Consider the following 110,830-nt stretch of genomic DNA (forward strand, 5'->3'; position numbering starts at 1 on the left):
TAAGTATCAGTGAGGGAGATAACTAAACAGAAGTATATAGAACTTCATTTTTCCAAAACTAAAGAATTGAGGAATGGTTTTATTATGACTTGTAATGGTTACCTGAAATTCTGGCATTGGTGTCTCCGTGTTGGACTCAGCATCATTCATTGCACTCTGTGGTGCCGCCTTGTAAGAACACAACAAGCAGATATGAGGTTTTACTACTTCCCAGATGTTTTCATAGTGTTGTGAATGGAACACACAGCTCTCATCACATGGCCACAGCATAAGCCAAATAGGTTAGTATTCTGTGATTTATTTTTTGAAAATTTTATAAAACGTTTTATTTAATATTTTTTAGTCTATTAGAGATTCTGAAAGCAGGGAGATCACAGTAAATAAGAGGAGCGAAATGTTGAATGACAGACTCAAAGTGGGTAGGGTCTCCACAGGGCTGTAGTCCCAATATTATTTGTTCTGCACATATCTCTTAGAATCACATAAAAAAGCCACTCATCATTTATCATGGTATTGTAGTTGTAAAAAAATCCTAAAACTATTCATTTTACTTTGTTAACTCAACTGGAGTTGTAGCTGTTGTTTTGTTTAATCAGACAATGCAGAATAAAGACACACAAAAAGTGACATGATATTTCTTACCTTGAGATGGAGGTCAGCGGCAATGACCCGCTGCTCCAGGTCCTCCACCCACTGTAGGGCGCTGATGTCAGTCTCCATTGTCTTCTCCTGCACTTGCCAGGGCTGCTGCAGAGCCTCTATTAGCACATCCTTCTCCTCTACCTTCGACTTAAATATAGGGTCTAGCCGGAAAGAACCCAAGAACAGTTGTAAGGATAGCGCAGGGCGATATGCAGAACGACTTTTAGCACAATCATGTAAGCTGTGTAACAAATTTCACAACACAACTGAGATGATCCATTTACCAACAATACTCACCGTCGATAGGTTTGGTGCACATCTCAGCCAAGCTCTCCATGTGTTTGGCCAAATGCTTATGGAGCACCCTCTCCCTGATGCCCCTTGGATGGAGGGCCTGTAAGGTGCTATACAGTTCCTCTGGATCCTTGATCCACCACCAGCCACGCACCATAGCTGGAAAAGAAACATGCATTACAACTAAGACAAATACACTAGTTGTGTTTTTCACTGAGAACAATAAATGACCATGATTTATATTTTTTGTACATTTTTGGACATATAGATCATATAGTTCAGGAATTGTTGAATGTGGTAACAGTCAAAAGAATTTGAAAGAAAAACATCTCAGAAAACAAGACTTTTTTAACCAGATACTACGTACATGCTGGTATGGGCTTGACCACCAGTTGTGTGAAGTACTGCTGCTCAAGCTCTTGGAACACAGAGTTGGGAGGGCGGCCACGACGCTTGGCTGCAGCTCCTCTCAGCCCTCTGCGTGCAGGACTGCTGCCTCTGCTACCTCTCCTCCGCCTGCGACCTGGCCTCGGGGGGGTAGTCGGAGTAGGCGTGGCAGGAGGAATGGGAGCTGGAAGAAGCTGAGGAAGAGGTGGTACTGGGGCACAAACGGGAACAGCAGAGGCAGGTAGTGTGGAGGCAATGCCCTGTGGCGTTGCTGTGGTCACAGGGTCAGCAGGAGTCAGGCCAGGCAAGAGCGGGTCCGGCTGGAGGGGTAGGGAGAGATTTATTTATTTATAAATAAAATAATAATAATCACACCGAAGTCTCAACGTGCATAGTTATAGCAAAATTAAATGTATTTATAGTCATGATTGTGGTGGCAAACCTGCACGAGTGGAGCAGTGAGTGCGGGCAGAGCACTCAGGATCTGAGGGAGGAGTTTAGGGGGTGAGCTGGGTATCTGGGGCTCGGTCAGAGAGTTATCGTCACATGGTTGTTTGGGGAGCAGGTTGAACCACTGTCCCTGTTTCTCTGCCATCTCCTTCACACTCTCCTCTGGTCGATTGCCCTCCGGAGCATCCCCTGCTGCTGAGCATGTGCCGTTGGTCACTGCTTCCTGTGATTGGCTGAGCCAGCTCTTGAAAGCAGTCTGTGTGAGGTCAAGTGTGCCACTGTTTGGTGATCCTGGCCCTTCTTCACCCCCCGACCTGGCGCTACTTCGACGCCGGCGGCGAATCTTTGCTGTGCGGAGGTGAAGCTCCACTTCTAGTTTGATTTTTCGGGGGCGTCCTCGTCCTCTTGGCCTGCTCATGAGGGATGCAGTGCCAGGGAGGGGGTCCTCCTCTGGGGACGAGGTCTGGGCCTGGGCAGGGGTAGCAGAGGAAAAAGAAGTAGGCAGAGTAGGAGGGGGAGTGGTAGGCATAGCGGTCTCCTCAACTTTGGGCTCCTTTTTGAGGAAGGTGACGGGAACCTCAGCTACAAGGACTTCTCCAGAAGCTGCATAATAGAAATATAAGTTTAGATGAAGATGGACAAGCCAAGGGGTTGTAAAGTCTAAAAATGCAAGTGATAACATTTCTTTCAGATTTATTCTCAGACTCACTCAACAGCTCCTCTGGCCCCTCGACCAGAACTCCTCCGAGGTGGGGTAGGGCCAAGTATCTGCGCTGGTAACGGTCCTGGCCCAGCAATACGGCCCGCATGGAATGAGATGACTGTAGCAGCTTTTTACGGAAAAATGCTTGCCGCTGCGGAAATCCAAAAGCAGAGGAATATTCAATATAAAGCAACATAAATGTATAAAGAACTCATTGTGTGTAGCAGCAGGCTTACCTTGGCTAGCTTATCTATCTGCCTTTCAAGCTCTGGAATGCTGGCATTGGTAGGGCTCTCGCTCTGTAACAGAACAAATTAAAAATTAAACGTAGGAAAAATCAATTTCTAATACTGAAAGAAAAAACACAACAGCAGACACGTACATCACTGAGTTTGGGCTCTTCTTTGCGTGCACGGCGGTTGCTTCTCTCCGAGACTAGGCCACTCTCCTCCATACTGAGGTTCTCTTCCTCGGCCACTCTGGCACTCCGCCTCCTCTCCTCAAAACAGAGCTCTTCCTCCGATCGTCCTGTACGACGCCCTAGTGCCGCCTTCAGTCTGCAAGGGAGAAAACAATCATGATCAACATCCTACGGCTCTGTGCTTTAATTACAAAAAATATCTGAGTAAACTAAAGTTTTCTGTATTTGAAGAGAGAAAATCATGATCTTACTTGCGCAACTTCCCCTCAATGATCCACTTGTTCTTCCTGTAAGTTGCCATGTTTTCTAATGTGTTGTCAATGTCACTGAAATAGAAATGCACACATTAATAAAGTTACAAAAATGTGGTAGTAACAAACTTTTAGGTTCAACAGTATCCTACAGGATAAATGAGATCTTATTCTGACCTCGTCACAACGTTGCTGCTGTTGAGCTCGTCCACCAGGAAACCCAGGATGGCTGCCTTGGTGTCAGGAGGCAGGGCATGAAATGTTTTGGTCCTCAGTGTGTTGCACACTTCTGTCTCATAATCATGAGATTCCAAAAAGACGCGCAGTACTTCTGAGACTGTGCTGCGGGTCAGCTCCGACTCAACCAGCTTTTCCCCAAGGATCTTTACTGACTGAAGGTTGGGATGAGGAGAAAAATATAGAGTAAAAGCTTTATCACTCAGGGATGGCATTAATGGAGAAAATGCTCAAACTGTATCACACACCTGGTAAAATGATGGCAGGCCTGGATCATGGAGTGCAGCCTCCACCAGCTTTATCAGTAGGTTCTGAACCTCTACTTGGCTGTCACCCATGCCTAAGAGGCCCTCCTGCAGGGTAGCAAGGCTGGGGACGTCCTTGGGTATATTGAGACCAATCATCCTTCCATAGCCATGTAGGAACTCAACCACAGTCAGACAGTGTGCAAAGGCTTTGCCAGAGAGAACCACACCAGGTATATGGGACAGCTCTGGCAGGGGCTGATGGAGACAAAGTTCAAAAGGCCATGCTTAATATAATCTGCAATCACAGTGCCAGTAGAGTAGACTAAAGGAATTACAAAACTCACTTTGTGGTCAGTGAGACACATGTCCTCTGTGGGCTTTTTCAGTTCTTCTGCGATCAACTGCTGTCTCCTCCGCTCCTCCAAGCGTCTCTGAGCCTGCGCTCTCCTCTCTGCTGTCCTCTTAGCTGCCAGAGCAGCCTGAGCTGCCGCCTCTGCCTCTGCCTGGGCTTTAGCCAGAGCCTTGGCTTTACTCCGAGCACCCAGCACCCTCTTACCCTGGGCTATGCGCTCCTCATCAGTCTGCTGTACTGGTGGGGGAGCCTCAACCTTGACAGACCTCCTGCGGCCAGGCTTCTTGGGCTCTGCAGCAGACCGTGATGCAGGCTTTGTGGCCTGTGGGGCTGTCGGGTCTGTTGGTAGAGCCTTCAGCTCTAGGTCCTTGGCTTGCTCAAGCTGAACCGACAAAAGGGAAAGAAAGAAGAGTTGGAGGTGAGGAAGAGAGGAAAAGGAAAAAAGCTGATTAATCATTTGGTGTTGAGTGTTTTGTCTGTACCTTGGCTTTCTTTTTTTCCGCTTTCATCTTCTTAATCTTCGTTTCCTCCCTTTTCTTCATTCTTGCCTAAATAATAAACAGCAGCAACAGAATCAGGAGGAGATGTCAAAAGCACAACCGCTCAACATTAGAAACTACATGAACTGAACTACATACCTTTTTTTTCATTTTCTTTTTGATTTTTGCAAGTTTCTCCTTTTCCTCCTCGGTGAGAGCTTCTATAAAATGGGAATACAAAAAATTAGCTCAGTACAAACTTGTTATGTGCAAGTCATCTGGTTTCAAGACTCATATTTGCCAAGTCTTAACTAATAGCTAAAACACATCCCTGTACACTCCTCCAGTCGACATCCACTCACCCTTGGCTTCAAGTTGCTTCAAAAGTTTGGCGTCAACTTTGCTAAGGAGATCAATCATCTTGGGTTTGGGAGGTCTACCAGGGCGACGGGCCTGCCCTCCCTTCAGGCCACGAACCCTGCGTGGTTTCTCTTTATCAGGGTTTGGAGGTCGACCTCGCCGGCCAGTGATGGCCATGATCATAGATGGAACCTCCTCATTAGCCAAGAGGACCCACTGCTTGCCCTGTAACACATATAGAGAATGATGAGTCCCCACATCTGGCTTCAACACATTTCTGACATGTTTGTAAAACCATGAGTTGTATCCTAATCCTTTCAATCTGTCAGTGATTTTACTTTCGTCTCACATTGAAAAAAAAAAAAAAAAAAAAAATAGAGTAGTACTCAGAAAAATATACAGACCTCAGGAGTTTCTTTTTCTTCATAAAAATCTCCAACAGGCATGCGTGGGCTGAAGCTGAAGTGTTCTCTGCTGACTACACTGTCTGTGTGTCTCTTCAAGTACTGGAAGAAGCAATAGAAAGAACATTGACATTATTGCCTTGAAAGACTATGATTTTAATAACTTAAAAAGATATTTATGGTTTAATAGCTAGGAATGTACCTTTATTATTTCAGGGAACTGCTTCATCCTTCTTCCACAAGGTGTGTAGTACCAGGTTTCGCCCTTCATGCGGTTCTCCATTTTCTTCACACGAATCTCCCTCTTCCAACTTCAGTTAAGAGAGTTCATTATTACAACAGGAGCATAGCAATCAAACTGGAGTTTGAGTTAAAATATACAAACACTGCACACATTTGAAAACACTTTTAAAACTCTTCTTCACAAATGTACTATTGTTAACATGCATGTTTTTTTCCACTAGAATCAACTGATGGATGAACATGGACAGCACATTGAAATGTATCTCGTCACAGTGAAGGATTACCAAATGATCTGTATAAACTAGGGTTTAGTCGTGACAGTTAACCAAGTCAGAAATCATGCTTGCTGGGCATGTTTTGGTTAATGGTTCTGGATTTATTTAATATTTTAAGAAAAAAAATACTCAACTGTACAGACAAAGATTTTGGGTTATGACATTCTTCTGACAACCCGGCATGCTATTAAAAAATGTTTTTACATTCGCTAACAGTAATTTTCATCTAAAGTGTAGTCTATATATAGATTTCTGAGATTGCTCCGGTGCCGCAGAAAATTCCACGATTGTATTTCCCGTTTCCTTGCGCTTTCTTTGTGTTGGAATTGTGGCTTAATGAGAACTATTTTTAACTGCTCCTCGGGTCTCTGCAGGGTAAATTGAGACAGCTAGCTAGACTATCTGTCCAATCTGAGTTCTCTCTCGCACGACTATTTTGCATCGGCTCTGTGCGGAGCTTAGCACCGCCCACGACGATTCTGATTGGTTTAAAGAAATGCCATTAAACCAGAGCACGTTTTCCTCGCATCCCCGAATGCTATGTGGAGTAGCCAGACCCTCCTTCAGAACGCTTTGGAGGAGGGTCTGACCAAGCGAGACTATCTAAAGTGTAATGGCATGGGAAGGCTTTTTTGGTAAAAAAACGATTATAATAATAATAATAATAATAACAACAACAACAACAACAACAACAACAACAACAACAACAACAACAAGACAAAGAAAACTCCACAAGGGAACATTACCCATGCCGCATTGGGACCTGAACCTGCTCCTCAGTTGCAACCCTCCTCTGTCTGTTAGATTCACCTTGTTCGAGAAAACGCACACAATTGGGATAAGCATTAGATTTAGTCGAACTGTGATATCATGTCTCAACAAAATGCCATTACATGATGTGGAACCCCCTCACAAAAAAAAAAAACAATTAACCTTCTTCATTACCTGCAGTGGAGCTATCATCATCATCATTTTCATCAACATCAGCAGCAGTTTCAGCATCTTGTTTAGATGTTTTTGCCACGTTTCCTTCTTGGTCTTGTTTCTTGACCCTTTTCGCCTTCTTGGGTTTGTCCACTGCTGCGTTATTAGCTGAAACGTTGGCCAGAACAGCTTCAATTGTGGCTGTGATGGAATCAACCTCTCCTGTGGGAAGCCCAGCCTCCCCACATTTAACCTCCACCTTGAGAGACTTCTTCCTCTTTCTGCCCTTGGCTACCTCCTCTTTATTGCCTCCCTTTTCATCAGTCTTCATCTTATCCACTTTAGGGGTTCTAACCCGAGGCTTCCGCTGGGCCTTCTCAGGAACTTAGAATAAAAAAAGGAGAAAAAAAAAATGTTTTAAATCAAATCTAATATGTTAATATTTACATTTAACATTTTGTTGAAATAAGAATGTTGAATACCTGGGGTTTTAATCCATGTTGCCTTTGGATCTCGAGGTTTGCGTGGTTTCCCTGGGGTTTTCTGCTGCCCTCCAGCAGCTGTCACAATCGGATCAGTTACTGGTTGGAGTGGGTGTACAGCAGGGCCCTCTGCTGGGGTACTGAAGGCGATGAAGTTCTCATCTCTCATCTTGAAACTCGGGGCAGTCATTGTCTCATTAACTGTGGTCTTAATGCTAATGCGTCCAGCCGAGTCTGGGGTATCATGTCCTCTGGGGCCCCACTCTGCTTCAGGTCCTGAAATGAAACAACAAGAACATTAAATTGTGTTAGCAGAATTCAGAAAAACAGGATAATTACATACAAAACAGAAAGACGAGTAATCTGTATTAGAAATACATACATTGCTATTCGGTGACAATGAAAGCAATTTCTAATGGACTAAATTACTTTTTTATGGGAGGGAATGGGCATAATAGTTTCCGTTAACTATTTAGAATGTACCTTGATGACCTGGATGAGACGACACAAATGAGTGTGAGTTGGACGAGTCACTTGAGTGGACAGAAGGCTCTTCCATCTGAGAGGTGTTGTTCAGGGAAGACTCTAGCATGGATTCTCCTGTGATTTGACAGCTGTCCTTGGTCTCTTCTGCCTCAGACGTTTCCCCTTCCCTGGAGGAGTCTAACGTGTCATCTCTGGAGTCTTCCACAAAATAGCTGCTATCTCTAGTGGTGTCAAATGCAGTAGATGGTTCGTCATCTGCATGGGAAGTGCTGTCAAACTGAGAAGTGTCCTTTCTCAGGTGAAAGCTGCTGTCAAAGTGAGTGGAGTCGTCTACGACTGAGCTATCACCGTCTAGAAGAGAGGTATTTTCAAAGACAGAGCTGACGTCAATCCTAGAGGGGCTGTTGAACATTGAATTGCCATCAAAGTGAGAAGCTACGTGTGAAGAGTTATCAAAACCTTCTTCATCAGTCAGATGTTCTATCCTTGTGCTGTGGAGATGTGAAGACTTTCTGAGTGGAGTCTGCTCCACCAAGGAGTCCTCTGCCTCACAGATACTGCTTTGCATGTGGTGCTTTTCAGAAGCCGTCTGTTTATTCTTGGGCTTTTGATCAGGGGTGACTGTGGTCTGCAAGGGCTTCCCAGGAAGATCTGTGAGGGACTTGGGTGAGCAAACTTCAGGTTTATTAGTTTCAGTAGCTCCCACCTTCTGTGATGTCCTTATCGTGCCCGTATCAAGCTGAGAGATGTGTTCCTCTGGTTTTCCATTTCTTTTGTTAGCCAACGTTTTTCTATCCTCATTATGAATATAGTGCTCTGTCCTGGGAGATGGCTGCTTCAGCGCATGAAGAGGAGTGGTGTTAGGAGGATGCTGCTCAGAGTCACAACTTTGGACCACTCCAGACTCCATTGCAGAGGGGACAGACACCAAGGCAGGAGGGGCGGACACTGGTGCAGTCCTGGAGGCTTGAGTGGTTAGAAGAGGTAGGGTAGACAGAGGTCGGACTGTAAGACTTTCATGGGCTGCTGGAGAGGGTAAGTTCACCGCTCCTGGTGGTGATGCCGCTGCAGACCCAGTGGAAAGACCAGAGTCAGCAGCTGGAGAAGTGTTTGTCTGACGCTGGGGTTTGGGCGCTGGGTCACAAGGTTTACAGCCAACTGAAGGAGTCTTTGACAGAGACATGGGAGATGCAGGAGTTGATAAACAAGAGCCAGGTGGTGTTGAGGTTGAAGATCCTGATGCTGACATTAGAGGTGGAGCCACACCAGCGGATGAGGATTTTGCACCCACTGATGAAGCAGCAGGTATTAATTTTGGGGGTCCAGACTTTCTGACAGACTCCGATGAAGAAGAAGAGACTGGAGGGGCTGAAGAAACTGCTGCACATCTAGACACACTATCAATCGAAGCAAGAGGTGTAGACAACTTTTTAGGTGATGCAGGCAGGGAGGAGGAAGAGAGCCCCACTGACAGATGCTTGGATCCAGCAGGGGATGTCTCAGTCACAGCAGAAGTGGGGGGCCTGAGGCCTTGCATCATTAGAGGAGGTGAGGAAAGTCTGGGAGGAGCAGCTGGAGATGGAGCAGAGGACACATTGGGGGGCATTGAGATTTGTGGTGGAGTAGATTCTATGCCAGGGGATGATTCTATAGGGGGCCCAGGGGCAGATGTGGGACACTCAGAGACAGCAGGACCCGTAGAGACCCGAGGAGGTGTTGAGGCCTTGGTAGATTCAGAGAGCTGAGATGACACAGACAGGGGAGGCGTATTAACAGCTGTCTCTCTGACTGAGGAAGCCATTTCTGGACGCTGAGCTGCTGGCTGTTCAGAATGCTGACGGTAATCTGGTCCCTCATGAGCCGCACTTTTGGGTAGTCTATGGGCAACAGGTGCCCTTTCCATGCCATTATAGCTTGTGTCTATCTCGACAGCTTCTCTCGTATGCCCTGAAAGAGAAAAGAATAAACAAAATAGTCAATAAAAAAAATAACGTTGGTAAGTGTTTTTCAATGATGAATTCACAGTGAGTGTATTATGTATTGAAGCATTTGATGGTCACTGTTTTACATAATAAAACAGTGGCATCTGCTGGTTGAATTTTGGCACTATCCCACCGCTGAGCCCTAGCAGTGAGACTGGCCCGATACCAGACATTCATTTGCAAAAAAAACAACTAGTAAGACTGAAACATCATTTTAATTATTGATTAATTTGCTGACTACTTTCTCAACTAATCATTTTGTCTATAAATATAGTGAAAAGTGGCCATCACAATTTCCCAGAGCAGAAAGTTATGCATTCAAGTGTCTTGTTTTCTCCAACGAAAAGTGCAAAACCCAAAGATATTCAGTTTAGTATCACGTAAGACTAAATAGATAAATAAAACAACAATAATTTCAATAATTAATGAAAAAGGAAAATCTTCACATTTAAGAAGTTGGAACCAGAAATGTTTGGCATTTCTGATTAAAACATGACTAAAATGATTAACCAATAACGAACAATACTATTCTATACAGATGCCATCGAAAACTAAAGCAACCAGTGAGTGCCATGTTTTAATATGATCAGCAGCTGGGATGGCTAAGCCAAGTATGGGCAAAGAGGAAGAATACCACATGACTATACAAGTATCACTCAACTGGTGGCTTTAAAGAAGGAAATGTATAATAGAGGCGACAGTTTAATTTATTGAAATTTGGAGAAAAAGTTTGAGCGATACCAGTAGTGTCAAAATGTAGAACTGACCAATTCCAGGCACAAATGTAATAGTAATTACTTTTAATGGAACACAAAAGGACTGATGGGATCAAATGAGTCAAAAAGTTCCACAAACACATCTATAAAGGTAAAAGTGTAAAGTGGTCACCTTGCATGACAGTAGATATTCCCACATTGCTAGCATGGGGGCTCCGTTCCCTGCTGTGGCCCTTGGGTGATCCGCTATCCTGCGCTGTTGACGGTGACATCATTGGTGTTGAGGACATCCCTACCAGAAGAGGGCTGCCAGTGCCCCCTCTGCCTAAACTGTGGGGCTGTGGGCTGCCACGTGGAGGAGTAAAATTCTGGGCAGCTGTGGGCATCATCTGAGCCTGGCCTTGCTGAGACTGCTGTGATGGCTGTTGCTGGGGAGACGGCAGGGATGGATGTTGGGGTTGATGCTGGTAGTAGGGCATTCCATTAGGCATCAGGCCATAATGCTGTGGTTGCTGGTGCTGCTGGTGGTGATGTGGGTGACGATGGGAGTGAATGTGTTGCTGCGACGGTTGATGTGGGGGCGGTTGTAGGGACTGCTGCTGGTGATGTTGTGATGGTGTAATTCCAGGATGTGCCTGACTCTGGTAGGTCCCATACATACTGGGGGAATTGTAACTTATCTGCTGTGGGCTAGGGTTACTCCTGTTCCAGTACTGACTCCCAGTAAGAGGCATGTTTGGTGGGCCTGCCACAGGGGGCTGGTGGGAGCTTTCAACACCCCCATTCAGCTGGTACTGCCCATGACCCTGGAAGTGGTGCTGTGACTGAGGCTGCACCATCCCAGGTGTAGGCTGCTTCTGGTGCATCCCGTGCCCAGGAGAATTGCCCATGGTTGGACCATACTGAGGGTGTCCTCCCCACAAGTAGTCATAGCCCATGCTGCTCTGGTGGTGGTTGCTCATGTGTGGGTAAGGAGCAGTTGGTGGGTGGGAACCAGGCACACTGGAACCGAGTACAGTAGTGACGCCATTCACATTCATTTCGCCATTCATATCTGTTAGACAAAAAAACATTAGTCAAGTTTAAAAGTGAGAGAGACGTCTGGCTCTATAAAGTACATGAAATGACACCAATTTTCACAATAAGGCTCATTTTATTTGTATTTTGATACAGGGCATAAGGCTGAAAATACTCACTTTTCCCCTGCTGAGGAAAACTCATGGAGGACCCGTTAGTGTAAAGAGAATCCCCTGAGGAGAGTTTCAGTCCTGAGTTTGGTGAGGAGTGGGTGCCATAGTTGAAATGATTATTTGACTCCATCTAGAACACAAAAATAACAGAAAAAATAAATACTCAGATTTACACTATAATATTCAAAGTCCATTCAGTAGAACATATGAAATGTAAATGTATAAAAGTGGTAGCATTTGCTTAATGGGGCTAAGATGCATGTGCCCGATATGCATCACCACATATGAATCACAAATGTATTCCTTAATTTCCATGCAGCTTTGAAGACATTACGTAATATGTACAAAATGTCAAATCATAACTGATTTTGGCAACTACAGCTTGTGACAGCACCATTTCGTACCAACAATAACAACCATCAAAATGTCGCAGCCAGCAACAGCAGATGCCAGGCCACAAACGATAGAAGCTCATCACTACCGCTGATGAGGCGCTGCTAATGTGAGCACATCCTCCTTAATGTAACGTAACCATGATAAATGTACGGCCCAGACAGGCATAGCCACACAAACAGTATCCACGACCTGGCTGGTGGCCTCGGCCAAGTAACAATGAAGGGATTAACGATAATATCTAACAGTCACTCATTTCATGTCCTCGTAATACAAAAGTAGCCCTCCTATGGATGCTTGATTTCCTAATTCAAAAAGGCCGTTGCAAAAGCAGGCACCGCGTTTGCTAAGCCGCGCTAGCTGCGTTCTCGCACGAACAATTTGCTTTAAAGCGCTGCTAGTCATCTGAGCTAACAACTGATACCGTAAACGTTAGATATGAGTTCAACTCATTAATAGGTTGGACATAACGTTACCGTTTACTTTGACGTAAAACATTGAAGAAAAAATATTCCTCGCTCCAGCTCCAAGGTTATTTAGCTAAATCATCACAATAGAACCGAGCTAACACACGCTAGCAGGATAGCTAACTGATAGCATCATCAACGTTTACCCGTACGTAAGCTGCGATGTTAGCTAATAGCCAGGTAGAAGGTACCGCAACCACGCTGGTGTGAGTCCATGATGCCCATCAGCGATAGAGAGTCCCGCGGATGAAAATAAATATCAACTGGTCTGTTGATAACGACTAACGTTAACTCACTCAGATTCGCTTGTTAACAGATGGGAGGCGTGCTCCCTTTTGTTCACGGGCTAACGTTAGCTAGCAGCCAGATAAGTTACATTGTTTACGCTGCACGCACACAGACAATTTTTGCAGAGCATCATCCTCCCACACTGCCACCATCAAAACTTTCGCTTATATTTTAGTTAAAACTATCCAACCTTTTAGTCCTTGGATTTTGAAGGCGCAGATGCCTCTAAAACCCTCGGAAAAACAGATATGCCGCTGAAGACGGCACAGCGGTAAATAATAAACAACTATTCCCTAACCTTTGGGTTTTAAATTAGCAAACATGGCTGGTGTGGTCCAATACAGCCATGATCACAGAACAGAGCAAACAGCAGCAGTGTAAACTTCCCAACAATAAGCACATACACATCCGGTAACATTTCTTAACGGAACTTCACAAGAAAGTCCCCAATAATAATCAAAATAACAATAACCAGAATCATGCACTAACGTTAATTTTATTTTATTAATAATAATAGTCCTAATAACAATAACCAGAATCATGTACTAACGTTATTATTTTAGTTTTAATAATACTAGTCCTAATAACAATAACCAGAATCATGTACAACGTTATTATTTTAGTTTAATAATACTAGTCCTAATAACAATAACCAGAATCATGTACTAACGTTAATAGTTTTAATAATAATAATAAGAAGTCTTACATTACTATTTGATATTAATAGTAAAAGTATCCTCAAAGAAAAGTTATTGAAATATCAAGTTACAAATTGCCCCAGTAATTTTATTATTATTGCATTGTTATTACTAATGCACTAATATGTCACTTTAATGTGGTACCTACCTGTTATATATAATGTTAGGTATTTACTTTATTAAAAACGTTATCATTATGCTTATTATATATTAATATACGTAAGTAACAAATGTCAAATAAAGTAGTTGAGTACAACATTATCTGAAATGTCGAGGAGTAAATTTTTAGCAGTATAGTAGCATAGTAGCATAAAATTAAAATACTCGAGTAAATTAGCCTACAATACTAATACCTTAGAACTATATTTAAAGGAATACTTCACCCTCAAAATGATCATTCATATCAATTACTCACCCTGTGAATTCTTGAATGAAAATGTTTTTTCTCACATGCCCCCACGGTTAACGAATCCAAAAACTGAAGAAAAAAAAATCTTGTCATGGCCCCCTATTGCTTCACCTACTATCACTTTTTGGATTCTTCTTTAAGAATTCAAGTTCATTAAGAATTTAAGTAACTAATATACAAAGATAATTTTGAGTGAAGTATTCCTTAAAGTACTTGAGTAGATATATTTAGTTACTTTTCACCGCTGTTAAACAGTAACAAAAATGGTTAATTGCCAATGTTAATACTGATGTGAGTTTATAGCTAGTCAACTAATTTCAAATCTGTATTTGATGTACCTTTTTTTAAATTACCGGTTAGGGATTTTTTTTCTTCTTCCAAAAAACGTATTTTATTCTTGGTTTGATTATAGTTATGGAAGCAGGTTTAAATAAAGTAGTGAAAATCCATTCCACAGTCATCCTCTTAAAGGTACAAAACGACCGTCAAATCTACGCTTTTATTTTAATGGGTACAGGCAGGAAACTAGTATTGCAAATTACAGTCACCTTCTCGGAAATGACAGTGAGGAAACCAGGCCTGAAGAGGAAGTATACTTATATTCAGGGCCGAGGAGCCTGCAGACCTGCAGGTTTCTAGGTCCTAGCACCGAAATAGGAGTGTTAAAGTTACAACACATATAGTACTCAAGCAGAAAAACTGTATTATAAGTATATTACTCTATTAAATACAAGTTTAAAAACTACTTTTGATTTTTAACATAAATAGGGGCAGTATTGTATGAAAACAATTTCATTATCAATACAGTGGTGCTTATAAGTTTATGAACCCATGCTAAAGTTGACTAAAAAGAGACATCTTTTGGAAATTGATCTTAATGCCTTTATTAAAAAAAATTGGAAAAATCCAACCTTTAAGGACACCAATTTTCTTTGTGAATGAATAATGTATCGTAAATGAATACAGGGGGGCATAAGAATACACACCCCTATGTTAAATTCCCATAGAGGCAGGCAGATTTTTATTTTTAAAGGCCAGTTATTTCATGGATCCAGGATACTATGCATCCTGATAAAGTTCCCTTGGCCTTTGGAATTAAAATAGTTCCACATCATCACATACCCTTCACCATACCTAGAGATTGGCATGGTTTTATTTCAGTTAGCGTAATAGCTGGTGGGGCTTTTAATTCCAAAGGCCAAGGGAACTTTATCAGGATGCATAGTATCCTGGATCCATGAAATAACTGGCCTTTAAAAATAAAAATCTGCCTGCCTCTATGGGAATTTAACATAGGGGTGTGTATACTTATGCCCTCTGTATTTTAAGGAAGAACATTTATGTACACTACATTATTCATTCACAAAGAAAATTGGTGTCCTTAAAGGTTGGATTTTTCCTAATTTTTTTAAATTAAGTTAAGATCAATTTCCAAAAAATGATTTTTTTTATTCCACTTTTTAGTCAACTTTAGCATGGGTTTATAAACTTATGAGCACTACTGTATGCCATACCAAACAATCTCTGTACAATTCAGTAATATTCTCTAATGGTAACCAATCTTAAAACAATTCTCAAATATTACAAGAGAACAAGGTTTAAGCTAAAGTCTCAATAAAGCATGACTGTAGGCTGCTTCAGTTGCCTTTTTAATGGTTAATATTTTATACAAAATATATTTTATTGGAAATAAATGTACTGAGGAGGGTGTTTGTGGGATATTGCCACAATAACCAGGTTAGAAGCTGAACTTGCTCCCACAACTCCCCCCAATAATGATATATTCTGTCCAAAGTTACCAATTTTTAAAACATGAGGCACACTTTGTATTAATGTAAAATTAATAAAACACAAGTCAAATGTCATCTAAGAAAAAAGGCATTTAAAATGATTCTTAAACAGTTTATTAGAAAGATGTAGACAATAAAAAAAAAAATTCAACATTGGTCTCCCCTTACATTTTATTGACAGTGCAAATGTAATTTGGTCATTACACGTCACCATATCGTTCAACAAGCCCTCAGCGAGAGGGGGATCATTCTAGAAGAACAAACGGAAATAACTTGGGGAATAGCAACAAACCACATGATGCTAAGGACCAACCAAGCTTCAAGCCACGGTATCAGTTGCAAAACATTTCACCTTACTTCTGCAGTTTAACATGAGTGTGCATGTTAGGAGGGTATGGAGAGAGGAACTGTAAAGATACTAAATATGTAGAATCCATTCAGATTAACAAAGTAGGTTATAAACTGGGAAGATGCTGCAATGATTTCAGAATATTCCAATTTTATAAACATTAAAACAAGTAAAGGGAAACATGTAGGCTGGAAGGTTAAGCCACAGAAACAAAAGACTGGCTCCCTGGATATCCAATTCACGGGACATGGAAGGCTTTAGAGGAACCCAATCAGTAAATGCATCCAATTTGTATGATGTACATAGCTAGTGTCTTTTTAAATCAAGAGAAACTACACCGGTCGACTTACTGAAAACCACAACATTGGGAATGGGTGGGCCTAATCATTTTAAACCACAATTTATTTGAAAACAAATTGTAAACCTGTTAACACGTATTGCTCAGTTTAGGACAACTAGACAGCTTTTCCAACAAATAATGTGTGCTTACTTGTAATATTTAACAGTAAAACAAGATACCCAAAAAGGTGCAGTACAGCAAATGGAAGTGGAGATAGCTGCTCTGTACAATACCATGCATATCAATCTTCAGTGTACTGATCAGTCGAGAGTTTTGAGCTGAGGCTATGGATTTAAATATGGCTACTGACTCATATGTACAGTTGTTGGTCACTGCCTTCAATTTCAAGATATACATTTGTTATGATTCCTCTTGCCCTATGTTCTTCCATTTTCTTTCCAGAGTCTTACAGTCTTCTATTCCAAATCTGGCATTTCTAAAGAGTAAAGTGGAACAGATATAACATTAAACCTTACATCACAACAAACGTATTATCAAAAATGGAAGGGCTCATTTACGTAAGTAATTGGCTCATAAATACTTACTCTCATCATCGCTATCTGCAGACTCATCCTAAAAAAAAAAGGAGATAAGGTTGAAAAATGTTACACACTACAACTGATTTAATTGTTCACAATAACATGACAGCCTTACCGACACTGATTAACATCTGATCAGTTTTTTTTTATTTATTTATTTTATTTATTGCTGAATAGAAGATTAATGCTTAGAAATAAAAAAGGATTCTTACATCATCTGCACCATCATCTGCACCGTCTAGATCAGGCAGGTCATCCTCCCCTCCCATGTTGTTCATCATCTGTAATATTTAACCAAAATTAAATATTAAGGAGTTCATTATGTATAAGAACTGGCAAACACTAGATTGTAGAGATGCATCAATCTCACTTTTTCTCTCCTATTACGGTATTTATATTATTGGTCAATAGCAAGTACCAATTACACCAAGTACACCACTGGCATTTCCCCTCTTTTTTTCCTAATAATTATTTTAGGGGTATTGTATGCCTTCAACAGAGGGTGACCAGTGAAAATAAGACAGAAAATGAGGGAGTAGAAAGGTGGGGAATGACATGCAACCATGTTTCAGGAACCAGGGACGCTGGCATTTATTTTTTTTACCCTAAAATCTGTACCTAACTTTTATACCAATGGTGAATTATTAAGTTATATTAAAAACTACAAATATCACATTGAATTGAATTAGGACTTCTGCCCACATTCTTTAAAGCATACATTTTGGGCCTTGGCGAAATGCCGTGTGTAGTTTCTTTGGGTGGGCGTGTTTGTGACTTTGACTGATGGTATTAAAAGCTGCGAAAACAATTTAGAAAACCCTTTTAATTCCTAAAATGTACCTCTCAATTATGAATTACTTCCCCCCCCATACATCAATGCATAGTGCTTACATCTGAGAATTGATCGAAGTTGCCCATCTCCTCATCCGAGTCATCCTCCCAGTCTTTCCAGTTGTTGAAGTCGACACTGAGCCAACTCAGCTGTGAACACACAAAACAGTGATTTCTCATTTATGACATTCTAAAGTTGTGCATATATTAACTGTTAACTGTTAGTATTTCAAATAAATGTATGATACAAACTGTCCTTTACATTAAATGACCACGTTTGTGTTTAACTGACCTTAGCCTTCTCTTTTGTTAGCCTCGGCCATGGCTTCCCTGGCTGTGCTTTTCGTAAATAGCACAACACTGAGCGATCTGTGCGTTTATGTTTGGATTCCTGTGTTGAGGTGGAAAGAAAATAAAGAAATATGTAAGGAGTTTTAGTCTGCATTTTGTACAATGCAATTTGCAATACGGTTCGAAAGTAATATTAATCAATGCAACGATTCAGTGTAACTTACATTTTCATCGATGGCTTCAAAAAGGTCTATTTCATTCTCATGTTTGACATTGTCTGTTCCTCCAACACAACTGTGGGGAAAAAATAAATTACACTTATGTTGGGGGAAATAAAATACAACCACGTTACTCACCAAAAATACAGAGCAGAACCAACAATAAATTTAACAAGAAATTCATGTTTAAATACAACTTGAGGGCTTTACGGACAACCAACGAGACAAAACGTACCTGAAACCACACTTTGCTTTATCAAAATTGATTTTAAGGTCTTTGCTGTCTGCTACACAGAACTCTATAAAAACGGCGTCCCTCCTATCGTACCACTTGGCAGTTGCTGGATGCCTGTAAAGAAACGGAGGTCATCAAAACATCAACATGTGTAAACAGTCTAAATAGTTCTGACAAATTGAGTAGCCAGTTGTAATTCACAAAACCCATTCAAAGTACAGCTCTTGGTACCTTCTGAGCTTTGAACAAAATGTTAGGATCCGGTTAAAAACAAAAACAATGCAAATGCCTAACCTGTCCTATTTGTATGGCAGTACAGCTTATCAGACCCACAACTTGCATAAAAAATACATAATACATGTCACCAGTGCTGGTGACAGGTGGGAGTTAGTCTTTATGTATCAGGTTGCCACACAGCATCCAGTTACTGTGTGCTCCTGTATCAAGAACCCTCAAAAGTGAAACATCTGTGCATGCTAAAACATGAAAAGCCAAATTAAGATGTTTTGGGTGGGTTCAGCTCAGGTTTCCCTTCATATGATGAATATTGTTGTATATTGTAATAGTTTTACCTTGTAGCTGCAAACGTTATAAGCATGCTCAATTAATTAATGAAGTCCTGGGTGAGACTAATATCCCAAGTTCACCATCAAATAATTATTGCTCAATTCAAGCTCAGTCTAATTTTACAGGAGTAGTTACAAGAGAATCCATTGTTTTTTACCCCATTGCACAATAAAAAAACGTATTAAATGATGTGTGGTTAACGAGAGACTTCCAGCACAGATACATGTCATTCTGTTTATTGATAAGTTAATATGTATATTCCGTGAACTACATGAGTGGTAGCAATTTCTTCTTCTGCATATTTAACGACACAGTATTTCTCCTGGCATTAAACTGAGCCAAATCCTCTTACACATTAACGTGGACCAATCAAGGCAGTGCGTTATATAGAAAATGTTGATTTAACGTTGCTCACTCCCTTCACAACTTGGCAATTCAATTGCTAACATGCAGATCAACATGCAGATCCTGCGTTCTCTTTATAATGCTGAAATCATGACTTCTAACACAGCCCTGATGCTAATCTAGTGATAGCCTTCTAGACGAAGTCGTTCAATGAACACTATTAGCTTGGCTAGCCATGCTAACAACGCTGTTAGTTAAGCCATGCGGTGCGACTGCTCCATGCTATAACGTTAAACATTAGTAGCAGTTTTTTTTCAGCTAAAGCGGGGACACCGGGTCTGCCACAATAACTGCGATGTAACATTGTGTTATTTACTAGATTCAAGCTAGGTAGCGAGTTGCCGTTAGCTTATAGTCCATTGAGGCAAGGCCAACCTCCCGCCTTTGAAAAAGCATGTTGCGATTGTAAAAAGCAAGGCTAACGTTAGCTAACTAGCAAAGCAGGTTGTGCTATCGCACTTTCCCTCCGTTGTACACTCATGCTACCTTCCACAACTTACATGTCTGGACGTGAAGTGAGCTTCTTTTTCGTAGGTAAAACAGTCTCTTGAAAAGAAAGGTGATGCCTGCAAAAATAAGGGATGCTGTCCACAAACAAGCAATGTAAACGCCTCTAGCCTGTGGACTCTACTCCGGATCTTCTTGCGGATCCCAGGATGAGAATGACAGTACTGACGCAGTTGGAGCGTACGTACCTACTAGACGTTTCTAGAGTTTTCAGCCACAGCTGCGGGTGATGTGGAGGAGGCACCGTATAATCGTGATGTGAAACACATTCATTTATTTGCTATGGTTTCCGTACCACCCAGTATGATCGCCTCAAATGACCTGAATCATGAGAACAATTTACAGATGAAACTGGTAGTATTTCAGGTTAGAAGAAATACACATATTTACGACAAAGCTGTGCACGCAATCTTTGAAAATAACAACAAAAAGGCTTTATAATTTTTTTTTTGTACAATCAATAGTGCATTTACCAGGGCGTGACAAAGAAACAACTAAACATATCTCAAATAATTACACAAAAGAATGGAAAATAGACAAGAAAAGTTCAGATACGCCTTTGTGGATCCCCTGAGGAGAAGTTCGGCACAGCAGCACAAGGACATAATAAAATTCAGAAAGTATAAAATAAATAATACGAGTTATATAAAACTAAAATAAGAATAGAAATAAAATAGAAACTATACTGGAAAACGAAGAATACAAAGGCAAGCAGGACGATGTTGGTCATATATAAGCCACAAATAACGATTATTAGGCTACTTTAATCATTCATCTCCATGTTAATCTGCCGAGTATTTTCTGGATTAATCATTTGGTTAATATAAAATGTAAGAAAAATAGTGAAAAACCAAACTGACATATTCAAATATCGTGTGTACCTATGTGAGATCTGAAATAAGCCTTTACTCAACAAAGTCTTTTAGGTATTTACTCTTTGCGCAAAGAAGGTGCAGTTCATCATGAGAGTCTGAGAGAATGAACAGAGTAGAATCACTTGCTTATTAACCCTCTAACAAGCTGACAGCAAGAGGGAGGGGGTGAATTAGCCTACTAGCCCTTCTGACTATCAGTCCATCTGACCTCCAAATCTGGGACCGAAATGGGAGGTAGAGAAAACCCAGTCTCTGCACTTTAGATAAACAGAATAACTTAAAGTTAGGCTATCAGAGTCCATAAAATCTAAAAAACAAGTCAATAGTAAGATATGTTAAAAGACAAATATGTGATTTTCCATTAGTTTTGTCCAACCAACAGTCACAAAGAGATTAGATTTACCACCAAGTGTGGATTTTGGGATTACAGATTTTAACTGATAGTCAGTGTTACACACTTGTGGGAGTGGAGGTTAAAAAAATGTAGGAGGCTCTCATAAACAGAAGGATACATTTTTTTTAGCTCAATATAGTTGGGACTAAAAGTCAGGGTATCTTTGGCCCTGCTGCATTAATGGTGGAAATTTGACTCAATCTCTCTAACAGAGTGATTTAACATCAGAGGATTGTAAAGCAAAATGGCTGTCCACACTTATCCCTTTCACAATTTGGAGTTAGTGCAGCCGCCCTCTTTCAACAGAATTAACTTTTGATGAGCTTGTTCACACAACGTAGGCTACTTAAAAACATGGGCAATTTATACCCAGTGGTGGAGGAAGTATTCTGATCCTTTACTTAAAGTGCTCATATTATGCTCATTTTCAGGTTCATTGTATTTAGAGGTTATATCAGAATAGGTTTACATGGTTTAATTTTCAAAAACACTATATTTTTGTTGTACTACACATTACTGCAGCTCCTCTTTTCACCCCATGTGTTGAGTTCTCTATTTTAGCTACCAAGTGAGGCATCTCACTTCTGTTCCATCTTTGTTAGGAGTCACACATGCGCAGTAGCTAGGTAAGGACTACTACCCAGTCAGAAGCAGAGTATGAGAGCGTGCCACGCTAGCAGCTAGGCGAGCATTATAACGTGTTACAAAGTGACGCACGTTCGTCACGGAAGTAAAGGCTGGACTACAATAGAGCTGTTTGGAGCAGTTTGTGAACAGTGTTTTCTGTTGGAGATGGTAAGTCCCTTTAGGGTGGACTTTGGGCTTTTTCACTTTGTAAACCTATAACATGCACAAACAAGATATATAACACAATAAAGGAAAGGGAAAAAGCCAAAAAAGCATAATATGAGAACTTTAAAGTGGCTATGTGTAACTTTCAGTTGTGTTGATTATAGCGGCCGCTTTGGACAAAAGTGGTAGTGTTTTTACCATATCTGCTGTCATAAAGATCTTTACGGTGCTTTATTACCCACTGTCGATTACTGAGTTAGTGTTACCAGGAGGTCATTTAGTCACAATGAATGTTTTGCGCAGACAGAAAATCATTCATTTACAATAAGAGAATATGTTACTGAGGCATTGTTGCATTTCAAGTGTTGCATACGGTAACTTAGCCTACTTTGGAAGTATCGTGAGCTAAACCGGGTATCACTGTCACTGTGTTACGAGCTAAAGCATTAAGAGATTGTTGTGGCAACCATGTAATAATAACTTAGATTTATATAGCGCATTTCATGAAACCCACAGATGTTTTACACAAGTACAGGGAGAAAAGGAAAAGAAAATAGTAGGCCAACATAAACACAGACTAAAAAATAAAACATCTGCGCTAAATGGAAGGGGGACGTAATTCAATGTTGCCTACTGACATACAACCACATCGCGCATTGTTAAGTTATTTTATGAATGAAATAGACATATTATAACAGAGGGCCAATTCAAGGACGTTTTTTGAATTATTTCTAATCCCGTAATTGTCTCTATCTGTTGAAAGCCCGACCAAGTGTGACTCGGGTTTCGTCTTTTGTCTTTCACTTTCCCTTTTAGCTTTTAGTTGTTCTTCGTTTAATTTCCTTCTTTTCTGTGATGGTCCTGCCCCAGTATCAGCCATAACTTTAGCAGATAACTTCGAAAATAAAATTAAAATACAATTAGGCCTATATAAAGAAATATGCTACCCTTCCCCTGGCTGGATACAAAAACTTTTCCTTTGTTACGCCAAAATCTGTGACCTGTCAGAATGTGTTACTGTAGCGCCGTCTACCTGCCGTAAATCATTTTGTGACTTCACAGGAAAAATCGGACCCGGGCAGAGGCATAAATAAAAACTATATATAATTAAAGCTGCAAGCAGCGATGGACGGGCCCTCGCGCCTCTGCGTGTGTCGGGGTTACTGGCGGACGCCGCTCCTTGCGACCGTGCATTCTCGCGGCACTCAGACACTGCAAATCGTCACCAATGAAAAGGGAACTCCCTGCTGAGTTCAATGATACCTCACACAAGACTGTATGTCATACAGTTCATGAGCTGTGAAAGGGGGCGTGGCCAAATCATAGGGGGCGGGGCAAACCTTTACCAATAAAAAAAGGAAGTCTCTGCTGAGTTCAATGATACCTCACACAAGAGTCTACATCAAACGGGTCATTAGTTATAAAAGGGGGCGTGGCTAAAGCATAGGGGGCGGGCCAAACCATCACCAATGAAGACGGAACTCTCTGCTGAGTTCAATGACACCTCACTCAAGACTCTACCTTAAATGGGTCACCAGTTATGAAAGGGGGCGTGGCTAAAGCTTGGGGGCGGGTCAAACCATCACCAATTAAAAAGGAACTCTGCTGAGTTCAATGACACTGTCGGTACACGATCCGTTCTGCCTGCACGATCCGTTCTGCACATGCGCAAAATGTTCGCGCATGCGCGGTTGTACGAGGATTTACGACACTGCACGATCTGTTCCACGCTTCCGGTCGACAGCCAAGCTAACGTTAGTTTAGCTAACAGCTAATTCGGCTAACTGCTAGCTGATTGTAGCGGTCTGCCGTTAGCCTCCACAGGCAAGCTAACGTTAGTTTAGCTAACAGCTAATTCGGCTAACTGCTAGCTGAGACAGCATGTAATAACTTTAAAAGACCCTCAAAATAAAACTTGAAAATAAACGTTGACATATATAATAAACACCTAACATATATAACAGCTGTTACGTCAGTTCTACTTTACTTGTGCTCATTTAAAATACAATCACTCAATACTTGTCTTTATTGTTATTACTGTGAAGTCTTAATTTAGCTGTAGCCTGCTTTTCCCATTACGTTTGAGTTAACGTTATTTTAGACTGAATCTAGCTGTCAGCTAGCGGTTAGCCGAATTAGCTGTTAGCTAAACTAACGTTAGCTTCCCGGTGGAGGCTAGCCATAGGCCATAGATCGTGCAGGTCGTATCCTCGGTAAAACAGTATTATCTTGCGCATGTGCAGAACGGATCGTGCAGGCAGAACGGATCGTGTACCGACAGACACCTCACACAAGACTCTACCTTAAACGGTTATGTTATGAAAGGGGGCGTGGCCTTAGTAAGTGGGCGTGGTTAAAGTATAGGGGGCGGCTCAGTATCACATGTAGACCACACATTCTAAGTTTCATGTAAATCAAGTTTGAAGTCCATATGAAATCTCTAGGAGGAGTTTGTTAAAGTATAGCACCTTGACTTTTAGGCCTACTTCCTATTGCCACTAGGGGGCGCTATGACTTTAAGTTAATATTGGCCTTTATTTGTCCTCAGAGTTGGACTCTTATGAATCCTGAAAAGTTTCAAGCCAACTGGACAATGTACACTCGAGTTACACCCACTTCCTGTTTTGATGGCGAAACGCACAAAATGGCTGCCCGAAAGATTTTTCTTTTAACAACTTTTCATCTTTAACGTCTTCAGAATCAGAATCAGAATCAGAAATACTTTAATAATCCCAGGGGGAAATTATTTTTGTTACCACTCCAGGTATACAAATAACATATACAAACAATATATTATCCAGACTTTTAACATATATAATAAAAACAAATATACAGTAATAATAAATAAAATATGAAATGTACAGTGTTATGTGCAAATAGTGCAATAAAAAGAGAAAATGAATGTCTATGTTGAGATGATTATAGTGCAATAAAAAAGAGAAGTGAATTGTCTATGTTTGAGATGAGATGATTACAGAGAAGGGGTGTGTGACTCTCTGAGGGAGGTGTTGTAGAGTTTAATGACCACAGGCAGGAACGACTTCCTGTGGCGCTCTGTGGTGCATCTGGGTGAGAGGAGTCTTCTGCTGAAGGTGCTCCTCTGCTGGGCCAGTGTGTCGTAGAGAGGGTGTGAGACATTATCCAAGATGGACTGAAGCCTGGACAGCATCCTCCTCTCAGCCACGGTCATCAATGTGTCCAGCTCCTCCCCCACGACATCACCAGCCCTCCTGATCAGTTTGTTCAGTCTGTTGGTGTCAGCGACCTTCATCCCACTGCCCCAGCATGTGAAGGCGAAGAAGATAGCACTGGCCACGACAGACTGATAGAACATCCTCAGCATCGTCCGGCAGATGTTAAAGGACCTCAGCCTCCTCAGGAAAAAGAGTCGACTTTGGCCCTTTTTGTAGACAGCCTCGGCGTGTCTAGTCCAGTCCAGTTTATTGTTTAAGTACACCCCCAGGTACTTGTACTCCTCAACAGTGTCCCTTTAGAGAACGTTCCCGTAACATTGCACCCTTTAGATAACGTTCCCGTAACGTTCCCCTACCGTTGAATGTTCCCGTAACGTTCCCCTACTGTTGCACCCTTTAGAGAACGTTCCAGTAACATTGCACCATTTAAAGAACATTCCCATAACATTGCATCCTTTAGATAACGCTCCCGTAACGTTGCATCCTTTAGATAACGTTCCCGTAACGTTCCCCTACGTTGAACGTTCCCCTAACGTTCCCCTACGTTGAACGTTCCCCTACTGTTGCACCCTTTAGATAACGTTCCCGTAACATTGCACCCTTTAGAGAGCGTTCCCGTAACGTTGCATCCTTTAGAGAACGTTCCTGTAATGTTCCTCTACTGTTGCACCCTTTAGATAACGTTTCCATAACGTTGCACCCTTTAGAGAACGTTCCCGTAACGTTGCACCCTTTAGATAACGTTCCTGTAACATTGCACCCTTTAGATAACGTTCCCGTAACGTTCCCCTACGTTGAACGTTCCTGTAACGTTCACCTACTGTTGCACCCTTTAGAGAACGTTCCCGTAACATTGCATCCTTTAGATAATGTTCCCGTAACGTTGCATCCTTTAGATAACGTTCCCGTAACGTTGCACCCTTTAGAGAATGTTCTCCTAACGTTCCCCTACGTTGAACGTTCCCCTACTGTTGCACCCTTTAGATAACGTTCCCGTAACGTTGCACCCTTTAGATAGAGAACGTTCCCGTAACATTCCCCTACTGTTGCACCCTTTAGATAACGTTCCCGTAACGTTGCACCCTTTAGATAATGTTCCTGCAACGTTGCACCCTTTAGAGAACGTTCTCGTAACGTAGCACCCTCTAGATAACGTTCCCGTAACGTAGCACCCTCGATAACGTTCCCCTACTGTTGCACCCTTTAGATAACGTTTCCGTAACGTTGCACCCTTTAGAGAACGTTCCCGTAACGTTCCCATACCGTTGAACGTTCCCGTAACGTTGCACCCTTTAGAGAACTGTCCCGTAATGTTCCCCCATTTGCGCAGCACTTAGACACCGCAAATCACCAATGAAAAGGGAACTCCCTGCTGAGTTCAATGATACCTCACACAAGACTCTATGTCATACAGTTCATTAGCTGTGAAAGGGGGCATGGCTAACATATAGGGGTCGGGTCAAACCTTTACCAATAAAAAAGGAAGTCTCTGCTGAGTTCATTGATACCTCACATAAGACTCTACCTTAAACGGGTCACCAGTTATGAAAGGGGGCGTGGCTAAGTACAGAGGGGCGGGCCAAACCATCACCAATGAAGAAGGAACTCTGCTGAGTTCAGTGACACCTCACACAAGACTCTACATTAAACGGTTGAAATGTAATGAAAGGGGGCGTGGCCTGAGTAAGTGGGCGTGGTTATATTATAGGGGCCGGCTCAGTATCACATGTAGACCACACATTCTAAGTTTATCAGACGATGTTTGTCATATAAGGCTTATTTCCTGTTGCCAGCGGGGGGCGCTATGACCAAAAGTCAATATTGGGCTGTATAGGTCCTCAGGCCTGGACTCTTGTTGATTCTGTGAAATTTCAAGCAGATATGACAATGTACACTATAGTTACAGCCACTTTCTCGTTCATCGCCAAACACTCAAAATGGCCGCCACGCCACGCCACGGCCACACCGTTTGACGAAAAGTTTTTCTTTTAACAACTTTTCATCTTTAATGTCTTAAGGTGGCATGGACCGAATTTGAAGTTGATCGGATGAAATCTCTAGGAGGAGTTCGTTAAAGTACGACATGTGGAAATGGCCAAAATCACACTAATTTCGAACTTTGAAATCAAAATGGTGGACTTCCTGTTGGGTTTAGGGTATGGCTCCAATGACGTTTTTTGTACGTCTTGATATGCTACATATGTGTACCAAGTTTTGTGAGTCTACGTTAAACGCACTGCAGGGGCTCAATTTTTTTTTAACTTTGTATGGGGCGCTAGCGAGCCATTTTTGTGCGCCTATTCCCAAAACCCTTAAAATACGTAAATTTTCACCAGACTTTGGTGAGTTTTTGAATATGTTAAGCCCCTCAAAAAGGCAATTAATTTGCAGAAAATAATAATTCCTTCAGTTTCAATAGGGCCTTCGCCGCTGTCGGCGCGCGGGCCCTAAATAGCATAGAGCAGTTAGTCTCATTTGCGGTTACAGGTCATTTATGATCATCAGTTGAAAATTACTCAGTTTCAGAAACATTTAAAAGTTACATATAGTAACTTTAAGTAATAGTACTAGAACCACACTGAAAATTCTCCACTACAAGTAAAAGTCCTGCATTGAAAATAAGTATAAGCAGGAAAAGAAACTTAAAAGTATGGAATTTAAAAGTACTTAATGCAGAAAAATAAATCTGTTTCAGCTGTACATGTATCAACTGTTGAGTATTTTAATCTACCTCAAAACATATTTTACAAATTCTTCATGTTTTGTGTGCAAAAAAAAAAATTTGTAAAGTAACTAAAGCTGTCAAACATAGTGGAGTTTAAAGTACAATATTTCCCTGGAGATGTAGTGGAGTCTAAGTATAAAGTGGCGTGGAAATAAAATACTTCCTCATAAAACATTTGCAAAGCCTATTTTTAAAGCAGTTTAAACCCAGCATGTTTTACATCCATGTTTATCAGCTTGCAGTCTTCTTCCCTGCGTTTACTGGCACATTGCTGCATATCTTGGGGTGTTACAGCCACCTGTTGATGAGTGGAATAGTGCAGCACCCTTGGTAGGACTATGAGTCACCCGCTTGATGGTGTTTTAAGCCCCCAACGTCGACTTCAAGGCACCTAACCCTAAAGGCCTTTTTACAGTTGCCGTTCCCGACCTGTCGCGTGCCAGTGTGACATCAAAATGACGTAGATCTCGCTGGCGCGCCAGGATTTAAAGTGCGCGACCAGCGGAAACAGGAAGCAAGATTTTTTTCAAGGTTGACGGGAAGACAACACAAGGGTTAAGATGAGTTCTTCTATGAATGAAAGGCTTGATCCGACGAAGCAGGTCATCGAATCGTTGTGCAGACATTCTTAAGTATTCAAAGTGCTTCTCTTCGCTATTGTTTACCTTTTTCATCTTCTAGTCCGTAGAAATAGCAAAGTCGGTAGCCTTTCCTCAGTTGCGCCACCTCTGTTCAGGAGAAGACTGCAACTAGTGTGGCGACCACCACGCACGAGTATAAATAGTTACGGCGCTCCCATGACGTCACACTGGCGCCCGACCTGTCGCGCTTCCTGTTTCCGCTTTGTTGTGCGTTACTGAAAAAAATAGAGTGGTGCGCGACCTCTGGTACGCACTTAAAATCCTGCCGCGCCAGTGAGATCTATGTAATTTTGACGTCACATTGGCGCGCGACAGGTCGGGAACGGCAACTGTAAAGAGGGCTTAACCATTGCCTAATCCTAGTGCCTTCCAGGCAGCGCTGCATGGCAGACGATGTTGTGGGCTTAAAACATCAAACACAGTCACCTGCGTGCATTTGTGTCCTTGTGTGCACGAAATAAACAAAACGGGAACTCACTCATAGATAGCAAATAAGTATAATTTTGAGGTATTCATACTTGAGTATTTTCATATAAAGCTACTTTATACATGACTGCACTACATTTTAGAGGCAAATGTTGTACTTGCTACTCCACTACATTTATTCAACAACTGTAGTTTCTATTACTTTTCAGATTAGGTTGAAGAAAAAATAATTTGACAAACCTTTGACTTGGGACCTCTAAAAAAAATATAGCAGCTCAAACTAAGACCTCTCCTGAAACTTTAGTTTAATATAAATACTTAGACTGAATCCAGGTCAATCTTTCCAAAATTATACACAAAAAGATCCAAAAAAAAAAAAAATTAAAAACTTGTGTAGCAGTCCTCTTTCTTCTTTCATACTCTTAACCATCTCAAGGCCTTTCAGATTTATTCATTTATTTAAAAGGGAAAATTGAGATGTGACCTGCAGTCCGTTACAGCTACACCTGTTTTTTTCCAAAAACTGATCAACTTTGGATGAAGACATGTCTATTCACTGACAAGTGTGTTCATGGTCAAGTTTAGCTCAAGGCAATGAAAATCATATCGATTAAGGTGTTAACAGGGTATCATGGTGAATCAGTGTTTAGCACCATCACAGGCTTAAATCTCAGCATTAGTTTGAATCTTGGGACTTTGTATGAGCTGGTGTTCTGTCCAACAAAAGGCTGGGATGGTGACCCCCTATAAAAAAGGAAATATGGAAGGTTCTCAATATTTCTAGTAATTTAAGGCTCCTGAAGGGACACCTGCCCTACCCCCCTGCCCCATTTCCCAATGAAGTGCAAAAACAGAATTAATTTTATCAAGCCACAACTTTATTTCCATCTTGGGTATAAATTGTATAAACGAGCTTAAATCAGCAACCTTTCTTCAACCCTTTATTGCCAGGGTCCCATTACATTGTCAACTCCTGAAAAAGGAACAAAAAAAGGTTTGTTAAGATATTTTTTAAGAGCTTTTTCCTACAATTTAAAGAATTTCTCTCTTCTCAGGACAGAAATGTTGGCTTCAGTAAATTCAGAAGAACGAAAGTCACTGTATTATTCATCACTGAAGAGTTTTACATACACATGTATCTACAGAGATCTGAGCAAACCATTTAAAATGGCCCATTGAACAGACTCCAAACCATTTTACTACCATTTATAGTTTTCAGTTTTTGAAATCTTACCATAATAGCATTGACAATGTCGTTGTTGTTGTTTTTCAGGGCGCGTACAGCCTTCGCCCGCGACACGTTGGCTTGTGACATGACGAGTTCGATGTCCTTGACCTCAACTCCGGTCTCATCCACCTATTTAAAAAAAAAAAAAGTAGTGAATTTTTATATCTCACACGTTAAAACAAACTGCATATTTGTAAGTGTCCATCTTCACTTGATTAAAACTGCATCTTACCTCTTCTTCTTCGCTCTCCTCCTGTACTGTTGGCGTCTGTGTGTTTTCCTGGATGTTTGATACAGCTTCTCCCTGTACCTTGAATTTTTCTGCGGCAGCCAGCTGGGCTTGCTGGGAAAGATCTTCGATCTAGGAAACAAGTAAAATAAGATATTAATACATTATTGGGCAGAACATTTTCAATTGAGAGTATTTTGTACCATTTTGATGATTCACATGTTATCATTACTTGGATCTTTTAATCAGTAGCCTGCTGCCTTAAGGCCCAGAAACACCGAGCCGATAATCGGCCGTCGGACAGTCTGGCGAGGTCAGTGACTCGAGTCCGTCCAAGGGGCCTTAGTCCTTCATTTTGTCCGATTTGACATGTATAATCGGCGGGGCGGGCACTGCCGGCAGTCGGACTCAAATGACCCATCTGATTGATAGAGTGCTAACCCGGAAACGGGGAGTGGAATGAGCGTGACTAGAGTCTCTCAAAATCTGACAAATCTTTTAAACTTTGTTGATCTGAAATGAAGACAGATTCAGCAACTGCATGGCCTATTTCTCGCTTAAAATGTTTTCACAAACACGTTCCGGTGACGTGACGTGTTTGTCCAATCAGCTGCCGGTTTTCATTTTTGGGCGACAATACAGATTAGCGCCGCCTGCTGTTTTGGAGACGTATTACAACTCGTCGCTTTGGTGTGTTCCAAGGCATTTTTTGACCAATTTGGGGAGACTGATCAGCCCAACTGTCTTTTCTGCCGACTTTTGGCTGTCGGCTCTGTGTGTCTGGGCCTTTATAACAAGTTAAGACTAGACAGGACAGTAAGACAAGTGTAATTACTATAGTTGATGACTAGTATAGTTGTTGGCTACATACCTTAGCTTCACCGAAGACGATGTATGTGTCTGATGCAGGGCTCTTGTAGACGTCTGGTTTGGTAATGACAAATAAGATGTTCTTTGACTTGCGAATGGTGACCCTGGTGACCCCCGTTACCTGCCTGAGACCAAGCTTCGACATCGCCTGCAACAAATACAAGTCATTTTACAAATGTGGCCAATTTTGACCTTCAAAAGGAAGCAAATTACCTCTACCATAACACTGTAAGAGCATTACCTTTCGTGCTTTTTTTTCACTGCGGCTCTGTTTGGCTTTGCTAACAGGTTCCTCGTCTATTTCGGCAGCTGCCGCAAGCTGTAAGACACCGATAATTCATCCATATGTTATATCAACAATAAATGTAGGCTGAGGAATTAGGAGACTTTTAGGTTTTCGTCATTGTGCAAACACTCTTCTCAGGACAGAAAGGCTGGCTTCAGTAGGCTCAGAAGAACGAAAGTCACTGTATAAATCATCACTGAAGAGTAAAGGACAAACCTCCCTTCAAAAGGGTTTAGGTTCAAGTGTTTGTTTCGGTTCAAGTTGACGGTATTCAAGACCAGACTGAACTCTCACCTGAGCTTGCTGTGTCTGTGTCTGTGCAGAGTCCTGTTCCTCCAGATCAGGGACTGAGTCATCACTGTCTGACTCTGTACCGGATCCTACAGAACCAGAAATCAAGTTAGTCACAACATGCAAGCTATTACATACATGTATGCTTGCTAAGTCATTATGAAAATATGCTGCATCAATCCTGGGGAATAAAAATAGGCATGTTAATAGAGATTCCAAATAGAGTAGGTTTGTTGTGACCCGAGAAGAACATACACCCACCGAACACGTCGAAAACTTGAAGTAAATGTAAAACTGCGATAACCATTAACTTGATGTTGCAAAAGGGTCAGAGCTATTGAACTTCAAATCTTAACTGATGTGTACTCTAAAGTATGTTGACAACAATACCCTCCTATCCAATGCCACACTGACCAGACCCCCACTAGACATCTTCACTGACTAAAAAAAAAAAATCCTATCATTGCACACATGAAACTGCACAACAATGCTGACCATATGCAACAAAACTGAAAGCGGTTTCCAAAATTAGGAGCATCCATGTTAAATTAATGTATATAAATTAATGTATACCTCACAACCATGGCTTTTTAAGAGAACAACATATCTAAGCCTCTGAGCAGTTCCCAGTTGCAACGCAGCGAGAGTTGAAAAAACAGACTGCACAAAAGAAAGAAAGAAAATACCCTTGTCGTTCTTGATCACAGGCTCCACCTTGACTGGGGCTTTAGCAGGTGTGGGGACAGGTTTCGGTGTTGAGACGGATTCAGAAGGGGTTTTACCGATTACCTCAACCTCAGGTTTAACAGGGGCAGGTTTTGCAACTGCCTCAGCAAATGTGAGTTTAAAGGGAGGTGGGGCTGGTGCCGCCTTAACCAATTCAGCCTCAATGGCTGGCTTAGCACCCAACACAGGGGCTGGCTTGGTAACCTCAGCGGCAGCTGGTTTAGGTTCTGCTACTGGCTTAGGAGCCTCCACAGGAGCAGGTTTTGCCACAGCAGCTGACTTAGCAGCCTCCACATGAGGTTTGGCCTCAGCAGCTGGCTTAGCAGCCTCCACATGAGCAGGTTTTGCCACAGCAGCTGGCTTAGCAGCCTCCACATGAGGTTTGGCCTCAGCAGCTGGCTTAGCAGCCTCCACATGAGGTTTGGCCACAGCAGCTGGCTTAGCAGCCTCCACATGAGCAGGTTTTGCCACAGCAGCTGTCTCAGGAGAAGGTTTGCTTTGGGGGGCCTTCTTAACAGCCTCTTTTTTGGCTGGGGCTGTTTTAGGAGCTTCAATGTGAGCTGGTTTAGCAGCCTCAAAAGCTGCAGTTGAGGCTTCAGCAACAACTTTAGCACTTTCAACAGGAGCAGATTTAACCATCGCTGCTGCGACAACCTTAACAGGCTCAATATCCATCTTGGGCTTGGATGTTACCTTCACCTCTACAGTGGGTACAGGTTCTGGCATTTTAATTGGCTTCTCAGGTGGGATAAGTGGAGGGAGATCATCATCAGCAGCTGCAATAACAGGAGCAGCTTTTGATTGAGCGGTCTTAACTTCAACTGATGCGGGAGGACTAGAGGTAAGAGCATCGGAAAATGAAACGGGAGCTGCCAAAGCAGGCATTGAGGTAACTTTAAAAGCAGCTGGGGCTGCAACAGGAGTTGAAGCAGCTGCTGGGGGTTTGTTTGGCTCAACTGGGGCAGATTTAGCTTCAACTACAGTTTGCTTAGGGCTAGCCTCTACATGGTTTTCATTTGCTGGTGTGACCTTGCACTCCAAAGGAGCAGGAGCAGTCACAAACACCTCTCCTGTCTTAGCTTTTCCTTGTTTGCCAGCCTTGACAACTTTCGGGGTGAAGCGGTTTGCCTGACTAGCAAGGCCAGGTGAGGTAGCTAAGGGAGATGGCACGGGTGAAAGGGGGGTAGTGGAAGAAGTAGATTTTGGTGAGGTGGGAGAAGAGGAAGAGGCAGACATGGAGGAACGTTTTCTTCTGCCAGGAACAGCCTTTGGGGCCGAGGAACCCTGCACATTCTTGGCATCTTTGCCTTTGGGCTTTGCAGGGCCAGAAGCTGCCTGAGGTTTCTGGGTGGAAGCTGGGGCAGGAGGTGTAGCTGAATAGAAAAATCACTTTTAAATCTTTTGACAGGAGAAAGGGGAATCTTACTCATGCGGATTAAATTATGACCAAACCAAGACTCAATCTCCTTGCTTAGGGTTAGGAAAAAGACACACCTGCCTAGCTTTAGTTTGATGCAAAACACTCAAAATGCAGACCATACTACTTACTTCCACACAGAAAACCACATTCTAAATTTAGTGAGAATGCACTTAGGACAAAAGGGAAAATCATATTTGCAATACACATCACGAAATATCGCCCTTGCACATTAGCTAGTGCATAAATGCACCAGCTATCTGGTGCTTCAAGGTAGAACTGACCTGACACCTGGCCGAGAAAAATAAACTTCCTATGCAATTAAACACAAGTACAATTAGGCATTTCCTCTGAAATATGTCTAAATCAATCATCAAACAAACATCCACTCGTTACCACCTGCGAATACATATGCCCAACCCAGTTAAAAAGGTGCATTCAAATGATCGCGACAAAGTGGGGAGAGGGGAGCGCCTGCTTTTCAGGATAAACCAACCTGACAGGTGGCGAGTTGAAAGAGGTGGGCCTCCACATTTGGAGGACTCCTTTGACTGAATGGCTTTGGAGAGAAGTCTAACAGCTTTCTTGTCAAGTTCTTCATTTTGAGTACCCACGGCGACATTATCACCAGGCAATACTTCGTCCTGAGCTGCGACCAGGCAAAGATTCTTTAAGTTTTCTACCTCAGTCTTTGGGGCATTAGCGGCCTTCACATCTTCACAGTTTGCAACGACGTCTTCGTGAGCAGATGGTTTCGGATCATCGGGAATTTCTTCTAGCACTGCACTGGGCTTGCCTCCAGAGGCCTCCGCTTCAACAGAAATCTGCTCAACCTCTTGGCTGTCTGATTCCTCAGCAGCAACAGACTCCTGACTCTGTACCTTCACAGACGAAGCGGCTTCTTCATGAGTGGGTGGTCCTTCTGAGGAAACGATGGGAGTCTCACCAGAAGGCATTGACTCTAGAGGAACTGGCGTGTCAGCTGAAGCACCGGCTGGGTCAGCAGTTGCCTCTTGCTGCGAGACAGGTGTTGCCGCCAACCCAGTCTCTTTAGTTTGCATGGTCATTTGACCAGCAGCTACACCATTTGCTTGATCACCAGCAGTCTGAATGCTAGCTTCTTCAGGGGAGACTATCTCTTGAGCCGGAACAGAGGTTTCTGGAGGATTCTCCAGTGGGATTGCCTTGCTCATAGGAATGGCCATCTCAGGAACAGCCATCTCAGTAGGAGCAGAAGAATTCAATACTCCTACAGCTGATTAAGGAAGATTAAGCAACAAGAGTAACAGGGGGAAGGGCAATCACAGTAGTTGTTTGGCGAGCAATTCTACTTCAACGCAAATTTTAAGAGCTTCATGACTACACCGTGAAGTGGAAAAGAAAACGTGCTCCACACGTGAACAGAAAATACGAGTGCGAGAAGTTTAATGTCGCTTGGCTTGCGTTTTACCAAAGTAAAAGAAGGGAAAGTGTTTGGTGCATTACGTAAAAGAAAAAATTAAACCCCATGTCCCAAACTTCATGCAGCGTCCGTATGTGAAATAAACACTAGAGGATCTATGCACAACTATGTATGAAAATATGATATAAATCTATCGACTAACTAAAACCTTGAATTAGACAGTACAGTATGTGTACATTATTGTACTGCTTTGTGGCGAAATCTATGGATTCACATTGCAATCCATTTCAAAAGACCTTTTTTTCAAAATGAGAGCATTTGTCAGCATCAATAGAGTAGTGTGAGAAAATGCCAACACAAACTCAATCCCTATGAGATAATAACCCAACACTTGCCCTTATTTTGAGTAGTGTCGGTACAGACTCATCTGCGGTTGATGCTGCATCAGTATTTGCCCCTACCTTTGTCACAAGGAAACCCATTCATTGAAATGAGACATCTTTCCTTCTCAAATGTCATCTAAACTGCTCGGTTGCCATGGATTTTTAAGGATAATATGATGTTAAGTCCAAAATAAGTGCAAACAAGTTCCACTGCTGCAACTAATCTGTTTGTATAAAAGTCCCTGCCCCAACCCTGAGCAAGCACATCACTCACATACAGACCCATTTCTGGAGAAAAACACTGGTTTACATAGACTGGTGAAAAGTGACACAAAAGTATAAAAACCTGTGTAGTACACAATTGGAGAATTATGCCGAATAATAGTTATGAGCCACTGTTTAATACAAATTAAATGTTTATGCAACACCCGCCCTGACATAAATTTTTGGTCTTCAGAGAAATCCATTTTCACTTTATTAACCAGATATTGTCTAATTTTTGGTCAAAAGAGCCCCATGTACAACATGCTAACTGATCAAAAGATGTATATTATCATTAAACTATATTTACATACCAGTATAACCAAACTTGAGAAAAGGACTTACAAGCATTATTACCCTAAAAACATAGCTTGCGTTTAAATTAAAATCGCTAAAAAGGTAATAATTATCCTACAATAAGATGTTACCGTCAGGCTAAAATAAACATGCAACACAAAATGATCTGTGCCAGACAACAAATCTACACAAAGTGGGTTTTCAAGGCATTTAGTGTGCACAGGGAAAACCACTCAACACCATGCATTGTGGGCTAAATCCAGTTGTCAGTGCAAGTCATCGCACATACCATTGTGAGTTTGTGTAAATAAAAAGAGGGGGGTCCTGGATTACTCTTTTCAAATCAAGGCACGCAACATCACCACTGCAGATCCCGCAGTGGGTAAACTATGGTTACAAATGTCCCAACACAAGGCTGGGGACAGTCAAAACAACCATCACCTGTTACAATAACTCAATGTCCAGGCAGCTGAGACAACTCCCTGAGCCAAATAATTGTCCAATCATCAATATTGTCCCTTACTTAAATTACCTTAGATAGATAGATAGATAATGTATTCATCCGAAGGAAATTTGCTTAACAATTCACCCATTCTTTGAGTTCCAGCAAGGAAAATAGGAAACTATTTCTACATTCCTTGAGTTCCAGGACCCCGTTGTTTAATATGCATTATTGCATGCACATTTATGGTAAGGTAAAATATACGAACCGGTCTCCACTTGAGGCTGCTGCATCTCCTGCTCTGTGACTGGGACAGTTTCTGTAGCTTCACCAGGCATGGTTGCTGCTGAGGAAAAGGCAGTTTATTAGCTTAAGCCAAGTCTTAAAAACTAACGTTACTAGCTAGTAGTGTAAAACAAATTTAGGCAAGACGTGTGACACTTAATGGATCACTGACGTTAGCAGGGACTAGTTAGCCGATTCAGACACTGACTTGTTATAGCTAACGTAAGTTGAACAGGTGACGGAGCCCATGCTTTAGCCCAGTCTTTGACGTTACTCTCTTGTGAAGCAACATTTAACTGCTTCTGACAGCCTCAACAGAGGAAAGCTAACGACAAGAGTCACACCATCGCTTTTTACTCAAATTTAAAGTTGTCACACAGATCAACCGAACACCACTTGTCAGCTCAGTGCGGCCCTGACAGGCTACTAGTAAACTGGAAGTCATGTTCCCCCATTTTGAGCAGGTAATCGGTGGTACAACGGCACATATATCACTGAAGAGAGGGACAAAAGAGAACCAATATCTGTACCAGCTTGATGACACTACTTTACTTTAAGGCATGAAACGTTTAATACAGACGGTAGTAAGTGAAAAACGGCTGGATGATGTTAGATTTTCAACGGAGACACTCACCGACTCAGGACGTTATATCCAAGATGGCTGTGAGAGAGAAATTCTGACCTCAGTTTCACGGTAATATCCTGTTTAGAGCGGTCTTCTACTTCCGGGTTGTTTAAAGGCACAATGAGTGATATCAGGTGATATGCTTATATATATATGTCAATGGTGATATGCATACTGTCTATGGTGATATGTTTACCATATAAATTATACCCAGATCCACATACAGTACATAATAAAGGAGTTTAACTTCTAGAAAAAAACGCATTTTACTAAACTAAAATCGCGTTACAATTTTAAATATTTGTAACGTAACTTTTGTATTTTCATTTTATGCTTGTATAACTGTTAGGTTACTAGAAAAAGCAGTATTTTACTCAAGAACAATGTTTAAGGAAAAATTGTGAGTATTTGTAATTGTATTTTTTTAATTGTATGCCACCTTATACTTCTACAAATGTCTGTTAAAATAACTGTCACCTGTCAAAAAACCTGCATTTTACTCAAGTACAATTTTGATTATTTGTACTTGGTTATTTTAATTTTATGCTACTTTATACTTCTACTTTTACAAATGTCAGTCAAAATAAATGTTACATCCAAACCAGATGAGCCAACTCAACAAATGTCTGGCCATAGATTGCTAATTGTGAATATATAAATGTTACTCTTATTATTACTCCATTACATATTAGAGGGAAATATTATTTACTCCACTACATTTATCTGACAGCTATATTTTACTGATACAGATAGACTTTACATACATATGATCAGCATATTAAATATGATAAATTGTAAAATGTTCATGTTTAAATTCAATATTAAAATCTAAAAAAGAAATGATTAAATCAAAGTTTACAAAGTAGTTAAAATTATCTCAACATAACTACCACAGTAAAATATTGCTTATACATTAATCTGTAATAATCTAATTATATATATGGTTGTTTAATTTTGATGTGTAACAACAGTTCCCTCTGGTGTGTAATAGAATAAGAGTGTTGGTATACAATTTCTCATATGTACTTAGAATAAATGTCAAATGAACTAACTTACTTAACTGTTTGCTATTCAAGATAAAAAATAAAAAAAAATCTGCAAACATTATGTTTTTATTAAAAGTAACAGGAATACAAGATTTAAAAAGAATTGAAATATCACATTTATTTTCACAAATGACTGTACAATAGAAAAATGTTGGCAGAGAGCAGACAAACAACATACGTACAAGCCTACAGTAAAGACATCATTTACTTGTGTTTTGTTTATGAATGTATTATTACAGTTTCATAAGAGTGTAATACAACGAATTTGGATGAAATTATTCAGTTTTTGATTTTGTTTAATTGTTCATCAGAAAAATGTCAATTTTTTTACCACAACATGAAGCCCTCAAAACAGGACAGTTTGCATCATCACCCACATTAAGTAACAGAGAGCTATTAACAGTTCCACTTCTGTATCACTTCCTGATTGTTGATCCAGTTCAGAAGTCTTTCTGAAGATCTAAAAGAAAGGAACAAAATATATTACATGAAAGAACCAACTTCTGTGGCGCCCTGGTAGCTCACCTGGTTGAGTGTGCACCCCATATACTAAGGCCTGGGTTTGACTCTGTCCCCCGGCCCTTTGCTGCGTGCCCCTGTCTCTCCCTCCCTTTACTGTCAAATATTTAGCTGTACTATATAAAAGGCAAAAAATCTATATAAAACCAACTTCTTAAAGGCAAACTATGCAGTTTTCTTTAGCATAATTTACTTTAACTGAACAGCTTCGGAGTCATTGGAATGGTTATATGACTTTTTTCGGGTTGAGCGCCTGTGAGCGGAAAAACCACCCGGCTAGCTATAAGAACAAGGTAACGATGGAGTTTTTCATACTATCGTCATGGCTGAGCCTCAAAGAAGCAGAAAGCTAGGAAAGCATTGTCGGAGGAGCAGAGAAAGAGGAAACGGCAGACTGACCGAGCGAGGAGTCAGACCCGAGTAAACATCGGACCTGTGTTTTCAGAATGGCGAGAACGGAGACAAACAGAAGCCTGCAAATCCGATGCTGACCTGGCGTTCTTGCTGTTGCACTTGTAAGTATCTTTGATCAGAAAATGTATCTGCCACAGAGTTTCTTGTCAGCTTGATGTTGGCAAACGCAAGTTGCTTCTGCTCCGACAGCGTTCTAAGGCCATTGTAGGAAAAAAGAATAATGTTACGGACCCGTGAGAGAAGGGTAATATTTTGAGAAAAACCTCAGTGGACATGGCTCCGTGTGTTCGCCAGCTTCTTTGAAAACAAATGCACATGACCAGAGGGAGAAGAGGGGGGGTCGCCAACGAGTTTTTACGACAGCGTTGCCAAATATATATTCTGAAGCTGTAGGTGGAGCTCTATAGAGAAACCTGCGAGCAAAAAGCGAAGAAATTGCCAAAACTGCATAGCGCCTCTTTAAAGTCGCCTTCATTTCATCTACTAAGAATAAAACTTACCACTTTTTTTGAGAAGTTCTCCTTTCCATGAGCGAGCCATCTTCTCCAGAAACTGATCAAAGTATTTCACATATTTCGCCAGGCTTGTTCTTTTGTAATCTGTCAAAAGTAATCAGTTACTCAGATTATTTAGAATAAACTAAAGCTCCATGGGTTCTCATTGATAGTTAGCGTATCTCATCATGTAAAAAATAATTATTATTAATGATCAAAATTATAATAAAACAGGGACGATAATTCAGTGATTCCTATCCTACAATAGGAGAGGCCCCACGTTTATTCAGTACCTGCTATATGGTTGAATTTATTTTGATATTGAGGAAAAATAAATTGAGGTTCAGCGTGTCAAAGGTGATATACCACATTTGCCTCATTTGAGCCAGGAAAAAAATGCCAGATTAACTTGTGGTTAACTTGGCCTGTTTATAACTTAAAAAAAAAAAAAAAAAAAAAAAGTACAGCTCATGCGTGTGATACCATAAGCTTGAAATTCGGATTTCAGAATCTCACCTCTGATCTTTCGTCTCTCTGCTGCGTCCTTCTCGTTTTCCTTCTCCTTGGTGTCCTCTGACTTTTCTTCCTCGGTCCTGGGTCGATCCAGCTCCTCACAGATCTGACTACAAAAATTTAAAGCTATGACATTAGCTCTGTTGAATATCAAACGCCGCACACAACAGAGCACGAGACATTAAATTATCGCTTACCTGATTGTGGGCACAGCAAAAGGATCAAACGTTTCTAATTCTTTGAGGTCCATGGGAACAGAAATACGCCCTGGCCAGAGTTCAAAAGAGAGAAGTCACAGTGAGACTGTTGCTCTGGTGTATTTACCACACCATCTTGATTAAACCTCCTTAGATCTATGCTCACCTGTTTTGGGATGGACGCTGAAGGGGCTTTTCAGCAAATGGTTCACCCCTTTACTGACGTTCACATCGAGCCGTGGGTAACAATACTGCAGCATGATTTCTTTCTCAAAGTATTGGCCCCTTTTGGCAGTGCCCTGGAGAAGGAAAGATTATACCATTGTGTCTGTTTATTATAAGCTCTCTTGCTGTAATATTTAAAAATCAATTCTAGGTCAAACAACCGCCATTATGTAATACAGGCAGAATTACCAACCTGTTTCCTATTGGCTTGTTCCTTTACCAGTTTCCAACGGTTCTCAGGTTTCTTCTCGTTTTGGAAGTCCTGCTGTAATTCTTTTCTTACATGTAAAAGCTGGAGTTAAGGTCAAGGCCAGTTATTTTCACAAAGGTTTTAAAGGAACACGCCGACTTATTGGGACTTTAGCTTATTCACCGTAACCACCAGAGTTAGATAAGTCCATACATACCCTTCTCATCTCCGTGCGTGTTGTAACTCTGTCCCACGGTTCCAGCGGTAGCTAAGCCTAGTACAGATCCTGGCGGTAACCGGTTCCAACTAGCCTACTGCTCCGAATAAGTGACAAAATAACGCCAACATGTTCCTATTTACATGATGTGATTTGTATAGTCACAGGGTGTACAAATAACAAGGTCATATGAGACACAGCCATCTTTTAACTGTATACAAACTGGGAACTATATTCTCAGAAAGGCGAAGCACTGCTACTCTCTGCTCGGGCTTCTCAGGTGCTGCAAAGCATATCACTCCGCCCAAGCAGCAGTGCTTCCAAACAGAAAAAGAGACCACACTCATATTTGAATCACATTTGAGAGAAAGAAAGTACAGGGTTTTTTTCTTCGCTCCACTGCATATTGTAAAAAGGATATCTTCAGGCATGAGTGCCAGCACTTTGTCTACAGATTCCTTGCGTCCCAGTATGTCCTGTTCCTGTAGTGCGTAGCGAGGGAAGTATCGCTCCACCACCGCCAAAGACTCTCTGTTGAGATCACAGGTACAGACTCTTAAACAGCTGAAGCCGCAACATCCGTCAAAGGCAAAGACCTCAATAACAGTCTGTGCAATTAGACACAAACATCATAACTGAATAAACAGCTACAGCTCCATACTGAGCTTAACTAATAAAATACTCTGATTCTTACCTGATAAAAGGATGAATTGGATCTGTGAGCACAACTTTCTTCAGCGTCTCTTCACCTCCCTATAAAACAGCAGTGAATAGAACATCAAAAAAAATTAACTAATTGGTTTTATACAGATAGGAAAAAAACAAAAACATATCTAGTTGAAGGGAAAGAAAATGTAGGAATATTCTTGTGTTCCGTGTAGGGCTGCAACTAACGATGTTTTCGTTATTGATTAATTTGACTATAATTTTAGCGTTAAATCGATCAATAGCTTTGTCTATAACATGTCACAAAATAGCAAAAAATGCCTGTTTTAATTTCTTACACCCCAAGGTGATGTATTCATATAGTTAGTTTTATGCGACCAAATGTCCAAAACCTAAAGATATTCAGTTTACTATCATAATATATTATATGACAAAAAAAGCATCAGATCCTCACAATTGAAAAGCTGGCACAAGGAAATTGGTTTTGCATTTTTGCTTACAAAATGACTACAACGATTAATTATTAAAATGGTTGCCGATTCATTTTCTGTTGATTAACTTATGAATTCATCTTTGCAAATCTGCTTCAGTGAATACTATGAAGGTAAATATGGTGCAAAAAGGGAGAGCTTGTAGAATACAATGTGAGAACTTGCAGAACAAAAAAATCTGAACTTGTATGTTAAAATTTGCACTTGTAAAAATAAAATTTGCACTTGTAAAAAATATTCACACACATGTGATCTGAATTTGAAGTCATACAAAGAAAAAAAACATGAGAGCTTGTAAAAAAAATCTGAACTTGTAAGTTGAAATTTGCACTTGTAGAAAATGTTCACACACCTGTAGTCTGAATGTGAAGTTACAGAAAAAATATTCACAAATGTGTAGATTGATATTTACATGAACACAATGACAGCTGCAAACTTATAATGCAACATTTACTCGTATACTTTTTTTTTTTTTTTTAATTCTGGTTCATTTTCCATCACAACCACAACTCAGTGATTACAACCTCTGGAATCTGTCACTGCAACTTCACATATGTGCTCTCTCGCATCACAAAGTGGCCAATCTGCGCACCTCGACTTTCACAACACTCTTGACGATACATTTGGTGCAAAACTAATTTGTACCTGTGGACTTAGGCTGTGGAGCTCTGAGCTAACAGAACGGGAAAAGCCTTCTTATATACAGTCTATGGGAAAATCAGGGTTTCTATCGCCAGATGAGGGACAACTCTGTCCGGCTTATTTATGTAGCATGGAAACTTGGTGGAATAGCATGCTAGCGTTAGCTAACTAACTAACAGCCCGCTTCTAAATAAATACCTTTTAATTATCTAAACACTTTTTAACAGTCAAACTAAAACACTGGCGGTGAGCTCCACGGCCTGCAGCCGCAGACGGACCGTCATCAGTGGGGATCGACCAGCGTAGCAACACTGCTTTTGCCAGAAAGCTTCGCTGCCGACCTCGACCTGCAGTCGGAGCTCCAGCGGGACACGGAGAGCCCCACATCCGGTAGCAGCGGCCCATCCCCCGGCCGTGACCAGAGCTTGCTTTGCTGATGTTGTGCATCCCTGCTAAGAATTGCACCCGCTTGGGCAGAAACAATAATTTCTGCAGAATTCATTGCTGCCGAAAATTGCATCTAGGTAGCAAGGAAATGCTACTACAGAGTCTGATAAAACATTGATGTCTCTAAACCTTCTAAAATCCTAATCATTATTGATGAACATGACAAAGAGATTTACTATTGCCTAGTTTTTAAACAGTACTTTGCCTTATAAAATCATTATTTTCCCTAGTGGATGCAATTCTCGGCAGGGATGCGAAACTTGGCACCTGTTACCCACTGATGACAGTCCGTCTGCGGCTGCAGGCCGTGGAGCTCACCGCCAGTGTTTTAGTTTGACTGTTAAAAAGTGTTTAGATAATTAAAAGGTATTTATTTAGAAGCGGGCTGGCTGCTAGTTAGCTAACGCTAGCATGCTATTCCACCAAGTTTCCATGCTACATAAATAAGCCAGACAGAGTTGTCCCTCATCTGGCGATAGAAACCCTGATTTTCCCATAGACTGTATATAAGAAGGCTTTTCCCGTTCTGTTAGCTCAGAGCTCCACAGTCTAAGTCCACAGGTACAAATTAGTTTTGCACCAAATGTATCGTCAAGAGTGTTGTGAAAGTCGAGGTGCGCAGATTGGCCACTTTGTGATGCGAGAGAGCACATATGTGAAGTTGCAGTGACAGATTCCAGAGGTTGTAATCACTGAGTTGTGGTTGTGATGGAAAATGAACCAGAATAAAAAAAAAAAAAGTATACGAGTAAATGTTGCATTATAAGTTTGCAGCTGTCATTGTGTTCATGTAAATATCAATCTACACATTTGTGAATATTTTTTCTGTAACTTCACATTCAGACTACAGGTGTGTGAACATTTTCTACAAGTGCAAATTTCAACTTACAAGTTCAGATTTTTTTTACAAGCTCTCATGTTTTTTTTCTTTGTATGACTTCAAATTCAGATCACATGTGTGTGAATATTTTTTACAAGTGCAAATAAAATTTTTACAAGTGCAAATAAAAGTTTTACAAGTGCAAATTTTAACATACAAGTTCAGATTTTTTGTTCTCACATTGTATTCTACAAGCTCTCCCTTTTTGCACCATATTTACCTTCATAAATACCTTCCTGCCACACTAAACACTCATGTCCAATATCTGTTAAATATAACAGACCAATAATAGTTGACTAATAAATAATCAAACTTTTTGTTACCTCATAGCTTTAAAGATTACAGCGCTTCTTACGTGTGCTAGACTAGTGCTCTATGAAACCTGCCCGGGTGTTAACTATACCAGAGATAAAATGGACTATTTATTGTTTGGGCACTATTTTACCTGAGAGAAACACACTGACATACACACACAATGCTGAACACAACACCCTGCTGCTAATAAATACACATGTTCTAATCATCTAATAAAAGCTGTTACCTTAACCAGGCTGAGGTATTCTGCAACTGCAGAGCGTGCTGCTACAGAGAGCTTCCTGGCAGCTTCATCACACACCCAGCAATGCACTCCTCTTCTGCCAGAATAAACCCACAGCAGGTGCTGGAAACCAAAGTCCTCTAGAAGATCACATACACCAAAAATAAGTGTTTGATGCTTATTCTGCCAAAAATCAAAGATAACATGACACAAAATCAATGACAAACAAACCTCGAAGAGCTCTATCCAGGATGTGAATGGCGATGGTCATCAGGGTCCAGCACTTGCAGCAAATGTCTGCAGCACTAAAATGAGAGTTTGTGTTATCTCAGTGATGTGACTGTTAAGATATTATGAATTAAACAAGATAAACACCCCATAACCAGTTCACCTGCAACAGCTTCTGACATCATCATAATCTGTCATATCAATATCAAACACCAGCTCCTTCTCCAGGGCCTGGAAGGTCCCTGACTTCACTGTGTTGTGCTGATTGGGCTGTGGGTCAGAATCAGAATCAGTTTTAATGGCCAGATAATTGTAAACACATACAGGGAATTTGACTCTGGCTGTTTGTTGCTCACACAGAAATAGACATACGGCTAAAAACAAAGACAACAAAGCTGAACAAGTTATACATAAACAATTGACAACTAAGGTTATGTACAAAGAGATTCAACTTTATCAATATAATGTCTGCAGTGACACAAAAAAGCAAGTGAAAAGCAAAAGTAGATGTATGCAGTCTCACCCTGTGACTGTATATGGCTCCAATGTCAATCTTGTAAGGGTTCATCTTCTGCATTTCCTTCTCCAGCTCGGTCTGTGTGCTGAAAGACTGGTAGCGGACATAGATGTCATCTTTGAGTGTGAAGGAGAACTCTCGGTTCTGAAAGTAGTTCTTCTGCACTGAGGTTGTAGACACAAAAATAACACATTAGTCCCCGACAGTGTTGTTGACTCTTTGACTATCAGGCATGGGAGGGAATAGAGGACACATTAACACATGCAGGCAGCTAAATAGCAAATAACATTGGTTAACATAACTTGGTAGCATTGCTTTTTGCTGGCTTTCCCGGCCTGTAACATTACTCACCTCCTCCATAATTCAGCCAGCGATAATACTGGGAGAAGGGAAACAGGCGTCGGTAATAGAGCGGTAATAAGTCCGGTAAACAGGCCGAGTCGTAATTTGAGGACGACATTAGCGACAATATAGTAACAGCTACGGTACCGTTGTAAAATGACGTTAAATTGTCAGCAAGACGCTTGCTACCTGACTGACAGTTCGGTGTGTTGTCTTACGTCGAGTGTAGCGCGGGAAAACTCTTACGCGGAGGAGAAAACCAATGAGACAAGGATGAGACAATGACGTCAAGGAAACGCGGAAATTGTTTTCCTAAGTAATCGATATTCCCCCCAATTAGCTTCTTTGTTAGATCTGAAAAAGTAAAGCCAATTAGTTACGAAAGAGTTTAACTTGATTTCGGCGCCATATAATAGGCTACGTTAGTTGATGTTCTCAAAGGTTGACCCCACCTTGTAATATTCGTCCTTCAACGGAAGTGAAGGCGGAAGTGTCGCCGGGCGAACAGAGGATCATGGGACATGTAGTAATTTGACTCTGCTGAAAAAATGAAATAAATGCAACAAATAAAAACAAATAATATGAAGAAAATAAATGAATAAATAGTTAAAGCAAAAATAGATAAAATAATGCAATGTACGAAAGAAAAGTATTCTATAATCACTCCAGCAACAAAACGATTACTGAATCCTGTTGAATGTGTTGTGATTTAATGACTTTGTTTAGATTTTAATTTCTTTCTTACACCTTTAGAGGGCAGTATAGTTTCATGAGAAACTTTTACAGGGTTGCTACCCAGAGCCCCATTTCAGGGAACGCAATAGTAATTTTCATCATGGCAGATAAATGGTAGCCTACTAAAACACTATGGACATTTATTTTCTTACAGAAAGACTATGGAAACAGTCAAAATGAAAAATTAATGAAGATACACAGATACTATCAGGAAAGAGGTGGAAAACAAAAAGGACACTTGCCTTGGTTTTAGAGATAGCCTGGGATGCAGGGTTGAGATGTGCTTGTGTTTTCACACAACTGTCCTCTTTTGTTTTGGATAGATTTCTCTAATGTCATTCTCTCTTTAGTCAGAGACACTTGTAGGTACATACTATATGTACAAGGACAACATTTGCTTTGACATTTGAAAAGGGCACTTTTGAATTCAAGACAAAAAGGGGCAAGGGTGGTGCCCCTTTTTGTCCTACCCACTAGTCACATAGTCTAACACTGATTGCTTAATATTGATTTTTTTTTTTTCCACTGTTGTATTTTTAGCCAGTCTCAAACTCATTGGACTGAAGTGGCGCTGTTCACACTGAAGGTTAAGGGCTGTGCAGCGATAAGAGCTCTCGTCATTTATTGTACTTCTGATATTAAATAACAGTCGGCGATTGTACTGTGGCTGTTATTAAATATGAGTTGCTCTACAATTTTTTTTTCATTCTGTCTCATCTCATCTCCTGACTTTTCCAATGTTGTCATTAAAACGTCTCTCTATAATTTCCTTCCATGCCTCTGTCATTTTGTCTTTAGTTCAAACAAAATGGAAATACAAACCTTTTTAAATACAGTGCAGCTGCCATCAAATGTATTAAATCCTCCTATTACATCATACGTTACTGACATCATGTGAATATGAAGCTTTTAAGAAATAAAATCAATATTTTCACATATTTTGTAGTGCACCTGCTAACCAAGAATCCTCCATTTGTATGCATTCTTATTTAATCCATTTACTTTTTTAACAGTTGTAAGACATGTAGATGCTGACAGTGAGTCTTACGTTCCACATTTGCAATTAGACAGCTGTGTTAGCATAATATGCTACAATATGTGAAATATCTGTGCACTAAATTAATGGTAATGAACTACTTTCTCCTTTGCAGCATCACTGAACTGTGCCACTTTCAAGAGCAATTAATAGACAAGCATGCCAATACATTTCCACTTGATGATTGCACTTGTTTTTATGGTAATATTCTTTAATCATATCCTGATTTACATAATGCAAAAGCTTTCAACCACATCTTACTTGAATTATGCAAATTATTTCACTGTAAACCATCGGGGATTTGGTTAGACCTTTCTTAGAAATGATTTGAAATGGATTTGGGATTAACACTGTCTGTCTCTACCGACACTACCACTATATGTATGCACATGAATGCACTTTACATACAGTAGTAGACAAAACAGATACTTAGTGCTTACGAACATTCACTGACACACACACACACACACACACACACACACACGCACACACACACACACACACACACACACACACACACACAACTAAACTAAATGTCAGTGGGTTGAGTTAGATATAAGGTGAAACAAGGGGTGAAAATGTAACTTTCAGCTGTGTCTCTGATAAATCTAGGTCAGACATACATCAGGTGGCCATGGCATGTTGGCCAGCACTGTAGGTCATTGTGTTAGCTGTAGGCCTACACAAGAAGTCATAGTTTGGGGTTGATATAAAAGTCACTGCATCCTCAGATGACCAAAGTGTGCCACAGTTTCAGAGTGTTGTCGCCTTTCATCAGGTAAACATTGGGGACACACGTTAGAAATTCTCTCGACCACAGTCTGCAGTGATCACGTTACCAAACGTTGCGTTTGATGGTACTAATGTCGAAACTCTATTTGTTCCATCATCAGGAACGTCCTTATGGTATAAGATTATCCTTAAAGGAATAGTTTGACATTTTGGAAAATATGCATATTCACTTTCATTCCAAGAGTGAGATGAAAAGCTAACATAAAGACTATAAACAGCATAACTCACTCCAACAATCTAAAACATCCCTACTAGAACTTTTATTAATTTTTTAATATTTATTAATTAATTAATTAACATGTAAATTGTTTGTTTAATCTGTACATGATGTAACAAGTCTACAGCCATGGTAGCGACACTGTGAGCATGACTCTTTGAGCTAAATGCATCAGCATGCTTACAAGTTTACAGGTTTAACATGCTGATGTTTAGCAGGTCTAATGTTTACCATGTTCACCATCTTAGTTTAGTGTGTTAGCATGCTTACATTTGCTAATTAGCCCTAAACACATACAGCTGAGGCTGATTTAAATGGTAATTAGTTTTGCAGGTATTTAATAATAAACCAAAGTGTTGAGTGTGACAAATTAACAATAAATTGATGATAGCGCTTGATTTAAAAGTTAAGGGATCACCAAAGTTATTATAATTCATCCTGATGGGGACATGAATGTTTGTACCAAATTGCATGGCAATCCATCCAACAGTTGGTGAGACATTTCACTCAAAAATACAAATGTGGTGGCGTTACATTAAAAAGTCAGGGTTTCACGAAGTCAGATACATCCACTGGGGACCTTGAATGTTTGTATAAAAGTTATTGGCCATCCATCCAACAGTTGTTGAGATGTTTTAGTGCCCTCCCAAAAAATGGCAGATAACTCTCAGCAAGAAAGTCAGTATTTCCCAAAATGTTGAACTTGAAACTCACCCCTCTCGTCTATCCAATGTTAATAAGGGACAACGTTTAAAGGTGGTTTATTCTGCAAACAATTAAATAAGTAAGTACCATATAAAGAAAATCTGATAGAGACCACTAAAAGGGATAAATGAAGCATAATGGAATGATGTATTAGGATCAAGTAGTTGTTGGCATGTTATAAGTGTATGGTACATGCGTTTGAGAGCACGAAGATAGAAATCCAATGAAGCAAAACAGAGAGGGACATCATTTACCTTGTTTCACTCCGCACCAGGTAGCAGGTGCAATTCATGTCCCCATCCAGAGTTTCACGCTGTACATTAAGGCATCAAAGAGCCCTCTGTAACAGTTGTTTCCATTTCTGTTCTGCACAACTAGCCATGCTCCACTTCCTCTCCAAATGGCTGGCACTCTTGAATTCTCTGTTATACTTCAGATTGATGAAGCCATCTGTCATCTATTCAGGGTTGGGAGGCAGTGCTACGTGTTATATAAACATATGTACACTTACAGTCACTCATATGTTTCATGTAAAAATAATTGCATGCATCCTCACATGGCTGTATCCCACAGTTGGTCTGAAGGATAAACACAACAAAAAATCACATTAAAACAGACACTGAGACAACATTTAAAGTAAATTCTGATTAGCTAAATTTCTGCGTAATATCCACCTTTGAACCTTTTCATAGCCTTTACATTTTTTACCATTTATTTGATCAAAATGATGAAGCTCCGACCTCTGAACTGAGATACTAAAAGACTTTGAGGTCATAAAACTCCAAAACATTTGTTAATCTATGACCAGCACACACTATTGACACAAGTCAGATAACAGATGAAATACTTCTGATGACTTCTTGTGACTATTATGCACACACAATACTCAAACAAAATTAGATACTAGGTACTATAACCAGGGGTTTTCCACAGAGAGGACATGAGAGGACAAAATTCCCCGTTAACTTGTGTTCACACGCCATCAGGTTCCTATAGTGTTTACTTAATAGAAAGTAAAAGAAAATATTTCCTTCTGAAATGTAGTGGAGTAAAAGTACTATAAAGTAGCATAAAATGTAAATACTTAAGTGCAAGTACCTCAAAATTGTAATTAACAACAGTGTGAGTAGATGTACTTAGTTACATTCCACTACTGCCATAATTCCCATTTTGTGGGTTTCAACTACCAGTGGTAGAGTGTAACTAAGTACATGTACTCATGTACTGTAAGTCCAATTTTGACACTTATTCATTACATTTCAGAGGTAAATATTGCACTTTTTTCTCCACTACTCCATTTCTTTGACACGCTATAGTTACTAGTTACTTTTTACATATGATATGATGCAATACTATACTAGGCTATACAACGTATCTAAAATTGGCTCCACATTAACATACTACAACATTAATTTTAATGCTCTTACATGTATTGTTAGTGATAAAAACTGAATACTGTAATATTCTATAATAACACAACACTTTGAAAGGAGCCATTCTGCATAATGAGCACTTTTACTTATGGGCTACTTTACATGTTGCTGATAATAACACTTTTGTACTTTTACTTCAGTAACATTTTTAATTCATGACTTTTACTTGTAATGTAGTAGTTTTAAACTATGGTATTTCTACTTTTATTAGCCATTAAATATCTGCGTAGTATTATATAGGCCTACAACTGAAAGGTTCAGGGTGGTTTACGTGGTGCATTGAGGGGACGTCAGTATTTCTTAAATCTCGGCTGTGGCTCTGCAGTTCACCATCCACCATTACCACCAAACAAGATGAGACCTCGTGCACTGCGCAGCACTCATTGGTTGGCGCGACAATATAAAGTTCCGCAGTGATTCTCTCATTGACTGCTGCTCTGCTTCACTCGCTCACTGCCTGGCTGACTGACTGAGGAAGAAGAGCAGAAACACAGCCGGTTACAGAGAGGATTTACAAAACTTTATCGTTATTATTCCCACTCTTATTTATTTGTAATAGTCTGCACGTTTAATTCATCTGCACCATGAAGGAAAGAAGACTCACGCAACCTTTTGTAGCGAGGTGTAAACTCGTGCTGGTCGGGGACGTCCAATGCGGTAAAACAGCGATGCTACAAGTCCTGGCCAAGGACTGCTATCCAGAGGTAACGTTACGACATATCTTTTACAATAACGTCAACAGTTCTTTTTCGGATGCTTTTCGATTGAGACTGAAAGTATACTGATGATTTTGGTATTCATTTTCTACCCCAAGGAAGAACAAATATTACCTAAATACTCCCATATAGACCAGAAGACTGGACTGGAAGAGTTTTCCTTGACTGTATTAAGCTACTTTACGTATGCCAGTAGTACTTAATTTACATTTAAATAGTTATCTTATTTATTCTTAGAGGCTTATTATTATTATTATTATTATTATTATTATTATTATTATTATTATTATGTCCTTGTACTGCTGCAACAACCAAATGTCTCCTCTCCTCTTTCCTTACCTTAGTTCTAAAACTCCCATGGTGCCATATAGTTTATGGCATTATTGGATTGGCATACATGTGTAGTAAAGGATATTTGATTATATGCTGTATTTTCATAGGTTTAGTTTAGTAATTTAGACAGGGCTACATAAAACCCTTTACATTGGGAATGTGATATACTGTATGTTTGAGCACAGCTGAACCAATGAATTGATTTAAAAGCCAAGTTAATCACTGCTAATTTTGCCAAAATGATTGTTTTAGTCATTTAAAAATCACAATGCGTCACAAATGTAAAGATGTGTTTGTCTTTTATTTTATATAATTATGTAATATGTTTTGCTGTTGCCTCATTAGCTGATTCCCTGGTAACTTAAGATTTTTTTAAGATTAAGATTCTTTTTTTTCTCTAAATGATGAATTTGTTTAAACATTTCCATGTACATTTGTGATAAATGCTCCCTAAACCTTTTTCTTTTTGTCCATTTCTAGACTTATGTCCCCACTGTGTTTGAAAACTACACCGCCTGTCTGGAGCTTGAAGACCAGCGTGTTGAACTCAGCCTTTGGGACACATCAGGTGAGGATTACGCTTGGGTTTTTTATTATTACCACAGTTTAATAAATCTGCCAAAGAACAAGGATGTGATCACCTCTCCTCTCTATCTTTGACTCACTGCCAATTTAAAATTCTCCCCAAGCTTTCATGTTTGTTGAGCAATGAGTTAAGCAGTCAGTTTCTGTATTCATGGGCTGATTTGTGGAACTTGTTTACCCTCCCAACAACAACACAGTCAGCCTGGAGTCGAGTAACGACTGTTAATGAAGCTCCATCTCATTAGTTGTTTTACAAACAGTGTTGTTGCTATTTAACCAGACATCACTATCTGCCAGTCCTGTTTTGATGCAGTTAAGCAGCTATTCACTGGTGTGAAATCCGTTAAGAGTTCTTCCTTGGTGGATTGGTGCAATTGATTCACTGGGATTCAGTGGGGCAATGAACGACACACCTGAGCGACAAGCCTGTCTAAGCAAGTTAGGACCAAAATCTACATTTTTGCATGGAAAAACATACAATGTAAAAAAAGGACCCACAATCAAAGACCAACAAAGGCCCCAGTTTGAGAAATACAACTGATCTATTACAAGGAATGCAAAATCTCTATGGCTACCAAGTTAGCTATACAGTATTTCAATCTCATCTGTAAGATTTTGAAAATGAAACTGTTAACAGCATTATTGTAGCTTTGAGCAGTTTATCTTTTTGGTGGTCAAAATAGTTACTGATTAATTTTTCTGCCAATCAATTAATCAGCTAATCATTGCAGCTGTAGTATGTATTTATGATAAAGGGGACTGGAAAAGGTTTACATCATGATTAACCTACTTTTGTTTTAACCTTTGTTAGAACATATGTTTGTAGAGCTTTAAAACCAACTTTCTTGGATATAATATACAACTCTCGATATTTGATAACGTGACTTCTTCCACTCAGAGGTCAGAGGCATTACATGAACATCGTCCATTGACAAAAACATTATACAGCAACACTCATTTAGGTAAAATTGCCAAAGGGTTCTTGATTCCACCTTCTCTAATGTAAGGATTTGCTGCTTTTTTTCTTCTGTTAAAATGACAATCTGTATTTTTTACAATTTCCGGACATTTTATAGACAAAAAGTGTTGTGAATCAAGAAAATAATCTTAGTTGCAGCCCTAATACATACAATTCAGAGAAGCATTGGTGGCCTAACTGACATCATACAGTAATTACCTTAAACATATGGGGAAATTATGTAAATAGTATCAATAACAAATCCACTCCAGTATAGATTTATTTCACAATAGCATTGGCTGAGGCATTGTGCTCAGAGGAAGTTGAGCAGTGCCAGTTGGCCTGCAGAGGGGTTGTTTCACAGGGGAGAGGGGGATGCCTCGTCCATGCAGGGGGTGGAAGCGTGTGTGTGCGTGTGTGTGTGTGTGTGTGTGTGTGTGTGTGTGTGTGTGTGTGTGTGTGTGCGTGTGTGTGCGTGTGCATGCGTGTGTCTTGTTTTACTATGTGTGCAACTGTGTGTTGCGTACAGTCACTGTGAACAGAAGGCACAAGCGAATGATACTAAGCAAAAAGATATGCATGACCTCCTCACTGCCTTATGGTGTTAGCCGCCTAAAAAAAGGTCTTATGTAACTGAAACCAGCACTGAACTAATGTAGGTTTGTGTGTTTATCTCCCACGGAGTAAAAACTTTCTGGACAGTCACCCTTTCCAGAGGAAAACATTGCATAAGACCTATTTACTTTTTCAACACACACAAACATAGTTCCTGTCACTCTTTATGTATGTTTCTTTCCATTCTCTGTCTTTATTATCTATATTTATATCAATTAATTTGGTTTTTAAGAAAATATTGAAAAGTAAAAAAAAAAATTCAAATCACATTCTTCTAAAGCCAAAGTTGACATTCTTCACACGTCTTGTTTTGTCTGCCCAACAGTCCACACTCAACTATATTCAGTTAACAATCTTCACATAGGATAAAGAAAACCTGCAAATCATGCTGAAACTAGAGAATGTTTGGCATTTCTGCTTAAAAAATGACTTACAAACAAACAATTGGTTATTAAAATAGTCAATTAATGTCCTGCCGATCGATGAATTGAATAAATCGACAAATCGTTTCAGCTCTGATAACACCACTTTAGGTGAATTACTCTGATATAATATGATCTTTTACATACAAAACAGATGTGAGAAGACACATTTCACCTAGTTCTACAGTATGTGTACCACACGCTTTAACAATAAAAAGGCTCAGAAGCATATTTCTTCAGTTCACGTTGCCTCTTTTATCAAGTCTTATCCTGTCTTTTGAGTCCAAATCCTTCCATTCGTTTTCTTTCTTTGAGAGTACAGAGTGCAATTTCATTACATGAACTAATGTTTGCTCAACTGAAAGGGTGTATGTGTTGAGTTTGTGTGTTTGTGTGTCCAGGCAGGGGGCTGCTAATATGTGGGAGTGGAAGTTGTGTCCTCTTTAGATCTCTCTGCCTCCTCTTTCTCAAGCCTTACTGTACATCACCCTGAATAGTTATGTGACGAGCGCTTTGATTCCCTCTAAAATAAAATGTTATTGATATATTGTAGTTGTATAAGTTGTTCTACTTTGCACATTTAAGTCAAACATTCTGACAGACTGAGTTAACCAGAAGGGCCTTTTGAATGGCAGCACTCTTTGTTGTTGGAATATTGTTGTAAAAACCATCCATCCATGGTGTTTTGAGTGAGATACGGTTTCTTAATGTGTCCTGTCTTCAGTCTCTGGGTGAGCTGGTCAAAATCGGCACGGCTTGTGACGTCACAAGCCGAAACGAGCAGGCTAACCGCAACCATTAGCTCGTAGCGTAATGCTAATGCTAACGCTAGCATGCTACCTCGTTCTCAATAGCAAAGCACTGCTACAACACACACAAGTTCACCATAATCTACAAAAGAACTACTTCCATGTGCGCCCTCATTTAGAAGTCTCCCAGCTAATCCTGCCTTGTAACTGACCGAAGTTGTAGAAACAGTCTTTCTTTTACTGTCTATGGAGCTAGCTAGCTGACATGATCTACATCTGAGCTACTGGGCATGTGCAGTGCAATCAAAGATAGTACAGAAGAAGAAGAAGAAAAGAGGTCTCACTCTGTAGCTAAAACAGAGACCAGCTGAAAAGAGGATCTGCAGCAGTGAGAGAGAGAGCGGTGCAGTACAACAAAAATATGGTGTTTTTTGAAAATTAAACCATGTAAACCTATTCTGGTACAACCTTAAAATACAATTATGAACCTGAAAATGGGCATAATATGGCTGCTTTAAGACAACATGATTGTTAGTTAGTTGCTTATTCGAAATGTCTATTCCTGATGTAATTATATCCTCTTTTATTTGAAAGGAAAGCTTCTGGTGCACATTTGGCCCCTGAGGACAGGAGTAGGAAATTAAATCTAAGTGTTGGTGTGGGGAGTGATTAGGTGGCAGAGGAATGACAATAGAGAGCGGACATCCTGTCAGTCTGTTTTTAGCACAGGAGCCTTCCTGAGAGTTAAAGGAAAGGTTTCTACATAGCTGTGCTGTTTATAGAAATGTGGGGAAAATGTGTTTCCTTCACACTGTAATTCACATTCTCATAACTAAGGTGTTGTATTTATGAGTCAACAATCAGAGTAGACTGTCTGAGTGAGTTGATGAATAGTGTTTGATATCATTTTGAGGATTGGTTTATTAGTGGGTCAGTAGGGATTTGTTGGGAAAGTAAAGTGGCTGCTGGTTAATAAAGCATCACTTTGACAAGATTAAATGCTCAGCAGCACCAAATCTTGCAACTATTTGCAACAGTGGATCTCAGAATACGGTGTAAAGTTTGGGAGTGATTGGCCTCTGGCCTGCGCTGCAGTTCCGATTCAAATGTTTGACTTTTGAAACAATGGAAAGTCTTGCTGCAACTCTTCCAGTAGCAGCAGCTGGCAGCAATCACACACACATTCTGAAGAAAATGCCCATTTTAGTGCTACTTTATGTTTGTTAATAACAGCATTATGTTGTTGTTTAAATAAATAGTTTGACATTTTCAGTAAAATAAGTTTTGTATTATAAATAAATAAATTTGCTTTCTTGCCGTAAAACAGCAAATTGTCATTGGGGGTTATCTAACCGTTGGACAGAGCCATGTTAGTTTCCTTTGTGCTAAAATAAGCTAACTGGTCATAGCTTCATATTTAACTCTCCACTAGAAAGCAGTGTTTCCCATAATGTTAAAACTTTTCCTTGAAGAATACTTTTAATTTTGCTCAGACATAGTGTTTGCATTTTTGACACTTTATCAGATACTGAACCTGTAAGCCAGACAGAAAACCTTGGAAAGGTTATCCTACAGTATGATGATTATTTTCTTTCTTCATTCTTTTTCTTTTTTTTTCTTCTTCACTCAAACAAAAGTTAGGTAAAAATAAAGTTTGATATTGACTAATAATGGAAAGACGTGATTGGTGCAGAGTTGCACTGACCGTAACTCAGTGAGTTAGTTTACTCACTGGAAGAATTCCTGTAAGTGTGAAGGTATCAAACTTAGTGACATTATTTGCCCTTTTATCAGTTTGGCTGGGGTGTATGTGACTGTTTGTGTTTGTACTGTGTGGAAGTGAGGAGGATGGTTGTCATAGAACATTATAATAGTGTCAGTGTCAAAAACTTTACTAAAGGTTTTCAAAGATGTTGTTTTGAGCTAAGTGCCCACCTTCCTAAATCATATCAATAAAATTGTATGTTGTTGCATAAGACCTAAGTGTGTATTCCTAAATGTGACTTTGTCTCTCCAGGTTCTCCATACTACGACAACGTCAGACCCCTCTGCTACAGCGACTCAGATGCAGTGCTCTTATGCTTTGACATCAGCCGACCAGACACAGTAGACAGTGTGCTGAAGAAGGTATTAATATTATTACCTGCTGCAGTGTGAACTAGGGGTGGGGAAAAAAATCGATACAGCATAGTATCGCAATATTTTAGGTGGCAATACTGTATTGATACACGGACGCCAAGTATCCATCCATTATTATATATGTGTTGGTCAGCTTGACAAGTGAGATGAACAAACAGAGAAATGTATCTTTTTAGATAGATACAGTAAATAGTTTCCTTTTGGGGATATGATTTAAATTGGGCAAAATTTGAAGTTGGGAAAAAAGGTAATAAATTGCAATATGTCGCAGAATATTGCAATATGTTTAAAATCGCAGTTATATTGTATCGTGACAAAAGTATCGTGATGATATCGTATCGTGAGGCCTCTGGTGATTCCCACCCCTAGTGTGAACATGACAGCCTGACCTCACCACAATCTTACATCTTAATTTTACTCGTTGTTTGCAGGTGGTAGCCCCTCCTTGATCAATAATCTGCCCTCCCCCATATTCACTCTTTACATGTTGTATTGTTTACTAATTACACTTTCAAGTGACAATCTCTTGATACCTGTTTCTCTTCTCCTTGCAGTGGAAAGCAGAGATCCAGGACTTCTGTCCCAGCACACGGATCCTACTAATAGGCTGCAAGACAGACCTGCGCACAGACGTATGCACGCGCATGGAGCTGTCCAATCAGAAACAGACTCCCATCTCCCATGAACAGGTTTGCCGTGACTACTTTTTTCTTTCTCTGTGCATCTATTTAGGTTTCTGTCTCCCGTCCACACTGGGTAGTCGTAGAAATCCCCCTTTGTTTTAATCTCCCCGAGCTCAACATATATTTTTCCTTCACATTGTAGGGTTCATCCCTGGCCAAGCAGCTTGGAGCAGAGGCTTACCTGGAGTGCTCAGCCTTCACATCCGAGAAGAGCATCCACAGTGTTTTCCGTACTGCGGCTCTGGCCTGCATGAACAAACCCCAGCCTGCCAATAAACCCAGTCCTGTCCGCCGCCTCTCCAAGAGACTCCTCCATCTGCCCAGCAAGACAGAGCTGCTCTCCTCCACCTTCAGCAAGGACAAGTCCAAGAGTTGCTCCATCATGTGAATACTGTGGGAGCATGCTGGGGGGAAAAGAAAGCAAGGACAAGTAGGTGATTCAGCAGGGGGCCCAAGGGTGTGCAAGGGAAAGAAAGGAATGATTTCTACAATGCATTTCTCTCCTTTGCAGCATCCTCCTCGTCAGCCACTGAAAAAAATTACACTTGCTACACTCTCTATATTCAACTCTGACATTGGACTTTTGATCACCAGCACACCAGTGCAGAGACAGAGTAAAAAAAGTGCTTGATGTTGAAAATATTACAACATGTACAAATAGAGCATAACAGCCATTTTAAGACCTGTTTGATTCCTTACATAAAGGTTGCTGTGAGAGCTTAAATAAGGTCAGTGACTCCTCTTTCCCAAGTGGTTGTAAACACTGCATTTGACTGCATTACCCTGATGAAACTTATTTGAAATGTTGATAGCGCTGCTCTTTCCCATCCATCTCTTTATCCGAATGTCTCTTTAAGGTCACGATATGGGCTGAGGTGACGAGATGAAATGTAAAATCTGACAGTGACAGGAAGTGGTACCTACAGAAATGCAGCTCGGGGGAATTTCAAACAAGCAGTTCCTTGTATAAATTATTCCCCCAATGACCCCTCACAGTATTTTGTTTGGAAATAAAAGCTGACAGTGGGGGAAAAGGGGAGAGAAGAGAGCGATTTGGCAAAGCACAGTGTTCATTTGCAAAGGCAGTTGGAGGATGAACTGAGCGCACGTCTGAAGGAGCCAGTGTGACTCAGCACTCACATGAGCTATAAAACAGTCTAGAGGTGGACTTGCTGTGACATAACAAACAAAATCCTAGGCCATGTAAAGACCGTCGGAGCATGTTTTTGTCAGATCCCCTTTTATTACCCATCACCACAGCAGTATTAATTGTTCAGTTATTTATCACAAGGCTTGATTTTAGAGATGTTACATTAATAATGCATCTTCTCATGATGCATCTTCTCACTGTCCCCTGATACTTTAAGAGCTGCTTAATGGATATCAGCTTTTGTTCCAACAAAAACAATTTTTTTTATTCTTTTAAAGAAAAAACATAAAAGATTTCTTTTTTTTTCTTTTTTTTTAAGATGCACCTGTTGCCATTTCCAACCTGGAAAGTTCACATTAACACTAAATGTCCCTGAGATGATAGGTGGGAAGGTTGATTTGAATCACAAATAAAAACAGGCTGGTCCTGTCTGAAGAAAGAATTTTCTTTTGTTTTTATGCTTAAAAAATATTTTCATTTTATTTTTCAACTTCCCAGAAAAGTATTCTTGACCTTTTCCATTTATTAAATAGGTTTTTTTTGTCTGGATGTTTCTACTTGCTTGTGACTGTCTTTGTTTTGTGGCTGTTGATGTTGTTCTTGTATTTACTTGAGTCTTCTAGCATTAGCTGCTGTTGACAGCTCAGCTAATGGAGGACTTGATGATTTGTAGGTCTGCACCGAGAAGCCCAGAGTTCTCTGGATGTACGGAACACTGGAATTTTACGTGTTGCCTAGCAACAGTGTGAGCAGGGGCAGGCGTGAGCGGGGTTCCTGCCTCACAGAGAGAGAGAGGGAGGGATGGCTCTCCAAGCGGGCGCCTCACCTTTTATTTGTAGCATTAGACAGAAGCCACTGCGAAGGGGGCGGCTGGACATTTCAGGGAGCGACGGACTGCTCATAATCTCCACATGGCGTCTAAAACATGTCTCTGTAGCTCTGCTTTAGTCGTTATTTCAAACAAGCTCCATTTAGTTCAATATACAGCTGTCGTTTAACTATTTCTCTTTTGCTCGTTTTTTGACGGACAGACTTTCATTTGTTGTACATATCCTTTCTAATAAAACTGTTTATTAGAAATCCCTAAAAAGAATGTTACTGAAGCAAAACAAAATGTTTGTGTCAAGTTGCCTATTATTATGGCTTTAAATTATTGACTGAATTCTGTATTTGTTATTGTCATGCTCCTTTCTTTAAATCTTTATTCAAATAAATATGTCTGATGTTCATTTACAAGTCAGTGTTTATTTCTGCATTAAATCCATTATAAATAGACCTTTGAACATTTGGTGGATGTAGGCCTACTGATCCCTGATTATATAGAAATACACATTATTGGGGAAATACCACAAGAACTGGAGAAGAGAAACGGTATAAAAATGTATATCAGCACTATATATTGCACACTTTCAAACAAGATAAACATTCGGGAGGACAGTTTTGTGTGTACCCTTTAAGTCCATTTAAGTGATTTCTTTATTGCTCTATTCATGTTTAACAAACAGCACTTTTCATGTACAGTAGATGAGTTCAAGGAGCTGTATCAAATTAGAACAAGACATTATTTGAGTAATTTAATCAAATTCAAGGTTCCACTAGAGAAAGAAAGACGGATAGCTTGGCAGCACATTGTCTATTTTGTCTTGTGATTGATATTGATAAGGGCATAGTAGTTCACTTCACACTAATAAATCCATGATAAAGATAACACATTATTCTACTGTATGTGTTAATGAAAGGCCAACTGATACTGACTACATTTCCAGTGTATATTACATGTAGCTCTACAAAATTACACAAATGACTCTAGTTTTAGCTTAGTTTTAAAAAATTAAGTGCAGTTAGGTTTGTATTCATTTATAATTCTGGACATCAAACCAACTTTTTTGTTCAGTCCCTAAGGACTGTGTGGCCTACAATTAGATGATGACGGCAGCTACACAGTATGGTGTCAACACAAGCCTGCGGATGTTATACCACTGAAGCATGAACACAACCTTAAGCGATCAACCCTTCCCCCCAACACACATATACACACCCACATGTCCAATGCTACATGCATACATCATGTTACATACATGATTAGTTTTGAAAACTTGCCACTTTGTATTGTTTTGTTTGGAAAAAAGGGGACTTCTTGTTGGATTACCACGTTGTCCTACTTGAGCAGCCCAGGATTGGCTTGCACCAAATATTCATAAATCCTTCACAAAGTTTGTTTAAGGTCCTTCCTAAGGTCTTATTATAACTAACCTATTTAGGAAATTGTGTTGCACCAAGAAGTGTCTTAGCTAAAGACTTAAATAATGCATAGTATTCTTTAGTATACAGTGAGAGGGAAATCCGATTAAGCTAACGTTATTTGGGCATAAGGTTAGTCGTTTGAAATATTGTGTTTTTTTCTTAAATGTCATTTAAAGTCTTCCCAGTTTATATCATTATTAAACAGCATCTTGATCAAGTGTCAGGTATGTGTTGACCATATTCTACCTTTTATTCGTCAATCTAAACTGGTTAATGTAACGTTAGCCTAACAGCAAGCTAACGTTAGTTCTGTTGGTATCTCACCCTAAGTAACAGTGTGATATACTATATTGTGTTGCACCCTTAGAACTTTAGACTAGAAATACCTTAGTTAAAGACGTAATGTGTAGTAAATAGCATCGCGAGATATACCTCTAAAAAGTATAATTTTTAGGACAAAATATAAAACTATATCAAAATAAACTGCCAAGTTGTGTGTTTGACTTTGCTTTATTCTTCAGTGTACAATGAGAAGGAAATCCTGCAACATTATTTGGGCATATTGTTTAGTCGTTTGAAGTATATTGTGTTTTTTGGGAAATGTAATTTAAGTCTTCCGAGTTTATATAATTATTAAACAGTATTTTGATCAAGTGTCAGGAAGTGTCGATACCTACCGCTAGTATTCGTCAATCTAAACTGGTTAATGTAACATTAGTTTTATCAGTTAGCAAGAAATAAGAAACAGTTGTTACTTGATAACAATTGTGTTACACCTTTAGAACTTGAGAAATGCCTTAGCTAAAGATGTAATGTGTATTACCTAGAATCACAAGTTATACCTCCAAAAAATATTTTTAGGAGGGCAAATTATATATAAAACTACATTTTATATCTAACTTATATTAACTGCCAATCTGTGTGTATGACTTTATTCGTTAAAGACATGGAGAATTGGTGATTTAGAGTGAAAAAATGTATGGTTTATAGTGAGAGGGAAATCTGATGCTTACGTTATTTGTTATAGTCATTTAGGATAGTTTGTGTGTTGCAACCCATAATTTAGTAATGTTACACTCCACATATTAAATACTTGAGTGAAGACAAGGCTAATTTGAACCATAGACTTTAAAAAATATGATTTGATCAAAGACTACCAACAAAGATATCAAAACTTTCCTTTTATCTCCACTGCTATTGCTGTTTTTCCTTTTCTCTTGCTTTTTCTTGTAACCAGCCATCCTTCCTGACCTCCATTACTGTATTTGTTTAGTCTTTCCCTTGACTGATATTGGCTATTATCAGGATCTCAGTGGCTGTGTCCTGCCGTCACTCTGCCCACTAATGATACAACATGGATGAAGTAGCTGAATGTTTGCCATTCCTGAACTATCACACACAGGATATGGCAGGGACTCATGACCTCCTTATCCATTACTGTTGTACAATAGAAGACAAGGAAATTGTGAGAATATACTCTGCATCACTAGTCTCAGATAAATTCCGTCTCTTGTCTGCTACAACATTGATTTTCTGCAGCTGGAAATGGACTAGTGGTTTGATCGTCTTTTGGATAAACACGACTGCCAGCCTGTCTGTAAGGAATCTTTTTCTACAGTTTCTGCCTTTTCTCTCTCACACAGATACATATGCTCATTTATCAAAAATGGGCCTATGTACATTAATTGTAAAAATCAGTTTAATCTTTGACAAAGGTGTATTAAAGTGCTCATATTATGCTTTTTGGCTTTTCCCCTTTCCTTTATTGTGTTATATATCTTGTTTGTGCATGTTATAGGTTTACAAAGTGACTTACCATCTCCAACAGAAAACACTGTTCACAAACTGCTCCAAACAGCTCTATTGTAGTCCAGCCTTTACTTCCGTGACGAATGTGCGTCACTTTGTAACACACGTTATAATGCTCGCCTAGCTGCTTGCGTGGCACGCCCTCATACTCTGCTTCTGACTGGCTGGTAGTCCTCACCTAGGTACTGCGCATGTGCGACTCCCAACAAAGATGGAACAGAAATTAAATTCTGGTACAACCTCTTAATACAATTATGAACTTGAAAATGAGCATAATATGAGCACTTTAAGCCTGTCATCCATGGCATGTTTCTCCAAGGCATGATTATACTGTACGACCATAGTGTGCACTGCCTTTGACAAAGACTGCACCTTTTTGGATTATGCTTTTCAGCTTTTTGTGCTGGTTCTGCTGCAGACTGTGTTTAAAGGGATAGTTCAACTTTTTTTTTTTTTTAAATATACAACTCCCATTGCTGTATTGTTATTATACAGCTACAGCCAACAACCATTTAGCTTAGCTTAGCTAAGCTCTCCCTGTTTCCAGTCTTTATGCTAAGCTAGGCTAAATGGCTGCTGGCTGTAGCTTTACTTACCGTTACATTTGTATTGATCTTCTTATCCAACTCTTGGTAACAAACCGATTAGGTGTAGTTCCCAAAATGTTAAACTATTCCCTTAAAGTTGTTCTTTGGCATATTACATACAATACCATGGCTATCCAGTTATAGGAATAGCTTAACAATTTGGGAAATACACTTATTTGCTTTCTTGTTAAGAGTGAGATTGGAAGATTGATACCGATTTTGCTATGATTTTGTAATTAGATGTTATATGATTGTGTTGTTGTTTGTATATACTTTATAAAAAAAAAATATTTTAACTTGAGTGTGTATATAAAAAAAATTTATTACAGAAAAACAATAGGAGGCTGCACTGCTGATTTTGTTGATAAAATTACCTCCATGTCCAGGAGAATTTCTAAAAATCTGTCGATGCTTGAAAATAGATTTGTACAGGCCAACAAAGACACATGTATGACACTGACACATTTGATGTAAACTAATGAACAGGTCAGCAGCAAGTGATCTATGCAGTCTTGACATTTGTCCCTTCCTTCCTAGATAGATATGTGCCTGCAGCCGAGACAGTGAGACCGTTCAGGATCAGGATCAGGAACCAGAGGGAGGATGATTTAGGGAAGAGTGCTGCCATCTATAACCCTCTCAGGGAGTCAGAGAAAATGGTTGCAGTGTAGCGTGGCTCATTACCACATAAGCACATCATCTATCAGACATGGCAGCTCAGGCACATAAAAAAACACACATGATGCAAGCTCATACACATTCGCACAATCAACCTATCAGACATCTCCAGCACCACAGCGGCAGAAAAGAAAGCAAAGATATGCTGCTTGGTTACTGATGAGCTATCTGCAGACTGACATATAGGTTACATTCCCTTATATGCCCGAGCACACCGAACACCCCCCCCCTCCCCCACACCCAAGGCACTATAACAGTGAGCTTTGCCTCAGCTGCTCTGACAGTGTCATAACTCCTGTCTCTGGATGGAAAATGGGGTTGTATGTCAAAGGCTCAGCTGGGTGAGGAGTGACATTTTCCAGTGTCCCATTAGGGCATTGGCCTCTCTGTGGTTCTGTCCAGCAGACGTGGCCACTATGATGTCTTCCCACATATTGTTTTTGTAAAAATGTTCCCGCTGTGTGCATAATCAATGTACTGTAAAGCAATTGTTTGACATTTTGGGAAATACTGTACATGTTTTTGCTTTCTTGCAGAGAGTAAGATGAGAAGATTAATACCACTCTCTCGTTTACGGTTTATATAAGGCTACGGCCAGCAGCTGGTTAGCTTAGCAAAAGATTGTAAACGAGTGGCACAGCTAGCATGGCTCTGTCGGAAGGTAAACTACCAGCACCTCTAAAGCTCACAAACAAACACATTATGGGGCGGTTTCCCAGACAGAGTTTAAAATAAATGAGGACTAGGCTAATTCTACTTAAATTAATACGGACTTAAAAAATGGCTTTCCGAGACATTGCTTTATTTGAGATTAAGTAGTACCCGACTAGGGAGTTGCAGACTAAGGTTAATAAAGACTAACTAGCTACACTCTGTGAAGCCCGATTAGAGTAATGTTGTGCACTTGGTGCAGACCTGAGGCTGCTTCAAAAACCAGGGCTGGACCCTTAAGAAACATTAACATTGTGTGGAACTGGAGTAAATCACCCAACCAAACAATGGACAAAGGTAAAAGACAACATTCAAAGAATTTCAGTGACTTTGAAAGGACCCTTGTGTCAAACCACCCAAAGGAGCAAATTTTGTCAAACCACCCAATTATTGAGAACAAACAGCATGATTCAGCAACAGAAAACAAGAAAAAGAATGCTTGGACTTCAATTTGCAATGAATTTAACTTGAATGAAAAAGTAAGCAACAGGACACTTCAACAACTTCAGGTAAGCTACTGTATTATTGTTGGTCTACTTTTACATGTCAGTCACTTTGAAATGTTGCTTCATTTTGATCCAAGTATATTACAAACAGCATCATACAGAATTTTAATTTTTTATATTGTCTCATCTTTCTAAGATCCTGTGGAAAAACATAAAAATAAACTTAAAGAAGACAAATGCTGTTGCACGTAGGGAGCGTTTCAAGACTGGTGATGGACCCCCAGAAAGACCGGAGACCGATGACCTAGGAGACTTGTTGACTTCGATCATTGATAGCCAGCAGCCCCTGGAAGGTATCCCTGATGATGATCATTTGGACAGTTCAGATGGGGCCCCGTTCCAATCCTCATTTGGTAGGCCACATTAATTCAATATGTGCCATCCATAAACTGCAGGGAATATGTATTGTTGTCAGTCATTTCTTGCAGTCCTTTAACCAGAAATATTTCATGAACTGAACTTTTGAATACATATTGTTCACTAATGCTGTAATATAATACTTTTCAGATGATCACCAGAGCTTGGAGGTCCTGAGACAGGATGAAAGTCAGCCCACTACAGCTGCAGCAGCCTGGAGGGAAGATGGTGTCACTAATTCTGGCCAAATGAGAAGGACCAAGAGGCTGACCATGCACGAGAAACTGGCCATGGAATTCCATGAGCACAAATTAAAATATTTAAAGTGCCCATATTATGAAAAAATCACTTTTTCTGGGATTTGGGGTGTTATGTTGTGTCTCTGGTGCTTCCACACACATACAAACTCTGAAAAAAATCCATCCATGCTGTTTAGAGTGAGATACAGTTTCTGAATGTGTCCTGTCTTCAGTCTCTGGGTGAGCTGTTCAAAATCGGCACGGCTTGTGACGTCACAAGCCGAAACAAGCAGGCTAACCGCAACCATTAGCTCGTAGCTTTAGCGTTAACGCTAATGCTAACGCTAGCATGCTACCTCATCCTCAATAGCAAAGCACTGCTACAACACACACAAGTTCACCATAATCTACGAAAGAACTACTTACATGTGCGCCCTCATTTAGAAGTCTCCCAGCTAATCCTGCCTTGTAACTGACCAAAGTTGTAGAAACAGCCTTTCTTTTACTGTCTATGGAGCTAGCTAGCTGACATGATCTACATCTGAGCTACTGCGCATGTGCAGTGCAATCAAAGATAGTACAGAAGAAGAAGAAAAGAGGTCTCACTCTGTAGCTAAAACAGAGACCAGCTGAAAAGAGGATCTGCAGCAGTGAGAGAGAGCAGTGCAGTACAACAAAAATATGGTGTTTTTTGAAAATTAAACCATGTAAACCTATTCTGGTACAACCTTAAAATACAATTATGAACCTGAAAATGAGCATAATATGGTTGCTTTAAAAGATGAACATGAAATGAAGATGAAAATACTTCATGTTGAGTTAGCCATGAAGGCGGAAGAGAGAAACATGAAGCAGCAGCAGTACCAATGTTCTACTGAAACCAGCACCAGTTCAGGGTCCCAATATCTCAATTTGTGAAATAAAACTTTTGTTCATCATCAATCTGTGGCAATTGTTGTCTTCAATCATCTGAGGTAACTTCATTGTGAGAAGTGCCGCAAAGCAAAAGCATCTCTGCACGCCAGTCCATACCTGTCATTGTCTGGCTCAACCATGGGAAGATCTGGTTCATCCCTATGTTCCATTTGAGGATCTGGGCAGCCATGCTGTTAGAGGTAATTGTGAAACACTGCTGTTGCAATTATGACAATACAGCATCTTCTTGGTTCAAAGCGCAATGTGTTTCTGAGACACTGGAAACGACTCTTCCATACACCAAACATGCGCTCCACTGTACCTCTGGTACAGATATGAGCTTGGTTGTACCGCTGCTGCTTAGGTGTGACTGCATGAAGGTAAGGGGTGAACAAGAAGTTGGTCTGTGCATACCCACTGTCACCAAGTATGATTCCACTATGTTGACCACCTTCAAACTGAGCGTACAGACAGGAGTTCTGGAAAATTCTTGAGTCATGAGTTGCACCTTTCCAACGTGCAGCAATGTTGGAGAACTGCATAGTGGGAGTGCACACACTTTGTACATTTATTGAAAACCAGTTTTTACGATGTCTGTACTCCTCAGAATCTGCAGTAGAGGGACACTTTATTGGAATATGACATCCATCAATACAGCCAATGACTCCAGGGAAGTTTCCATATTCAAAGAACTCTACCTTGTAGTTGGCTTGGCCAGCAGCATCAGGAAACTTGATGTAGTCGTCCTTCAGTTCACATATAGCTTTGCACACTTTGTGAACTATTTTGCACACAGTTGGTTTACTTACGCCACACAAATCGCCTGTTTCACGATGGAAGGTTCCACGTGCCAAAAACCTTAAGGTGATCAGTACTTGTAGCGAAGGAGGGATAGGCATTCCCCTAAAAGAATCAGATGAAAGCCTTGTCTCAAGCAGACTAATTATGTCTGCTGCAGTTGCTTTGTACATGCGAAAACGGTCACGAAAGTTGATTTCATCAAAATCATTCAGTGGGTTGCTCCTGTCCATAACCACCATTCTGTCTAGTCTAAATGGAGCTCTTTCATCATCATTAAAATAGTCCAGGTAATCCATTTTCCTCTATTGCTAAGGTCAATCTGGAGGCCAACATCAATTAATCTGAAGTTAAACCTGCCTCTGGCCAGGTTTAGTTTAAGCCTTTACTTAAATCTAGACTAGTTCTAATCAGACTTCTGGAAATCAGACTTTGTAATTCAGGACTAGGGAAAGTCTGAGACTATTTTAAACCATGTCTGAGAAATTCAATTTCAGTTAGTCCAGCTTAAATCTCCAATTTAGTCTATGATTAGTCTTAATCAGTGTCTGGGAAACCGCCCCCAAGTCTTGTATTTTAATCCCATTCGAAAAGCAAAGTGTAAAAGACAAGTTGTGGTACAGGGGATTATGTGCCTGACTATTTCTTCGGTCATGAGCTAGTGTGTTGATTAGTGAGCTTACAGATAGGATTTTTTTTCCTTTGGACAGAGCAGGCTAGCTGCTTTATTCTTAGCCAAGTTAACTAGCTGCTGACAGATATAAGATTGAGCTGCTCATCTAACTCTAAGTAAGAAAATAAATAAGCATATTTCCAAAAAATGTAGAACTATTCCTTTAAACATCCTATTTAGCTTTTCAAATTGCAAGTGTCTGAATTGCTCTGTCATATCTCTCAAGGCCAGACTATAGCAGCCAGAACGGGCACCAAAATAACAAAAGTCAAAGCTGAATTTCTCTGATCGTACCAGATTTATTGAAGTAAAGTTTCTTTCAATCAATCTGTCCCTCTCTGTCTGATTGCTCAGTCCAAAGCTGTTGTAATATGACAGGTTCAGGCAGCAGGGCAGCTCTCAGCCTGTGTATGTCTGTGCTTTGGGCGACTCAATGAGGCACACAGACATCACCAGACAGCAGACACCACAGCCTTTCTATAGCCCTGAACCCTGAGGACTGACTCATTAATATTAACCATGTTAAGCTGTATTAACATTTGCATACAGTGCATAATGCCATGAAAACCAAATCAAATATTCAATAGATATGATGCTTCATCTGTGATTAAAAAATAAATGCTGTAATGCTGTAAACGCTGTAAATACATTCAACCAAGTTCCTTTGTCTTGTTTGTGTGTTAGTACTACAATTGTGCCTGTTCGTGTGTTTTTCTCTGGGTACTGTATTTGAGGCTAAGGGCATCCATGCGTGACGATGTACGTGTGAATTGGTGTATGAATGTGTGTCAGTGTGTGCTGTGTATACTAAGCAGTTTATCTCATCCGCTCTGCATATTTTCTCGTTCCCCAAGTGCAGCGAGGTGAGCCAGGTTCAACACACACACCGGCGCTCAGCTCAGGTCTGCTGGAATGATAAGACCCCTTGTTTCCCTGCTAGAGGTAAATGGGCTCCCCTGGTATAACTATCTTACCCCCCTCCCCTCATCTGGCATATTATGACACCCCCAGAAACCCCTATTTACCCATACTGCTCACCTTCACCAGATCTAACCCCCCTCTTTGTGCCCACGTGCCCCGTGTGGCACACCCTGCGGGCATGTCAAGAGTCAGTGCTCTTCCAGCGGTTTAATTAGACAATCACGTCTGGCATCGGGGAATATGGGGGGAAGGGAGCAAAGGCTGGGGCACATGAGGTGCTTGGGATGGGGGTTGACTGTAGTTAGGAGTTGGAGGGAGAGATTTACAGTCAGACATGCGATGTGCACATCTGGATAACAGCTATTCACGCTCATATCTTTGCCATCCAATCATGAGACCCCAGCAAGTCTGTCTGGCTTAAAAACTACAAATATCCACGTTATAAACCCAACGCAGTCCAGCTTCCTGACCTGAAGAATCATTAACTGGCCGTGAAACAAACAAAACATGTAGAGCCATGGTAAAGAAATGCATTCAAAAAGGGGGTAAAATTTGATTATTTTTGCCTGTTTACAGAAATTATCTGTTATTTCTCCCCTTATAAGACATTTTCCTTTGCTTTTAATCCTAAATGTTCTCCACACGCACATTAATGACACATCCATTTGAAGATAAATAACAAAGTGGTCATAAATCTTCAATTAATTGTGCCTGCATGGGTTTATCTCATGTCCTGTCTCTCCTCATCTTCCTGCTTTTTGTCACTGTACCTCTGCTTAAATTAGAAACAGCAAAAATAAAGCAAAAGGAAAATGAGTAGTAAATAACACCAAGAAGACCAAAGAGCTTATTGTGGACTTCAGGAAGTCTAAAGCTGGCACACACACCCCCATCCTCATCAATGGGACTGAGGTGGAGCGTGTCACCAGCTTCAAGTTTCTGCCAACTTCTGAAAACTGCCCAACGCATCACTGGTTCGAGGATCAAGACCATCCAGGGAAAGCGATGCTTGCGTAAGGCGTGCAGCATCATCAAAGACTGTTCTCACCCCAACCACAGACTATTCACCCCACTCCCGTCCAGGAGGCGTCTCAGGTCTTCTCAGCTTCTTTCCTGCAGCTGTCACCCTACTGAACTCTTGCTCTGCATCCCGGTGACAATTTAACCTACTTAGCCCCCCCTCCCCCCACCGGACAATTTGCATTACCCTACCCCACCCATACTGTTCTCTTTATTTCTATTTATTTATTTACAGATGTACATACTGTAATTACACCTATACATAGCCATATTCTACTGCTCTTCATACTATTCATCCTGCACATACACTTATTCTTACTACTCTTATAATGTTACCACACTGCACATAGCTGTACATACTGTACATATCTGCCTATATGGTTCATTCGGTATATCCATATTTATTCTGTTTTTCTTATTATATATTTTGTTAATACACTGCATATATCTATATATTATTCTTACTACTAGTGTAATGTCACTGCTACTACATTGCACATATCTGTACATGTTGTTCATACATTGTTCATATTACATAACCATATTTATTCTGCTCTTGTAACACTGCAATATATTTCTTGTCCTGCCTATGCACCACCTGTCTATACTTGCATATTGCATTGCACTTTTATGCTTTTTTTTGCACTTCTGGTTGGACGCAAACTGCATTTCGCTGTCTTTGTACTTGTACACTGCACAATGACAATAAAGTTGAATCTAATCTAAAAAAATAAGAGTAATGCTAATAAGCATATTTTTGAGATTCAACTGGTGTACTAAATCTTCAGTCTATGCATAACTAGCTAGGGGTAAGTGTTGTTGATGTATAACACAACCTCCTAATGGCAAACATATAGTCATGGCAACAGTGAAGCACAAAATGTTTGTGTGTGAGTGACTTATGTCAGCACTTGGCAGAGACACAAAATGTCATGGGCACTGAGTAGAAATAACACCATCTTGATATTTCCGGTGCATTTACCTAAAACTGCTGGCAAAATTATATAAATCAACACTTTCATGATTCATTCTTTAGTTGTGATGAAGGAATAATAATAAATCTATAAGAATATGGTAATTAATTCACTTTTTATGCTATATTAATGAACAATGTGTCTGTATTTTGTTTACATGATAACTGTTACCTCTGTACAAATGTTATACATTACTTGTTCTGTATGAGAGAGTTAGCACCATATATGACATTCATGCACACAGTACAGCACCTAAGTGAAGAGTCAAAGAGCAAAGAGCATTATCAGCACAATGTAATTGCACTCACTTAACATCTGTTCAAGATGAGGCTTTCAATTCCAATATAATGCTGGATATAATATTAATGCATCATATTTTAATTGTGATATTTTGTCAGTAAAATCTGAATCTGCAATGTAACAGTAACAATTTTTGTCAGGTAAATGTAGTAGTACAATGTTTTCCTCAGAAGTAGAAGTAAGAAAGTATTTGTATACAGTTGGGTTGGTGCTTTGGGGGCCTTCTGTAAGTTATTTCGGGGTACAATGGTTTTGGAGAAAGCTGCAAGCAATATCAGAGGCCAAGCAATCAGCCCGTTCTAACATTTTGAACGAGCACTGTACTGATGATACATTATGAAAACATAAAAAACATGACTAATCATCAACAAAGAGTCATGATGGCTCCTTTCATCTACATCTGATTCTGCTTCTCGTTACAATGTTTAACCCACCAGTTATCTGCACTGAGTTCTCCCATCTACTCATCTATTGACTAATTACCTGCCTGCACACCTGCTCCTTGTTACCAAATTAATGCGAGTATATATTGAGCCCCTAATCCTTGCAGTTTGCCTACAGTTCTGTTCTGCCTGCCTTTGCTTATAGGATGTTTTCCCAGAAGACATTTTCACAGTGTCACAGTAGGAAAAGCAGCAGATGTAAATAATAAAAAGAGATAATGGCTGAATTCCATTTAGCAACTTCTGTTTCAGGGTCCTGGGATTATGCATGCTGGCTCACTGTCACACTGTCAGGGCTTACTGGGACACTTGAATAGAGCGAAGGCATTGTTAATGTTATTAGTAACACCTGTGCTTTATCTACAATGACAGTTTATCAGTTTACAGTTTATCCAGTGAAATGAAGAAAAATATTAAGGATTCACAGAATTAACCCTTCATGGCTGAGATTTTGGCATGCAATATTAATAAAAGCACAGGTATAATAAATAACATTAATCATGGCTGCATGACATTTAGGTGTTCAAGTTTCAGGACCATGGTATTATGCATGCTGGTTCACTGACATGGCTTACTTGGACACCTAAATGGAACAGAGCCATTGTTAATGTCATTAGTTACAACAGTGCTGAGAGTAACCCTGAAACCTTAAAGAAGAGAATAGCCCTTTGCATAGTATGCATAGTAGTTACTGTATGAGGCATAGGGGATTCATATTCATTATCGCTTTGTGTGGTGTCTGTGAAGCACTTTGTGTTACATTTTATATAAGTGCTATACAAATAAAGTCTGATTGATTTAATGATTTATTGATTGATTGATATTCATTTCTTGTGCAGCTTTCATCCTCAGACTTTTAACCAAAAATGTTATAAGGGAAAACAAAGAAATGCTAATGGACACAGTGCACTATAAAAAAATACAAATCTGACTTTTACTGTCTTACCAGTCTATTGTTTTCTTCCCCTCTATCTTTCTACTTTGTGTTTTTCTTCTTCTTTTTTTTATACCATCAACTTTGATCTGTTTTTACTGAAACAGTTTCACCTTCAGAAGGGCTCCATGAATCTCTCTTGATCTCCCCATGGATGAAAAGGCCAGTCCTGAATATGAATCAGCATTGGGCCAATCCAGACTATAGTCAGGCATCTTTTATTATATATATCTTTTATCTGTCTTCAGGAACATGTTCACACCTACACACCAAAGGACGGTTTAGATTAGAGAAAAAAACGGTCTGGTCTCTGCAATAAGATCTGCTGCAGAGGATAGTGATTTTAAATCATACTGAATAGACAGAGCTATTTCATCATGGCTGCACTATAGTCAATGGTCAACAATGGACTGATGGGCCTTTTAATCCTTTTCTTATGATGCTGATATTATGCATTTCACAATTTTCATTTTTTAAAAGTTTCAGTCTATGTAGAGCTTCAACATAAGTGCTATTAATTCTTCTCTTCTTATTGTTGTTATATGACAGATAGATAGATAGATAGATAGATAGATAGTTGGGTAGATAGATACGCTACTACAGGAGAAAGGGGAGTGGGGATTTTAATTGACTAAGCTTGAGCAATGCAGTTACTTCAGACGGAAACAGTCAAAGGTAAAGAAAAAATCATCCTTTAACGTAAAGCACAACGTTAAGTTCTCCATACTTTAAACTGTAAATCCTAACAAGCAGTGTAAAAAAAGTTATAAATTAAAAATTAAAAAAAGTGTAAATTGACGGTTATTCTGTTTCATTTGTAAAAATCTAGACCTATCATGTACTATCAAATTCTTCTAGATTTAATGTAACAAAAATCAGCGTTGTGCTAACTTGTAACACGGTTGCCACCTTGTGCCTAAAATGGCATACGGTTTTTTTTCTTTTTCTTTCTGGTCAGGCGCTTAGGTGTTCATGTGCCAAACAATCGGGGCCCTGACAACATCAACTTTGCTGGGAAATGTCAGCCATGGAAAATGTAGTATAAACAGTCGTTTGCTGCACTCTGTACGGAACTTTCAGTACTACGACTCCCACAAACCCTTGCTGGCGTTCGCTCGTGTCGAGCGATATGGCGTCTTCTTGAAGCGTAGCTAGCTTCATAAATCGCAACTAAGTGTTTTGTGGACAAATTGTTAAGGTAAGTTTTAAATGTCGTGCACTTCACATTTCCCCTGTTGTGTTTATAAAGTGTAAACGTTTGACTTGAGTTAGGTTTCAGTGTTGCATGTTTGGGCAGTTTATTGAAGATAGTTTGCCTTTTTTCTAACGTTAAGTTGTTAGCTAACGTCAGAAGCTAACTAGCTTGTTCGCACTATCTGCATTCATTTTGCAGAGTAAACGTAACGTCAACGTTACTTAATTTTATCTCATTGTTAGCGGAGGACTTATATTTACCGTCAGATACTCGCAGGATAATTACATTATCAGTAATGCAAAATAAAAGCGGACAAGCCAACAACCTTATGGATAAGAGCTGAAATGAATGTGTCTTAAACCGTGGATTCATTCAATATTTCTCATTTATTTTGTATTTGAAAAACTGTGTTGTTTATTGTCTGCAAACAGCACTAGACTAAATTCAACTTCAAATTGGAACTTTAATTTCAGTTTTATTGTCCCCAAGGTGAACTTTGTTTTGCAGTGAAGTAACAGAAAAACTAAATGCATATTTTGTATTATAAAATTATGTAAAACATGCTAAAACTCATTCAGCAATTCATGTCAAAGAATGATGTAGTTGGCACGTGGTTAGTGACCATGCCTGTAACGTTTTGTGTTGCATATTTAGATTTTTATGATTGGCTCTCAATTATCCACCTGGTTACTTTGAGGTGTTTACTTCGTAGTGTCTTATCTGTAAAAGGTTTACTCAAAGATGCTGTATTACCTTGTGAGGAAAAACTGTTAAAGCAAATTTAAATGCAATGTCTACCTTACAATGTAATACCAGTGTAACTGTAGGCTGTTCATTAATTCATGTCCTTTCAAAAGTAGTAGTAGTACATTTCCTTATCAAAAACCTACCCAAGTGAATATCCAATAACTGATTTTAACAGTAACAACATGCTATTTCTGTTTACAGATGGCAGCCGACTCCACAGACAAGAAGGATGCTGAATCCTCAGGGACTAAAGACAGAGAGAGGAAACGCAGCCGTTCACGAGAACGTAAACTCTCGCCTACACGCAAGCGCAATCGTTCTCGTGAACGAAATCGCTCTAAGTCTGCAGAAAGGTAACTAAAATGCAAGAGCACAGCCCTGTCTTTAACAATATATTAGAGTTCTAATTGTTATCATTTCTGCATAATTACACACATAGCATTTGTCTTATTTTTGTTGTTTTGTTGTTGCATAAATAAGCTTCAGTTTGTCTGTTGTTGAAATTAAAAAGAAATTAAACATTGTATATGATTTGTATTATAATGACAGAGACCGACGCATGAAAGACAAGGATAGAGACAAGGAGCGTGACAGAGATAAGGACAGAGAGAGGGGCCGTAAGGACAGAGAAGGCCATCGACGTGATAAAGATCGCAGTAAGAGATCCAGGTATGTGAATGCTAAAATACACAGCTTTGTGAGATGGAGAAAGATCACATGTGAACGTTGATTCACATTCTTCCGGCAAAAGCAAAAAGATGTTTTGCCTACAACTCTAAAGATTCTCAAACAACTGTATGATCATTCACATTTATGCTGCGTTCATGTTATATCAGAGTTATTGTAATTACCAGTTTCCAACTTGTAAACAACATTCATGCCAATGATCAAGTTGTAATTAGAACTGGTAAACTGACAGTTCTCGTATATTCGACTTGGCACTTGGTAATGCAGAAGTGCCAAACATACTACGTGGATGCCTTACGTCATTCAAATGGCAAACCTTTTGTATTTATGTTATTTATTTGTATTTAGGTGAGTGTCAGTTAATATAAGATGTTTCTTTTTGCGACTCCTTTTGGGTCATTGGATGTGTATGAGTAGGCTAGGTTACAATGAACATTTTGTTTGTTGAAGTTAGTAAAATAAGCAATAAAAGTGATTGTTATTTTGAAAGAGGTTGATTACATCTGTTAAAAATTAACTTTCCATTGTAGAAGTCTCTCACCCAAGTCGAAGGATGCCAAATCAAAGAGAGAGAGGGATATAAAAACAGAAGAGGAAGAAGATGAAAAAAAGAAAAAAGAAAAGGTACAAATCTGGTTTGGCTGAATCTTTCATAGCGTTACATCGTTTCTTAGGTTGTTATTTTGCGTGTTTGACCTGTGTTGCTTCTGTCCAGGTCCAACCTTTATCTTTGGAAGAGCTTCTCGCCAAGAAGAAGGCAGAAGAGGAAGCGGAGGCAAAGGTGAGAAGTTTCCTGAGGTTCACATTTGTCCTTTTCTTTTTAAACCCAAGAGGATTTTTTTCCTTACTTCTTTTTTTCTTCTTTTTAGCCCAAGTTCCTCTCTAAGGCAGAGCGAGAAGCAGAGGCTCTAAAACGGAGGGAGCAACAGACGGAGGAAAGGAGGAGATTATTGGAAGATGAGAGGAAGAAGAGAAGGATGTTCCAGGACATGGGGAGAAAAATGATGGGTGTGTATCAGCCTCTGGTTCATTCAGTACTGCATGCTGTTTATAAAAGCATAATGATTGTAACTGAGACTGTGTGTCTACAGAGGACCCCCAGGAAAGAGAGAGACGAGAGCGAAGAGAGCGAATGGAGAGAGAAAACAACGGGAATGAAGACGATGATGGAAGACAAAAGCTCAGAGAGGAGAAAGATAAAAGCAAAGAACTCCACGCCATCAAGGTTAGTCTCATGAGAAATTGTGTAGAGCACATGAAATGATGGCTGTGACCGGCAATGTTAAATGTTGCATAAAGTCTGAAGCCCCATTTTGACCGCCAAATCACTTAAATCCTGTCCGGAGCAATGTCCTTGCAAAATACACATCAAGTCACTGCTGTTCTCGGTAGCAGCAGGAACCAAATATCAAATTAGTGTTGTGGCTCTTTTCATCCTTGAATAGAACCGTAACAAAGATTTATGTTAACGGACACCTCTGCCTGAAAAGCCATCACTTATACAGATGAAGCCAACAATGTAACGTATTCTCTGTCCTAACTGACTTAACTGAATTAAGGGTCTAAGGACAGAGGGTGTCATGCTGTACAGATTGTAAAGCCCCATGAGGCAGATTTTTGATTAATGATGTTGGGCCATATAAAAAATGTGACTTGACTGTTATTTGTTGTTAACCTGTTAACTTTTGGTATTCAAGCATCGCAAACTCAAAAATGTTGACCTTCTAAAACATGATCAAACTGCATTAAAATTCAACCTTTGAATGACGTAATGAACTAAATTAAATATCTGATCTTGACAGGAGCGTTACCTGGGTGGGCTCAAGAAACGCCGGAGAACTCGTCACCTGAACGACAGGAAATTTGTGTTTGAGTGGGACGCTTCTGAAGACACCTCAGTTGATTACAACCCAATGTGAGTAAACATGAACACCTTGTATCACTCTTGAATTGAAGCAGGTCTTTTGTTTTGCCAGGATGTGTACCAGTCTGAACAACATGTTCCCAATCTGTCTCCCAGTTACAAAGAAAAGCACCACGTGCAGCTGTACGGACGAGGCTTCATCGCTGGCATCGACTTGAAGCAGCAGAAAAGAGACCAGTCACATTTCTATGGTGACCTAATGGAGAGAAGGCGCACGCTGGAAGAGAAGGAGCAGGAAGAGTGAGTAAAATAGAGATGATCAAGTCTGTTTGTGGTTTAAAAGAGGATACTGGTGGTTTTTAAAAAAACAACTAAATAACCTAATAAAAAAAACTGACTAGAAAATCAGTCTAATAGCAACTAGTATACACAATTTGTACTGACTCAACAACTTAATGGCAGTATCTTTCTTCTCTCCTCCTCTCAGGACAAGACTGAAGAAGATGCGTAAGAAGGAAGCGAAGCAGCGCTGGGACGACAGACATTGGTCTCAGAAGAAGCTGGACGAGATGACGGACAGAGACTGGCGAATCTTTAGAGAGGACTACAGCATCACCACCAAGGGAGGAAAGATCCCGAACCCCATCAGGAACTGGAAGGAGTATTCGATGCCCGATCACATCCTGGAGGTCATCGAAAAGTGTGGTTACAAGGTCGGTGCACTGCGACTCCACGTTGAAGTTTTCATAAGAGGAATATGTGTTTTTGTAACTTTCACAAGCCAATAACGCTATTATTTTAGTTTCAGTTGTGCACAGAGTTAGGTAAAAAGCTCATGATTGTAATAGTTACAGTTCATTTGATTTATTTTACCTTTTCTGTTTTCTTCTAATTGATCTACAAACTGATATATCCTCACTTGTTTTCACTGATTCATTTCATTTGTATCACTGATAATGACTTTTCCTTTTTAAATTCCAGGATCCGACACCTATTCAGAGGCAAGCCATTCCTATTGGTTTACAGAACCGTGACATCATTGGTGTGGCCGAAACAGGTAGCGGTAAAACAGCTGCTTTCCTGATTCCACTGCTTGTCTGGATCACCACCCTGCCAAAGATTGACAGGTAACAGCCCATGCTCCAATAATCTCAAGTAAACCAACTAACAATGTCCCGCTGCATTTTTCCGTTGGCATTTTTTTACTGACGTAACTGTCTATGACGTTGCTCTGCTCTCTTGGCTGTACATGCAGGATTGAAGACTCAGACCAGGGTCCTTATGCTGTGATCCTGGCTCCGACTCGTGAGTTGGCGCAGCAGATTGAAGAGGAGACCATAAAGTTTGGTAAACCGCTTGGCATCCGCACAGTGGCTGTGATTGGAGGAATCTCCAGAGAGGACCAGGGCTTCCGTCTCAGAATGGGCTGTGAGGTGAAACATTTAGCATTTACACCTGTGTGGAAAAGCCACTGAAACAGTAACTAGATAATCTAAGCGTCTAAAGTTAATACCCAACAAGCACAAAAGTCTGTTCTGTAGCACTGTGTATAATCAGTCTTAAAAATTTTTTTAACAAAATGTTGAATAAATAAGTAATTCTTCATTGTATTTTCTAACACAAAGCCTTTAAATATCAGTTCAATCAATCAATCAATCAATCAATCAATCCAGCGCAACATTTACTCTTTGAGGATTTAAAAATGTCTCCGTTGTCTGTCACAGATAAACGTCCATAAATCTGCCTAGAAATCATAGAAAAAAGACGTTCAGATCTTGCCTGATAATCATCACGTTTTGGAAGTTATCCAGTGATACAAGAACTGCTAATTGATAATTCCATATACCTTTTTAATGGTACACATTTGCCAAAATGTACACAAATAAAGGCCTAAAAATGGAGGCGAAAATGTGGTGGAATGAATTTTGGTTGGTGTGATTCTTAGCAGCTTTTTATTTGGCTTACCAGACCTTTTAACAAAAACAATTTCAGACAATGTAAACAGACTGTTTTCTAATATCTAAGAATGTCTAATGTCATAAGGTAACAATGCTACATATATTCACCAACTGTGTTTCCCTTCTCTAACAGATTGTGATCGCCACCCCCGGCCGTCTGATCGATGTGCTGGAGAACCGGTACCTGGTTCTGGGCCGCTGCACCTACGTGGTCCTCGATGAGGCCGATCGTATGATTGACATGGGCTTCGAGCCCGACGTCCAGAAGATTCTGGAGTACATCCCAGTGACCAATCAGAAACCAGACACTGACGAAGCAGAGGACCCTGAGAAAATGATGCTGAACTTTGAATCTGGAAAACATAAATACAGACAAGTATGTTTATCGCTCAAACATGAATTATAAACAAGACTGTTGTGTAGGTGCCAGCTGCTCTCACTGTTATTTGTGTTTTCAAGCTCTATTTTGTAATTTTTTTTGCACCTTTCAGACGGTCATGTTCACAGCCACTATGCCTGCAGCTGTAGAGAGACTGGCCAGGAGCTACTTGAGACGTCCTGCTGTGGTGTACATTGGCTCTGCTGGCAAACCTCACGAGAGAGTCGAACAGAAGGTGTTGCTAATGTCAGAGGGAGAGAAGAGGTGAGACGGACACAAACATATAAATGCAACTGTAAAAATCAAATGTCTCGTTTATTTATGTCAGGGTGTCTTACTGAGTGGTTTTGGATTGTGTGTGGTGCAGGAAGAAGCTGCTGGAGGTGTTGTCGCGTGGCTTCGAGCCTCCCATCATCATCTTCGTCAACCAGAAGAAGGGTTGTGACGTGCTGGCGAAGTCTCTGGAGAAGATGGGGGTAGGTCACTGGACTGGACCAGTGGGTCCAAAATGTCTTTTTATCACCTGAAAACGTTAGGTTACGTTTTTCTTCGTAACATTTAATGTTCGTGTCCACTAAATAAGCAACAATCAAATCAGTTTGATGGTGACGATTGGTACAAACATGGTCACATTTTCTAATGTTGTTATATTGTCTGATACTTGGGTTTATAACTAAATACCTGCAAAACTAGTGACATTCCCATGAGCCTCAGCTGTGCTTTTGTGTTTAGTGCTAATTCATGTTGCTAAACCTGCTAAACAACATCGTGTTAGCATTCAAAATATAACCTCAGTTGTCTTTTCTTCACTCAGTACAATGCTTGCACGCTGCACGGTGGCAAAGGCCAGGAGCAGAGAGAGTTTGCGCTCTCCAACCTCAAGGCAGGAGCCAAAGATATCCTGGTGGCCACCGACGTTGCTGGTCGAGGTATCGATATCCACGACGTCTCCATGGTCCTTAACTATGACATGGCTAAGAACATTGAAGGTAAGAAGCCTCATTCTCACTATTTGTCTTTTCCTTCTTGTCTGTATTTTTGTTGTTCCTTCAACATCGTAATTTGATATTTATTTGGTGAAACGTAAGAATTCGTAAAACATAAAATCCATATAAATACATAAATAAAAAAGCATTTACTAAGCCATGTTGGTGTCTTCCTCCTCCTGCAGATTACATCCATCGTATAGGTCGTACGGGTCGTGCCGGTAAGAGTGGTATGGCCTTGACTTTCCTTACCAAAGAGGACTCTGCAGTTTTCTACGACCTGAAGCAGGCCATCCTGGAAAGCCCGGTCTCCACCTGCCCTCCAGAGCTGACCAACCACCCGGAAGCTCAGCACAAACCTGGAACCATCCTGACCAAGAAGAGACGCGAGGAGACCATCTTTGCCTGATTTATCCCGGATGTTTCCGTACGAACTGGACTTTATACGCCGAACACACACTCATCAGTGTCTCGTGTTTCATCATGTTGTATCTGCACAGAATGTCTCTGTTTTACCTTCAGGATTTGGTCTCAAGGTATTTTTTATGCCCGTTTCTTTTGGTTCTTTTTCTCTTTTGCTGTTGGTCTGTTTTTGTCTTTTTCAGCCAGGCAGTTGTCTTTCACTGGTGCAAAAATCATCACCACACCACACACACACACCACATCGATGTGCATGAATTTGAATATTTCTACTCATTCAAAGATGTGTAAATGTAAAGTCAGCGTTCGTTGTTTTGTTTTTCTTCTGTAACCAAGATGTGATAATGTAACTGATCTTGCTATTCAGTTATCAAATGTAAGAAACGCCAACCAGGATGTGAGTGTAGATGAGTAGTAAGTGCTATCCTTGATTACTTCTCTGTTAACCATAATTTGAGTTTCCTGACTGTTTAAGAGACCAATGCCAGAAGTCCCAGCCATTTTCTTCTAATGCATTCTGCATTTCATCGTTTTAAATAGAAACATTTGTACGTAGTGAATACAGCAAATTTGAGTGACGTCTGGCTCATAACTGTCTAAAAACGTGTGAGAAAGACTTCTATCTTTGGCAAGAAGTAGTTTCGATAGTTTGATAGTGCTCAGTGGGTGGATCTTGGGATGCAGAATAAAGGGTTGAAATGTTCAAACATGTACAAAAGAGCAAACTTAAAGCACTCAAACAAAGAGGTGCAGGAGTCATGTTGAGTTTTGATTAAAAACAACTTTGTTTACATGACTTGTTCATTAAACAATTTTTGAGAATGGTTTTGTTATTGTCTATTAAATGTGTGTGTGTGTGTGTGTGTGTGTGTGTGTATATACTCATTCAGAAATATGAACCCAAATTAACAAACCAAAAGAAACGATGTCAGAAACCCTCTAAAAGGCAATAATTCAGAAAAAAGGGTAACATGGTATTCATGTACAATTCGAATTAATTACAAACAAGCCATGTAACCAATAAAGACTTTTAATCAAAACGCCACGTTACTCCTGCTCCTCTACATGAGTGCCTGAAGTTTGCTCTTATGTTTAAAAGTGTTTACCTCTGTGGTATCTGTGAATAACAGTCAGATTATCTCTGAATTTCATAGACAAAAGCTGCCAACCAACATCTTTGTTTAAAGGCCCTGAAAACAGAACACTATATGTTCGGCCAAAATGTTTCTCACTAAATTTGACAACCTCATTTGGAAAATTGTGATGTCAAGTATTACTGTGCAGCAGTCGAGAGTTTAGCAGCAGTTTGAATCCAGCTGTGATGACAGTGTGTGGCCAGTTTTATACAGTCTATGGTACTTACACATAAGAAGTCAGAGGATCATCAAACGTATTCTGATTAATCTTAAAAAGGAACATTGTACACTACCGGTCAAAAGTTTGGGGTAAATTTCCATTCCACTCCATTACAGACAGAATACCAGCTGAGATCAGTTGCATTGTTTTTTTAACCAGGGCAGCAGTTTTCAGATTACATTATGTGCTTACATAATTGCAAAAGGGTTCTCGACTGTTGTAGAAAGAAGTGGCTGATCTTTAATGCAATATCTACATTGCCCTTTATCAGCAACCATTCATCCAATGTTCCAAAGGCACATTCTGTTTACTAATCTGATATCATTTTAAAAGGCTAACTGAGAAAACATTGGAGAACCCTTTTGCAATTATGTAAGCACATAACGTAATCTGAAAACTGCTGCCCTGGTTAAAAAAACATCTCAGCTGATATTCTGTCTGTAATGGAGTGGAATGGAAATTTCTAAGTGACCCCAAACTTTTGACCGGTAGTGTATATCTGCACCAAATTTTGTGGCAATCCATCCAATAGTTGTTCACATAAAAGCCACAAGTATCAACCGCTAGAGGAAAAGTCAAACTCTGGGGACGATCAATATCTGTACAAAAGTCCATGGCTCTAATAAAGAGTAATTGAGTGCATTATAGTGAAACAAAAAAAAAGGACCCACACAATTAAAAGTACATAAAATGTCATGTTTATTTTAAGTCATATTTTACTTAGCATTGTGAATCTATTTTCAAATAGAAAGCATTCTATACAGCATCAGGCAGGAAATGTCTCACTTTTTACACATCTGTTGTCTCTTTTGATAAATAGAGGGAAGAGGCGTGTTGGATCACGCTAGCACGCTGTGGTAGTCTGGTGGATACACGGTTATATTTAGTGCAGTTATTGCATTACAAAGCAACCATCCCAAAGAAAAGTAGTGCAATTTTTTTTTCTACTCACACAAAAAGAGGAAGTCCAGATGGTCTAAGGCGTTTAAAGTTTTTCAATGTTTAGGCTTAGTATTGCATACAGAATAAGACAGAGGAAACTAAATTGTAAAAATTGTGCTTCATAAATTGAAAAACTTCAACTGCTTCATCAGTTGCTAAATTGGTCCGCTTTGAAAAACATACTCTGCCAAAACATAATGAAAATAGCTAATTGGTGAACTAAAACATGCAGGGCTTTAATAATTCACTCATTCATTTTTATCACAAATTAAAAAATTGTAGGCCTGATCTTGGACCGGGACAATTTTTAAGCGAGTGACTTTTAAAAGTGCGTCAACCAGTGTCCACCCAATATTGTGGATAGAAAAAAAAAATTCCCCAATATTAATGTTTGTGGATAAATAAAGTGATGCATTTCTTTTTTTCTTTTTTTTTTTAGTAATAGTGTTGTTAGTGTGTGAGGAGTGAGTAGCCCCAAAGACAAGACTATCACTACAAGACAATGAGGAGAATCAGAATCAATGCATTACTGAAATACTTAATTGTAAAAAGAAACAATCAGATTTCATGCAACACTTGCATAGATTTTTTTTCTTTTCTTTTTTCAATCATGCTGATTTTTTTTTTGTCTTCAAAATATACAGAACACTAGATAGAGATACCTGTGAGACATGGAAGCAGTAAACCAGTAATTCCGAGAGCCGGCTGTTAACAGTATCGACCCCATTTCATGAAGCGGGTCGCTGCTCGTCTGCATCACGTCCAACTCCTCATCGGCTCACAGACTAATGATGGTGCAGAAACAGAATGACATCGTGTCACGGGTGCTACGAGTCCTTCAGGAGCACGACACATTCGTTACGTGGAGTTGAGCGCGATGAGTGTGTAGGACTTACACCTGAGGATCTGCTTTGATAAAAATCTAATCAAAACTGCAGTACGTGACGCAATGTTTGGCAAAGACATACAAGGGGAGTGAGATTAAGTGTAGAAACTGGATGCTACAATCAATAACGTGCTACAATCGAATTACAGGGCGATCGGTTGGGTTTGGAGACACCGGGTGGTGTTGGAGGTGCAAAAAGGCATGCAAGCTTACATTCTCTGAAGATTTGAAGATGAGCTGCAGCATGTGCAGCATGTGCTTAATAATATGTGAAGGATTCAATGTAAACAAGCAAAGTTTGGCAAATAATTCACCCTTTAAAAGATAACATTCCCCTTTCTAAGTTGCATTTACATTCTCTGTGCCCATTTTGAGATTGTTTTTTTCTTCGAGGTGTTTAGAGTGATTGTGCAACAGCAAAGGCGAGTGATGCCCAGAACACACTGTACTGTAGGGGACACTGACGCTGTACTGCAGCTTCATACCACTGTGATTGTTACCGTTCAGAGACTCGGTCTGATGTGTGTGTGTGTGTGTGTCTCCATTCACCGTCTTCAGAGTATAATGAGTGAACACATGGGTGGCAACGTTTTTCTGAAACAACAAACAAGTCCATATTAACAAAATCAAACAAATATAGTAGCAATGAAACAAAACCAGGTGCCCATTCAGTATATACATTGTGATCAAATGCATTACTATTTCCCATAAATGGATTCAACAGTAGACATTCCTACATTAGTTTATCCGTAAAGATCATTCTGTTCCTGTTCTGACGTTAATGTGCAAATAGTTTTAAAATAATTATACTCATACATGCAATAGTAAAGATAGTTAAAAGTCTTAGGAATTTTAAGGCCAGTATATGAGACATCCTACAATAGAGAAACCTTAGGCAAAGCAGCTAAAGTTTGAGTTTGCCTACAGCTGGTAGCCTGAAACATTTCCATTGCAGAGGTGAGTAGCCCTGTTGACTTTAATCTGAATTACATGACCCTGGAGAAGTCAGTGCATCCCCTAAAGATAAATTCTAACTTGTAGTCTGGAAGAGAGTGACTCTAAATTCTTAAAAAATAGACCTAAAGTTGTCTACTTAATAACGGGGCATCTGTTTCTGATTTGGAGCTGATTTTGGTGCAAGTTTTTTCATCTCTAAATTGTTTGTTTGGGAACATACGACAGTCGGAGGGCTTGGGGGGGGGATGGGAAGAGATGAGGTTGGAGGTGGGGGGCTTTGTTCTTCAGTAGGTGTCTCGGGGCCAGGGGCGGCTGCGCTGGCGGTTGTTCCTCTGGTTGTGACCTTGCTGAGCTTCACGTTGGAGCAGCCTGTCCTGTGACTCGTGCCCATTGGCACTGTGGGCACTGCCAGTGTGCCCACGGTGAGGGGGGTACATGTCCCTGTATGTGCGAGCATGGCAGGGGGAGGCAAACTCATCCTCCTCCTCTTCCTCCTCCTCTTCTTCTTCTTCCTCCTCCTCTTCATCCTCCGCACCCCCCCTGTGGCACGGGCTCCCCCTCCGGCCACGAGACAGGGAGTCGCTGGCCTCGTCAGACGGCATAAGACTGTCCTGCTCCAAGGGGGAGTGGGCCTCCTCACCCGCCTCCTCCTCCTCACCCTCCAAGCCCACGGCTTCACAAGGCTGCGGCTGGTTCTTGTTCTGGAGGATTTGAGTCACCATGGGGGGGAAGAAAGAGAGTCAAAAGAAAGACAACATCTCAAAGCAGCTTCAGACTTTCTGTTAACTGAACATCATAGACAGTTTTCATAGACGGCAAACACACAGAGGGTAGACAAAATAATGCAAACACTACATCAAGGACTTTGAACTTTGAAGGAAATCTTAATCTTAAAACAACATTCACATGCCCATATGTACATTAAAAAAGTTATCGGTTGCTGCAATTGTTCCTCTTGTCCACACTGGCTGCAAACACATCAACTTCCTAAAGGTTTTTTTTTATTTGCAATGTAGGAGAAGTTCAAAATTCAGCTGAAACTAAAATGAGGCTTCAGCTAAAGTTAATTGGTAAAATCAATAATCTGTTGTTGTGTTTTCACAGACCTTGTTTAAGTTAATGTGGGGGGAACTGAAGCTGTCCTATACTCTCGCCAAAGCCACCAGACTCCATTGACAAAAAACTGTTTTTTTCCCATTGCAGAACACGGGAGTTGATGGTCTACCGCTGCCTCTATCATTTGTTAGGTTTGTTAGATCCTAACCCTTTAAAACACCAAAGCCACACAATAACACAACAAACTGACTGACTGAGACAGGTGTAGACCAGCAACTCTCGTGTTCTGCGAGGTAAATTTACGTTTTTTTATGAATGTTTTTGTCAATGGATTCTGGTGGCTTTGACCAGAGCATAGAACGGCTTCAGTTCCCTCCCACGTCACCTTAACCAGGGCTGTCTGACAGCAAGGTAAAATGGTGAAAATATTCTAAATATAGTGTACACTTAAAGTGGTCCCCCTACAGGTTGTCTCATTGGAACTACAGCTTGCATGGCTGTAGTTCCAATGAGACAAACTGTAGGGGGACCGAAGAGAGAAAAGTTACATAGTGTTGCTTTAAACTGATATTATTTTTTAAGATGGGCCTTTTTTTTTTAAGATTATTTTTTGGGGCTTTTCCGCCTTTAATTTTTGACAGGACAGCTAGGTGAGAAAGGGAAGACATGCATTCGAACCCTGGACCTCTGCGTCGAGGCATAAACCTCTCAGTACTGTACATGTGCATCTGTACATGTACATGTTTTTTAGGTGGTTAAAATACATTTAGCTGCTGCCCCCATCCACAGCAGTACATTGTTTAACTTTCATGCTGGGACTCCTGCCTGCTTCTACAAACTGGCCGTGTGCCGACTGTACGTAATAAAATGACTATGGATAAGTAGCTCATACAACCCCACTTCAAAAAATCCAAACTATCCCTTTGAATAATTGGCATGCAGCAGTGCAAAGTCTCTTCAAAGTCCTTTTTAGTTTACAGTGTTTTATCTGCATGTACACAGATTAATACTACAGACACCGAACAAAAGAAATGCCAGTGAAACAGCTGAATGAATGGTTAGGAAGTTATTACAGAACATAAAATGTTTCTGTGCTGATGTTATGGTCTCAGTTTATTGTTGTGTAAATTGCATTTAGTTCCAGTGAATACATCATCATCATCATATGCTTTTAATTAGCATTGTCATTCAAGATAGGGTTATGCGCCACTGTGAGCGGGGGCATTATTCACAAAGCATGCTTGGAAAAGGATCAACCCGATTGAAAATAGAGAATAATGGTCCGATTTTCGACAATTCATACAAACGTTTTATAATTTTCAGACATGACGTTCTCAGTTATGGTATTAAATTGGAGCTGCTTTGTGAATTTCCTCCCAGAAAGCTTGTGGAGCAGTGATTCACCTGAGACCATCAACGAAAGGAAAGGAGGCAGGATGCATGAAGAAAAAACATCTTTTCTGTGGTGAGATCTGAATGAATAAAATGCTGTTCATTCACTGTCTCAGCCGCTGTGTTGTGTACAGGTGCGTAAGAGGGGATTGTTGGGTTTTAGAGTGCAAATATAAATATATATATACATATATATATACATATATAAACCCTACTACTCACCCCATTTTGTAAGCGATCACTCAATTAATTCCTGTGTTTCAGAAAACTGCAAAGATGTTAAGCATGGATGAGTGACAGGACAGACAAGACAACCGGAGACAATCAAATCAAAACAAAGGAGTGAGAATCTGAGATGGGAAGAGCTGGTAAAGACAGTGACAACGTTCAACATGTTCAAAACAGGATTTCTACTTAAAGAGTCTTAAAACAGTATTTAAACAGTGCTTTTTAAACAGATTTAGACAAACTCACCTGTAGACTCGAGATGGCAGAAGGCGGGGTCATTAGACTCTGCTCCAATAAGGGGTTAAGAGGGGTGTTGCCTGGGAGGTGAGTGGCACGCCAGTAGATCTCCAGGTATTCAGCCAAATGCTCACATGCATCTTCCAGCTGGTTTTCATCCAAAATGACATCAAACATATCCTGCAAATAAACAAAAAGAAAATGAGAAATGGAATAATTTCACCTCAAGCAGCTGTCAACATTGTGTGGTACAAAAGTTCACTGTAAAGGTGTACAGCTTGGCAAACAGCGTATTATGTAATGGCAAATAGATCCATGGAAGTAGTTTTTTTTTATCATGTTTGTAAAGATCATATCATTGTTACACTATCTGACCAGCTAGGTCATATCGGTCAGAAAAAAAAAGATAGAAAGCTGGATAAAAAGGTCAGCGGATCAAAATTATTATAATTCATTCTCTGGGGGAAATGAATGTGTGTCACATTCTGCCTCAATCCCTCCAGCCACATTCCCACTACCCTAACCTGTTAATTGTCATTTTTTACCTGTCCACCAGATGCCCTCAGACTTTTCTACCTTCCCTCATCAGCTCTGCAGTAGTGATCCTGCCCATTTCCACTCATTCCCTGTCAGATCATCCGTAGGTGCATCTCACTTCCCTTATGTGATAGCTCCTCGTCGAACCGGACGTGGCTCTGTCCCTCCTTCGTGGAGGCCTTCTTAAAGCCCTTATTTCTACCCCGAGGAGCGATGGTACACGAGAGCAGCCTTCCCGGAATCCGTGCAGCTGGACGTTGCTAACTCTGTCCATACAGCTGACAAATTGACGTGACGCTCCAGATGAAAGGACGTCTCATCCCCCTAAAAACACATTTCCTCGTTTCCTATCTCCTCCCGTGATTTCCTCCGTCTCTCCCATTCGTCCTTGTTGGGATGGACTAAGATGCGAGGAAGGGAAGCAAGTGGAGGAACCGGGGATGCAATTTAAGGGAAGTGACATGCACTTAATGTGGTTTTATGGCTTAGGTACATTGCTTTCAAGCCTCTGTTACCTAGATCTTGGTCTATATCCTTTGCATTAAAACTTCCAGGATTGCTCCGGTGCTGTAGGAAATTCCGCCGGATGTATGTATTTTCCGTTTCCTTTCGCTTTCTTTGTGTTGGAATTTTAAATTGGGTGGATTTATGAGGACTATTGTTAACTGCTCCACAGATCTCTGCAGGGTAAACTGAGATAGCTAGCTAGACGATCTGTCCAATCTGATTAAACCAGAGCACGTTTTCCTCCCATCCCTGAATGCTATGTGGAGTAACCAGACCCTCCTTCAGCGCGCTTTGGAGGAGGGTCTGGCAAAGCGAGACTACCTAGACGTGTACCTGCATCCGATACCCGGTTACCTGGACCTGTATCTGAACCCTGTCTGTACCTGCCTGCCTGCGCTTTTCCTTGCACCATTCCTGCTGTCCCATGGACTCAATACAACTTCTGTTTGTACTTTTCTACCCATGCCAGTGAACTCATGTACTTTTATTTTTTGCAATAAAGCCCTGAACTCTTACTGTTGCTGTTGGTCTGCATTGTCTGCATTTAGGTCATTCCATTGCTGCCTCACACTCACCCCTTTGACAATGCATATACCACATTTTATGGCAATCCATCCAATAGTTGTTGAGGTATTTTAATAAAGACCAAAAATGTCAACTGTATGGTGGTGCTGGAGAAAAAGTCAGGGGATCACCGAAGTCAGTAGGCTTAATCCTATGGGCTCCCTTAATGGCTACATACAATTTAATGGCATCTAATGGTTTTCTGGACTATTCACTATTCATTCTTCAATCTGGACCTTCCTTCTTCCTATTCATCAACTAACTAAGTATGTTCATAAAAGATATTCATATTGCACAGGTTGATTAGGAACAACCAAACAGTACAGCACTAGAAAGACACCCCGGACTCACCGGGGGGCACTGAGAGAGTTTGTCTGCAGCCATCATCTGCACATTCAGGTGCTTGCTCTGAGACTTTCCCCTGGATTTGACCAGCCTCTGGAGCACCTGAGAGAAAAGAGGTAAAGATAACGTTAAAGGTTGAGGAAGATGAGGCAGCTAAAATTCATAAGTGAAGTAACCTACTGTACCTTTGGTGAGGAAACTTTCACATAGACTATGATGGGTGCGAGGGAGGTTTTGGCTAGCTGTGCGGGATGGTTGATGGTGTCCGCGTCCAGAATCACCAACTGCAGGGTTTTGGCGAGTTCAAATATCCTCTCGATCTCACTCTGAACCTCCGCTGCACAGACAAGACACGTTAGATTTTTAGTTTAAACTCATTGCTTCTTTCTTCCCAAAGATTTCAGGAGTTTTCATGCTGACGTTAGTCACCTAGGCTGGAGCGAGTGTTGGATCTCTCCATTATGGGTCTTTTGTTGAGGACAGATCTCTTGGCTAAAGACAGGTCAGCAGTTACACGTGTGATTGAGATTCTGCCGCAAATATAGAGAGGAAAAATATGCTGTGATCAGATTTATTGAAGGCCCAACATTCCACATCTACGGAGATTATTCTCTAATCGCTCCATTTTACACTGACCTTCCCTCAAATCTGTGTTTCAGGAAGTCAAAAAGAGCTTTCTGCATCATATCCGTCACCTAGGTGGGAAGATGAGAGGTAAGAGACAGACTTTTTAAACAGAACTCCAAAATAAATTATGGTTTGCTTTGATTTAACATCAGGATACCAAAACAACCAGATAAAAGACATTCTTCTTTCAATGAATGACAGTACATTGGTAGAATACTCAAAAGGTGTACTCAAGTAAAAGTATTGTTACTTTATAAAAACAAGAACTTGAGAAGAGGTACAAGTAGGCATGAAAAGAATTACTTGAGTAAGAGTACTAGTAAGTAAGTATCCACTGAAAACACAATGCATGTTTTGTATGTATGTATGCTGTATTTGTAATCAATCTCTGATCAAATAAATTCATATCCTAATTTTCTGATTGGATAATAAGTTAAGCATTTTCCAGGACATCATTTCTAGTCTTAATCTTTATATCTAAAATCTATCATAAATTATCTGTATGATAACAAATTAATTAATAAATGTAGTGGGACAATTGCAAATTGTATGCAAATGTAAAGTTGTAGAAGTATTCATTTTTCTCTCAAAATATACCCGAGAAAGAGTATGCTGTATTAAAACTTTCCTCTTTGAGGGCTCGGCCCTTTACAGAGATAAGACAATAAGTTAAATAATAGGTACAATTTAAAGATTAATAAATAATGTAATGAACAGGTTCCAGAAGTAAAATATCTCTACCTGAGTGCCTGGCTAGCTCACCTGGTAGAGCAGGCGCCCATATATAGAGGTTTACTCCTAGACGCAGCGGCTGCAGGTTTAACTCCAACCTGCGGCACTTTGCTGCATGTCATTCCCCCCCCAAACCCCTCTCTCTCTCTCTCTCTCTCCCCTTTCATCTTCAGCTGTCCTATATAAATAAAGGCCTAAAATGCCCAAAAAATAATCTTTAAAAATATATATATATATATATATATATATATATATATCTCTGCCTTAATATCTTTGACAACAAATTGCAGCAGTGCAGGAACAGTTTTATCAGCAAAAAGAGTGAGAGTCATTCTCTGCTGGAGGTGAAATGGGAGGAGGCTGACCTCATAGCCCTTCAGCGATGGTCCCACGAGGACCACCGGCCTCATAGAGGGCACCACGTCGTAGGGAGGAACATGTTCCTGCCAGAAATAGGGGACCACGAGGGGAGGGGGATGAAGAACAGAGAGCACGGGTGTTAGAAATGATGGGGGTTGGGTTTGTTTGTTGTGAAAGGCTAAAAAAGAATTTATCAGGGTTTCGGCAGAGTTCATCAAATTAGATTGAGGACTTTTAAATACCACTTAGAATTAAATATAATACCCTTTTCACGGTCGTAACAGTCAACAAATGATGCAAAACCAGTAGGGGCAATAAGGCCTATACTTATTTATTAAGTACATGAATTGATCAACATTTATATCACATGTATGTCAGTACATTCCAGCCGTATATGATTCTTAGTAATATTATTAATCCACTAACTTGACCTGGACCCAGATAAGTGGCAGAAAAACTAATCGACTGATTCACAGTATGCCATTTATTTGCTAAATGGACATTTGCCTATTATGAGACGATGAGCTTCCTAGCTACTGTGACTAGCAGTAATAACAAAATAATAATACATAATAACGCCACACAAAACGGTTAAACAGCCTTGCACATGCACAATCCACCGTCACACTTGTAGTTTATAGATATACTGTATAAGAAGTAACATATAGATATAACGTCTCCCAACAGCTTGTTCATGAAATATATAACTAATGTTACTGTCTATAGCAGGCAAGACAAATATTCAAGACCTTTTTAAGACTTTTCAAGACCTGCAGATACCCTGAAACGCCCCTCAAAGTAAAAAAAGGCAAAAACTGTGTATTATGAGCAGATGCTGTCATCATAAAGTATCAAAACCTACCTGTTTTTGCTTCTGTTTGGCTTGTGAAAACAAGGAAATAACAATCAATAAAAGAAATACGACAGAAGAAGACAGCAGAGGAAAAAGTCTGTCTTTTGTTCCAGCATAAATAAGAGAAATATTTGTAATACTTACATTCACCTGCAGATGGCGGTGTGGTCCTCCAACTCCCAGTCACCATGTCCCCTAAACTCGAGGAGTTACCCCCTGTTTTCCTGCAACAACACACTAAATGATCAAACTTATATTGTGGAAATGAGTCCTCTGAGACGTTTGATATTATTAACTGACCTTTGTTTCTGCTCCTGTTTAAGTCTCATCGCCTCCAGTCGTAGAGGGCTGGGGATGAAGGTGATGTCTGCTCCCTCTTTTACTAGCCGGCCGATCCACCAGTCATTATTATACTTCTGTTAAGTTCAATACGACAAAACAGAACCATGTCACATATATCTTGTTTTAATGTAATGAAGGTGTGCATCACCATTAACAACAGATAATCACTCACTTCTTTGATGTGCAGGAAGTCTTTGGCATCAAAATTGACTGCAGCTCCTTGGACAGGACAGTCCTCATCCAGAGCTCCGCAGTAACTCACATTCGTCTTTACTGCAAACGCTACAGGTTTGGACTGTACAAACAATACGAAAAACACTTGTCAGTGTTGGAAACTGCAGTACAAACATGCGGTTTGGACTTCAGTCATGAATCTGCTAACTTTAGACTTCTGATTTGACTTGATATCTGCCCTAAGCCCAAAGATGAAAAATTACACTAACTAAAAAGAGTGCAGCTAATCAACTCCTTATTTTTCTGACAACACATATACTTTGATCCACTCTGACTTGGACTTGACATGGGACCTGTTGATCTGCACTTGGACTTTGTAGCCAAGATCTGAGATTTACTTGAGACTTGCAAAACAATTTGTTTCCCACCTCTGGTTTGCACTAAAAACAGCATTTTGGCTGTTGATGTACTGTAGATTTAAACTCTTTTATTTGACTAAATTATGTCTTTGGTTCATAATTCTTTACAGATAGTAAGTTTAGAGTAGAGGTCATGTCACAGCAACTCTACTGGTCTTTGTGACTGAGACTGGATCATCCTGTAGTGTGTTACACTGACAAACACTCAACTGGATGTAACTGTAACTGTAACGGCAGTAACTGTTTTATATTTATCTTGTATAAAAAAATGTTTTTTCAGCTTTTGGGGGATCTGATGACATATCTGGCAACAAATATTTTGGGAGACAATTTTCCATATTTCATACGTTTGGGAGGTATGAGACATGTATGAAAGTTCTTCTGGAGCAGTAGAGGCCTATATGTGACTCCAGTCTTCACCTCTACATATTTTGACTTATAAAACAGTTAAAACACTACAGTTTGTAGTAGTGTAAATCCCTGTATGACGTACCTTAGCTCTGTCGAGCTGCAGTTGTGCCTGGCGCTCGGCTTCACGCCGATACGCCTCGCGGTCCTCCTCTGCTGACAGGTCTGAATCCGACGGTCTACTGGTGTACGAATCAGCCGACCCCTGTCAGGAGAGAGTCGGAGGTGGAAATATTATTTGTACCGTAATTAATCATTTCTTACATTAGGACCATCTAGTCATGTGAAGATGACTGAGGCATACAACTATGAGGTTACATAGGTAGATCTACTGTCGCTGTTCATGATTTCATCTGTCCTTCTGTTCTGTAGTCTTTGTGTGCAGGTGTGCATGCAAATACGTGTCTGTATTCATGAACACATTCATGTATCTACAACACAATGCGTTGCTCTCCCACACCAGCCATCCTCTGGTAGACCAAATATAGCACAAAGGAGGCAACTGCTTCCTCTTCTCTCCTTCTTGGCCCCAATCCATTCCATCATCCCCCACAGTGCAGCACATATACATCCTCTGTTCCCCATGTTTATTCTCCAAGGACAGTTCCTCATTAGCAAAATATTTGCTGCTTATCATTTTTCATTGTAAGAGGTTTAAGGATACATCCCAGGGATGGCTAGCACATTATGCTTAAAAGCGACAGATAAAAGCACACAAAGAGACATTTTACACAGAGTAAAATGGTGAAGATCACTTTGTAGGTGTTGCTGCTGCCTTTATTTAAGACCTGTAAGGTGGTTTCCTATGGTTATTTACTTAAATGTCTGTGTCATAAGCTGTAGAGCTGAATCGATTAGTTATTTAATTGACTCTCATAATTATTCAAATCTTTTTTGAAGCAAAAATGGCAGAATTTCGCTGGTTCCAGCATTTCAAATGTGAAGTCATTTCGCCTTTATTTGTCTTAAATAAAGGTAACCTAAATGTCTTTAGGTTTTTGACGGTTAACAAGAAAAAAACAAGATATTTGAAAATAACACCATGGACTTTGGTAAATTATTATGGGCATTTTGTAGCCAAAACAAATACTCAATCAATAGTGAGAATAAGACAGTAACCATGATGCTGATTTCTAAAGAGAAGAACATGAAAAGGAGAAGAATATGAAGTGGTGTTCTAGTTTGGTTACTGTGTGTGATCTCTCCTATATTTGGTATCTATTTGGCTTCTCTGAAGCAATTCAGTCCTGAATCTGTCAGTAAAGAGTACTGCTGCAGCAAAAACAAACCCAAGTCAGGCAACAGAGAGAGAGAGAGAGAGATGAGACAGGAGACAAACAATAAAGATAAAGAATAAAAGTGATGAATGAGACAGACTAGAAAACACTCAGATAAAGGTAACTAACATATTCTTGCAAATAAAGCAAGGTGTAACGAAACTAAAAAACAGCACATAATACAGTTTTCACTTTGGTTGTCCTCTCCTCCAGAGTGCAGAGATTTAGTCCTGGTCATCCATCTTGCCAACATATACAAACGAATCCTCTGGAGGACCAATTAGCAAACGGCACAACAAAAGGAAATTCAGGCTCAAAATACGGAAAAAAAGAAGTGCCCAGACATGAAAAACAACCACCACCATTAGCTTTCTCTGCACTTCAGAATGCATACATATAATCCAAAATAATTTTGACCACTTCAAGCCACAGATAAATGGCAAGCGAACACCTCTCCTCCTTTATTTATTTCCTGTGTGTGTGTGTGTGTGTGTGTCTATGTTAGATAACTAGATCTGATTTCTAGCACTCACAAGCTCTGCAAGGCAACACTGCACCAGTGCCAGAGCAGCACAGAGAGAGAAAAGGAGGGTGAGGAAGAACGGGAAAGATAGAAAGAGAGACAGAGAAGAAGAGGTGGTGGTGTGTGTGTGTGTGTGTGTGTGTGTGTGTGTGTGTTTGTGTGTGTGTGTGTGTGTGTGTGTGTGGTGTGGGGTTGTTGAATATCGTTGATAAGATATACTGAAAAGAGAGGGATGTTTACGAGGACGGAGAGTGACTGAGTGATGGAGAGACGAGAGAGTGTATAAACGATTTATATGACAAGATAAAGCGAGGCTATCTCGAGGGGAAGATGAGATTAGAACATAATAAAATGCTATGAAGGAGTGGAGTGAGACCTAGATATCTATCCTCATCGCAGATAGAAGAAAAGAGGGAAAACACAGCGGGAGGGAGGCGGGGAGGGGGGCACGAGAAGACAGAGACACACAGATAGAGGCGGTCAGAGAGTTGCATACCTGGCTGATAAAGAGGACGGCGCTAGAGCCTGATAAAGACATGAATCAGAATCTTTCTCACTGTGACGGTTTCCCTGTCTTCACTGGGAACGCGCTCAAACACACACAGACATAAAAGTGGAATAAATATGGTGGTGGGTGCAAGTGAAAGGCGTTATGTCAGAGAGCTGTTTCATGATGTTAGAACACAGAGAGCTGCCTGGGCTGTGATTGCTGTTCATTATTAATGTTTGGACATGAGGCTGTGGACCTTTGCTGCACACTGGCTACTTGTCAAATACTAAAACAAAACAGTGTCACCACAAATGTAACTGAACAGAAAACAGTGTATTTTGCAGGTGAAGCTGAGCTGCAATGCAGAGTGTAATGATTTGAGTACATCTTTATTGTCTGGTCTGAGGATGTCTTGTTTTTTAGTTTTCTTTTAGTGTTTTTTTTTTTACAGCTAATGTCCCCGCCTGGGGGCTAAATTTAACTCTGTTCCTTCCTATTCTGTGATTATTCTTTACACACTGCAACACTGATGGCCTCAACTCCACAGGGAGGGGGCAACAAGGAAGTGTGTCATCCAGCTAGTCGAGTCCTCGAGAGGGCCAAGTCATCCTAATCTTGGGACAGAACAGCAGGGGATTTCTATGATCTTACTGATACATTGTTCACTGGTTTAACAGTTTGTACAGATCCAGCAGACACAGAGCAACATTAGCATTCATTTGGAGTGGTGTTTGTGTCCACCTGATGAATCCAAGTCAAGAAGTTCAATATTCTTTCTCCTTTTAGCTCTGGTTTGCTCTCCACCAACTCCTGAGGGAAATATCTGGCTCTTTAGCTGCTAAATGCTCCACTATGTTCACCAGCTAGCCACTAACTGTGTCTGTCTGCTGTTTGGTGCTGAGCGGGTAGTGTACAATCGGTTTATCAGGGCTTTTTTTAGCTGGAAACAACTGCCTGTTGTGTCCAAAATCCAAATTTCATCCATTCTTAATATAAATATATTGATTATCACCACTTTAAGTTACATTAGTTTATATCAATAATGTTTTTGAACCCTTTTATTTATACCTTTAACTACTCAGTTATATATGTAAGTACCTCCAGTTGTTATAGTCCAAAAATGACTTATTGGATATTTAAGGAAAGCTCTACTGGAGCAAAGGGAGCTGATGTTGACAGGGTTGGGTTGACTTGTTGTCATTCACTTGCTTTAAGCTCACTAAAGTTAGGTCTGACAGTCATGCAGCATTACATGGAGATTACTGTGTTTAAGTCCTCTACTTTGTAGTGCCAGCAGCATGTCTTTCTAGACAACTTTTAGATAATTTAAAAGAAGGAAAAAACTGGAGTGTGTCTGCTTTATAAACACAAAGTTTAAATAAAAGCACAGCTCAGCTTACAAAGTGCTTGTTGGTCAAGGGCCACACCAGTTCTAGGTAATGTCAAACTATGGAAGACTCCAGATACTTATTGCCATTTCAGTCATTGTCATATATACGCAATTAACTAGAGCCTTATCAGCTAAAAGTTTGTCCATATGATACATCTGTTTTTTTAAGTATCAGCTGATAATACTGGTGAACCAATAACCAGTCTACCCTCCTAACAGTACAGAGTAGACATTATACAAACCCTAGTCTGGATCAACAACAAAACTGTCAAACATCAAACTCCGTTCCCTTCGGGAAAAAACAAACTTCGAGCTAGCCAGTTACACGCTGAAAATGGCAAGTTTTGAAGAAAATTTGGATCATGCAACAAAGCAGGCCTGCTTGATTCTCTCAGGGCATGATTGTAAAGATTTACAAAGAATATATTTACGGCATTTACTATCTAACTGGGACATTTAGGGACAGATTGGTGGGGATTTGCTATGGACAAAATACACACAGTGATACACTGGTAAGAGCAAATTACGTTTAACCATGTATCCGGCTAATTTAAATAGCTCACGTTACTGTATTGTGTGAATAGTTAACTACAGTATGTTCACTATATGTGAACATTTAATATTGTCTACGGCATTTTCTTTTGCGGGGTGCAAATGTTCCACCAAAACAAGTTCCTTCCCAAGACCATTTTGCAGAGCCACCGTTGCTGCGTGGAGCTTAGCGCCGCCCAAGACCATTGTAATTGGTTTAAAGAAATGCAAACAGAGTGTTTTTTCTCCTATCACGGAATGTATATGTTGTGTAGCCAGACCTTACTCCACAGCGCTGTAGAGATAGGGCTGGCAATGCGAGACTATACGAACAGACTAACTGGTTGAAGATGTTCAACGGTCCGACAAGCAGTTCTGTTGAAGCATGCTGGCCACTTTAGGCACACTGGTGCTTTCAGCTAAATGAATGCATGCTATGGATGCTAATTTGCTCACAATGACAATACTAACATGCTGATGTTTAGCAGGTATAATGTTTACCATGTTCATTGTACTAGCTTAGCATTGTTTATCATTGCTCATAAACCAAAGTATTGGAGAAATTGAACGTTTGACCTGATGATGGCGCTGAATGAACAATTACAGGATCACCAAAATTATTACAATTCATCGTCTGGGGTTCATGAATGTCTGTACAGAACATCATATAGTTGAGATATTTCAGTCTGGACCAAAGTGGTAAACTGACTGCCAGATCAATGTTGCCATGCCTAGAGCTACAACGCTAGCATGGCCAACAACAATGGGTCCCTAAATAGCAGGAAAAACACAACTCAAAAATCTACCGCACGCCTTAAAAATTCTTGTTAGTAATGTTGAATATATATTATTCGCAATAAATGGATTTAAAATGCACAAAACAGTATGTACCAAAGTCCTCTGGCTTTATTTGCAGGAAGGAGATTCTGCACAACAGCAGAATACATTATTCAGGAAGCTGAAACACAAAAAAAACCCTGCAAGCTCCAGTGATTTGGAAATCCAGTAGCCAAATATCCCATTTCAAAAGGTGTTCGATTAACTGTGCGGTCATAATTCAATGTCAGCAAGTTACACATGCACAGAGCTCTCTGATACACAATGCAATGAATCACTCTGTGGTTACATCAATATCAAAGTCAAGATCAGGCATACTGTGTGTCAAATAGATCAATCACGAGAGTCAGCGAGGAACTGTGAAGAGCGCACACACAGGATCATGGCGATCAAAAAGTAAAGCAGGTAAAGAAATGAAAGAAACAAAAGCTTTTTTGAAAAGGGGGAGGCGAGGAAGACAAAGAAAAAACACAGAGAGGAGCGGCGACAATACGATGGAAATGCTACAAAGAGATGAAGGAGGGAGACAGGAAGAGAAGGGGTTTCAGACGGGGCGAAGAAGGCGCTGACTGTGTCGAGAGTCATTTGTACTTACTCAGTTAATGTGGTGATGCTGCTGTCCGTCCCTCCCTCTCTCTATACACTACATGCTGTAAAATGCAGACAGACTGTCCTGTGTCCCATCCTCTAACCAGGGACGACCTGCACTGGAGCTGGGCAACACCTCTTTTCTATTCTTACCCCACCTCATCCCATCCTCACACACACACACACACACACACACACACACACACACACACACACACACACACACACACACACACACACACACACACAACCAACGCAGCTTTTTGCGTCACTTGATCAAACCCCCTCTCTAAATTTACATCCCATTCTTGGTTATTAAGTCCAATTTAACATGCACAGGTGGAAAAGAAAACAAAAGCTAACATAATCACAACACACTGCTCAAGATTTGTCCTCCTGTTTCAACCCCTCATGTCCTACATATAGTACATATATCCACACTTATGGCAGCATACTGCTTATTGTATCCTGCTGCAGAAATGAGTCATACTCCACTGCACCTCCATAGACACCCCACCCCTATCACAAATCTACTCCTTCTGCATGAAACACTTTATCATATCACCTTTGGGGTGCAGGGTGCCTGTTGTGCGTGCAGAGAGAGAAGGTATAATGATTGAAAAGAAACTAAAAGGTGCTTGTGTGAACAATGAACCCACACATCACATTGCCTGAGGCCCTCAAAATGAGCTTCATGAATATTTTAAGCCGTGCAATATTCTCAGGAAATCTGGAGATTGTCATTAAGCCCCCCGATCAGGATAACTAATGTCCCCGCCTGAAGAAGATGTCTGCTCAGCCCTTTTTTTCCCTCCTCCTTCTCACTAACATCTCTCAGTTAGACTGCTCCACATTCCATCACACTAATGGTGCTACAGTAAGCATGAAACTGAGGTATTTTTCATAATGCTTGCAAGGACTCGTTCTGATAAGAAAAGAAATATCATGCCTCTAGTCCTTAAAACCTGATGAGTGAATTTTAATGTGGAACTTTATTTTGATTATAAAGTGTTTCAACTACATTTTGATTTGAGCTGCAAAAACAAGACAATTGATCATTTTTAGTCATTTTTTTAAGCAAAATTGCCAAATATTTGCTGGTTCTAGCTTCTCAAATATGAGGATTTGTATCATATAATAGTAAATTCATTATTTTATGGTTTTTGACAGTTGGCCACAAAAAACAAACAATTCAAGGACGTCACTTTGGGTTTTGGGAAGTTGTGATGGCCATTTTCCACACAACATTTTTATACTAAACAATTAATCAAGGGGATGAAAATAATAACGATTAAAATAATCATTGGTTTCAGTGGACAAAACATTAAACAAACTGTTTAAATGTTATTTCACTAAGATTATTTATTTAATATACATCCGTTTTGAATGTTGAACAGCAGGCTTGCTAAGCTTTTTTCTTATTTCGAATATAAATTGACATATTGAATATAACTGCAACAGTTGATATTAGGGTGCATCTAACAATTATTTTCATTATCAATTAATTGGCCGATATCTGCTTGGTCTACAATATGTAAGTGAAAAAACAAGCAATACAAAGATATCACATTGGGAACCTTGTGAACATCTGAGTGTGCGGAATAGAGCTTATGAGTTTACCTTTTTATTTGTAAAAGGAGGATTGAATTATTTCTTTTTTCAAAAGTTACACATTCTCACTTTTTCTCTTTAATCGATAATAAAAATTAATTTATCGACAAATCGTTTCAGCATGACTTTATTTAATGAAGAGACATTTCAACTCCTTTACTAACAACATTGTTTTACAATCTTTATTCTAGGGTTTGGTTGATTAAGTCTAGACAAAAGCTGGTTTAAACTAGGGATGCACCGATCCGACTTTTTCTGTCCTGGTACTGATACCTGGACTTTGAGTATTGGTCGATACCGAGTACCGGTCCGATACCAGTGTTTCCCACAGATCAGAAAGCAATTTTTGGAACGCAGGGGGAATACTTAATTGTTTCGTAACAATCAAGTATCAAAAACTGAGGAGGACACGCTGTTGGATGCCGTCCTCCTCTCCTACTCTTTCTTCAATGCCTAACGAATCTATCTCTTTCTCTCCCTGACCCTGTCTTTCTGCTTGAGCAGCACTGGTTGAAGCCTGAAAATATTGTAAACAAATTAATAACGTAACTAATTACACTAGTCGGTCTGTTCAGCTCTGTTTCAGACTGATACCTCTGGTTCAGGCTGGTCCTCATCCTCAACACGTGCCTTTTTCAGTCGCGGGAAATACTTTTCAATACTCATCTGGATTGAAGCAGCAAACATTCTTTTTTTTACTCTTACATGTAAGAGTAAAAAAATGACATTACATTATTTATAATAAGTTTATTTGATTCACAGCTGCTACATATAGTGTTTTGACCTCGACAACCCAACTGCATTTTACCGCAAACTTGCGACTAGTTAACTTTCTAAAGCAGGCGCAATCGCTTGTTTGCTAAGAGTCGGGTCGGGACTCCAACATTAACACACTGACAACATTGTATTTAGAATATAAAATATTTTTATAGCACTTTTTAATGTGTGATTGTGTAAAGGTGTTCACAAGATACCAACCTTTCGTGAACTTGCGAATTTCGCCAGCCGTTTTCTCTCGTTTTCATGGAGACAGACGCTGTGTGCACGGAGGGGAGGGGCTGTGTGTGTGTGTGTGTGTGTGTGTGTGTGTGTGTGTGTGTGTGTGTGTGTGTGTGTAGCCTATGTGAGAGAGACGCGAGTGACAGAGAGACGGAGGAGAGCAGTGAAAGGACATGCAGCTGAACGAATATGCTGCGTGTTTTAAATAGCGTTAAAAAAAAAAGAATAACGAAACGCAATATTTGGCGGCTGGTGTTGATTGTGTGTGGCCACAAATTAGTCTATGTGTGGGAAACACTGGTTTAATTAATAAGCTTTATGCCTCACTGTGTGGAAGTGACTGTGATCATTCTGTGTGTAAGCAAACATCAGGCTTGACTTAAACATTGCTTTTTTCTAACTTTGTAAAACAAAATGTAGTAAATTATTGCATAGATATAAATGTATTATTAATAAAATAATAATAAAGAATTGAATGGAATAGGTTGGCCCCATTGTCACGATAGTCGATCCAGCTACTTGAGTCAGTATCGGCCTGATATCCGATATCGGTGTTGGTGCATCCCTAGTTTAAACACTGCAACTAACAACTATTTTTATTATTGATTAATCTGATAATTACTTTCTTAAAAAATCGATGAAATGTTTGGTTTACAAAAATGGACTCTTTCCATGAGTCCAGGTTGACGTTAAATCACTTGTTTTGTAAAACAAAAGTCTGCAAATCCTCATATTTGAGAAGCGTTTTCATATTTTTACTTGAAAAATGACCTAAAATTATCAATTAATTATCAAAATAGTTGCAGATTAATTTTCTGTCTATCAATAAATTGATGAACCATCTTCATCATACTGTCAATCTTGTTATGTGACGTGTGTGTGTGAGTGTGTGTGTGTGTGTGTGTGTGTGTGTGTGCTTTAATGTTTTAATGAACTGCCAGACAGGCCAAAGACAATATTCCACAGTGGTGAACAATAACGTTTTATTCTATTCTAATCTATTCTATCCTATTCTGCTCTAATCGTTTCAGCTCTAGATGAATTGATCCAGACTCAGTGGATACTTGAGACATATTCTACAGACGTAAAAGCCTGCAGGAATGGTTTCTGTCATAAGTACATCAGGCTCCTTTTGAGGAAGGATATTTGATTCCTTCCAAACTCCTGACTTTCCCTCTTTGATGTGTCAAGGCTCGTGAACCTCGGGATCTAGCAGCAGTTTGGGATGAGCTCTGCATGCACAGTCCTTCTGTGGCCCGGTGAAATCTCTTGATTTCTCACAAACTAATTTGTACAGGGATCAAGTTCTCCCCTCTGCTAGACTCTCTGTGACACTAAAACCCTGACACCCAAATCAAATCAAATACATCTTCAGAAACAAACACATAGAGGTAAATTTAAACTGTCTTGTCCTGCAGTTACATCATGAGGCTTAGAAATCTGTTAGAGTTTTGTCTCAGATACCATCAAATCTCTATCTGAGTCTTCCATGTGTGTTGGGATTTTGATGTAACTCACTGCCATTTTTCAAGTATTTTGCTGCTCTCTACTGGGCAAAAAAAACAACTGAAACTAAGGAGGCAGCTCTTTGGATAAAACTGCAGAGCAGAAAAATTCATGTATTGTATAACATGATAATAAATACCGACCTACACATGTCTTTTTGTAACTATTGTGAGTCCAAAAGAGGATCCTTGATTCCCCAGCAATAGTTTAAACCTGACAAAAATACACAGGCGCTGCACCAATGCCAACAAAACAATGCAAAGACACCTGTTCCGTTGAAAAAGCATCTTCAACTCTTACAGGTTTATTCAGACTTTAGAGTACAACATGGCCTACATTTTCCATAGAAGCTACAGCTCTTCCCTCCCACTGACAAATCAGTGTGGTAATCAGCCTGTGACTGTGATGTACCACTGCATGATGAAGCCTACAATGCATGCATAAATAAGGAAAAAGAAAGCCAACAAATGGCTCCGGGAGCTTTTGTTTTACCTGCCGTTTGACGAAGCTGGATGTTGTGTCAGAAGACGTGCTGCCATCTGAGCGTTTGAAGCGGCTCTTGCGTTTAGGCAACTTCCTGGGCAGCTGTGATGAAAGAGCCACACAAGGGGGAAAGAATAAGGAAAGATACATAGAAAGATAGCATGATAACAGCTTGCACTATGCTGATTAAGGCTTTTTCTTTTAATATTGACAAAATAAAAGCCTACATTTTGGGAGAAATTGTGTTTCAGGACTAAATTAATCTAGCTGCACAGAAGAGACAGGTTTTCCCTATAGGCCTCTTGTGACACAAACCATTAATAAGACAGCGTGGATGTTGCAGTGAGAGTGCTGACAGGCCCTGTAGATTTAGGCTACAGGTGAGTCAGAGTCATGGTATGCCTGTACCTTTACGCCAATAAAATAAAACATATAGGCTATTCATGTTACTGATATGTGCTGGTTTCCTATATTAGTGTAAATAAATGCATTGAAATAAATAATAAAAATTAATTAAAAGACCTGATCAGACTTAAGCAGCAAATGTATCAACATGTAAGGAGATTTTATCCTGTGTGTTTATGTATGAGAGGCATAATAACCATATGCGAGCCTACTTGATGATCGTACCCACTGGCTTTTCACCGATCAAGCATCAATCTGCAGTTTCAGTGAAGGCGGAGGTAAAACAAATAAATAAATATATTTTAAAAAGTAGCTCCCTGCCAAATCGCGACGCATCAATTTCAACAACAAGTAGCAAGACATTAGCTTAACATTTTCCCCACCCGCACTTTACTCGTTAGATGTGTGAATGAAGATGTAATAAGTGTGGTGGATTTACCTGAAAATAGTGCGATTGAGAGCCTGTTTCCACAGCAGACAGTGGGTCTACGGGCGATTTGGACATTTTGAGTTGCACCATCTATTGAGAGCGCAGGGAGGCGGGATGCACACAGACATGGGTTACTGGAGGAAACAAGGGACACAAAATACATCTAAAATGCAGTAAAGACAGCGGGGGAAGCGGCATGAGCGGAAAATATGGAGGAGGGGAAAAAAGCGATTAGTATCCGAGCCCAGCTGATATAAAAAAGCTAGCTAGGGTAAAAAAAAAAACACAATGTGTGTTATAATCTACATCGGGGGTAAAAATGTAAAGGGAGCAGGAAAAATGCCGGAGCTAAAATAAACCATTAGACTGGAGCGTCATCGCTCGAACAACCGTACAGGTCCGTACTATGTGTAGTCTCTGCCGGGGGTGTCAAGGTTGGCTTAGCTGGCGCAAAAATCTATTCAAGAGGGGACAAGTATACAATTTTAATCTTTCTTTTTCTTTTTAGAGATGTTGGTTTATATAATCACCGTGTTCCCTGTTCCCTTTGTGTGTAATATTTGTTTGTTAAAGGAGGATTCAAACAACCACAGTCAAATATGTATGAGATCTTCAAAGAGTGGATCTTTGAATTCATAATACAGGGGAGATTTTTGGTAACACAGATAAACACATACAATAATCATTAAAACACTTTTCTTTTAACATTTAAGAGGGGTGGAAGAAAAAGTATTCAGATATTTTATTTAAGGAAAAGTAGCAATACCACAGTCACATTGTAAAGATACTCTACTTACAAACTGCCTACAAGTCCTGCATATAATCAGGAACATATACTTAAAGTATTAAAAGTAAAAGTACTGCAGTAATGCAGAAAAATACCCCCTGTGACTGTTGTAGTTGGTTGAGGTGGAACTATTATTTATTTAAAAAAAACAACTTTTGTATAGGTCTGCAACATGGTCTGCAACTAATGATTATTACGTTATTGGACCAATCTGCTGATGATTTTCTAGATTAATTGATTGTTTGGTTTGTAAAAAGTCTGAAGATAGTGAGAAATGTCAATCACAAGTTATCATAGCCCAAAGTGTAAGAAAGCTTGCTTTATTAAAAGTACATACGTATTATTCAAAAGTAAAAGGTACCGATAATGCAAAATGGCTCAATTTAGAAAAGAAATAATTATATTATTGGATTATAATTAGTGATGCATTAATGTGTGCATCACTAATATTGCAGATGGTAAAGATAGAGTTAGTTTCAGCAAATACTCAAGTAAAGTATCTCAAAATTGTACACTTGGGAATGTAGTACATGTCCATAATAAATACTTAAATATTTAAGAAACAAACAGCACATACTGCTAGAAACTAATTACAATGATATATTGTAAATAGTCAGTAACAGGTGCAACAAAACTACCAGGAGAGTGAGCTGATCTCTGCACACTCCCACCTCCGTCCTGAGAGGCCTAATCAGACATTTGTGACAACGCCTGTGTGAGCTGTCCTAAGTTAGCAACTAGCTAGCTGCTAAAGAAAAGAAAAGACCCAGGTATTTTCTCAGGTGTTTTTGGAGTTGAAAGGATTGTGAATTTTGGACTTCACTAACGTTACATTCATCAGGTGCCTAGAAACAGGGTCTGTTGCTGGATGTAAGTAACGTTAGGCAGTTCGCTATGTGCTGACCATAGACTGTAATATAAATTTTACAGTCAATGGTGCTGACACGTTAGCATACCAACTTTTAAGGATAACGTAAATATGTCAAGAAGGTGTCTGTTGGTTTGCCACTCCGATGCCCCTAGTGGCCAAACGTGTTAGGTTAAGTGAGATTGTATGCAGTTAGGCTGTGGAACGTCATAAAGTGAAAAATACAACTTCCAACTCCAAAATGGTCTTATTTAACTTTGCGTAGACTTACTTGTTTGTTAGCTAGCAAACACGACCCCACTGCAGCCATAACGTTAACTTACCTAGTTGGTCAGGAAATAGTTCCAGTAGGTAAGCAGTAAGCTAACTAACATTAACTGTTCTTCAAACTAATTTACAAGGTTTTCCATTTCTTCACCTAAAAATACATGTAAATACATATGTAAATTAGAGTTGTTGTTGCTGCTGTAGTTTTGACAATGCTAACGATAGCTATCTCTCCACTATTCCAGTATTTATGCTAAGTCAAAACAGTTAAGCTAGGCTATACCCGTAAATATTATATGGGTTAACGTTACACGTCACAGACCTTTTGGACAATATTAATAATCACTGTGTTAAAGAGAGCATTTACGCACATTTCATTAAATCTCTGAGTGCTTCTTTACCCTTATGTTGTGTAGGGTCAGCTGTTAATATTTTCCCAGTGGTGGAAGAAGGAGCAATAGTCGAAATACTCTGTTTCAAGTAAAAGTCATGCATTAAAAATGTGTCTTAACTTACTAACTTACTTACTTTTCAAGTAAAAAGTATTAGCATCAAAATATACTTAAAGTAACAAAATTAAAGAGCTCATTATACTGACTGGCCCATTTTAGAATAATGTATATTATTTAATTATTATATTATGGATGCATTTGTACATCATTTAAATGTTGCTTTTGCAAGGTGGGGCTACTTTTGATTACTTTAGCTTGTGAATTTCCTCCCAAGGGAATCAATAAAGTCTTATCTTAGCCTTTGTTATTATTTTATTATTATTATAATAATACATAATTTATTTGTTGATTATATTTTGTATTAATAATCAGAATCTGCAAAGTAACTAAAGTTATTAAATATGGAGTTAAAAAGTACAATATTTGCCACTGAATTGTAGTGGAGTAGAAGTATATTGTGCTTAAGTACAGTACTTGAGTAAATGTACTTAGTTACATTCCACCACTGCATTTACCCTTCTTCAACACCTACTCCAAATTATTTTATTTATGCATACAGTCTCTAGTTTCTAGTCTCTACCTGAAACTCTAAGACGGACTACAGTAGTACACTATTAGATTGAAGATTTTTTATTTATTTTTTTTGGCATTTTTGCTTTTATTGGACAGGTAAAGAGTGTAGTGGCAGACTGAAAAGGGCACCATCCAGTTTTTCACCTCTACCGCTTTATAGTCTTGTGATCCTCTGACCAAGTGTGGTCAGCATCAGCCTCCCTGTCCAGATTGCTGCTTTCTGTGATTTCTACATTGCCTGGTTTAAGTGGCAGAAAGTTTTTTGGGATTTCTGTAGTCATGGTGTCTGCCTCCTTTGTGCTTGTCTGGTATCTATCCATCCATCTTCGTCCGCTTATCCAGGGTCGGGTCGCGGGGGCAGCTGCTCCAGCAGGGGACCCCAAACTTCCCTTTTCCGAGCCACATTAACCAGCTCTGGTAATCAGGCTGAATTGCCACTCTGTTCTGTTCATTCAGCCTATCAAGTTAATTCAATTTATCTATCTGAATTACTCAACAAATTGGAGATGTGGCCGATGATTCAGAGGTTTCGAACCAGGTTACCTTTGTGCTAGTCTTGCATTGCCACAACCGTCCTGGGCAGCGCCAAGACCCGGATGCAGTAACAGTGCCCTTGCAAAATAGATAGCGGAGATAGCAGAAGGAGAGGGTAATCCATGTGTGAGAGACGCGTCAATGTCAGGCTATATCGCAGCAATGTACATCTATTGAGCCAGACTACCTTTGTGCCATCTTCCTGAGTAACCTCACCTGTTGCTTCAGCATCTGGGCAGACCCCTGAATGGACCTGCCTCCAGTTTCCAACTGCTTTTCCTGAGCAGTCCAGCCTGTCTCACCAGTCCCCTGGCCCTCTCGAGCAGACAGGTTATTCACCTTTGACCTGCCTCACAGGTTGACCCTAGTTTGTGATATTCCTCATTGCTAATGTTGACCACCCTGCCTTCCGCTGATGGTCACCTGATTACTATTATCTATTTTTTGTCCATTGTAACCTTTTCACTGTAATCTGTTAATTTCTGTTTGTATAACACAGTTTTTAAGAGGGCCCTTATCACCTGTCACCTTTTGTAAACATGGCCCGATCATGTCTGATTTAGTGCAGACACTGACAATAAATAAGACTTTTCTTATAAACCAGATCCTGTAATGAGTCTGGTTTAATTTAACAAATTCACTGCGGTTATTATATTATTATTATTATTATTATTATTATAGACTTAGATTTTTAAACTAAAATTGTATCAACATGTTAATCAGTTATCTGGCTAGAGAAATGGACAAAACTAAGCAACTGAGCCCACGAATAGGCTTGAGGCACATGTCATCTTTTGAGACCTTAAATGTAACACTCTGGGGCCATTTTACATATTGAGTACGTTTACACTGTTACTTTTACTTAAGTAAAAGATCTGAGTACTTAGTTCACTGCTGCTGTATGTCAGCCTAACAAGGTTTAAATACTTAATTAGGCTAGGTAAAAAAGAATGAAGGTGTCAGCTGACTGGTCCCTCCTCCACATGACTGTTTTTTCCTTCTGGGACTCATGCTGGTGGTGTTTGACCGGCCCGGACTCGCTGCAGACACGGCTTCACCTCTAGAGGGAGTGCTGATCAAAAGTGGGAATGAGAGAGTGGTGTGACTGTGAGCAACGGCGCGCCTGGGCTGAGATGAGCTGCGTCAATTCACCCAAAGTTAAATAGCATGACACCGGAACTAAGCCGAATTTCATTTCAAACTAAAAGCCGAAACATTAAGGCTATTGAGGTGAACAGCACCACAAGCAACAAAATATGGTTATTGCAATTGTTTGATTACATACTGAGAGAAAGCCCTGCTGTAACACGGAAATATTAAGATTTTGAAATGATATGGCTGTGTGGAGTAGACCTGCACATTTTTATTTCTCATCAGAATCGGCTTTATTGGTACACATACAAGGAAATTGACTCTGAATGCACTTACACACAGTTAGAAGAACAGTTTACAGGAAAAAATAAATAGAAATAGACACATAGCCAGGGGCGCCTGGTTAGCTCATCAGTCCTTGTCGCAGCAGACGCGGGTTTGGTT

General features: G+C 40.0%; 7 protein-coding genes and 2 non-coding genes across 24 annotated transcripts in view; 2 read left to right on the top strand and 7 right to left on the bottom strand.

Moving 5' to 3' along the window:
* The window catches only part of baz2a (bromodomain adjacent to zinc finger domain, 2A), a 21,964-nt gene extending 8,883 nt beyond the window's left edge, over window positions 1–13,081 (bottom strand). The window contains exons 1-24 of one of the 5 annotated variants that reach the window (XM_036007788.1): window positions 12,973–13,081; window positions 11,533–11,656; window positions 10,509–11,390; window positions 7,636–9,585; window positions 7,153–7,428; window positions 6,686–7,054; window positions 6,493–6,559; window positions 5,431–5,539; window positions 5,229–5,330; window positions 4,827–5,049; window positions 4,624–4,685; window positions 4,468–4,533; window positions 3,978–4,367; window positions 3,634–3,888; window positions 3,326–3,540; window positions 3,149–3,223; window positions 2,859–3,033; window positions 2,713–2,775; window positions 2,483–2,627; window positions 1,766–2,376; window positions 1,304–1,643; window positions 940–1,095; window positions 643–803; window positions 103–168 (exon numbers count right to left, since the gene is read on the bottom strand). In XM_036007788.1, the coding sequence (XP_035863681.1) occupies window positions 103–168; window positions 643–803; window positions 940–1,095; window positions 1,304–1,643; window positions 1,766–2,376; window positions 2,483–2,627; window positions 2,713–2,775; window positions 2,859–3,033; window positions 3,149–3,223; window positions 3,326–3,540; window positions 3,634–3,888; window positions 3,978–4,367; window positions 4,468–4,533; window positions 4,624–4,685; window positions 4,827–5,049; window positions 5,229–5,330; window positions 5,431–5,539; window positions 6,493–6,559; window positions 6,686–7,054; window positions 7,153–7,428; window positions 7,636–9,585; window positions 10,509–11,390; window positions 11,533–11,656 (6,882 nt within the window). In that variant the 5' untranslated portion in view covers window positions 12,973–13,081. The other 4 variants (XM_031316792.2, XM_036007785.1, XM_036007787.1 and 1 more) reach the window with 4 other exon arrangements.
* A 2,588-nt stretch (window positions 13,082–15,669) lies between these two features.
* On the bottom strand, window positions 15,670–20,116 carry ptges3b (prostaglandin E synthase 3b (cytosolic)). The gene is made up of 8 exons (XM_031316790.2): window positions 19,847–20,116; window positions 18,375–18,488; window positions 18,146–18,215; window positions 17,923–18,021; window positions 17,691–17,780; window positions 17,012–17,080; window positions 16,806–16,833; window positions 15,670–16,696 (listed from the first exon to the last, which is right to left on the bottom strand). Coding segments are annotated over exons 1-8 (492 nt in total). The 5' UTR covers window positions 19,849–20,116; the 3' UTR covers window positions 15,670–16,676.
* A 9,640-nt stretch (window positions 20,117–29,756) lies between these two features.
* On the bottom strand, window positions 29,757–37,773 carry naca (nascent polypeptide associated complex subunit alpha). Of its 10 annotated transcripts, none has more exons than XM_031316773.2 (10): window positions 37,652–37,767; window positions 37,001–37,075; window positions 32,978–33,903; window positions 32,491–32,776; window positions 31,808–31,893; window positions 31,469–31,546; window positions 31,229–31,375; window positions 30,361–30,489; window positions 30,135–30,257; window positions 29,757–29,873 (listed from the first exon to the last, which is right to left on the bottom strand). In XM_031316773.2, the coding sequence occupies exons 2-10, from the start codon at window positions 37,068–37,070 to the stop codon at window positions 29,859–29,861; spliced, it is 1,860 nt and encodes a 619-aa protein (XP_031172633.1). In that variant the 5' UTR covers window positions 37,071–37,075; window positions 37,652–37,767; the 3' UTR covers window positions 29,757–29,858. The 10 variants fall into 10 exon arrangements, with proteins under 10 accessions (XP_031172633.1, XP_031172630.1, XP_035863687.1 ...); XM_031316770.2 differs by having other exon boundaries at window positions 32,491–32,857; XM_036007794.1 differs by having other exon boundaries at window positions 32,491–32,938.
* Window positions 29,947–30,020, bottom strand: LOC116062268. Its single transcript, XR_004107913.1, has one exon. It is a non-coding gene; the product is annotated as a small nucleolar RNA SNORD59 (small nucleolar RNA).
* On the bottom strand, window positions 31,643–31,716 carry LOC116062270. The gene has a single exon (XR_004107915.1). It is a non-coding gene; the product is annotated as a small nucleolar RNA SNORD59 (small nucleolar RNA).
* A 1,007-nt stretch (window positions 37,774–38,780) lies between the features above and the next one.
* On the bottom strand, window positions 38,781–46,479 carry prim1 (DNA primase subunit 1). Its single transcript, XM_031316783.2, has 13 exons — window positions 46,218–46,479; window positions 45,873–46,030; window positions 45,513–45,619; window positions 45,353–45,426; window positions 45,125–45,261; window positions 42,152–42,210; window positions 41,879–41,988; window positions 41,244–41,335; window positions 40,992–41,124; window positions 40,826–40,895; window positions 40,632–40,738; window positions 40,122–40,220; window positions 38,781–39,148 (listed from the first exon to the last, which is right to left on the bottom strand). The coding sequence occupies exons 1-13, from the start codon at window positions 46,324–46,326 to the stop codon at window positions 39,129–39,131; spliced, it is 1,275 nt and encodes a 424-aa protein (XP_031172643.1). The 5' UTR covers window positions 46,327–46,479; the 3' UTR covers window positions 38,781–39,128.
* Window positions 46,480–51,509: 5,030 nt separating this feature from the next.
* LOC116062181 (rho-related GTP-binding protein Rho6-like) lies at window positions 51,510–60,705 on the top strand. The gene is made up of 5 exons (XM_031316789.2): window positions 51,510–51,830; window positions 52,656–52,743; window positions 57,522–57,631; window positions 58,198–58,332; window positions 58,469–60,705. Exons 1-5 carry the CDS (start codon window positions 51,711–51,713, stop codon window positions 58,712–58,714), a joined length of 699 nt encoding a protein of 232 aa, XP_031172649.1. The 5' UTR covers window positions 51,510–51,710; the 3' UTR covers window positions 58,715–60,705.
* A 13,851-nt stretch (window positions 60,706–74,556) lies between these two features.
* On the top strand, window positions 74,557–82,645 carry ddx23 (DEAD (Asp-Glu-Ala-Asp) box polypeptide 23). The gene is made up of 17 exons (XM_031316769.2): window positions 74,557–74,783; window positions 75,729–75,880; window positions 76,077–76,196; window positions 76,745–76,838; window positions 76,930–76,995; window positions 77,084–77,222; window positions 77,306–77,439; window positions 78,017–78,129; window positions 78,235–78,378; window positions 78,566–78,791; window positions 79,060–79,205; window positions 79,334–79,511; window positions 80,170–80,412; window positions 80,528–80,679; window positions 80,783–80,891; window positions 81,230–81,404; window positions 81,587–82,645. The coding sequence occupies exons 2-17, from the start codon at window positions 75,729–75,731 to the stop codon at window positions 81,808–81,810; spliced, it is 2,415 nt and encodes an 804-aa protein (XP_031172629.1). The 5' UTR covers window positions 74,557–74,783; the 3' UTR covers window positions 81,811–82,645.
* A 1,214-nt stretch (window positions 82,646–83,859) lies between these two features.
* Window positions 83,860–106,214, bottom strand: cacnb3a (calcium channel, voltage-dependent, beta 3a). Of its 3 annotated transcripts, none has more exons than XM_036007797.1 (15): window positions 106,012–106,214; window positions 105,823–105,981; window positions 104,988–105,080; window positions 94,829–94,948; window positions 93,915–94,037; window positions 93,701–93,816; window positions 93,545–93,624; window positions 93,410–93,429; window positions 92,553–92,630; window positions 91,465–91,523; window positions 91,258–91,358; window positions 91,014–91,165; window positions 90,835–90,930; window positions 88,885–89,055; window positions 83,860–86,663 (listed from the first exon to the last, which is right to left on the bottom strand). In XM_036007797.1, the coding sequence occupies exons 2-15, from the start codon at window positions 105,901–105,903 to the stop codon at window positions 86,247–86,249; spliced, it is 1,707 nt and encodes a 568-aa protein (XP_035863690.1). In that variant the 5' UTR covers window positions 105,904–105,981; window positions 106,012–106,214; the 3' UTR covers window positions 83,860–86,246. The 3 variants fall into 3 exon arrangements, with proteins under 3 accessions (XP_035863690.1, XP_031172639.1, XP_035863691.1); XM_036007798.1 differs by adding an exon at window positions 88,633–88,678 and having other exon boundaries at window positions 86,416–86,663; window positions 105,823–106,196; XM_031316779.2 differs by having other exon boundaries at window positions 105,823–106,197.
* Window positions 106,215–110,830: the final 4,616 nt, after the last annotated feature.

The sequence above is a fragment of the Sander lucioperca genome, chromosome 12 (genome assembly GCF_008315115.2).
Source record: "Sander lucioperca isolate FBNREF2018 chromosome 12, SLUC_FBN_1.2, whole genome shotgun sequence".
NCBI classification, from domain to species: Eukaryota; Metazoa; Chordata; class Actinopteri; order Perciformes; family Percidae; genus Sander; species Sander lucioperca.

Bases quoted from the DNA above. Each gene is read 5' to 3' on its own strand.
- ptges3b (XM_031316790.2), bottom strand. The intron at 17,781-17,922 runs GTCAGTTAAACA...GTGTGTTCACAG, and splicing joins TAACAAAAGAGAAGGCTAAG to CTGAGTTGGCTCAGTGTCGA. The intron at 17,081-17,690 runs GTAAGCACTATG...TAAATATTACAG, and splicing joins ACTTCGATCAATTCTCAGAT to ATGATGAACAACATGGGAGG.
- prim1 (XM_031316783.2), bottom strand. From the start codon at position 46,326: ATGTCGTCCTCAAATTACGACTCGGCCTGTTTACCGGACTTATTACCG. The intron at 41,336-41,878 runs ATATCCTTTTTA...TCCAGCTTTTAC, and splicing joins GCTGGCACTCATGCCTGAAG to ATGTAAGAAAAGAATTACAG. The intron at 40,896-40,991 runs GTGAGCATAGAT...AACTCTGGCCAG, and splicing joins CAGCGTCCATCCCAAAACAG to GGCGTATTTCTGTTCCCATG.
- LOC116062181 (XM_031316789.2), top strand. From the start codon at position 51,711: ATGAAGGAAAGAAGACTCACGCAACCTTTTGTAGCGAGGTGTAAACTC. The intron at 52,744-57,521 runs GTGAGGATTACG...TTGTCTCTCCAG, and splicing joins CAGCCTTTGGGACACATCAG to GTTCTCCATACTACGACAAC. The intron at 58,333-58,468 runs GTTTGCCGTGAC...TTCACATTGTAG, and splicing joins CTCCCATCTCCCATGAACAG to GGTTCATCCCTGGCCAAGCA.
- cacnb3a (XM_036007797.1), bottom strand. From the start codon at position 105,903: ATGGTGCAACTCAAAATGTCCAAATCGCCCGTAGACCCACTGTCTGCT. The intron at 91,524-92,552 runs GTCAGCCTCCTC...CTTCCCACCTAG, and splicing joins CATCGCTGAAGGGCTATGAG to GTGACGGATATGATGCAGAA. The intron at 90,931-91,013 runs GTACAGTAGGTT...CTTTTCTCTCAG, and splicing joins TGAAAGTTTCCTCACCAAAG to GTGCTCCAGAGGCTGGTCAA.
- ddx23 (XM_031316769.2), top strand. From the start codon at position 75,729: ATGGCAGCCGACTCCACAGACAAGAAGGATGCTGAATCCTCAGGGACT. The intron at 78,130-78,234 runs GTGAGTAAACAT...TCTGTCTCCCAG, and splicing joins TCAGTTGATTACAACCCAAT to TTACAAAGAAAAGCACCACG. The intron at 79,512-80,169 runs GTGAAACATTTA...CTTCTCTAACAG, and splicing joins GTCTCAGAATGGGCTGTGAG to ATTGTGATCGCCACCCCCGG.
- naca (XM_036007792.1), bottom strand. From the start codon at position 37,070: ATGCCTGGTGAAGCTACAGAAACTGTCCCAGTCACAGAGCAGGAGATG. The intron at 31,547-31,807 runs GTGAGAGTTCAG...GGTGTCTTACAG, and splicing joins CACAGACACAGCAAGCTCAG to CTTGCGGCAGCTGCCGAAAT. The intron at 30,490-31,228 runs GTATGTAGCCAA...CTTGTTTCCTAG, and splicing joins TCGTCTTCGGTGAAGCTAAG to ATCGAAGATCTTTCCCAGCA.